At 34.5% G+C, this 143063-nt stretch overlaps 13 protein-coding genes, 1 long non-coding RNA gene and 2 pseudogenes across 26 annotated transcripts in view; 8 read left to right on the top strand and 8 right to left on the bottom strand.

Annotated features, from left to right (window-relative positions):
* Nucleotides 1–11690, bottom strand: part of LOC112417177 (putative F-box/LRR-repeat protein At3g18150) — a 19240-nt gene extending 7550 nt beyond the window's left edge. The window contains exons 1-5 of one of the 8 annotated variants that reach the window (XM_039828909.1): nt 11517–11679; nt 11262–11316; nt 9972–10952; nt 9681–9876; nt 6306–6662 (exon numbers count right to left, since the gene is read on the bottom strand). In XM_039828909.1, coding sequence (XP_039684843.1) covers nt 6517–6662; nt 9681–9876; nt 9972–10946 — 1317 coding nt within the window. In that variant the 5' untranslated portion in view covers nt 10947–10952; nt 11262–11316; nt 11517–11679 and the 3' untranslated portion in view covers nt 6306–6516. Of the gene's footprint in view, nt 1–6305; nt 6690–9680; nt 9877–9971; nt 10953–11261; nt 11317–11516 lie in introns of those variants that run through there. The other 7 variants (XM_039828908.1, XM_039828906.1, XM_039828907.1 and 4 more) reach the window with 7 other exon arrangements.
* Nucleotides 11691–22598: 10908 nt separating this feature from the next.
* Nucleotides 22599–26786, bottom strand: LOC11410702 (uncharacterized). Its single transcript, XM_024772140.2, has 3 exons — nt 26270–26786; nt 26021–26175; nt 22599–22955 (listed from the first exon to the last, which is right to left on the bottom strand). Exons 1-3 carry the CDS (start codon nt 26648–26650, stop codon nt 22928–22930), a joined length of 564 nt encoding a protein of 187 aa, XP_024627908.1. The 5' UTR covers nt 26651–26786; the 3' UTR covers nt 22599–22927.
* Nucleotides 26787–30531: 3745 nt separating this feature from the next.
* On the top strand, nt 30532–31539 carry LOC112417224 (glutamine synthetase leaf isozyme, chloroplastic-like; annotated as a pseudogene).
* Nucleotides 31540–32922: 1383 nt separating this feature from the next.
* On the bottom strand, nt 32923–35990 carry LOC11410700 (formin-like protein 4). The gene is made up of 2 exons (XM_003628583.4): nt 34809–35990; nt 32923–34702 (listed from the first exon to the last, which is right to left on the bottom strand). Exons 1-2 carry the CDS (start codon nt 35819–35821, stop codon nt 33493–33495), a joined length of 2223 nt encoding a protein of 740 aa, XP_003628631.2. The 5' UTR covers nt 35822–35990; the 3' UTR covers nt 32923–33492.
* A 14061-nt stretch (nt 35991–50051) lies between these two features.
* LOC11408698 (gibberellin-regulated protein 14) lies at nt 50052–51165 on the bottom strand. Of its 2 annotated transcripts, XM_003628582.3 has the most exons (4): nt 50976–51165; nt 50836–50889; nt 50679–50718; nt 50052–50445 (listed from the first exon to the last, which is right to left on the bottom strand). In XM_003628582.3, the coding sequence occupies exons 1-4, from the start codon at nt 51033–51035 to the stop codon at nt 50261–50263; spliced, it is 339 nt and encodes a 112-aa protein (XP_003628630.1). In that variant the 5' UTR covers nt 51036–51165; the 3' UTR covers nt 50052–50260. The 2 variants fall into 2 exon arrangements, with proteins under 2 accessions (XP_003628630.1, XP_039685241.1); XM_039829307.1 differs by lacking the exon at nt 50836–50889 and having other exon boundaries at nt 50976–51139.
* Nucleotides 51166–51836: 671 nt separating this feature from the next.
* On the bottom strand, nt 51837–55613 carry LOC11407141 (IAA-amino acid hydrolase ILR1-like 4). The gene is made up of 5 exons (XM_003628581.4): nt 55189–55613; nt 53637–53762; nt 53252–53560; nt 53005–53133; nt 51837–52352 (listed from the first exon to the last, which is right to left on the bottom strand). The coding sequence occupies exons 1-5, from the start codon at nt 55546–55548 to the stop codon at nt 51975–51977; spliced, it is 1302 nt and encodes a 433-aa protein (XP_003628629.1). The 5' UTR covers nt 55549–55613; the 3' UTR covers nt 51837–51974.
* Nucleotides 55614–59486: 3873 nt separating this feature from the next.
* Nucleotides 59487–60761, top strand: LOC11411022 (peroxidase 31). Its single transcript, XM_003628580.1, has 2 exons — nt 59487–59993; nt 60279–60761. The coding sequence occupies exons 1-2, from the start codon at nt 59487–59489 to the stop codon at nt 60759–60761; spliced, it is 990 nt and encodes a 329-aa protein (XP_003628628.1).
* Nucleotides 60762–61974: 1213 nt separating this feature from the next.
* LOC11409998 (metalloendoproteinase 2-MMP) lies at nt 61975–63238 on the bottom strand. Its single transcript, XM_003628579.4, has one exon. The coding sequence runs from the start codon at nt 63176–63178 to the stop codon at nt 62057–62059; it is 1122 nt and encodes a 373-aa protein (XP_003628627.3). The 5' UTR covers nt 63179–63238; the 3' UTR covers nt 61975–62056.
* Nucleotides 63239–68997: 5759 nt separating this feature from the next.
* LOC11405897 (allene oxide cyclase 3, chloroplastic) lies at nt 68998–69500 on the top strand. The gene is made up of 2 exons (XM_024773021.2): nt 68998–69210; nt 69307–69500. The coding sequence occupies exons 1-2, from the start codon at nt 69000–69002 to the stop codon at nt 69498–69500; spliced, it is 405 nt and encodes a 134-aa protein (XP_024628789.2). The 5' UTR covers nt 68998–68999.
* Nucleotides 69501–69994: 494 nt separating this feature from the next.
* LOC11407458 (uncharacterized protein At4g14342) lies at nt 69995–72845 on the bottom strand. The gene is made up of 3 exons (XM_003628577.4): nt 72690–72845; nt 72400–72609; nt 69995–70278 (listed from the first exon to the last, which is right to left on the bottom strand). Exons 1-3 carry the CDS (start codon nt 72693–72695, stop codon nt 70231–70233), a joined length of 264 nt encoding a protein of 87 aa, XP_003628625.1. The 5' UTR covers nt 72696–72845; the 3' UTR covers nt 69995–70230.
* A 7876-nt stretch (nt 72846–80721) lies between these two features.
* Nucleotides 80722–88312, top strand: LOC11406386 (DEAD-box ATP-dependent RNA helicase 22). The gene is made up of 8 exons (XM_003628575.4): nt 80722–81189; nt 81805–82095; nt 82286–82399; nt 82516–82955; nt 85193–85520; nt 87036–87188; nt 87421–87472; nt 87923–88312. Exons 1-8 carry the CDS (start codon nt 80839–80841, stop codon nt 87976–87978), a joined length of 1785 nt encoding a protein of 594 aa, XP_003628623.1. The 5' UTR covers nt 80722–80838; the 3' UTR covers nt 87979–88312.
* A 387-nt stretch (nt 88313–88699) lies between these two features.
* LOC11409505 (cinnamoyl-CoA reductase 2-like) lies at nt 88700–96805 on the top strand (annotated as a pseudogene).
* LOC112417267 (uncharacterized) lies at nt 90254–91175 on the bottom strand. Its single transcript, XR_003007847.2, has 2 exons — nt 91059–91175; nt 90254–90527 (listed from the first exon to the last, which is right to left on the bottom strand). It is a non-coding gene; the product is annotated as an uncharacterized lncRNA (long non-coding RNA).
* A 4856-nt stretch (nt 96806–101661) lies between the features above and the next one.
* On the top strand, nt 101662–120492 carry LOC11411021 (paired amphipathic helix protein Sin3-like 3). Of its 5 annotated transcripts, none has more exons than XM_024773484.2 (25): nt 101665–101818; nt 102104–102149; nt 102262–102337; nt 103093–103242; nt 103345–103531; nt 103792–103890; nt 104010–104174; nt 104261–104588; nt 104984–105120; nt 105923–105998; nt 106099–106128; nt 106269–106528; nt 106641–106795; nt 106989–107116; nt 107235–107489; nt 112893–113555; nt 114080–114150; nt 115583–116206; nt 116324–116424; nt 116522–116660; nt 117896–118054; nt 118965–119122; nt 119233–119338; nt 119534–119714; nt 120051–120492. In XM_024773484.2, the coding sequence occupies exons 3-24, from the start codon at nt 102264–102266 to the stop codon at nt 119687–119689; spliced, it is 4221 nt and encodes a 1406-aa protein (XP_024629252.1). In that variant the 5' UTR covers nt 101665–101818; nt 102104–102149; nt 102262–102263; the 3' UTR covers nt 119690–119714; nt 120051–120492. The 5 variants fall into 5 exon arrangements, with proteins under 5 accessions (XP_003628621.2, XP_024629252.1, XP_024629253.1 ...); XM_024773485.2 differs by lacking the exon at nt 102104–102149 and adding an exon at nt 102067–102103 and having other exon boundaries at nt 101667–101818; XM_013590450.3 differs by having other exon boundaries at nt 101667–101818; nt 102067–102149; nt 106102–106128.
* Nucleotides 120493–126974: 6482 nt separating this feature from the next.
* LOC11416624 (pyruvate dehydrogenase E1 component subunit alpha, mitochondrial) lies at nt 126975–135001 on the top strand. Its single transcript, XM_003628570.4, has 8 exons — nt 126975–127968; nt 128045–128124; nt 129245–129322; nt 133007–133102; nt 133192–133263; nt 133988–134041; nt 134158–134223; nt 134562–135001. Exons 1-8 carry the CDS (start codon nt 127272–127274, stop codon nt 134604–134606), a joined length of 1188 nt encoding a protein of 395 aa, XP_003628618.1. The 5' UTR covers nt 126975–127271; the 3' UTR covers nt 134607–135001.
* A 763-nt stretch (nt 135002–135764) lies between these two features.
* LOC11410699 (F-box/kelch-repeat protein At3g23880) lies at nt 135765–139596 on the top strand. Its single transcript, XM_024772532.2, has 3 exons — nt 135765–137753; nt 138540–139000; nt 139347–139596. Exon 1 carries the CDS (start codon nt 136010–136012, stop codon nt 137195–137197), a length of 1188 nt encoding a protein of 395 aa, XP_024628300.1. The 5' UTR covers nt 135765–136009; the 3' UTR covers nt 137198–137753; nt 138540–139000; nt 139347–139596.
* Nucleotides 139597–143063: the final 3467 nt, after the last annotated feature.

Here is a 143063-nt window from a genome sequence, read left to right as displayed (position 1 = left end):
CTTCTGTATCTTCTAATTGAATATTGTTGAGATTTGACTTCAAATTTGTGGTCTGGAAGAACAGAGAAATCGTGACACGAATTTGGCATCGTGACATGATTTTGTGATGCCGTGAGCTGGTTTGCAGGGTGCCAAATCGTGACACAATCTTGGGAAATCGTGACACAATTTTCAAACTTGCTCGTTAAGTTTCCATGATAAGGACTGGTCGTACCTTGTGACGTACGTTCCAATAGTGTCACGACCTGGAAATCGTGACACGATTTTATCAGTGGAAGGCTAGTATTTAAGTGTTCTTGTGCAGATTTTGGAGAAGAGCTTAGAGAGAGAAACTTGGATTACAAAGGGGGGAACTCTAGGGTTGAATGTCTTTGTAGAGAGAATCTCTTGAGTTGGGAAAAACATTGTAAACACCTTGGGTAGTGAGATTTCACCATTGGAAGGATCTAAAGCTTCCTCTTGTGTCTTCTCTTTTAGGGTTCATATTGTGAGAGTGGGGAACACAAATGGGTAGAAACTAGGACTTGTTCTTGTGTAAGCTTGCAAGCTATTTTTCTTGTAACACTTTCATCATAGTGGATGGAGAGCTGCTCTCTCCCCCAGATTAGGCCATATTGGCTGAACTGGGTCAACAATCTTTTTGGTGTGTTTGTTCTTCCTTTCTTGCTTATCTTGGTTGCTTTGTATTTGCTTGTGGTTGTTGACACTTTACACATAGATTAGGCCATAGGGCTGTTTTTGTTGTTGTTGCTTGTTGACACTTTACACATAGATTACCACTTCCTTTTGCTCCACGCATCTTTGTTTACATTGGTGTGAGTTTTATCCGAATTCACAACAATTGGCGCCTACCGTGGGGCATAGGCGTGAGATGATAGACAAGGTAAAGAGTGCTATTGTTTTATGTCTCGGAGATAAGATCTTAAGGGATGTCGCGAGAGAAGCTACCGCAGCATTGATGTGGGCTAAGTTGGAGTCATTGTACATGACAAAATCTTTGGCTCATAGACAACTCTTGAAACAACAACTCTATTCATTCAAGGTGGTGGAATCTAAATCAATCTTGGAGCAATTGGCGGAATTTAACAAGATTCTTGATGATTTGGCCAACATTGAAGTTAACATGGAAGATGAGGATAAGGCTTTGTTGTTACTTTGTTCATTACCAAAGTCTTTTGAGCATTTCAAGGATACCATCCTTTATGGTAAGGAGGGCACTACTACTTTGGAGGAGGTCCAAGCGGCTTTGAGAACCAATGAATTGACCAAGTTCAAGGACTTGAAGATTGATGAAGGTAGTGAAGGCTTGAATGTTGCAAGAGGGAGGAATGAGCATAGAGGAAAAGGCAAGGGGAAGTCGAGGTCCAAGGGCTTTGACAAATCAAAGTATAAATGCTTTCTTTGTCACAAGCAAGGTCATTTCAAGAAGGATTGTTCGGATAAAGGGGGCGATGGTAGTCCTTCGGTCCAAGTTGCGGAGGCTTCAAGTGAAGAAGGTTATGAGAGTGCGGGTGCACTAGTGGTTACAAGTTGGGAACCGGAGAAGAGTTGGGTTTTGGACTTGGGATGCTCTTATCACATGTGTCATAGAAAGGAATATTTTGAGACTTTGACTCTAAAAGAAGGAGGAGTTGTTCGACTCGGAAATAACAAAGCTTGCAAAGTCCAAGGCATGGGCAACGTTCGTGTAAAGATGTTTGATGGCCGTGAATTCCTTTTAAGGGATGTGAGGTTTGTTCCCGAACTTAAGCGTAATTTAATTTCCATAACCATGTTTGATAGTCTAGGTTATTGCACTAGAATTGAACATGGGGTTTGTAAAATTTCGTATGGTGCATTGATTACGGTTAAGGGGTCTAAAATGAATGGTTTATACATTTTAGATGGTTCCATAGTAATTGGTAATGCATCGATAGCTAGCGTTGTACCTCATAATAATTCTGAATTGTGGCATTTGAGGTTTAGTTGAATTAGCAAAACAAGGTTTGATAGGAAAAGATAAATTGGACAAGCTAGAATTTTGTGAGCATTGCATACTAGGCAAGCAACATAAAGTAAAGTTTGGTAGTGGTATGCATCATTCTAGTAGGCCTTTTGAGTATGTGCATTCGGATCTTTGGGGTCCTTCCAAGACTCCTACTCATGGGGGAGGTTCCTATTTTCTTTCCATCATGGATGATTATTCTAGGAGAGTGTGCGTCTTTTTTTTGAAAAACAAAAGTGACACATTTGAAAAGTTTAAGGAATGGCACACTCTCATAGAAAATCAAATGGGAACTAAACTAAAAGGTTTAAGAACTGACAATGGCCTGGAGTTTGTTTCAAAGCAATTTAATGAGTTTTGCAGGTTGAAAGGAATCAAGAGGCATAGGACCGTACCGAGAACACCGCAACAAAATGGTCTTGCTGAACGCATGAATAGGACCCTTTTGGAGCGTGTGAGGTGTATGATTCTAGGAGCTGGGTTACCTAAGAGTTTCTGGGGTGAAGTAGTGACAACAGCTGCTTATTTGATCAATAGATGGCCATCAACGGGGATAGACTTCAAGACACCTATGGAGGTATGGAGTGGGAAACCGGCAGATTACTCTTCTTTGAAGGTTTTCGGAGCTTTGGCATATGCGCATATCAAGCAAGACAAGCTTGAGCCTAGAGCTTTGAAATGTGTCTTCATTGGTTATCCGGAAGGTGTGAAGGGGTACAAGTTGTGGAAATTGGAATCTAGTGGAGGATCAAAAGTCTTGATTAGTAGGGATGTTACCTTTGATGAGACCCGTATGGGGATGAAGTGTAAAGACCTAGAGACTTTAGTACCGGAAACAATGGTGGATAAAACTCAGTTTGAGGTGGAGCTTCCAAATGAAGAAGAAGAAGATGAAGCTTCAACATCGAATACAAGTGGAACACAACCGGTAGTGGATCCGGATTATCTCTTGGCTAGAGATAGAGAAAGGAGGACCATTACGGCTCCTAGAAGATATGGTTATGCGAACTTGGTTTGTTTTGCTCTAAATGCGGCTGAAGATGTTCAAGACTCGGAGCCTAGAAACTTCAAGGAGGCATTTGAGAGCAAATAGAGCAAGTATTGGTTAAAGGTGGTGAATGAAGAGATGGATTCATTGGAAAGGGACCAAACTTGGAAACTTGTGAAGCTACCTAAACACCAAAGGGTAGTTTGATGCAAGTGGATCTTCAAGAAAAAGGAAGGTATTCCGGGTGTTGAAGGTCCAAGGTACAAAGCAAGACTTGTGGCCAAGGGTTTCACTCAAGTGGAGGGGATCGTTTACAATGAGATCTTTTCACCGGTGGTGAAACATTGTTCCATAAGGATACTTATGGCTATCGTGAATCAATTCAATCTTGAGTTGGAACAAATGGATGTGAAGACCGCTTTCTTACATGGTGACCTTAAAGAGACAATCTACATGGAGCAACCGAAAGGTTTTGTGGAGGACAAGTCTAAGGTATGTCTTTTGAAGAAATCTTTGTATGGGTTGAAGCAAAGCCCTAGGCAATGGTATCGTCGGTTTGATGAATTTCTTTTGAAGACCAGTTTTGTGAGAAGCGGATATGATTCTTGTGTGTACATGTTGAAGAAGAGTGAGAAAGTCATTCTCTACCTTCTTTTATATGTGGATGATATCTTGATGGCGAGCTCTAGCAAGGATGAGATTATGAAGCTCAAAGAAAAGTTAAATGGTGAATTTGAGATGAAAGATCTTGGTCCGGCAAAGAGAGTACTTGGAATTGATATCTTGAGGAATCGTGACAAAGACGAACTTTTCTTATCTCAACTTAGTTATTTGAAGAAGGTGGTGGAGCATTTTAGAATGTCAAACTCTAAAACCGTGAGCACTCCCTTGGGGCACCACACAAAGTTGTCCATACAACAATGTCCTCAATTCGAGGATGAGAAGCAATTGATGGAAGGTACTCCCTACGCAAGTGGGGTTGGAAGCATCATGTATGGAATGGTTTGTAGTAGACCGGACTTAGCCTATGCGGTTAGCATTGTGAGTCGGTTTATGGCAAATCCGAGTATTGTGCATTGGCAAGCTTTGAAGTGGGTATTGAGGTATTTGAATGAGTCTTTGAAGGGCGGTTTGAAGTACACAAGATCAGCTCAAGAGGAAGACGCTTTGGAGGGGTATGTTGATGCGAACTATGCGGGCAATGTGGACACTAGAAAATCCTTATCGGGTTTTGTGTTTACTCTTTATGGCACGACTATTGGTTGGAAGCAAATCAACAATCCGTGGTGGCGTTATCTACCACTCAAGCGGAGTACATCGCACTTGTTGAAGGTGTGAAAGAGGCCATATGGTTGAAAGGGATGATTGGTGAGTTAGGAATTACTCAAGAATGTGTGAAGATACATTGTGATAGTCAAAGTGTCATTCACTTGGCAAATCATCAAGTGTATCATGAGAGGACAAAGCACATTGACATTCGCTTGCACTTTGTTAGAGACATGATTGAATCAAAAGAGATTGTGGTTGAAAAAGTGGCATCGGAAGAGAATCCGGCGGATGTGTTCACCAAGTCATTGCCTAGATCAAGATTCAAACATTGCTTGGACTTGATCAAGTTTGTCGAAGAGTAATTCCCTTTTGGAGAGAGCAGCATGGTGGTTGATGGTTAAATTGACATCACCACCAAAATAAGTCATTAATCCAAAATCTGTCATCTCAAATTCTGTTCTTCTGATCCTTTGACTTTAGGATTCTAGGTTTTGGTTTAATCAGACTCTGAGGAACAGGTTCTGATCGTTTCAGAATTTTGATCTTTGCAGTCTTAGGATCAGGTTTTGTCATAACCTTAGATTTGAGGTTTTCTGGCTTTGATGTAATCTTAGCCTTAGAACCAGAAGCTTCAGGTTCTGACTGAACAGCAGTTACAGCAACAGTACCCTCAGGCACAAAGGTGGATTTCAATTCATCCTTAATACAATCGCAATAGCTCTTGAGAGTGTACTCTTTGGATTTCTCCTCAGAATATCCAATACCTTTGCCATTGTTTTTGTATATGTTGTAGATCATAGAAGCTACTTTGCTTCTGTCTATGCCAGCCATTATAAAATCATCCAAGGCAATTTCATGTTTATTGCCAGAACCTTAATCACATTTTTCTTGTAGCTTTTGACAAAGAATCTTGAGTCTGTCTTCATATGTGGTTGATATGAAGTTAAACCCTCTGAGTTCTTCTTCAGAAGCTTTCAGTTCCAATAGAGTTGTTTCTTATTGTTTCATTAAATCAACATATTTTTCTTTTAAATCAGACAACTCATTGGTTCTGTGTTCAAATAGTGATAAGAGTTCTTTAAGAGAATCAACAAGTTATTGTCTGGGAATTTTGGAATATATCTCATTTTCATCTTCTAAATCTGATTCAGCTTCTGATACTGCTTCTGATGATACTATTGCCACTAACCCCATGACTGCTTTTGAAACTGTAAAGAGAACAAATCATAAAAAGTTATAATCCTTTTATTTATTATGACAAAATTGTTGTAGCTCCTTAGAAAAAAGAATATAAAGATAAGAAATGTTAGAGATGAAAAAGAAGAGGGGAGAGCAGATAGGTTCTGAGCAGCAGGACGATGAAGAAGAAAACAAAACTCACATGTTTCTCTCTCTTAACATGTTTTGCCTTTATTTTTACCGTTTTATTTCTTTCATTGGATTAATCAAAGGGACAAGAATAGTGCAGGAGGGGATCCATTTCCTTGAATAAAGGGATTTTTAGAAGCAAAGATGCTAAGTAGAAGAAACAAACCTTTTGCCAATTTAATTAATCCAGGAAATCATAGTCAATAAAATCTCACAAGATGGAGACTGCAGACCGAATTTTAGTAGAGGTTAAAAAAACATAGGCAAAACAAATTAATTAATTAATGTATGCAACATATGAATGAATAGAGAAACAGATTGAAGAATGATCATACTTGTAGTCATGGCATCTACATTTGAAAGAGTAGTTGGATCGATTCTTTTAGTTGAACTCTATTATTGGCATACATTCATATGTTAAACATTATGTTTTTGTTTTGGATCTAATACAGTCATATGTTTTATTTGTTTTGTTTATACTAAAAAAAAAAATTAAATAGATTTGTTTCTATTTTATTTAGGTAAAAATATTTGAAACAAAAATAATTATTAAAAAGATACCCTTCAAAAAAAAATAATAAACTTTCAAAAAAGAGATTTCATGAGATTTTATTTTGTTTTTATTTCTCAATCATTTCTTTTTTGTTAACTAATGATAACTGTTATTCCCGGATTGCATTTGCATGACAATCATTCTTAGCCAATAATTCTCTTTCATCTAAATAATTTACTTTGATCATTCATCCACCGTTCTCCCTCATCTAAAATACACTAATGTCGTCGATGATGCCTAAAACTATAATTAAAGGAAAAATTCTCGAGACAACTAAAAATAATAATATAGTAAAATGCAAGAAAATAAAAAAGTCTAGCAAGTCAACTAAAAACAACCAAACCACATATCCCTCTAAGTCGGGTCGGTTACGTGGATCATAAGACACCCATAAATAAGTCTAGCAAGTAGAGAAATAAGCAAAAGTGTTCTTGTAATAATGCATCCATACTTTGAAAAACTTCGGTATCCTTCACCATCTTGTCCAAAGAGACGACGAGCTGGTTTCAATTGAAAGAAATTACACACTGTTAAGTTAAGGAACTTGTATTAACTTTCCAACAAATTCATATTACAGGCCTTGCATGAACTCAAACAAGCTGTTCAATTTTAGTTTGCCAAACAAATAAATAAATCATCAAGAAAAAGAACGTTAATCCTTTTGACAATATCTTCAATAATTTAAGGACTACATCTCACACACCAAACAGAAAGTCAAAGCAATAAAATCTAGAGACTATTCTAGAAAAATGCAAAGGAATTATACACAAGATTAAAATTTAAGCACATGTGATTTATTTTGTGCACAAGTCTTCTGTCTTTGTGATTCAAGACACACACATACACACATTAATGAGCAAGAGCATATCTCAAAGTTGCGGAGCATCTATGAGAAGCTACTCTTTCATGCGATTCAAGTTGCATGCATGCAAACAAACACACACATTCATGTAAATACATTCAAGGAAAATCAATTCCATTACCATTACACACATTCTAGTATTATTAATTAGTTCTCTATTTCTATCTTCTTCAACATATAACAATTATTTCTATTTTCCTTTCTTTCACCAACCTTCAACGTATATGAATTATTTATCTTCCTAGAATTTCACCGTTTCATTGCCACTTAAAGAAAAAAATATATAAAAAATAAAATTACACAAACACCTTACAAAGCTCACGTGACCATTTTTCACTATTAATATTGTTGATATTTTGGTTATCTTTTTTTTATACTAAAGTGTTTATTAAAATAGGAACACACCCTTTGAACATTTTCTTGTCATTGATATTTATGTTTAAAGTCATCAATACTATTATGGTCTCTATTAGGAATTATCTATGGCTTATTGAGCAAATGATTTGTAATTGAGATTTGATGGCATATACGATGGCATGAGTTTTGAGATGTTGAGAAATATGATTTTGATATATATGTTTTTAAAAGATTTTGATATTATTATGTAATTCATTTGGATTAGATTTGCATTTCATGCATCTCGACACTAGTTTTTCATACGTTGTAAAGCATGGTTTGAAATATGCGTTTTTGGAAAGATTTGATATAAATAAACGCGCGATTTGGATTTGAATTTGGATTTACTTATGATTATAAGTAGTGGATTTTCAATTGAGTTTTGATGATACCTATTTTGACATAAGTTTCCTTATGTTGCGAAATATGGTTTTAGACATGTGTTTTAAGAATGGTGTTTTGTAAATGACGGTTATAAGGACGACGACCTAGGTGCACCTAGTATGTGATTTTGGTTAGGTAGAGTTACTCCGTTAGACGGAGCCGCCCCTATGGAAAGGCCGCCATTAGGAGGAGAGGGCTATCAATGAGATGTAAACTCCCTAACCGAATAATGTTTTACACTTTGTTTTGAGTCGAGAGAAAAGAGCTATCCGTTAGATGGAGCCGCCCCTATGGAAAGGCCACCATTTGGAGGAGAGGGCTATCAACGAGATGGAGCTAGTTCTCGATTCAACCATTTGATTATTTTCACTGAAGTTGGAGTTCTATACTTTATTTAAAGTTTGATTATTTTGGCATTATGAAATTGAATATGATTTTATGTTTTCTTTGAAGTGATTACTTTGATTCCATTTCATTAAATCCGGTTTTCATATTCTATTTGGATTTGATTATTTCGATTCATTTTCATCATACCCAGTTTCTATATTTTCTTTAAAGTTGTTGATTTGGATTCACCTCTTACCACATTGGAATTTTGATATATTCTTATTTGATTTGATAAATTTACAAAGTTTTCTGAATTTTCATGGTATATTCTTGATTGTGAGTTTATTATATTTTTAAAATTGTTACTAACTTTGTAAATTAAAATCATATTTGAGAAAAGAAAATAATCGTACCCTTGTGTGTTTCCCTTCTAGTTGGTGGTGGTTGTTGTCTCTCCCTATGTCCTTGTGACTTACTCTTCTATTTTCTATTTTTTTCAGATTCCCAAGCAGCTAAGTGGGAAGCTGCTAGTAGATTCATGAACAGGATTTACATCTTGGTAATCTTGAAAATATAGGGGTTACTCTGTCGAAATTTAAGTAAACAAGATTTTGAATCGAAAGTTAGCTTGAAAATTGTTTATTAATTCGTTGGTCATCAGGCTTGCCGAACTATGAGGTATTAGTTCGTGCGCCGGTCACAATTAGTGTCCTTGGGTCGTGACACCAACCTTCTCTCTGACAAAGTTAGTTAGTAATTGGTGATTCAAGTTCTCCTATTCTCTAGCTCACCATACAAGGCTTTTCTAGACACCAAATTCAATTCAAGCAAACAAACAGAAAAATTCTCATCATGTATAAGGACGAATGTAGTCAGGAGGAACGAGTTTCTACGTAGGTTCGTTTGGCTGGTGAAGGAATGTAAAGTCGAGGAACGTAACACGGTTCGTGAGAACCCACTCAAAGGCAAAGTTGTAACTTCACATATACACACACAATTGAGTGGCCGTGGCACGTAAGATCGGACGATCCTACGACCCAGCACTCGTTTTTGGCTACCTTGATAAGGACTGCATCGTATCGTATGAATTACACCAGAAATAAGTAATATGAAAAAAGTGACTTATAACATGATGTATGTGGGTTTGTTTACTTTACCTCTCTATCTTGTTGGAATGGTAAGAATGAATAATTAGAATTGTATACAGAAAATGGCCATGTACATAGAGAATAAAAATTAGTAAAGCTTTTTTTATAAGTTAGTAAATAGAGTTTATTTTATATCAGCTGTAAATGAATATTTTGTGAGATAGAAGTTAGTTAATTCTCAAACTAGTTGTACATGTGATTCAAGATGCACATGTCAACATGCATACACTGTAAACACACATTTGTTTCTCTAAATAAGGAGGGTTTTTATAATTTTATACACTGAAAATTTATACGCGTCAACATGCATACACTGTAGACACACAGTCTGAAAGTAAGTTATTTATAACGGGAGACATCATGGGAAATAAAAAACAGAAACAGAGAAAAAAATAACTTACGAAACCAAAACAATCTATCTTTAAAAAGTTGTTGGAAGCACCTGAAGTCAACCTTTGCAGAAGGTGAGTTTTGAAGCAAAAAGTCAATGACAGTCACCAATGGAGGACGTATGATCTGATTAAATTTCAGTGACTTCAAGTTACACAAGGAAGGGAAGTCAACCTTCAATAAATCGTCATGAGCGTAGGAAAGAACCTAAGCAATCATGAAGTATTAGGATCAGTTGCAAGTCGAGTTTTTAATAAAATAATTATATAAAAAGCAGCCTATAATGTTACAATATAAAGTACCTGAAGAGCAGGTTTAGTGATGGTCAATGATTCGATATTAACAAGATTAACCAACCATTTGAATAGAATTGATGGGTTCTCCCACAAGCTATCCTCCATAGTTTGCTTTAAATTTATATTCACATGTTTGATAGAAGAGAGAGCGGTCTTGCTCCCAAAAAGTTTTGGAATATAATGACCACCGGTAAAATCAAAGGAATGAAGTGTTGGAGCATATAACTCGATTCCAAAATAGATTTCGAAATCGGCAGTTCTAGGATTGCAACCAGACAAGAAATCATACACACATATAGTTAAATTGACAAGCTTGGTACTTGAAATGCGAAGGTTTTGTGCATTGTCAACAAGTACACATTTGTCAATGATCAAAGTAGTCAACATGTTGAATGTGGAAAAAGGATCAACACAACCATCATCATTGCAACCAAAGACGAGGTGCTTTAGAGACAGAGTGGTTAATGTTGGGAAACTGAGAGAATGTGGAAATATTTGGTCAAAGCGAGGACCGGGAAGCAATAGATCTTCACCAGTAAGAGTAAGAGATGTTAAGGTGTGCGATGATAAGAAGAACGGCGAAAAGAGTTCAGCAGTAGTGTAATTGATTTTAAAGTGTTGGACATTGTGTGTGAAAGCATATTCTATAACCATTTGGTATAGGCTAATGTTTTCAAAATGATTGTTGTGCAAAAGGAGAGCAGAGAGAGCGGTTGAGTGATCGCGAAGAGACAAAAACATAAACAGGAAATTTTCGTAGATTTCGCAATCACTAAATTGGTAACAATCTAATGTAAGAGTGGGAAGAGTCTTCCAGAGATTGATCCATCTTTTGGATAAAATGCATGTTTGAACGGCCTCTCTGGTGTTCAAAAAGGACAGTATGTGAATGAGAAGACAGTCGGCCAATACACTGATCCTGTCTTGAATTTGGCTGTCGTCCTTAGGTTGCCTTTTACGTTGCCTTCGTGTCCCCATCATTGTTGTCTGAGAACAAGAAAAATAATGAAATTAGTGTCTCCATCATTGTTTTTCCGATCCAAGAATCGAGTAAAACGAGGGGACCAATCTCACCGGCCCGTCTAAAGCCAGTTTTACCGAAATTGGCACCAGAGGAAATCGAAGATCCCAAGCCAACTACTAGGCCAACCCCAAACGGATTTAAAAATGGAAAAACAAAAAAATAATGAAATTAAAATGAAATTCATTGATTAGAGAGAGAAAAAAAAAACAAGGGCAGGCTCCAAAATTGTGTTATAAGCTTTTTACAATCCAGACTTGAGTTGTGTAACATACCGACCCCTCCTATATTGATGTTCTTTTGCCATGTTGTTTGTCCCTGTAATAGATTCTGAAATGAATCTCGTGATATTAAGCTATATGAAACCTTCTAATCCACATGAAACTATACTCTCCAAATTAAAGAAAACGGAGGATCAAATAAGTACAACAACCAGGGTTGGTTTCATGGATCATTGTTTCGAAGAATCGAGAAATGTAACAAAACAATAAAAATAAGAAAAAAGATGGGCGACGAAGTTGGGTGGGTACCTTGCACGCTGTAAGCCTAGCGAATAGCGGATGGATCGGAACGAACCGTCTCGACTCGGAAAGAAATACAACCTTTCGCCGCTGCGGGGATAGAGAGAGAGAGAGAGAGAGAGAGAGAGACGGAGAGGATAGACACATGAGTTTGCAATGACAACATTTTGATGTAACTGAAACTTTTCGCCGGCTTGGGCCTTTGTTCAACTTTGGTTGGTTGAAAGGATTTTAGAGAAATAAAATTGCTCTACAGCCCCCCTCGTCGGATTGCTAACGTGCCCGCACGCACATTTCATTCCACCGTGAAGACTCATGCCGTGCCGGAAGCTGTTACCGTCACACCGGAGCATTCTCTTCTGTCATTGCCACTCAACCGTTCTCACCAGACAGATCATTTTCCGCTAGAAGGAGCGGATCGTTCCCTAACCGCCACAATCCAACGATCCTCCCTGCAACTGTTTTTTTGTAACACCCTTTGGACCGTCATAATATTCCTAAAGGTTTAGAGGCCCTCCAGAAAACCTCTAAATCCTCTAGAATGGCTCAAGAGCCCTCTGGAAGGGCTCAGAGGCCCTCCAGAAAGGTTATTGGGGTTAGGCGCGTCCTCCTAAAGGATGTCGCCTCCTTTAGCCTCCCGAAGCTTCTGGAAACCGCTTAAAGTACCTAAATATCCCTATTGCTTGGAAGCCAAGCAACCGAAACCCAAGCCCATAACAGGCTATAAATACTACACTTGAGATCATTCTCAAGGCATCCAATAGACAGTCTAAAACCCTAATATACGATTCTTAACCTTAGAATCCTTTATTGTACTATATGTGGGAAGAGGTAAAACTAACCTAGACCACTCTTTTGAATCGTAATCCGCGATTTAGAAACCCTAAACTCGTAGAAAACTTAATCGTAGTCACTAAACTGCGATCGTGATAACCTTTCCACATAAAAAAAAAAAAAAAAAACTAAATCACACTTCTCGGATTTAAGAACCTGACTTCATCATTCCCAACTGCCACGATGACCGAATCCTCCAATCACGACGCCCTTGGATGAAAATCAATTCGGAAGCATGGCAGCAACCTCGCCACCGATAAGAAGTTGTTTCGTCGCCGCCATGCCTGCACCTAATCTCATTCTCACAAAAAGAGGCCACTTCTGAAGCTATACAAGGAAAAGTCAAAATCACTACAATAATGAAAGCAGGCTTGTGAAAATTCCTTCAATCGAAGGAGAATCGACACTTAACATGTTTCACCGGTTTGTATTTTATTTACGTTAATATCTACTGTCCGGGCATATGTGTTTTTTAGAATCTCAATCACGCCCACGTTCACGCTCTATTTTAAAAAGTCAAAATTGCTTAGGGTGCGTTTGGCCCTACTTTTTTTATGTCTAAAAGTCACTTTTAGAATAAAGTTGAAAATTAAAACTTTGAAGTTGAAGTTAAAGTTGTTTGGTATTTGTTGTTTTTTTCAACTTAATTAGTACTTTTAAGTTAAAATCTGTTTGGCAAAATATTTTTAAAAGAGCTTTGAAATTTTATTACAAATTATCATAAATAAAATAAAAGGCATTTATTTTTAAAAAATTTAAATTTTATAAAGACCTGATTTTTTTTAGACCATATTAAAATTTATAAATTATTATATAACACATTATCATAAATTAAATTGAAAGAGTTTGGAAATAATCCAATACTAGAAACATAACACATCATAAACTTGAACGATTTTTGTTTTCCAACAACTTAGTGACTATTTGATTTCTAGCTCTATCCAACCATGAGAGACAAATATAAGAGAATAGTGAAAAAGGAAATACTATCAAGAATTGATTTTAAAAGTAAAAAATATTAGACAAAATGATAAAAAAGGAATATTATAAAAAGAGTAATATTGAAATCAAAGTCAAAGTCAAAAGTCAAAAGTCAAAGTCTGGAATTAAAAAAAAAAGAATTTAGAAAAACAAATTTGATATTAAAAAAAAGTTCAGATTTTTTTCGAAATAAGAAAGTTTTTTAAAAAAATTTCTACTAAAAATAAAAAATCTGGATTTTTTTTTTAAAGAGGTTCTAGTTTGCTTCTCTTTTTAACAAGCATCACACAATTTGTCTTTTACAAATATTGGTTTAGGTAAACTAACTACTATGTCTTTGGACATGATATTTAGTAACTCGCAGTGAAAATGACCAAGCTGACTATGCCATAGCCAAGAATCTTCACTCTTGTCCATGAGACACTTAGCACCACTTAAAGATATATCATCTAGATCAATCATATCATGTAGACATTTTTAATTATCAAACCCTTAAACAAAATTTCCTTATTGATGAGGGAGTATCATATGATGTTGTAGGCTATGTTTTTTGTTATTTTCTTTGCATTTGAATGCAAATAAGGGGTTATTAAGAGGATCTGAGAAACAATTTGTATTGTTTTCATTCGACTTGTTGTAATTTACTTTTAGAGTTTTTCTACTTGCACCCTAGTTAATCATGGTTGCACCCCAAAATGACAAGATTACCCTTTCATAAAATTTGATTTTCAAAAAGCCCATTCCTTCTTTTTTGGTTACACCCCAAAATCCTTCTTCCAAAACCATAATTCTCCAATCGATCGATTGTGTTCTGCGGAGATTTTCAAAACCATACTTTCTCACGTCCATTCATGATTTCAAAGAAAATTCGAAGCAAATCAGGTTAGAAAGTGTTGTTCTTCAATCGATTGTTTTTTTCTTGTTATGGATTCTCAGTTCTGATTTTGTGTTTTCCTTGTTCTGGGATTTTGTAAACTCAGTTTAAGTAGGTTCATGTAAACTCAGTTTAAGTATGTTCATGTAAACTCAGTTTAAGTAGGTTCATGTTAACTCAATTTAAGTAGGTTCATGTAAACTCGGTTTAAGTAGGTTCATGCAAACTTAGTTTACATGAACCTACTTAAACTGAATTTAAGTTAACCTTGCCAATGTAAATTAAAACCATAATCGTACAGTGCATCAGTGCAGTTGAAGGAAAAAAATTGAAACTAGCAAATAGAAGAAGAAATTCACTTACTTATATCCAATTGAGTATGAATGAAAAATATTTTGATTTACTCTTTAATTTTCATGGAGATTGATATTGAACATCAGATTGTTTGATCGATCTCTTTGTGGGGTGAAAGAGGGTGAAACTCACTGACAATGAATAAAATTAGGGTTTTAAGAAAATTTATATAAAAGGGCAATTTTGGTATTATAAAAAAAAATTAAGAAAATTTGGGTGTAACCAGAAAAACATGGGGTGTAAATAGAAAAACTCTTACTTTTATCTTAAATCATGCAACTCAATAAATGTTTTGAATTTTTTATTATGAGTATTAGAATGATGCCTTTGGATTTATAATTTGTACTTTAAAAAAAAATATATATCCAAATCGCTTAAATTTTTTAAATTTGTTGTTGGAGGATATAAAGCATGTACTAGGATAGAAAAAATGAATATCAAATCAAATGTACAATAATTTCAAATGACAGTGGGACCTTTGTAATTGGCAATAACGTGATAATGGAGGTAGAATTTTCATTTCATCGTTTCTTGTCGGAAAGTTGTTGGACTATAAATAAATAAAAAGTTTCAAAGGCATTCTAATATTGAAATATAGTCCTTACATGTGTTGGTGGATAAGTGTAAATGTGACAATTGTGTTGCTTAAGATAGAACAAAAGAAAAAACAAAATTAAAGCTACAATGTACTACAATTTTTGAACTTAACTTGTTTTATACTCTAACCAAAGTAGAATTTGCATCTAAGAACTGAATATAAGATGAAAACTAAAATCTTATATATAGCCGTTTGTCCAAATGAAAGACAGAGACTTGATATAAAAAATATATTTCTTCTCTCTTTCAAATTTCATTTCCACCTCGTCAAGCTTCTTTCTTTAGCAGAAAAGTTTGTGGTGTAGAGATGGGTATTAACAGTTCAGGGTACTTTATCCACCTTCCAGTTAACAACATTTGCAGGGTACTTTATCGTTACGAGGATGATCAAGTGCTGCTATCGTTTATTTAGTCGCAAACAAAGTTGGGTGTTTATGATTCTAGAGATGGTACTTTTATGACTGTAGAAATTCAAAAGAACTATAGTTTCCCGAGTCTAGAAGTCTACCAAGAGACTTTGATATCACCTATTCTTAATAGTAATCCAGCCTAACTGTAGCTATTTTGTTATGTATTGTTGTTAAAAATATTTATTGTTCAAGGAAATTCACAGCATGAGAAAGTGGTGTGTTAGTTTGATTTATTTGATGGTTATAATTTTTTGGTTTTCTGGATTGGAATTAGATGTTATGCCCAATCACTTATATGTTTGTTAAAATGTACGTCGATTTCTCCAAAATTTCATTATTGTGCTACAAAACCGTACTGTTGTTGGGATGCCTGAAACAATGTGAATTAAGCTGTATGTTAGTTCTGATCTGATATATTTTTGCAAAAAGAAAAGAGCTGCAATTCTAGACAATTTTTCATACTAATATGGATTCACTTTTATATTATGTAATCATAGAAAATTGGAATTGTGTCGACTACTTCAATTAGTGTGAGTGTAGGTATTGAAGCTAATGGTCCCTTGGGCTTTTAGGTACATCCTTGAGGTAATTTAACATAAACCTACTTTTGATTTATATATACACATTGAACTATTTGATACAGAGATGTTAAGCTTCTGAAACAATCAGTTCTCAGAAAATGTCACGGTATCTTAACTATGTTGAGCCTTTTTGTTCAATAATGTCTTATTTATGACTTCTGTATCTTCTAATTGAATATTGTTGAGACTTGACTTCAAATTTGTGGTCTGGAAGAACAGAGAAATCGTGACACGAATTTGGCATCGTGACATGATTTTGTGATGCCGTGAGCTGGTTTGCAGGGTGCCAAATCGTGACACAATCTTGGGAAATCGTGACACAATTTTCAAACTTGCTCGTTAAGTTTCCATGATAAGGACTGGTCGTACCTTGTGACGTACGTTCCAATAGTGTCACGACCTGGAAATCGTGACACGATTTTATCAGTGGAAGGCTAGTATTTAAGTGTTCTTGTGCAGATTTTGGAGAAGAGCTTAGAGAGAGAAACTTGGATTACAAAGGGGGGAACTCTAGGGTTGAATGTCTTTGTAGAGAGAATCTCTTGAGTTGGGAAAAACATTGTAAACACCTTGGGTAGTGAGATTTCACCATTGGAAGGATCTAAAGCTTCCTCTTGTGTCTTCTCTTTTAGGGTTCATATTGTGAGAGTGGGGAACACAAATGGGTAGAAACTAGGACTTGTTCTTGTGTAAGCTTGCAAGCTATTTTTCTTGTAACACTTTCATCATAGTGGATTGGAGAGCTGCTCTCTCCCCCAGATTAGGCCATATTGGCTGAACTGGGTCAACAATCTTTTTGGTGTGTTTGTTCTTCCTTTCTTGCTTATCTTGGTTGCTTTGTATTTGCTTGTGGTTGTTGACACTTTACACATAGATTAGGCCATAGGGCTGTTTTTGTTGTTGTTGCTTGTTGACACTTTACACATAGATTACCACTTCCTTTTGCTCCACGCATCTTTGTTTACATTGGTGTGAGTTTTATCCGAATTCACAACAATTGGCGCCTACCGTGGGGCATAGGCGTGAGATGATAGACAAGGTAAAGAGTGCTATTGTTTTATGTCTCGGAGATAAGATCTTAAGGGATGTCGCGAGAGAAGCTACCGCAGCATTGATGTGGGCTAAGTTGGAGTCATTGTACATGACAAAATCTTTGGCTCATAGACAACTCTTGAAACAACAACTCTATTCATTCAAGGTGGTGGAATCTAAATCAATCTTGGAGCAATTGGCGGAATTTAACAAGATTCTTGATGATTTGGCCAACATTGAAGTTAACATGGAAGATGAGGATAAGGCTTTGTTGTTACTTTGTTCATTACCAAAGTCTTTTGAGCATTTCAAGGATACCATCCTTTATGGTAAGGAGGGCACTACTACTTTGGAGGAGGTCCAAGCGGCTTTGAGAACCAATGAATTGACCAAGTTCAAGGACTTGAAGATTGATGAAGGTAGTGAAGGCTTGAATGTTGCAAGAGGGAGGAATGAGCATAGAGGAAAAGGCAAGGGGAAGTCGAGGTCCAAGGGCTTTGACAAATCAAAGTATAAATGCTTTCTTTGTCACAAGCAAGGTCATTTCAAGAAGGATTGTTCGGATAAAGGGGGCGATGGTAGTCCTTCGGTCCAAGTTGCGGAGGCTTCAAGTGAAGAAGGTTATGAGAGTGCGGGTGCACTAGTGGTTACAAGTTGGGAACCGGAGAAGAGTTGGGTTTTGGACTTGGGATGCTCTTATCACATGTGTCATAGAAAGGAATATTTTGAGACTTTGACTCTAAAAGAAGGAGGAGTTGTTCGACTCGGAAATAACAAAGCTTGCAAAGTCCAAGGCATGGGCAACGTTCGTGTAAAGATGTTTGATGGCCGTGAATTCCTTTTAAGGGATGTGAGGTTTGTTCCCGAACTTAAGCGTAATTTAATTTCCATAACCATGTTTGATAGTCTAGGTTATTGCACTAGAATTGAACATGGGGTTTGTAAAATTTCGTATGGTGCATTGATTACGGTTAAGGGGTCTAAAATGAATGGTTTATACATTTTAGATGGTTCCATAGTAATTGGTAATGCATCGATAGCTAGCGTTGTACCTCATAATAATTCTGAATTGTGGCATTTGAGGTTTAGTTGAATTAGCAAAACAAGGTTTGATAGGAAAAGATAAATTGGACAAGCTAGAATTTTGTGAGCATTGCATACTAGGCAAGCAACATAAAGTAAAGTTTGGTAGTGGTATGCATCATTCTAGTAGGCCTTTTGAGTATGTGCATTCGGATCTTTGGGGTCCTTCCAAGACTCCTACTCATGGGGGAGGTTCCTATTTTCTTTCCATCATGGATGATTATTCTAGGAGAGTGTGCGTCTTTTTTTTGAAAAACAAAAGTGACACATTTGAAAAGTTTAAGGAATGGCACACTCTCATAGAAAATCAAATGGGAACTAAACTAAAAGGTTTAAGAACTGACAATGGCCTGGAGTTTGTTTCAAAGCAATTTAATGAGTTTTGCAGGTTGAAAGGAATCAAGAGGCATAGGACCGTACCGAGAACACCGCAACAAAATGGTCTTGCTGAACGCATGAATAGGACCCTTTTGGAGCGTGTGAGGTGTATGATTCTAGGAGCTGGGTTACCTAAGAGTTTCTGGGGTGAAGTAGTGACAACAGCTGCTTATTTGATCAATAGATGGCCATCAACGGGGATAGACTTCAAGACACCTATGGAGGTATGGAGTGGGAAACCGGCAGATTACTCTTCTTTGAAGGTTTTCGGAGCTTTGGCATATGCGCATATCAAGCAAGACAAGCTTGAGCCTAGAGCTTTGAAATGTGTCTTCATTGGTTATCCGGAAGGTGTGAAGGGGTACAAGTTGTGGAAATTGGAATCTAGTGGAGGATCAAAAGTCTTGATTAGTAGGGATGTTACCTTTGATGAGACCCGTATGGGGATGAAGTGTAAAGACCTAGAGACTTTAGTACCGGAAACAATGGTGGATAAAACTCAGTTTGAGGTGGAGCTTCCAAATGAAGAAGAAGAAGATGAAGCTTCAACATCGAATACAAGTGGAACACAACCGGTAGTGGATCCGGATTATCTCTTGGCTAGAGATAGAGAAAGGAGGACCATTACGGCTCCTAGAAGATATGGTTATGCGAACTTGGTTTGTTTTGCTCTAAATGCGGCTGAAGATGTTCAAGACTCGGAGCCTAGAAACTTCAAGGAGGCATTTGAGAGCAAATATAGCAAGTATTGGTTAAAGGTGGTGAATGAAGAGATGGATTCATTGGAAAGGGACCAAACTTGGAAACTTGTGAAGCTACCTAAACACCAAAGGGTAGTTTGATGCAAGTGGATCTTCAAGAAAAAGGAAGGTATTCCGGGTGTTGAAGGTCCAAGGTACAAAGCAAGACTTGTGGCCAAGGGTTTCACTCAAGTGGAGGGGATCGACTACAATGAGATCTTTTCACCGGTGGTGAAACATTGTTCCATAAGGATACTTATGGCTATCGTGAATCAATTCAATCTTGAGTTGGAACAAATGGATGTGAAGACCGCTTTCTTACATGGTGACCTTAAAGAGACAATCTACATGGAGCAACCGAAAGGTTTTGTGGAGGACAAGTCTAAGGTATGTCTTTTGAAGAAATCTTTGTATGGGTTGAAGCAAAGCCCTAGGCAATGGTATCGTCGGTTTGATGAATTTCTTTTGAAGACCAGTTTTGTGAGAAGCGGATATGATTCTTGTGTGTACATGTTGAAGAAGAGTGAGAAAGTCATTCTCTACCTTCTTTTATATGTGGATGATATCTTGATGGCGAGCTCTAGCAAGGATGAGATTATGAAGCTCAAAGAAAAGTTAAATGGTGAATTTGAGATGAAAGATCTTGGTCCGGCAAAGAGAGTACTTGGAATTGATATCTTGAGGAATCGTGACAAAGACGAACTTTTCTTATCTCAACTTAGTTATTTGAAAAAGGTGGTGGAGCATTTTAGAATGTCAAACTCTAAAACCGTGAGCACTCCCTTGGGGCACCACACAAAGTTGTCCATACAACAATGTCCTCAATTCGAGGATGAGAAGCAATTGATGGAAGGTACTCCCTACGCAAGTGGGGTTGGAAGCATCATGTATGGAATGGTTTGTAGTAGACCGGACTTAGCCTATGCGGTTAGCATTGTGAGTCGGTTTATGGCAAATCCGAGTATTGTGCATTGGCAAGCTTTGAAGTGGGTATTGAGGTATTTGAATGAGTCTTTGAAGGGCGGTTTGAAGTACACAAGATCAGCTCAAGAGGAAGACGCTTTGGAGGGGTATGTTGATGCGAACTATGCGGGCAATGTGGACACTAGAAAATCCTTATCGGGTTTTGTGTTTACTCTTTATGGCACGACTATTGGTTGGAAGCAAATCAACAATCCGTGGTGGCGTTATCTACCACTCAAGCGGAGTACATCGCACTTGTTGAAGGTGTGAAAGAGGCCATATGGTTGAAAGGGATGATTGGTGAGTTAGGAATTACTCAAGAATGTGTGAAGATACATTGTGATAGTCAAAGTGTCATTCACTTGGCAAATCATCAAGTGTATCATGAGAGGACAAAGCACATTGACATTCGCTTGCACTTTGTTAGAGACATGATTGAATCAAAAGAGATTGTGGTTGAAAAAGTGGCATCGGAAGAGAATCCGGCGGATGTGTTCACCAAGTCATTGCCTAGATCAAGATTCAAACATTGCTTGGACTTGATCAAGTTTGTCGAAGAGTAATTCCCTTTTGGAGAGAGCAGCATGGTGGTTGATGGTTAAATTGACATCACCACCAAAATAAGTCATTAATCCAAAATCTGTCATCTCAAATTCTGTTCTTCTGATCCTTTGACTTTAGGATTCTAGGTTTTGGTTTAATCAGACTCTGAGGAACAGGTTCTGATCGTTTCAGAATTTTGATCTTTGCAGTCTTAGGATCAGGTTTTGTCATAACCTTAGATTTGAGGTTTTCTGGCTTTGATGTAATCTTAGCCTTAGAACCAGAAGCTTCAGGTTCTGACTGAACAGCAGTTACAGCAACAGTACCCTCAGGCACAAAGGTGGATTTCAATTCATCCTTAATACAATCGCAATAGCTCTTGAGAGTGTACTCTTTGGATTTCTCCTCAGAATATCCAATACCTTTGCCATTGTTTTTGTATATGTTGTAGATCATAGAAGCTACTTTGCTTCTGTCTATGCCAGCCATTATAAAATCATCCAAGGCAATTTCATGTTTATTGCCAGAACCTTAATCACATTTTTCTTGTAGCTTTTGACAAAGAATCTTGAGTCTGTCTTCATATGTGGTTGATATGAAGTTAAACCCTCTGAGTTCTTCTTCAGAAGCTTTCAGTTCCAATAGAGTTGTTTCTTATTGTTTCATTAAATCAACATATTTTTCTTTTAAATCAGACAACTCATTGGTTCTGTGTTCAAATAGTGATAAGAGTTCTTTAAGAGAATCAACAAGTTATTGTCTGGGAATTTTGGAATATATCTCATTTTCATCTTCTAAATCTGATTCAGCTTCTGATACTGCTTCTGATGATACTATTGCCACTAACCCCATGACTGCTTTTGAAACTGTAAAGAGAACAAATCATAAAAAGTTATAATCCTTTTATTTATTATGACAAAATTGTTGTAGCTCCTTAGAAAAAAGAATATAAAGATAAGAAATGTTAGAGATGAAAAAGAAGAGGGGAGAGCAGATAGGTTCTGAGCAGCAGGACGATGAAGAAGAAAACAAAACTCACATGTTTCTCTCTCTTAACATGTTTTGCCTTTATTTTTACCGTTTTATTTCTTTCATTGGATTAATCAAAGGGACAAGAATAGTGCAGGAGGGGATCCATTTCCTTGAATAAAGGGATTTTTAGAAGCAAAGATGCTAAGTAGAAGAAACAAACCTTTTGCCAATTTAATTAATCCAGGAAATCATAGTCAATAAAATCTCACAAGATGGAGACTGCAGACCGAATTTTAGTAGAGGTTAAAAAAACATAGGCAAAACAAATTAATTAATTAATGTATGCAACATATGAATGAATAGAGAAACAGATTGAAGAATGATCATACTTGTAGTCATGGCATCTACATTTGAAAGAGTAGTTGGATCGATTCTTTTAGTTGAACTCTATTATTGGCATACATTCATATGTTAAACATTATGTTTTTGTTTTGGATCTAATACAGTCATATGTTTTATTTGTTTTGTTTATACTAAAAAAAAAAATTAAATAGATTTGTTTCTATTTTATTTAGGTAAAAATATTTGAAACAAAAATAATTATTAAAAAGATACCCTTCAAAAAAAATAATAAACTTTCAAAAAAGAGATTTCATGAGATTTTATTTTGTTTTTATTTCTCAATCATTTCTTTTTTGTTAACTAATGATAACTGTTATTCCCGGATTGCATTTGCATGACAATCATTCTTAGCCAATAATTCTCTTTCATCTAAATAATTTACTTTGATCATTCATCCACCGTTCTCCCTCATCTAAAATACACTAATGTCGTCGATGATGCCTAAAACTATAATTAAAGGAAAAATTCTCGAGACAACTAAAAATAATAATATAGTAAAATGCAAGAAAATAAAAAAGTCTAGCAAGTCAACTAAAAACAACCAAACCACATATCCCTCTAAGTCGGGTCGGTTACGTGGATCATAAGACACCCATAAATAAGTCTAGCAAGTAGAGAAATAAGCAAAAGTGTTCTTGTAATAATGCATCCATACTTTGAAAAACTTCGGTATCCTTCACCATCTTGTCCAAAGAGACGACGAGCTGGTTTCAATTGAAAGAAATTACACACTGTTAAGTTAAGGAACTTGTATTAACTTTCCAACAAATTCATATTACAGGCCTTGCATGAACTCAAACAAGCTGTTCAATTTTAGTTTGCCAAACAAATAAATAAATCATCAAGAAAAAAGAACGTTAATCCTTTTGACAATATCTTCAATAATTTAAGGACTACATCTCACACACCAAACAGAAAGTCAAAGCAATAAAATCTAGAGACTATTCTAGAAAAATGCAAAGGAATTATACACAAGATTAAAATTTAAGCACATGTGATTTATTTTGTGCACAAGTCTTCTGTCTTTGTGATTCAAGACACACACATACACACATTAATGAGCAAGAGCATATCTCAAAGTTGCGGAGCATCTATGAGAAGCTACTCTTTCATGCGATTCAAGTTGCATGCATGCAAACAAACACACACATTCATGTAAATACATTCAAGGAAAATCAATTCCATTACCATTACACACATTCTAGTATTATTAATTAGTTCTCTATTTCTATCTTCTTCAACATATAACAATTATTTCTATTTTCCTTTCTTTCACCAACCTTCAAACAAAGATGGTGAAACTCAGTGACAATGAATAAAATTAGGGTTTTAAGAAAATTTATATAAAAGGGCAATTTTGGTATTATAAAAAAAATTTAAGAAAATTTGGGTGTAACCAGAAAAACATGGGGTGTAAATAGAAAAACTCCTAATGGTTGATGATTGATAGCTAATAAGCTATTTGAAGTGTTTGGTAAAAGAGTAGTGATATTTGAACATATATTTGAAACAACTTTTGTGACAACCTCTTTTTTTTTTTTTTTTTTTCATTGGTCAAAAACAATGAAGAGAGAATAAGAGTATAATGTGAGTATGTGAGAGAAAATTGTCAAAAAGTTGTCACAAAATGGTTGTACCAATATCATTTCTCTTGGTAAAATTAGCGGTTCAACCAGGTGATAAAGGTAAAATGACATAAAAGGTCATCTTTAATTCATAATAAAATATATATCCATTAATATTTAAGTATTTAGTATTTTTTAAAGTAATTTAAATTTATTAAATTAATTTTTATTGGTTAACATTTTATTTTACATTTATTTTAATTAGGTGTTTATACTTTATAAAACAATTATATGTAATAATAGACCGTTATCTGAAGATATTATTATATGCATGGGTTTTGATTAAAATAATAATAGTATGAATGGAAGAAATCTCAAACGCTACTTGGAATAGTGTCTGAAAAATAGCTTATAAATTTGTGAAATAAGCTATAAGCTTGTTGTAAAAAACTGCCTTATCTAAAAAAAAAATATTTGTGGTTATTGTGTACGATCCAAGGTATAACTGCCTTATCTAAAAATCGCATCATGCATGTTTAAAATCGTGTCGCGATTTCGGGCTTTCAAATAATCACAATTTGAAATCAAATTCTACAATACATGAAAAAGTTCCCCATATGTGCAAGTCATTAAATAATTACTCGGCTTATTTTGATCGTGGATGAATTTTAATTTTTCATCACTACCCATTATTATTTGTTCAACAACTTGGAAAATTATAATTAGATCAAATCCTCGTTATAATTGATATATAGTCTGCGTCAAAAGTTAAACAACGGATATATCTTGCCTGTTAAATCTGAATTTAGCAAAAATCTTTTTTGATTTTTGATTTTTGATTTTTTGACATAAATATATTCAACTGTCAAATGACAAATAAAATTTTAATTCTAGCCAATTCTAAATTATGAATCTTACACTCAAGAATCCGGTGGAGGTACATGATCTCTACAGAGATTAATTACTATGATCTCCCACCATCTAGTTATATACACTCATGTCTAGTTAACGACGCAGTTACCGGTTCGATGGAGGCAAAAGCATCTTTGTTTGAATATAAATTACAACATTAAACTAAGTTAATTAATAGTATTATATCATTTTTTGATACCATTATCTACTAGTAGTATTACATTTTTTTCTAAATAGAAGGTAACGTATTTTTTTGAATAAAAGGCAAGGTATTATTATTTATAATTTATAAAATATTGTCATGTGCATTATTATTATTTTATCTTGTTTAGAGAATAAGAGTACCAGTACTATTTTTCTTTTTAAAAGATAGGTGTGTGTTAGTAAAAGAGTAAAGTGTTTTATAAAAGGAAAACATTTAGTATTGGGCCTTAGCCCCTACGGCCCAGATAAGTTTCTACAACTTTAACCTAGTTTGACAGTCTTCTTCTTCCAGCCGCAAAGCTTGACAGTCTTCTTCTTTTAGATCTGACATTAACAGCAACCAAAGTCATTTATTTCATCTTCATTCCTCATCTTTTCTCTCTTTCTCTTTCTATTCTCTGTTTATATCTCGTTTTATATGCATTTTTGGCAACAAAAAATTCGATCTGCCCACAAAATCAACCAAAAACGATCCGGAGCAAGATCGGAGCACGATTGAGTGGCCGTGGCACGTAAGATCGGACGATCCTACGACCCAGCACTCGTTTTTGGCTACCTTGATAAGGACTGCATCGTATCGTATGAATTACACCAGAAATAAGTAATATGAAAAAGTTGACTTATAACATGATGTATGTGGGTTTGTTTACTTTACCTCTCTATCTTGTTGGAATGGTAAGAATGAATAATTAGAATTGTATACAGAAAATGGCCATGTACATAGAGAATAAAAATTAGTAAAGCTTTTTTTATAAGTTAGTAAATAGAATTTATTTTATATCAGCTGTAAATGAATATTTTGTGAGATAGAAGTTAGTTAATTCTCAAACTAGTTGTACATGTGATTCAAGATGCACATGTCAACATGCATACACTGTAAACAGACATTTGTTTCTCTAAATAAGGAGGGTTTTTATAATTTTATACACTGAAAATTTATACGCGTCAACATGCATACAATGTAGACACACAGTCTGAAAGTAAGTTATTTATAACAAGAGACATCATGGGAAATAAAAAACAGAAACAGAGAAAAAAATAACTTACGAAACCAAAACAATCTATCTTTAAAAAGTTGTTGGAAGCACCTGAAGTCAACCTTTGCAGAAGGTGAGTTTTGAAGCAAAAAGTCAATGACAGTCACCAATGGAGGACGTATGATCTGATTAAATTTCAGTGACTTCAAGTTACACAAGGAAGGGAAGTCAACCTTCAATAAATCCTCATGAGCGTAGGAAAGAACCTAAGCAATCATGAAGTATTAGGATCAGTTGCAAGTCGAGTTTTTAATAAAATAATTAGATAAAAAGCAGCCTATAATGTTACATATAAAGTACCTGAAGAGCAGGTTTAGTGATGGTCAATGATTCGATATTAACAAGATTAACCAACCAGTTGAATAGAATTGATGGGTTCTCCCAAAAGCTATCCTCCATAGTTTGCTTTAAATTTATATTCACATGTTTGATAGAAGAGAGAGCGGTCTTGCTCCCAAAAAGTTTTGGAATATAATGACCACCGGTAAAATCAAAGGTATGAAGTGTTGGAGCATATAACTCGATTCCAAAATAGATTTCGAAATCGGCAGTTCTAGGATTGCAACCAGACAAGAAATCATACACACATATAGTTAAATTGACAAGCTTGGTACTTGAAATGCGAAGGTTTTGTGCATTGTCAACAAGTACACATTTGTCAATGATCAAAGTAGTCAACATGTTGAATGTGGAAAAAGGATCAACACAACCATCATCATTGCAACCAAAGACGAGGTGCTTTAGAGACAGAGTGGTTAATGTTGGGAAACTGAGAGAATGTGGAAATATTTGGTCAAAGCGAGGACCGGGAAGCAATAGATCTCTACTAAAAATAAAAAATCTGGATTTTTTTTTTAAAGAGGTTCTAGTTTGCTTCTCTTTTTAACAAGCATCACACAATTTGTCTTTTACAAATATTGGTTTAGGTAAACTAACTACTATGTCTTTGGACATGATATTTAGTAACTCGCAGTGAAAATGACCAAGCTGACTATGCCATAGCCAAGAATCTTCACTCTTGTCCATGAGACACTTAGCACCACTTAAAGATATATCATCTAGATCAATCATATCATGTAGACATTTTTAATTATCAAACCCTTAAACAAAATTTCCTTATTGATGAGGGAGTATCATATGATGTTGTAGGCTATGTTTTTTGTTATTTTCTTTGCATTTGAATGCAAATAAGGGGTTATTAAGAGGATCTGAGAAACAATTTGTATTGTTTTCATTCGACTTGTTGTAATTTACTTTTAGAGTTTTTCTACTTGCACCCTAGTTAATCATGGTTGCACCCCAAAATGACAAGATTACCCTTTCATAAAATTTGATTTTCAAAAAGCCCATTCCTTCTTTTTTGGTTACACCCCAAAATCCTTCTTCCAAAACCATAATTCTCCAATCGATCGATTGTGTTCTGCGGAGATTTTCAAAACCATACTTTCTCACGTCCATTCATGATTTCAAAGAAAATTCGAAGCAAATCAGGTTAGAAAGTGTTGTTCTTCAATCGATTGTTTTTTTCTTGTTATGGGTTCTCAGTTCTGATTTTGTGTTTTCCTTGTTCTGCGATTTTGTAAACTCAGTTTAAGTAGGTTCATGTAAACTCAGTTTAAGTATGTTCATGTAAACTCAGTTTAAGTAGGTTCATGTTAACTCAATTTAAGTAGGTTCATGTAAACTCGGTTTAAGTAGGTTCATGCAAACTTAGTTTACATGAACCTACTTAAACTGAATTTAAGTTAACCTTGCCAATGTAAATTAAAACCATAATCGTACAGTGCATCAGTGCAGTTGAAGGAAAAAAATTGAAACTAGCAAATAGAAGAAGAAATTCACTTACTTATATCCAATTGAGTATGAATGAAAAATATTTTGATTTACTCTTTAATTTTCATGGAGATTGATATTGAACATCAGATTGTTTGATCGATCTCTTTGTGGGGTGAAAGAGGGTGAAACTCACTGACAATGAATAAAATTAGGGTTTTAAGAAAATTTATATAAAAGGGCAATTTTGGTATTATAAAAAAAAATTAAGAAAATTTGGGTGTAACCAGAAAAACATGGGGTGTAAATAGAAAAACTCTTACTTTTATCTTAAATCATGCAACTCAATAAATGTTTTGAATTTTTTATTATGAGTATTAGAATGATGCCTTTGGATTTATAATTTGTACTTTAAAAAAAAATATATATCCAAACCGCTTAAATTTTTTAAATTTGTTGTTGGAGGATATAAAGCATGTACTAGGATAGAAAAAATGAATATCAAATCAAATGTACAATAATTTCAAATGACAGTGGGACCTTTGTAATTGGCAATAACGTGATAATGGAGGTAGAATTTTCATTTCATCGTTTCTTGTCGGAAAGTTGTTGGACTATAAATAAATAAAAAGTTTCAAAGGCATTCTAATATTGAAATATAGTCCTTACATGTGTTGGTGGATAAGTGTAAATGTGACAATTGTGTTGCTTAAGATAGAACAAAAGAAAAAACAAAATTAAAGCTACAATGTACTACAATTTTTGAACTTAACTTGTTTTATACTCTAACCAAAGTAGAATTTGCATCTAAGAACTGAATATAAGATGAAAACTAAAATCTTATATATAGCCGTTTGTCCAAATGAAAGACAGAGACTTGATATAAAAAATATATTTCTTCTCTCTTTCAAATTTCATTTCCACCTCGTCAAGCTTCTTTCTTTAGCAGAAAAGTTTGTGGTGTAGAGATGGGTATTAACAGTTCAGGGTACTTTATCCACCTTCCAGTTAACAACATTTGCAGGGTACTTTATCGTTACGAGGATGATCAAGTGCTGCTATCGTTTATTTAGTCGCAAACAAAGTTGGGTGTTTATGATTCTAGAGATGGTACTTTTATGACTGTAGAAATTCAAAAGAACTATAGTTTCCCGAGTCTAGAAGTCTACCAAGAGACTTTGATATCACCTATTCTTAATAGTAATCCAGCCTAACTGTAGCTATTTTGTTATGTATTGTTGTTAAAAATATTTATTGTTCAAGGAAATTCACAGCATGAGAAAGTGGTGTGTTAGTTTGATTTATTTGATGGTTATAATTTTTTGGTTTTCTGGATTGGAATTAGATGTTATGCCCAATCACTTATATGTTTGTTAAAATGTACGTCGATTTCTCCAAAATTTCATTATTGTGCTACAAAACCGTACTGTTGTTGGGATGCCTGAAACAATGTGAATTAAGCTGTATGTTAGTTCTGATCTGATATATTTTTGCAAAAAGAAAAGAGCTGCAATTCTAGACAATTTTTCATACTAATATGGATTCACTTTTATATTATGTAATCATAGAAAATTGGAATTGTGTCGACTACTTCAATTAGTGTGAGTGTAGGTATTGAAGCTAATGGTCCCTTGGGCTTTTAGGTACATCCTTGAGGTAATTTAACATAAACCTACTTTTGATTTATATATACACATTGAACTATTTGATACAGAGATGTTAAGCTTCTGAAACAATCAGTTCTCAGAAAATGTCACGGTATCTTAACTATGTTGAGCCTTTTTGTTCAATAATGTCTTATTTATGACTTCTGTATCTTCTAATTGAATATTGTTGAGACTTGACTTCAAATTTGTGGTCTGGAAGAACAGAGAAATCGTGACACGAATTTGGCATCGTGACATGATTTTGTGATGCCGTGAGCTGGTTTGCAGGGTGCCAAATCGTGACACAATCTTGGGAAATCGTGACACAATTTTCAAACTTGCTCGTTAAGTTTCCATGATAAGGACTGGTCGTACCTTGTGACGTACGTTCCAATAGTGTCACGACCTGGAAATCGTGACACGATTTTATCAGTGGAAGGCTAGTATTTAAGTGTTCTTGTGCAGATTTTGGAGAAGAGCTTAGAGAGAGAAACTTGGATTACAAAGGGGGGAACTCTAGGGTTGAATGTCTTTGTAGAGAGAATCTCTTGAGTTGGGAAAAACATTGTAAACACCTTGGGTAGTGAGATTTCACCATTGGAAGGATCTAAAGCTTCCTCTTGTGTCTTCTCTTTTAGGGTTCATATTGTGAGAGTGGGGAACACAAATGGGTAGAAACTAGGACTTGTTCTTGTGTAAGCTTGCAAGCTATTTTTCTTGTAACACTTTCATCATAGTGGATTGGAGAGCTGCTCTCTCCCCCAGATTAGGCCATATTGGCTGAACTGGGTCAACAATCTTTTTGGTGTGTTTGTTCTTCCTTTCTTGCTTATCTTGGTTGCTTTGTATTTGCTTGTGGTGTTGCTCTACACTAGACTAGGGCTGTTTTTGTTGTTGTTGCTTGGAGACACTTTACACATAGATTACCACTTCCTTTTGCTCCACACATCTTTGTTTACATTGGTGTGAGTTTTATCCGAATTCACAACAAATATATTGCACTTTTTTGACACATGATGTCACACCAATTACAGGCTTTTTGACAAGCCTTTGTTATGAATCATAATTGCATGTCTATTATATTTAACTCGCTAATTCACCAAGTTGATGAATAATATTTTTTTTTTCTTTTTTAGTACTAAGAGCATGAGGGAAGATGGAGAATTTGAAGTAATAAAGAAGCCAATTTTGAAGCCATCCCTTCGTCACCAGGTCCATATTGAAGCATATGGAGAAGGAAATGAGACAAGGTTGACAGGAAGGCATGAGAGTGCGAGCATCAACACATTTTCTTGGGTATATTTTCAAAATTTTGAATAATTATTCTTGTTAAACACAGTACTCAAACATGAACACGAAGTATATCTTTATGTGTGAAACATTATTGTAAAATTGAATGTGCAAGGAGTGGCTAACTGTGGATGCTCAATCTGTGTGGTAAGAGACACTGAGAAGAACGGCAAAGGTGAATTATGCCAGTGCTAACATTTAGCTTTATTTTCCACTTTTTTCTATTAATACCAAGGCCGATTTAGTGCTAAAATCTATAAGTATACCATATATACGCAGATGTTAGTTGGTGGTTATTTTTATTTTCAGGGATATTCTCAACCTGCTGACAAAAAATCTGTTAAGTATTATCATGGACATGTTGTTTACCTTTCCGACTGTCTTGATTGTAGGTTAATTTGAAGGTGGGCGTGCTGCTTCGGACATGGATCCATATGTGGTAACAGCATTACTGGCAGAGAGAACAGTATTGTGGAAACCAACTCTAGAGGTTGAAGCACCAGGAATCTCAGAAACTCGCATTGAAGGTCTAAACCTATTAATTAATTGCATTTTAGATGGAGTCAGCACTGTTGCAGTCTGTGAGGAGTTGGAAAGGTCTTTAAATTTCCTTTTAGATTATTAATGTTGTGAAGATCTTGTTGTCTGGACAAATGAGGCTGCCTTGCCTAGTTATTGTTTATGAGACGAATGCGCATTCTATATCAGAAGATATTTCGTTGGTTGTGTTTCCATATGGTATGGACAGAATTGCATTCATGTTTTGCTTGGTTATATACTTATGATTTACTTTTATTTTTCTATAGGTGGCTTTCAAATTTTCACCTTGGAATGTTTGTTCGGGCTGTGAGTAAAGCTTAATTGGAAAAAACTTGACTACCTTCAAACCATGTTAAGTTTTTTTAAAAAAAAAAAAAATCATAGAAAAACATGGAATCATACATTAAACAAGGTGGGGAGAGATTCCTGCTAAAAAAGGTTGGCGAAGATTCACTACCCCTTCATGGGTTTGCCTTATTTAGTTTATTTGATTATAAGGAGTGATGCTAAAGTCACACTTTTGAACACACACCTTTGAACACATCCAAACATTAGAAAACAATTAGAACCTTGGTTCCACATTCTTAGAAGTATGTCACCTTATTATGAACATGTTTGAAATGATGGTGGTTTTGTCGGTGCTTCTAAGAATATGATATCCACTAATATTAAGCAATCAAATTTTTTCAGTTTGTTCGTGAACCATAAAGCTTTGGTGAGCTGCTGCTGTATTAGTTTTTGATGGATCTTGATGAACTGTGATCCAACAACTAACTACTAATTGAAACATAAGATAGAATCATCAGGTGGGCAGGTTATTAACTTTTTATAATGGAGCAGACTTGTGTACATTGCCGTTGGCACAATTCAAATGACTCTTCATTCTCAATTACTGTCATTTTAAGGTATATGAGGATGTATCGATTGTACGTGTTTTAGGCAGTTTTATTAGAAATCAGTCCAGAGCAGAATAAACCATGTCTTGAAACTGTGTATGAGTATATTTCGAAAATCGCTACTTATTTCATGTTTTCCTATGGAATAAGAGAATTTCAAATGACTGTTTGAGTGATGGCTATGTTGTTATGGATACATGTTAGATTGCTTTTGGTTTAGGGCTCAAGGCTATCAATGTCAGAGTTCTTATAACAGATCATTAAGGAAACGTTAGCAACAGTAGATACTAGATAGTGATACAATTTTGTAGCTGGTATATTTGAATAGTTTGTTTTGACTTCTTGGCAAAAAATGTGCTTTGAAAAAATTCTGAAACAACATAATCCCTTAACAACTAGCATCTTCATTGAGATGGTTCATGCTTCCTCTGAGATACATAGGCGTATCTGCATCAGAAATCGTGCTTACCCTTTCACTGTCATTGAGATTTATCACAGTCTAGTTTTTGATGAGGTAAGAACTAAGAATAATTTCACATTACTATGTCATATGTGGTTAGGTAAGAGAATTGGTAGCAATTATGATTTATTCTTTAGGAGAATAAGATAAAATAACATAATGTAATGTACAGCTGCATGATTTCAAGTGGCTCATTAAGTCAAACCTATCTTGATTAGACTTGTTCCATTGTTACCTGCTGTGAAATATGCTAAGTCAACTGCTCTAACATCTTATTCAAATTTTAATATTTTGAATAAAAAATTCCATTTATAAAACTTACAAGTGTGTATGTACAATAACAGAAAATCAGAAGAATACAACTAAGTTCTGGTTAATGGTGTAATATTTCAACAATGATAAACATATAAATAAAACAAACAAATAATGAATTTAAAATCATAGTTGTCTTCCACATTACTACTTCTATACTATCAACGGGGAAGCACAGTCTTTAGTCGTAGTCGTAGGTCATCCAAAAACTCTCAGTCTGTTTGGATTAACAACTTAATTAGCCGCTTATAGCATAAGTGTTTATCATATAAGTGATGGCATATAAACTATAAGCGGATAACCAAAAAGCAAATAAAGTCAAACTGTTTTCATATAAAGTACAAGTTGTTTTCGTAAGTTATCCTGTATAGCTTATGAAAATAAGCTGAAAACAACTTATAGACATGTTATAGGCCGTTTCTGTAGGTTCCTTCAAATAGTTCATAGGTGTTTGTGGCAGTAAATAACCTCAAATAAGCCAATCCGAAGAGGTCCCAAGGCTTTGATCCAAACAACAAAACTCTAGCAATAGTTGAATCACTTTGGCCATTTCTAGAGTTATATGACATTGTATGTTCCAACAACATTTTTTGAAAATCTCAGGACTTATTTGTTCTGATACCTCTTAGGATTCTTCTTCTGCATGTCAAGTGCAATTTCAATGCAAACCTGATCAACCATTCCCAAGAAATCCTTAACTATACCAAATAGTTGAAGATTATTTTCTTCTTTCTCTTTTGAACCCCCACATTCATAATACTGTTTTGTTTTACTAAGAATCTGCAACACACTTGTTTCTTTTTCCCTCACTAGTTTCAATTCTTCCGCAGCATTTCCAATAAAATGGTTCATTTCTTTCACAAAATTTCCTCTCTCACCATTCTCACACTGTGAAACAAGTTCTTGAATCTCAATTAGCTTAACAGATAGTGCTGAAATTGAACCAATTAAACTATTATAATCCATATTTGCTGCTTTTTTAACATTGGAAAATTCAGAACTTATTCCTCCTACAATTGATAGTCCTAACATTTTGTATTCCCTTTCTTTTCTTTCATCTGAAACAACATTTGTTTCTAAGTTGCCATACATGTTGCTGCTTCTGTTTTGACTGATATTTCGGGTTAGGCTGCTATTCCGGTTAAGAACGGCACGTTTTCCTTCAGATTGGACTACTTCTTCAACTACAAAGTGAAGTAATGTGGTTTTTCCATTGTTGCTTTTGACATCATTGAGTTTCCTTAGTGAATTCAAGTTAAACGCTTGAGCATTACCTCTAGAAGTTCCATCATTCATTCGATTCCCGGCCTTCAGAACTGCTTCTAGAAGCTTCAAAAAAAGCCCTTGACTTCTAAGTTCTTTACATCCCAATTCAATGATTTGCAAAGAATCGTTGATTTCCATAACCTCTGAGTCATAGTTCACCCTGAATAGCATCGCATTCAAGCGCTTAAAAGCCGAAGGAACGGCTTTAAGGATGTAATATAAAAATGATTCTGCTGCAGCAAGTTTTGCTGGATCTTCTTTATAATCAAGGACAAGAGATTTCTCTTCTTCTGTTGGTGAAAGTCTAGAAAGCTTTTCAAGTGTATCTGCATTTAGGCCTTTTCCATCAATGAGTGCATCAAGAATTTCGCCTCGTGGGACGGCTAGTGATTTCAACACAATAGCAATGTTCTGTGATTTTCTAGGATCAAGAAGGAAAATATTTGTTGAGGCATCATTGCTTGGAGTTGTTGAATGAGTCTTTTGCTGAGGTGATTTTCGGTTTGTTGCAACATAACCAAAGAGAGCTTCCATAAGATCTTGATCAACCCTAAAGAAATGAATTTAGAAACACAAGTTCAATTCCCGATGAAGAAGAAAATTACTAAAATAATAACTAAATTTATTTAACAACATTCAACATATTAGGGTTTTACCTGAACGAACCGCGATCGACTTTGTCCCAAACCATGGAATGATCAGCAGCATTAGTGTTCACTTTATCCCAATGCAAAGGCTTCAATTTCACTTGATCATTGTTGGATTCTTGCATCATGCCTTTCCCTGAAGAGTTTCTTTGATTGCTTTGAGGAATAGCTTTTGATGATGAAGTCAAAATACTTGTCTTCATTGGAGGAGGTGGTGGTGGTGCCTGACTCTTCCTAGCTGGTATTGGAGGAGGTGCAGGTGGTGCTGCAGCTGCTGAAATTGATGGTAGAATGGATGGTTGAGATTGAAAGCCTTGTTTCTGAACACCATCATTTGTGGATGGTTGAGATTGAATTCTTGGAATTCTATATAGATCATCCTCTTCTTGAAATATGTGTGAAGCTGAAGATTTTCCTCTAAGAAGAGGTATTTCTTGAATGGACTTAGATTTTTTCACTTGATTTTCTTCATGACTATCTTCTCCAACTTCTTTGTTTTTAGGACTATTCAACACATTTTTATAAAGATCCTTGTTGGAATTCTTCTCTTCAAGTTTTCTCCAATAAATCACATCTAAACCATCTTCATCAACAATTAATCCTCTCACATTTCCGTCAATTCTTTCAAAAACATTCCCTTTAGGCACAACAACTTGTTGCCTATCTCCATCAGAAGCAATGTTATTTATCTCTCCTGATCTCTTTCTTTTTCTTAAACACCTTTTAGCTAAAATAAAGATCAAACCACAAATAACTATAGTGATGGCTGCAGTTGCAGCCACAAACTTTGCTATCTTACCACCATTTGATGAACTACTTTTCGATACCGCAATTGGTCCTTGAGGTGGTAGTGAGGGTGGTTGTGCCTTTGGTGGTTGATTTGTTGGTGGTGATGAGGGTGAAGTTTGATTTGGATAAAAAGTTTCTATGTTTTGTGGAGAATTGTTTTGGCAATAACATGTTTGTAATGAAAAAATATGAAAAACAAGACAGAAAAGAATGATCATACTATTGAAAGCCATAGAAGAAATGAGGAAAAATATAATGTTTTATGTTTTTTTGTGTTCATTGATTGATTTGATCATAACTGCAAGTTTTGTGTTTGTCTTTATTATGTTATTGTTTTTGTTTTGGTGACAGTTTCAAAAGAGTTGAAGCAGTTAATTGTTGTTGGCCTTCCATGAAATTGAATAAATTATTTGGTACTTTTAATTAATATGAAAAGTTGGTGTTTGTTAGAGTCATAAAATGGACATGTTCTGCAACTGGGTTTGAAAGTGATAGATATGTTTACTTAGTCAAACATAAAGTGAATCCACACATGTGAAATGGTGCTTTCATGATTCTATTGTCTTTTTCTTAAACTTGTATGTTATTGTCTATGTCAATATTCATTTTTCTTTTTTGGTCCTAAATTTTTTCCTGTGAATTATTTTAGTTTAGCTTAATTGCAATTTCGATTCTCATATTTTTTTATCGCTCGCGGAATTAATCTTCCCTTTTTTGAAATCCATTTTTTTGGTCCTCTCACAATTGAATTTATAATTGACAGTGTCACTCACAATTTTGAATTTAAAAACTTGAGTGAGAGACCAATTCCGTGAGAGTAAAAATAGGATACCAAGTCATATGAGCTTACAAACCTTTTGTTGGCCTTACCAATCAAACTCTCGTGGTTTCTATCAAACAAATTCAACTAGTTTATTATATCTTATCAATTTTTTTTCTCAATTTTACATTTTCAATCTTTATTGAAAAAATAAATATTAACTTTTTTACACAAAATAAATAAATAATTAAATATACATTTTTATGTCATTTCATATTTGTAAGCTACTTCAGCTAGCTTATAAATCATCAACTATAAGTTTATTCGTTTTTTTTTTAACCAAAGAGAAAAAGGGCTTAAGCCCTATGGTATATGTTTGCAGTTCTCGTACTAGTCAATCATACAATAATTAATTTAACATAAATAGAAAATTATATATACTAAAGTTTTTATAAAAAAAAAAAAAAAGTTTATTATAGAGATTAAAACAAAACAAAGATTACATCAAAATAATATTATTTTTTTGAAATTATAAAAAAATGGATATATTATATACACTAAAAAAAAATATTAAAGGTGTTTATTTTTTTATTGCCAAAAACGTGTGCAGCTCAGTCTTCTAATTTCTGACTTTAGTTGTTGTCTGCAACAACTCCTCTTAAACTATAAGATTCTAAAGAATTAAAATAAGAAGAAAGGTAACCGATTCCATTATAAAGAATTAGTTGTGACTTAGTAGTCTTGATGGGGTCCATCCCGAATATTCAATGTTGAGAAATTGTAAAGTGGCTCACCAAATTGGCTTTTAGTTGAAACATTATAATAGCCTAACTAAAAGCCATTACCACATTTCATTTTAGTTTACAATAAAGGAACCCTTAGTAATCCCCGTGAGCTTAACTCAGTTGGTAGGGATATTGCATTTTATATGCCGGAGCCGGGGTTCGAACCCCGAACACTCCACTTCTCCACAAAAAAAAAAAAAAAAGGAACCCTTGGTATACCAAGCAGCAGTGCCCTTGGCAAACATGATCTAATTAAATGAAGCAATCTAATGAAATGGAATGACATTTGTGAGCGAAATTTCAATATGTCCTATGATTAGATATGATGCTAAGATATCTGGTGCAAAATATCTTTCTAGTATAATGCTTTTGGAACATTAATGCAAAAGCTATGTTTTCATGATTTGATATTGTCAATGAGTGTGTACTTCAATTTTCTGAATGCACATTTTCTAAGCAGATTTGGAAGCATGTCCTACATTAGTGCTTCCTTAACAATACTGTTTTATACTGCAATGAGTTCAATTAAATTAACGTATATGAAGTACAACAATGAGATTATAAGCTCACGAAAATAATCCAGATACATCACCATTAACACTTGCAAAATCGCTATGTGTCATTCATTTTTATCACTTGTATTAGAAAAATAATAGAGAGAAACAGAGAGAGGAAGGCCTGAGTGGCCATAGGAGGGCTAGGGAGCTTGATTCCAAATTTTTTGATGCTTTGTCAACATTCATCAACCTTCTCTTGTTAGTTATGCTCTCCATGGGTAACTGAACTTACTTTTATATTGGGATTAGATGTAAATATCTAGGATTCTATGTATTACTCTTAATCTGACTAATTGCATATGATTTATGCATTCAATATAATCTTAGGTTTAAATCTGTTCTTAATGCTTTTGCCGATGATGTATTGTTCCACAGATGATATTTTAATTTAGTTTGAGTAGTGACATGCCTGATTATCTAAGGGACGTGGTTTAAATCATGTATAGGTGCTATCACTTTAGGAATGGCTACAATTGTAACAAATTTTCTTACTTCGCACGTGCGTATGATTTCTCAAATTGATTGCAAGAGGTTTAACACTGTTATGTCCAATGTTTAGTTTGATCAAAGCTCCAACCAAATAAGACTAATTTCTTGATGATTAACATTGACAACATTTGTCAAGAAGTTTAAAAATTAACCCATTATTAAGTAATTTCCATGTCATCATATCGAATAAAACAATAAATATTAATAGGAACTCTGAACTCACTGTCTCTAAGCAGGCAGATAGGTATGTGATGCCAGGCAATGCATCAATTCCACACTGCAAAGGGTTAACATGTGTTTTCAAGATATAATACAACTGATACTTAGCAACCATATTATTATAGTCTGCAACATCGAATAAACAGAGTGACTCATTCATTCAACTAAATATAAAGAGTTTTTAGAAAGGAAAAAAAAAATATATCATTGACATAACTTCATAAGCTTCATACTTGATTTGTCTTCCGATTAATTTATTGCATAGAAAAAACGAGGAACGAGTTTACAGTTTTCAGATTAAGATAGTAGCACTCACCGCACATTTTTGTAAGCACAAACTGAATTAGCCCGTATCCTTCAACTGGGATTGTGATGTTAACTTCATATGGGGGGTGTCACGGGCTACCTTACCTGGAAAAGCTTGAAAAATGAAAGTTCTACAAAGACAACTCTGCAATGCATGACATTAACGCTTCTTAAATAAGTGGTACCCTACATCTCCAATCAACAATCAACGTTGTGGGTAACAAAGTTGTCGGAGGCATCCCACTAGCAGCGGATCCAGACATTTTAACTCCCAAGCCTTTATTTGGATGAACCTAATTAGCAGCAATCAACGATGATCATGTTCCAACTACATAGAATTTGAGAAATGCCAATAACAGTTACCCCAAGGGGTTTGTTTGGGAGGGGTCTTAGGGAGGAAGGGAAAGAGTTATGATCAACTCTTCCATTGTTTGGGACTCTGTTCTCAATAGCGGTCGCGCCGCCCGCTATAGCGGAGCATATCGGAAAAAATCAGCCCACCGTTCCTAGCCGCGGTGGAGTATGTCGTATGTGAATAGCGGTCAAAGCGGCCTGCTATTTAGCAGTGCGGCGCAGAGTCAATGCTGCCAAAGTGGTCGCTACACACACACCTCACGGAAAAACGGTTTTGCCCATTACTTTAAACCGTTTTAAGGGCTGTTTTGTAATTTTTGAAACGTTAACTTCATGAATTTTAAGTAATGTTTAAGGTAGTTTAGTATTTCTTTTTGAACAATATGGTGTTTTAGTATTAAATATATTAGTTTTCGTGTCACAAAATAGCGCCCGCTATGCGCCCCGCTCCCGCGCCACACCAATTCTTGGGGTGGCCGTGCCGCATTTCCGCTTTGACAAGAGAGGTTTGGGATGATTTTCAAACAATGGGAAGGGTTTGGTGAATTTTTCTAAGCCCTTCCTTCCCAATCAAAGCTTGAGACTACACCAATTATAAAAGTACCTTCAAAATAGGTTTTTGAACCAAGGATGAGAGTGAAGCAACTGCACTAGTAAACAGGACTACTTGAGTCTGTGTTGTCTGAAAGCTGTAAAAGCAAACACAAGCACACATTATTTGTAACAGCTATATTTGAAGCACAAATACATACTACAACAAATAAAATAAAAATGTCAGTAATTAATTATAACATGCAGCTGTGACAGCAGCAACCCTGACCTAAAATCACGATGAGGTCTACAAAACAAAATTGAGTCACGCCATTGTAAACCTACAATTTCATAAAAATAAAAATTTGGTATGATAAAATTATTGGAAAAGAACTCAATTTCGATCCTTGAAAGAAATCAAAAATTAACTTGGTCCTCAAAAGAATATATACATCAAATTGGATCATGAACATCAAAATAATCAAGAAGTTCTTGCAAAAAAAAAAAAAAAAGTCTAGAAGTTTATTTCCTGGGGCTAATTTTTTTTTGATCAAATAATAAAAACTAAAAGCCAGGAAGGGCCTGAATCCATATACAGATTACATGGAGGAATATCTCTGATAAGGTAAACCTATACCATCCCTATGTAACAAAGGCAAAATAAATGTGGGGGATCCGTCCACCATTGTGAGTGTAAACTATGACCATGCTTAACTTACTCATTGGCCAGAGTTACACTCCCTATGGATGTGTGTGGAACGACAAGAAAAAGTCTCGGTAAGGCTATACAATTGCGCCATCTAACTCTCAAAGTCCAAGGAACTGCAATGTGTTGAGAGAAAGCTTTCACCACCATAAGTGAGTCCGTTTCAATCCATATGTCCGACCAATTCAGCTCCACAGCTTTCTCAATTGCAAACATAGCGGTGCACAGCTCAGCTACAAACGCAGAGGAATGCCCAATATTCAGGACAAAACCTGCCAAAAAAGTTCCCTCCCAGTCACGAACAGCCACACCAATAGCACCACAAGAAGGAGAACCCAAAGTGGAGCCATCCACATTAATTTTCCGACAGCCCCTGTGAGGAAGGATCCAGAAAACCGAAGAGGAAGAAATCTGCCTACTGGGACGAGGGGCCAGCTGGAAAAGCGCACCTATACGTAAGTCAAAACTGGAAGTGTTTCTTGCTCCAAACATCATAGCAGTGCTACACTTTACCTCAGTCGTAACTGTACCAATAAGCTGATACATTTAGGACTCTTTATCACTGAAGTACCTGCGGTTTCGCTCAATCCAAATCTGCCATATAACATGGGAGACTGCAGAGATCAGAACCTGATGAGTAAATCTGCTACCCTTATCAAAGCAACTGGACAGCAGATTCACGCCACTAGAATTGTCCAAATGTTGGGCCACATCTTTCAACCAACTCCACAACATCCCTGTTTCCGGGCAGTTCAGGAAGATATGATCAGAGGACTCCAATTGGCCTTTACAGAAGCAGCACCTAGAAACAATCACGCACCCTCTCTTCAAAGGCAGATCAAAAGCTCATCATTTCCGACCTATTGTGGACATAATCAAAGTCAAATTGGCTGTTTGGAAAGGCTTGCTGTTATCTATAATGGGGAGAGTACAACTTGTCAATTCTGTGATAAATAGTATGCTGCTGTACTCATTTCATGTTTATCCTTGGCCTGCTAATCTTTTGAAGCAGTTAACCAAGATGATAAAGACCTTTATTTGGAGCGGTGATATCACTCAGGCAAAAATTTGTACGGTGGCTTGGAGGGATTTATGTAAACCAAATGAGGAAGGAGGTCTATCTGTGAAGGACCCAAGGCTGGTCAATTCATCCTCCCTGCTGCAGCTTTGTTGGTCTTTAGTCACTTCTGACGAGCAATGGACACAAATGTGTAGAACCCGGTACTTAAAGAATGGAAAGCCTATCACCTACAATAGAGCGTCTTCATTTTGGTCGGGAATGATAGTCCATCTCAGAATGAATGCTGAGCAATCCTCATGGTCAATAGGTAATGGGAACACTGTCAACTTCTGGACAGACAAATGGTTAGAACAATCTATTGTGGAATCTCTTAATATCCCTCTGCACATGCACCCTGCCCTTAACATGAAGGTAGCAGATTACATTCTGGATGGTAATTGGAATATCCCCATGTATCTGATACAAAAGTCTAAAGAGTTAGCAAAGCAAATTCTCACGGTTACCCTCTCTATTGATGATTCCCATGATAGGCTGAATTGGAGGGCCTCTGTTGATGGAAAACTTACTAGCAAAATTGCGCCTATAACACCTTGCGCATCTTTGGTCCTAAGGTGAGGTGGTGTAAGTTAGTTTGGAACAATTTCGTCCCTCCTCTAGGTCTTTCATTTTCTGGAGATTAGCTAACAACAAGATGCCGACTGATGAGAATCTTACGAAAAGGGGCTGTAAGATTGTGTCAATTTTCTGTTTCTGTCATCAACATGAAGAAAAATCCACTCATATATTCTTCAGCTGCCCAGAAACGCAGAAGCTTTGGCAGAGGTTGTGTACTGGGATTGACCAAGGCCCGGACTGCTCCGGTGGCTGAATGTGATTGACAGTTGTGTTGGTAATTGAAGCAAACAGGTTCAGCAGGTGTTGATAGCAGCAGTTCTGCACATTATCTGGAGGACTTGGATAGAACGTAATGATAGATATTTCAATAATAATGCGCATTCGATGGAACATCTGTTTCGGAGTGTTATTGTGGAAGTAGGCTGTAGCTTCAACATAATTCAAGCTTCTAAATCTGCTATGCTGGATGCCAAATTATCACATCTGTTTGACCTATATCTGAGCTGGCATTTATAAAGGAAAAATTGGATACTAACATAAACTTGCAAATGACAATGAAGAATTGGGTTGGCTAGAAACTTGTATTCACGTGCTCTTGGATCACATCTCAATGTTGCAAATATAAATTGCGGCGACTGCAATCGTAGCGCTTCGATACAGGTACGATGCATTGCATGTAACTGTTGAGACATTGAAGTTTTAGATCTACATCAGTGCCAAAATACATGTCATAAACCCGCAACATAATAGCAGGCCAAATGAAACTTCACATACAAGCAATATGGTCGACATTTTCTACCTGGTGTAATATTTCATGTTAGGTAGTTTTTACCAACTGCAATGCCACTGTTCTCACCTTTCCCATCTTCAGTTTGATCTTCATATTCACATCCTCGACAATTTGTCAGTCACAAGTAACCTTAAACAACCTTTTGTTTATTACTCAGCTGCCACTTGGCTGAGTTCTTTATATTTATTTTCCACTTGTTTCTTCTCTCTCAGACAGCTGTTGTGTCATGCTAGATTTATATATATGTATGTCTTTATTTCTTTAGGTACTTGTACAACAACTAAGCAAACTCATTCTAAAAATAGATGAGATGTCAAAAGAAATAATTGTTCCTTATTGCTTAATGTGGAATTTATGATATGTAATTTTACTGATAATGTACCAGTACAGAAGTAGTTGGAAATAAGAGCTACGCGGAGAAGACAACAAAGCACTCCAAGCAGTCGACCCAGAGGTGTGGTTCTTGTCTATGGTGTCAATCAGGGCACCGATCGTTTGGAGAATAGCAATCGGATAATAACAATCCTAAAATCCCAAATGGATGAAACGAAATCATTTGATAAAATAAAGTAGTTATTTTGTTCTGTCGTGGATACTTATAGGGTGCATGTCGAGTTTGATGGTACTGTTTAGAGTAAATAATGTGCTTCCCATTCTTCCACACGGGATATCGTGGCCAGCTCTAAATAACTTTCACTGTGCCGTTGATTTGTTACCTTATTTCGTTGGTTTGGTCACTCCTTCCAATGCTTCAATTCAGTGGAAAGGAGCTTGTTTCTATGAAAATAGAGGGATGTGTAATGAACTCTCTTTGGGTGGTGACATTCTCTATCTCAGGGTATTTTCCCCTTCTTTCAGTCCTTAATTTATAGAACCGGGATTGGTTTTTTGTAATTTTGTTGAATTGAGAGCATTCCAACCTCAGTGAGATTAGGATAGTGGATGTTTATAAACTAACTTCTGTCTTAATTCCCAAACAATGTGGGACTTTTGTGTTGTGTCAGAATAGAGAGTGAAATGAGTTGAATGGATGTACACTTTCAATCTAAAACAATTTTACACGTTATCCAATGAGAAGCCACCATTTTTTTCATGTCACACTGTCAATTTCAAAATAACTATAAAAGTGGGGTGATGCAGTAAAGTAGTGGATTCTCATTGGATGTCAATGAAAAATTGTCTTGCGCCGACAATGCGTACTATTTAATTCCGAGTAAAAACTATAAATTTATCTCTTCTAAAGTGCGCATATAATATTAACCATTGGTTTGGGAATTAAGACAGAAGTTAGTTTATAAACATCCATGATTTGTTATGCATGCGCATATAATATTAACCATTGGTTTGTTTATCAACGGTTGGTATTACTCGTTTTACTCTTTAAATTTAGTCCATAGAACCAGTCCATTATAGTTATACCATTGTGAAGTGTGTGTATTTTGTCTACTTGAGAGAAAACATTACCTAATTGCTCATTAGAAATAAAATGAAAAGTACGTGCTATTTTAGGATACTTTTTTGGGATTTTAGTTTCATTGGAGACTATCATATAAGAGTGTTGTCTGTTTTTGCAACGCCCTACATGACTACATGGGAATACTACTTCTCTTCATGAGAACACTCCTTAAATTTTGACTCTTGGGGAGCCTTCAGAGTTGAAATATGCATTTACTTTTTAGTTATTTATTTTTTCTCTATTATATTTTGTTTATATCTTATTGCTGCAAGCCGATTTTGAAGTTATGTTTCTAATTTTTGTTATTCTTATTGAGTTGAACAGATTAAGGAGCATAAAATTTATGTGTTTCTCATGCCGTCAGGGATGCTGGGAACCCTTCTTTCTCAGATCGATGCCGTGCCTTTATTTTCTGACACTGCATGGGGTCACAAAGTCAACCTCGATTTCCTAAATAAGCACATGGGGGCTACACGCAGCCAGCCATGGCGGGCAACTACTGACCCTGCAGATGTTCATTCAGGAGACTTCTTAGCTGTGTCAAAGATCTGTGGTAGGTGGGGAGGTTTTGAGACACTAGAAAAGTTGGTGACTGCTGATCATGCTGCAGTTTGCTTGAAGGATGAAATGGGAAGTTTATGGGTTGGCGAATCAGGACATGAGAATGAAAAGGTATAAAACATGATCGATGTAATGCATGTTGAATAGGAATGTTATCTTTGCATAGTAGGTGCTTAGGGCGGTGGCTCTTTTAGTTTTAGTTTAGGACTTGCTTGTTGCAAGAGGTTATAATGGCGCTATAGCGTAGAGGAATTTGAATAAATCACTATTGTTCTGTGATACGCTGTTTAGTACAAAGTGTTGTCCAATAGCAGCAATCTGTGGTTGAAAACATTGAACTTACATACTCTGTAACAAAACATAAGCAAAAGGGATCTAAATTTTTTGGTCTAACTTTTGGACCAAATACATTTGACTTTTTGGATCACGTTTGCTTATATTTTGCCACAGATAGAGTGATTCTCAATTTTGTATAGAAATTTTAGGTCTTGTGAAAAATACTCAAGTTTGTCACCCTTTTAGATCTGGCTTTTGTGAATTCTATGTTCTTGAGTGTATATGACATGTTGGTTTGAATAAGTTTCTTGAAAGTTTATTTGTTGCTCTTTTTTATAGTTGCTCTTCCGAACCGGGATAGGTTACACGCGCGTCATGTTCAGTGTCCGATTCATTGTTCTCTGTGTGACGCATTCGAGGAGTCTGAATGGCATATCTTTTTTGACTGTCCTACTAGTGTTGTGTGCTGGTATGAAGCAGGTCTGTCCCATATAGTGCAGAATCGTTGTATGCGCTTCACTCTAACAGGAGGGGTTTTGATGGATACTTGTGCGCGCGGGACAGGAGAGGTTGTAGGTAGGGCACTGATGGTAATCTGGGGAATTTGGCAGAATCGGAATAATTGTGTCTGGAACCAAGCTATGTCCAGCGTATCTCAGATTGTTGCGGGTGCACTGGTGCTGTTAGCGGAATGGAAGTCAGTGAAACAGATAAAACAGAACGTTGCTGTCAGTGTGAGCAATGTTGATATTTAGCCGATTGTGACAGGTACGAAGGTAACTTGTAATGTTGATGCCAGTTTTTTCCGGGACTGCAATCACATTGGTTTTGGGGCTCGTATAAGAGGTGTAGGTGGTGTTTTTGTGAAGGAATTGTCTGGTTTGGTGTGCAATGAGATGGCTGCAGGTTCATGAAGGGGAAGTGCTTGCTATGTTGAAGACAATAGAATGGCTGCAGAAACTCGAAATTTCAAGTGTGACCCTATTTTTTTGACTCCGAGATATGCTCGAGTTGAAGACCTATCTGAATTTAACCGTATTAGGCGTTGTTTAGAATTGCAATGTAACTTTGAGGTGAAGTTTATACGGAGGCAAGCGAATTTGTTAGCTCATAGTTTAGCTAGGGTTGCCAATTCTTATGCTAGCCATCAAGTTCATAATGTTCCTCCTTGTATTTCATCGTTATTTAATAATGAAATGTGTTAAGTTTGTTTCCTTAAAAAATGTTAGTATTATTTTTTTTGGTTGTCTAGTATATGAAGCTCATAATTATAACCAATACGGTTAGCTGGCCTAGTGACATGCTGTTGAATTATTTATATTTTTGTGTAGAGTAAAGTCGTTGAAAACCTTATATTTATCACCTTTAAATATGATGGCCTTTATAGTCACTTGCTTAGGTTTTCTGCAGAAAGTCACCACGCAATATCAGCTCCGTTAATTAAGACAAAATATATCGAATTGAACAATGCAGACAAAGTAACTCAACACTTTAGTTAGAGTGTTTCAACTTAAATGATGATCTCTACCAAGTATAAGATAATATTATAATAATGTTATATTGTGACTGCATTGTTTGTGTCTCTTATTATTTGATTCACTCTAGCAGAAATTTATGGGTGAATGAGGAAAATTGAGAATAAAGAGTGATGATAAACAAAACCTTCCATTTAAAACTAGTTATCCAGGCTGCATTAGCAAACAAAATTTTGATTTGGGTGCTTTGAAATTCGAACAAATACTTTTCAAGTGGACAAGAGAAGGGGCTTCCAATGTCCCATCTTAGTTTTGATCATTCTTATTGTAATTCCTATACTCGGTTTGTCGTTGTCTCTATTGTAAGCGATTTTCTTGTCATGTATTATTAATAAAAGAAGTATATTCAGTATATTAATTTAATTCCTAACCAGTTCTATCAACTTGCTGGCAGTTTGGGAGGGATTCATGCGTATAAAAAAGCACAACGTACTGAGGGAGAGACAAATTGCAAGTTGGAATTTAGTTAGAATTTTGGGAAAGACTAGGTCGCATTTCTTTGTGGTTGCCCCTAGTCAGATAACTGCGTCGTTTGGGTTGCCTTCATTGTAGTCTCCAACTTCTTCATTGTGTTGGCTTTCTGGGGTGGATTTTAATCCCACATCCCTTAGAGATATGGTCTGTGTAATGTTTATAAAGAATTTGGAATGTCATCACTGAAGCCTCCAAAGCTACCAATGGTAAATTTATGCAGAACAGTAGCATTGCCAAACTATATCTTCTCCCGTATCAAAGTTCCATTGGATTTTAAATTGAGCACATCATTTTTTTTTTAATCGGCCTTCTCCCGTATCAAAGTTCCATTGGATTTTAAATTGAGCACATCATTTTTTTTTTAATCGGCAAATTTTATTATGCTAAGCCAGTGACAGAAATACTAAGCCTGCAAAGGGAACAAAACAAATACAAATGCCAAAGAGGCACACCCCTGGAACTGGAAGAGCAACAAAAACCAACGCCCGCCCCCCTAACAGTCAAAACAGAACCACTATAACAGGCCTGCTGCACGAAAATACAGCAGAACACACCTAAAAGCACCCGAAAACAGTATCATTAACAACTCGATTACGATCAAATTCAAAAATAACATTTTGTAACTATAAGCTATAATCCATTAGTGATTGAAGCAGGCCACAAGCTTCACATTCAGCTGCTTGGAGTTTATTCCGCCACCAATCAAGCATCGCCATTATGAAGCGGCCTTGAGAGTCTCACGCGCACATGCCTATTCTGGAGCAAAGTTGTTGTGGGAATTTTCGGTCCAGTTTCTAGCTTCCTTCAAGTAACTGAGTTCATGGTAAACCATGATGCTCCGTGATTGATTGAAACTCTAGTCTTTGTATCTAAAAAAATTTCCTAATGTTTACGCATTATTTGCAGTTTACTGATATGCATACATGCTCAGAATTTTCGAGGACAACCAACATGCCTAACAACAATATAAATTGCAGCGGCTGCATTGGCAGAACTTTGATACATACACGTTACATTGCTTGTAATAATAAAATTGTCAAAAATGAGTTTCACTAGATGACTATCTTGAGTTATCTACTTGACTATGACTATATGACTCTTGTTAAGCTACAACTGATCACAAGCCTCCGCAATATCAAAGATTGTGATACAAATGATCCAGTTCCATAATTTAAAACATTGGTTAAAACATTTAATGAGAATTGAATTAATTGAAAAATAAAGAAATAAACAAACCTTGCCATTGGCATTTGCTAGTTAATGAGTAAAAGCTTTGATTCGAGGTTCATAATCCGTAAGACGAACATCGGTCTGAGGTTCTTCAGAATCATCAAATTGTGTGATTTGAATATCAAATCTCTGATGCCCAGCTAGTGGTTTAACAGCATATTCACGCAAGTAAACCAAATGAGTAGTAATATTAAGAGGAACAGAACTTGAAACCCTAGATATTTGTTTCTTCTTTTCAAAGACAGATCGTTCAAGAAGCTTTGAGAACCAAAGAGTTGATCAAGTTCAAAGAGTTGAAGGTTGATGATAGTGGAGAAGGCTTGAATGTCTCAAGGGGGAGAAGTCAAAACAGAGGAAATGGGAAAGACAAGAATTCCAGGTCAAAGTCTAGGTCCAAGGGTGGTGGTAATAAAACTTGGTACAAATGTTTTATTTGTCACAATCTAGGTCACTTCAAGAAGGATTGTCCAGAGAGAATGGGCAATGGAAGTGGTAATCCATCCGTTCAGATTGCAAGTGAAGAGAAAGGTTATGCGAGTGCTGGAACACTAACTGTGACAAGTTGGGAACCTGAAAAGGGCTGGGTCTTGGACTCTAGATGCTCTTATCACATCTGTCCGAGAAAGGACTACTTTGAAACTTTAGAGCTGAAAGAAGGTGGGGTAGTTCGCCTTGGTAATAATAAGGCTTGCAAAATTCAAGGTATGATGGGAAAAATGGGGATTAGTCAAGGGTGTGTGAAGATACATTGCGATAGCCAAAGTGCCATTCATTTGGCAAATCATCATGTACATCATGAAAGAACAAAACACATTGACATTCGCTTGCACTTTGTTAGAGACATGATTGAAACTAAGGAGATCATGGTGGAGAAAGTGGCATCGGAAGAAAATTCAGCAGACATGTTCACCGAATCATTACCGAGATCAAGGTTCAAGCATTGCTTGGACTTGATTAACTTCATTGAAGCATAGATGAAGGTTGGAGAGAGCAGAAAGGTGATTGATAGTTAAATTGGCATCATCACTAATTTAGAGTCAAGGTGGAGAAATGTTGAAAGTTACTCAAAATTGAAGATTGGGAAGATGTCAAATTGGAGCCCGATTTGAAAAATCGGAGCACGATTTTTGGGACCAGAATTGACACTTTCCTCTCGTAAAAATCAGAGCCGGATCTGGAAAAATCGGAGCACGATTTTTCGCTGATATAGAAAAAACATATCGTATTTTTGGGCCTGATTTTGTTCCTTTTTATGAGGGATGTTTTCCACTGTAAATATAAACCTTGTATCAATGAATATGGTGTAGAAACAAAATAATGTGTAAAAAACAAGGTTTAGAAGCCTACATACAAACTAGGGTTTATAGAGAATTTCTCTTGGCAACAACACTAGAGTTGAGATTGTTTTGATTCACCTTGAACAAAACACTATTAAGATTGACTCTTGGTCACGGAAAGAGGATGGGACTTGGGTAGAATTAGATTTGAAGACTGATTCTTGTAACTCAATATCTCTTTGTAAAGAAACTCATATCATTACAATGAAACGGAGAGCTGCTCTCTCTCCCTAGACTAGGTAATCATTAGACCGAACTGAGTAAACAAATTCTTGTGTTCTACTTCTTCCTTTTATCTCTTGCTGTTTACTTTTGTTTGAATTATTTTCTACCAGCTTGATTTAATTACATGGTATTAATTTGCTCCACGCATCAAGTTTATTATTGGTGTGGTTTTCAGAACGAATTCACAACAGATACATTACACAATGAATCTAAAAAATCAATTGTTTCTCGTAATAAATAATCACAAAATACAACTAATAGTGATTATATATTTTCATCTGATACACAAACTCATTAAGCAAAAAATGTAGTTGTTTATTCCACGTCTTACTCATTAAGGATAACTAACTCACAAATTAATAGACAAACTCATACATAATGCTAGAAACAAAATAAAGACAAAAAAACATAAGGGGAATTCTAATTTAAGCTTGGACAAGTTGAATTAGGGGCACTTGGGCTTGTTGCCACGTGTAATCATATCAGTGTAACACCTCCCACACATTTCTCTGTTGCCGTAAGTGCCTGGAGGAACACACTTGCACCTTAAACAACATGTTCCACAAGCTCTCATACAAACATTTGGTCTTGAATGCACACTGCACCTCACATTGCACCTTGTTCCACAATCTTTATCCCAATATTATATATATAAAAAATAAATAAATAAATCATTTATTAGAAAAATTGACTTAAACAACAAGAACGTTTTTTTAAACAAAATTTAAAGGCATGAAACTCTTAAATGACAATATACAAAGTTTTATACTCATATTGTCCTTTAAAGTTTAAACTCTTAAATGTGTTTTGAAGCTAAAACCAAATTAGTTATGGAAGATATAGTAAGCAAATTGAAATCATACCCACAAATGCCAAAAGCCTTCTATTAGGTCCTTTTACCACCTACAAAGCAGTAACAAATACTCACAAGGTCATTTATTAAAAATATAAAATAAAATAAAATTAATACACATAACAAGGTGGCTAGCTAGCTAAAATTGAGAAGACATGCAATGCAACCTCAAAATGAGTAAATTGGTCTTGAATGTGGACACTAGAATCAGCACATAATACCTGCAAATTAAGCTCAAAGAAATGAAAATATTGGTAATTTTTAATTAAAATGAAGATAAAGCAAGTGAATAATTTTCGAAGCACACCTTAGTCATGCAGAAGAGCAATGCAACCATCAAAATCAGCAATGTTATTTTCCTCTCCATTTTGAAAATAGTACTATCTACCAGTTGTATACTTTAATATGTAAGGAGTGCTATGTTAAGGAATAGGGACATGGTTTTATACTATTGATTCTCCTACTGTAATTACAATAACACCCTTTTTCTATTGGAGAATTTTTTGGGATTGTAAATTGAAAATGGAAGTAGGTACAACTTAATTTTTATTTTGTGATATGTTTTTTCATGTACTAAAGTATTGTCAATGCTGCTCTATGTTGGACCAATTGATTAGGATGGTGGGCCAGGGGGTGTAATTCAGTTCTTTCATCTCATACATTACGGGGCAGCTTCTCATTCCTAATTTGGTCTCAACTTTCATGGCATTAACTAATGCTAGCTGTATTTATGCTCTGGTGAATGACAGATAGATTTTAGTATTTAATTTTTGGTCGACATATGTCTTTTTTGAAACTTTCAATTATGCATGCAACGATTCCTCTTAGAGACATATGTATGTATGTATTGAAATCAATGTAATGAATGACCAAGATCATGATTCATAAGCAAATTCTAGGGTGGAGAAGAAAAACATATGGTCCATGGTGGATCATTATTTTAGCCTCTCATTTTACATTGAATTATAAAGTCAACATCCAATATGATTGATGTAGCATATGTTGAGCATCATTTTTTACTTTTACTGTGTTAGTACAATAATACACCAGGCATGTTAATCTTAAACGTTTATCACATGTATGCCTGAACTCCTGAAGCATAATTAGCTTCCATTTAATCTGTTTGCTGGGTTAATTTCTCAATAGCTATAATATATGGAAACAATGGTATTTAATATTTATTTAATACTAGTTTGTAATAGCAAGGTTCATCAAATTTAACATGCCTCTATTATAATTTCTCCTCTAACATCTGATATTATTAATTGTTCACATATAAGTGGTAGATAATTAAATTTAAGAGTTACTAAAGATAAGAAATTGTTGAATGTGAATGATATGAAAGAGCAAATGCTGCATGTATCGCAGCACCAATTGGAAGAACATCTTCATCAATAAAATAGTGAGGACTATGAGCTGAATATATGGATCCAACCTTCTCATTTTGTATACCTAAGAGGAAAAATGAGCCGGGAACTTTTTCCAAGTAAAATGCAAAATCTTCACTTGCTGTGTAGGTTGGTGCTAATTTTATGTTCTCTTCTCCAACAATCATACTTGATGCTTGTCTTCCAAGTTGGTGTATTCTCTCATCATTTGTAGTTGGAGGGATTGTTGGATGTTCTTTACCAAAGAACTCAACCTCTGCAGTGCACCTATGTACTTTTGCTTGCCCTTTGATAACCTGTACAAAAAAACTCAAACAAATTAAAACACACTTTTTGTATGCTCTTTCATTCGTTCCTTCTCAGTTTGTTCATAATGAACATGTTAATTGACAATCTACAAAGCACCGACACAGACACGGCATCGACACCGATATCAATTTGAAAAATTGTATGTAACACATGTACTGGTGTTGAACACCATACACACCCATAATTTGAAGTGTCACTGCTACATATGAAGGCTCTAAATTACGGTTGCTTATGTTGTGATTCTTGATATTGGGATAAAGTTCGGTCTAACACGATCGATGTGTCTGCAATTGCAGTTGTGGAAGCCTGCAAAACCTATAAATTATAGACTGCACTTTAAAACCATGACAACAATTGTGGTCATGAACCTTGATAAAGTACTGTCATATGTGACCACAACACAATTGCAGTCGCGATGCAGTGGTAGGGGTCTCCAAAACCTTTTACTGTAAACTGCACTCTAAAACTATGACAATAGTTGTAGTTGTCGTGATCCTTGATATTGTTGAAAATTACAGAAAAACACGGCCGATACAACCTCTATTATAGTCATGATGTAGTTGTGGAGATCTCCAAAATCTTGATCTTCAGACTATGACAACAATATATGGAGTACATATAACGAGACAAGATACTTACCTCCTCTATCCTTTGCCTTAGTGCATTGAAGCTCTTTTTGCTTATTGCTCTATAAGTGCCTCCAAATGTTACTGAATCAGGAATGAGTTCGTGAGCAGACTCTGAATGTACCATTGCCACAGAAACTACCTGCAGAACTTAGCTTCATATGTAAATATTTTTACAGCACTCAAATCACAAACATAATGACTCATAAGAAATAATGTGTGAAAACTTGGTCTTGCAATATTTTAGTGTTTGACTCAACCTGGGAATCTAAAGGATCCACCTCCCTTGAAACAATGTTTTGCAAGCTAATCACCGACATTGAAGCGGCCAAAACAGGATCAAGACAATGCTGCGGAATTTCCGCTAAACCCCCTTTGATCTTTGCTTTGAAGCTTCCACATCCTGCTAAAAAATCCCCCGGTCGTGATGCAACAACACCTAAGGGATACTGTGTCGCTAAATGCAATCCGAAAATAGCCTCTACATCTTCAAGCACATTTTCTTGGATCATGTCTCTCGCACCTATGCCTTTTTCCTCCGCTGGTTGGAATATAAGAACAACAGTAGCCTGCATGCGAAGTATTTAGTTTTCAATGGAAGATTGCCCATAAAGCTCATTTAAATTTTTTGCAATTCCACTTTACCTTTAATTTATTTTTCATTTCTTGCAGTATCTTTGCAGCACCGAGAAGCATCGCAACATGGGCATCGTGTGCACAAGCATGCATTTTCCCATCTACTTTGCTCTTATGATCCCAATCAACAAGTTCCTGTGGGCAGGAAGTATAGACCAGATTAAGGATTTGACGGGAACAAACTTACTGTCCTATATTTCTTGGAAGCAATTACAGCCAAATTAGTCCTAGAATATTAAACTACAAGCGTTGAAAGTATTGCAATATTAAACTATCAGACCCCCTTCACTCACCTAATGAGCTTATATTGATTAATCTTAATGTAAGTGACACAAACTTGCAATATAAAAACAGGATGATACTATCATGTTTTTAAATTCCAGTCACAGTTACGCTGAAACCGTGATATCGCAGGCAAAATGCACAGTTGCGATGTCATTGCAGAGACCTCAAAATCTTTTATATTGAGGCCGCAAATACGGTTGCGGACCGAAATTTGAAACCATGAATACTATATTATTTAAAACATTGTACTAAACTATCAGACTTCCTTCTCTTTGTTTACCTAATGAATTTATATTGATTAATCTTATTGTATCCATCTTGCAATCTAAAAACAAATCATAGGTTATAAGACATACTAGCAAGAGGATGATACTTTCATGGTTTTAAATTGGTCGCGGTTACACTGCAAACCATTGTATTGTAGACAAAATGTGCAGTTGCGTAGTCGTTGCAGATACCTCAAAATCCTTCATATTGAGGGTGCAAATGCAGTTGTGGACCGAAATTTTAAACCATGAATACTATACTATTTAAAACACTGAACAAGTAGTGAAAAGAAACTAGCTGATTTAATCCTCAGGTACAACAATATTAATAGAAAAAGGTTAAATATTTTGTACAGTATTTTAATTACCACTTTCCTTGATAAAAATTAATTGACATTAATTAGTACTTTGCCACTCTTTCTTTCTCCATTCTCAATTACATGACAAGAACTTCAGAATTAATGCAGGTGCCTTAATTTTCCTGTTTTTATCATCAAACAACAAAATTAACCCCACAACTTGAAACTCTTCAATTAAAACCAACACCACTACCCTACTTATGAACAATGATGACATAATTGAACAACAAAACAACTTTTCATCTTTTCTCATACAATGTTTGCTTACCTATATGAGTAGTAAATAAATATTAACTACTTTGTTAAATTCCTTTTCATTTTTTTACCCAAATTTTTTACAAAGAACAACAATTGCATGCACAATCCATAACATTATATCAAACATGCAAATGTCCATAATGTTTCTGCATGTTTTGATTGACAGTGAGTTTGTTAGAATCACTGTCTTCCACCACAATTTTTGCAAAAACTATACTTTGAAACTTCAACAAAATCACCGTGGTACCTTGATTTCCACAAACTCACGGTGATTCTAATTCTAAACATGCATGAATGATCTTTATTCATAAATTCATAAATTGAAAACAGAACAAAATCTTAATTAAAAACACAAGAAAGTGAAGTTTTGGCAACATGTTTTATTTTTGTTACCTGAATTGGCAAAGCATCCATGTCAGCTCTAAGAGCAACAAATGGAGGAAATCCAGAACCAATTTTAGCAACAACTCCAGTTTTAGCAACAGGCCATTGATAAGATATACCTAACTTGTCAAGCTCACGCCTTATCACAGAACTTGTTCTGAATTCCTCATATCCAAGTTCTGGATATTCATGGATTTCTCTTCTTATTTGCTTCATCCATTTCACTGTGTTGGGGTTGTTAGCAACCTCAAGAATCTGATTTTTCAGTGATGAAGTTTGGTTTGAACATTCATTTGCTTCAAAATTGATAGATAAGCACATGAAGATGAGCAAGAGAGCAAGTCTTATATGATTGTTTAGGTCCATCATTCATGTGGTAAAGTGGTAGATAGATAGATATTGAAAAACTGATTTGATGAGACTATATATCATTTATATGCCATAGTCTTTGTTTTAAACATACTTTAATATATGATGCTACAAATATCATATTGGTCAGAAAACTTTTTTGCTAAATTCAAACTATTTGTTTTGTTTTTTAACTACCAAAACAAAACTATTTGATTTTTATTTTATTTTATTCTATTTTGAGGAATTAAAACAATTTGTTTTACTCTGGTAAAAGGTTCTTTGATTTTGTGTGATTAAGTAATGTCACCAAACTATATGTACCATTTTTAGCTTGGGGGAACTTTAAAGGGGACCCACTGTAATATGTGGTTGAGACGTGGAGTAGTATACTAGTACTTTTTAAGTCTTTGAGGCATGTTTATAGTATGGCAAATATTTGAGTAATGTTTTTTATATGCATGTTTAATAAATGGGGTATAACTCGTACTCCTCAAAATCCATCACAATTACAAAGGGAAAATATCGAACATTTGAAAGGTATCCACCAATTTGAAAAGGAAAAACAAAATTTTGAAAAATCGGTATTCGATTCAAGAACCGACTAATTCGAATGGACCAATCCCACCACCTACTTATGTGGGCTCTGTTTAAAGCTAAAGTAAGTTTCGTATGGACTTAATCCACTGAAATTGACACCAGAGGGAATCAAACCTAACTCACAACAAACACTTAAAGAGAGTTTTAACACAAATAGAGAACTTAAGAATATCGATTGACTAAGGTACTTTCACAAATGAGCTAATTATTAACTATAAAATGTAAACAACATTTATATATAATAGAACATCATAAAAACTTAAACTAAGGAACAACTACACATGTGTTTTTAAAATAATTATCTGTGCGGCTCGGAGCCTTAAACTAGGAGAAAAGAAAATCATCAAATCCTTTTAAAACTTTGATGGAAGAAATGAAGAAAAAAAAATTAGGTGCAATTCTATAGGTGCTTTTCGTATGCTTAACTAAAAGCATCTAAGGAATTGTACCTAAGTTTTCTTCAAAAAAAATACACCAGAAAAATTCAACGGAAGTTTGCCACTTGTCCATTTTGATCATTGTTTTATTTTAGATGGGTGGATCATCGTCTCTCTATATTTTCACGTCAAAAAAATTAAAGAAAAATAGATAAAAGTGAATGAGATTGTGCACGTGAGTTTATCTTAGTTGGTAAAGATAATGTATAATATATATAGATGTTGGGGTTCGAACCTCAGATATCCCACTTCTTCACGTTTAAAATGTGTGAGAAAAAAAAGTGTATGAAATTTTTGGTATTTACCCTCTTTTATTAAAAAAAAACAAAAAAAGTGAATATTCCTAAGATTTCCTATATAGGGCCTTAAGCAAGAATTTCACCAATTTAGATTTGTGATTTTCTCCTCACACCCCCTCCCTCCTGCCATGGTTGTCTTAAGCCCCCTCAATTCTCTTTAATTTTCTTCTTCCAAATTTATCTTCGTCTGGATTTTGAAATCCATACACTATTTATCTGAATTATACACTCCAGACAATTATGAGAAGGTCTACATTTAGAAAGGAAAAACATTAACAAATGTTTATTTTCAAGATTTTTTACCCATCCAAATTTAAAAGACACTTATGAATGTGTTAAAAGTCCATTCCACATCTAAATTTTAAAATCCAGATGTGTAAAAACGCACTTTTGTTCTTACATCTTTGTGTCATGCACAGGTTAATTACATTGTTATCAATAACAAATGATTATGTGTTAGTTTAACTCTCCCCATTGAGCAGTAGTGTTGTTTTAATTTATGTATTTATCCATTATTATCTTTTCACTATGTACTTTTTGTTTGTTATAGTCCTATTTGACTATGCTTGTATAGTCAAATAGATTGTCTAGTGAAGCATGATAACTTATTAAAGGCAGTGATAATAGCTTTTATTCTTTGATCATATGTACATATGCTTTTGGTTGCTGCAACTATAGACATAACAATGTTTTGTTACAACTTTAGTCATTTTATTAAAATATGAGTAACATACATGTGTAAATTTATCCTCATATTCGACAAGGTGTGCTCTGATTTCAACCACAAAACGAGCACTAAAATACAAAACAATAGCATATATGTAAGCCACATATGATATCAGTATTTGCAAGTTTGGGTCAAACGATAATAATGGAGAAATACATAAATTAAAACAACACACTACTGCCCAATGGGGAAATTTAAACAAACAAATAATCATTTGCTACATGTAACAAACTAAAGAATCGAACACGATGATAATGGAAGAACAAAAGTGGATGTGTAAAATGAACTTTTTTACGATCCAGATTTTAAAATCTCAATTTTACATATCCAAATTTTAAAATACAATAGGTAAGAAAATCCTAAAAATACATTTTGCCACAATTCAATGGTGGTTAATATTTTTCTATTTCTAAATGTGGGCTTCTCACAATCGCCCGAGGTGTATAATCTTGACAAAATGAAGTCCGGATTTCAAAATCAGGTTAATAATAATAATAATTAGAGTTTTTCTCGGGTGGTTGGAAATCACGTTCATCTTTCCTACAACTTATATGGCTCCTTAGTGTTTGGATTCTGAAATGAACACAACAATAGGCTTTTTTAACAACAAAGAAAACTCTATTATTTAGCTGCTAGCCAAAATAAAGTATTATTCTTTGTGGTGGCTGAAAGCAAAAAATGTTACTTTTGTATTCGATGATCATTTGTGGTGGATGAGCTCTTTGTCGTGTTTAGGCATTGGCTAGTCCACTTTTGATCTTTATTTTCTGAGTGCTTGTAAATTTTTATTGGTCTTCTTGGTACGCTGCTGCTGAGGAGACTACTGCACATAGAAATGTTGACAAATAAAAGAATGTTGGAAGTGTGTTGCTAAAATTATTTTTTTTTTAAAAGAAATTGTAAGTTGGGTGGATTTTGTTTAAAAACCATCCCCAAAAGGACATTGCATTCATAGGATTTTTTTTTTTAAGTCGTGCCTGAAAATCATGAGCATGTGAAAGTTAATGTCCTAATTTTAGGAGTTATACTGACTTCCGAGTACCATGGTTTTACAATTTCTATGTTATGGAGTGTAGTTTATTTGGTTGCCCAAAAATCAGATTGTATGCAATTAAAAAATGATAGACTTTTTTTAATGAAAAAATGATAGACTTGGAAGTTATATTTTAGATCAAATTAAAAAGAAAATAGAGAAATTATAAAACATTAGATGTGACTATTGACATTTTGTTTTGAAACATTGATTTCCATGTTTGAGCACTTCTAGTTCTAGTACTATTTTTGCAATAAAGCATTAATGTTGCTGATAAAGAATAGAGAAATGATAACTAGTTTTTTTTTTTAACAAAAATGATAACTACTAGTTATTAATAGCAGCAAGTTAATGAAATTAATGAACTAATACACTTCCTTTTTTTTTAAATTGAATGCCCTCTTGGTACAACATCATACATTAATCTCTCGAGTCGGGATGAGAATTACAATTATTATAGTTTTATAGTTTTTTTTTTTTAAATCCTAGATTATAACCACTTAAGCATGATTATGAAATTGAATAACCAACAAGCGTTCTATTATCTATGTTCAATTTGAACCTCAAGATTGAGTAGTTTGTCTACAACCAAAGAAGGATAAAAGCATAATCATACAATATAAAAGCCTCTCTAAAAATAACAACCATCTCCCTTTGAATCCTCTCTTCCACATAATATAATCCACTACCATTTACTCCAATGTTGCATCCTTTGCCCTTTCATTCCTTCACACAACACCAAATTCCTCTCATCTCATTTCTTCAAGGGATTCAATTTTGACACAAATTTGAAATACCTTTCCATTTTCAATATTCTCTCTAACCCAATTGTGTACTACTAATAATAATAAAATAACAACAATATGATTTATAAATCTTACATTTTCTCCTTATTATGCCTAGCCTTATTTCCAATTACACAATCGAAACTCATTCCAAACTACTACCAAAAATCATGTCCTAAATTTGAAGACATCGTCAAGCAAACCGTAACTGATAAGCAGAAAACAACACCTTCAACCGCTGGCGCTGCACTCCGCCTCTTCTTCAGCGATTGCATGATTGGAGGTTGTGATGCATCTGTCCTAGTATCCTCCAATTCCTTCAACAAGGCAGAACGTGATGCCGACATCAACCTCTCCCTCTCAGGAGACGGTTTTGAGGTCGTCACACGAGCAAAGAACATGTTGGAGCTGGAATGCCCCGGTGTGGTCTCTTGTGCTGACATACTTGCTGCAGCGGCACGTGACCTTGTTGTCAGTGTTGGCGGTCCATTTTACGAGTTAGACCTTGGTCGAAGAGACAGTTTAGAGTCCAAATCAATCGACGCAGAAAACAAATATCCATTGCCAACCATGACCAATTCTCAGGTAAAAAAAAACAAATCTATTACATTGTTCAATAATTTTTTTTACTAAACACTGAAATTACAAAATTCATCGTTGAATTGAAAATCATTCAATATGTGAGTACAATACATTAAAATTAGCGTCATATAATAATAATATGATCATGAAACATATGATACAAATTTTTAATCAAATTGTGATTTTTGTAATACAATAAAAAAGTTATCGAACCTTTGTAACATTAACCAAATACTTCATCCTTCTACATTGAATTGTTGACATAAATATTTTATGTAACCATGCTAGGTGATAGACATTTTCACTTCAAAAGGGTTTACAGTTCAAGAGATGGTGGCTCTAGCAGGTGCACACACGATAGGATTCTCTCACTGCAAACAGTTTAGTAACAGGCTCTTCAACTTCAGCAAGACCACTGAAACTGATCCTAAATATAATCCAGAGTATGCTGCAGGGCTTAAAAAACTCTGCCAAAATTACCAAAAAGATACTTCCATGTCAGCGTTCAACGACGTGATGACACCTAGCAAGTTTGATAACATGTATTTCAAGAATTTGAAGAGAGGAATGGGACTTTTGGCTACGGATAGTTTGATGGGTGAGGACAAGAGGACTAAACCATTTGTGGATATGTATGCTGAAAATCAAACCAAGTTCTTTGAGGATTTTGGTAATGCTATGCGTAAGCTTAGTGTTTTGCATGTTAAAGAGGGGAAGGATGGAGAGATACGAAATAGGTGTGATACTTTCAACAATCTTAATGCTAATTGAGTTCAGATTCAAACATTATTTTTATTTTTTCTTACTTATTATGTTTCAAAGAGTTCCATCACTCAAATAAAAACTTACTACATGTTTTTGTTTTTGGTTGTAATTATTGTCGAGATACAAAAATGTTATTACTCATTGTGGGAACTGTAAGACTTTATCATTATAAGAATTTTATAGGGATGGATGTTAGAGTTTGTCATGTATAGTATGAAACAAAGCACCTAACTTATTTTTTAGCAAATGTGTTATCTGACTTAAGGTGTAGTCCCTCATTTTTTTTAGTAAAAAAATTATTTTATTTTTTTTAGTAATTCATTGGTTGATGATTTATTTAGTATGCATTATTATTAACATAAAAGCGTGGAAAATGTCAATAATGTTAAGTTAGACGCCTTCATTTACACTACCAAAGAAAAACACTTTCATTTAATTTTGAACTCAAAATATTACAGTTAAGCGTGTGAGTTGAATCGGTGTTTGACACTTTGTCACAAGCTTAATTTAAGTTCTTTTAAGTACATATATATTTTTATGCAAATTCCTTCAAATGCATAATTTTTACCTTTCTTTTAAATTTAGGTTAAAATTACTTTTAGTATCCCCGTAAAATTTTCATCATCCAAGTTCATCTCAACAAAAAAGTGTCATCCATTTGATACCTCACTTATTTAACGTTTCTAGAAACAGTTCTTTATTTTATACAAATTAGTAGTACCTTAAAAAATTAATCTAAACTCCAATAGAGACAGTTTATAAAATTGTATCCAAACACACCCCTTGATATTTATTTGGTTTTAAGTTTTTTTTTTTCCTTTCTTATTTCGTTGATAAAAAAAAAAAAAAAAAGTCATTTTTACTTATTTTATATTGATTTATGATTTTTTTTTTTTTTGTTGGATTAGTTTGAATGTCAACGTTATTGGAGTCATAGTCAAATGAATAAATTTTAGAGAACTCAAAATTTTGGTCACATTATTTAAACACACTCAAATAATATAGAAAATGAAAACAAACAATTAAATAATAAGTATTTTGTAAACAATTATATGATATATATATATATATATATATATATGACCAAATAATATGCCTACATCCTTGTGTATAAAAAGAAAATATGTCTAAATCAGTGTTCACGTAATAATTTTTACTCTAGTCAAATAGCTTGCAGACATTTTCATAAATTTTTTACTTGCAAACATGAGGCCCACAATAAATATTATATGCAAAATTTATATACATAAATGTAAATAAACAAATCCTATAATATGAATCTTTCAAACAAAAAACAATTCCTATAGCAAGAAATGTGATAATACAAAAGTCAACAGAGAGAAAAGTCTCCACGGGGACCACAAAGAAGTGAGGCTGCAACCACCGTTGCCGATATTCCTCTCCGGTGACGATATGACGGTGGAGCCATTGAAACTAGGGTTAGTACCATATAAATATTGAATTCCCCTTACATCATCGTCAGCCAGCACTACTTTCTTCATCCGTGACGATATCGTCGGAAACATTATCGCTTCCTCCTCCGATGAGTGACCTAATCCTAACAAGTGCCCAATCTCATGCACCGCCACTGATTCTAAATCAACCGCAGTTGGTAACGACGACTTCGACACATCGCCGGAAACTACCCAGTCCTCTGCAGCGTCAAGGTGAAACCTCCCGTTCCTTGGAGAGAAAGCATGCGCTAGCGTTCCCAAGCTTCCGTCAAACGGCTCGCCGTCTCCATGGTCGCCGTTGAAGAATCCGATCTTAATATCAGCGCCGGAATATAACGTTGTTTCGGTGAATTTCAGCGTGGTGACCTCCGACCATCGTGCAAACGCTGTTGCGAAGACGCTTTTCACGGTTTCTGTAAGTTCGTTACCGGGGAAGAACGCGTAGGTTAGTTCCTGCTTTCCCTCCGGCCACCTTGGTTGACCGGGAAACACGGTGAAGTGTGATACTGTATGGAACCTTAGCTTGCTGTCACTGTTTGACGTTGTTTCTGTGTCCTTGCCGGCGTTCATGGTAGTTGTACCGTTAATAATATCCGCTACGCCGCAACGTGGTAGCATGACCTGCCGGAGAGTCATGTCGTCGAGCTCACCGGTTACATTGAGATTAAAATTCTTCTGGTAGGTTTTAATTGCTTCTTGGAGATCATCGTCGAAGTCATCGGAGAAATTTGATTTTGGCGAGCGGGGAATGTAACCGAAGTGTTGGAAATAGTTCTTTAAATTAGAGAGGCCGTTGTAGTTTTCGCCTTGACGGCAGCCGGTGAAATTGCGAAAGGCATCCCACGGGCCTACCGGGAGAGTGCCGGGAGGTATCCAAGAGGGGACGTCGGGAAATAGACGAGCTGAAACAATGAGGAGAGTGAGAGAGAATGAAATTGTGAGAGGGAAGATAAGTTGTTGTTTTTTCATGTTTGTTTGGTTTGGTGAGAGAATTGAGAAATGTAACTCAAATTCAAAGCGGAAGAGTGAAGGAGTATTAAAAGGGGTATCCCAAAGACCCAAACACAAAGTCTTCGGCATTGAATTGATTGGTGTTGTTGATGATGTGATCCAAGTTTGAATAACTTGTTTTCTTCTCTAAAACACTAACCTAATTTTCGAGATATGTTACATACATGAAACCTGTCGTGAAAATTATAATTTTTTTTTGTTTGTGTGCTGAACAAAGTAAATTCATTGTACCCACATGATTTATTCATTGTTTATTGGGTTAATAGTGTTTTTCACCCCTGTAATATAGGTCATTTTGATTTTCGCCCTTATAAAATTTTCAGTTTGATTTACATCCTTGTAAAACTTTTTTTTCCGAAAAACACCCCTCCCCCATATGACTGTACATATTTGCTGACGTGGTACACCGTGTGGCATGCTGACTGTGCATATATGCTTATGTGGTGTGCTGACTGTATAATTAATTTTATTTTTTATTTTTCTAAGGCTACATGTGACATTTGTGACTATTTTTAAAAAAAAAATTATAATATAAATTCATTTATATTAATTTAGAAATAAAATTAATTTTAAAAATTTGAAAATTAATTTTTGAAAATAAAAAAATTCAGGATTTTTTTATTACGAAAAATATTTTCCAAATTTCTTTTTTTTTGTTTAAATTAGAAAAAAAAATTCTCAAATTTTAATTTCAAAAATGATTTAATAAAAATCTGGAATAAAATTTTTGAAAAAAAAATCTGAATTTCTTCTAAATTTTTAAAAAAATTTGTATACATATTTTTAAAAATAAAACATTTTCCAGAATTTTTTTTGCAGAAAAAATTTTAAAACTGTTTTTTATTTTGGGAAAAAAATATGACTTTTTTTTTTAAATTTTAAATTTGTTTTTTCTAAATTAACTTTTTTTTTATTTTAAAAATTAAACTCCAGGAATCTTTAAAAAAATTTCGAAAAAAAAAATCAGAATTTCTTCTAAATTTTTAAAAATAAAACATTTTCCAGAATTTTTTTTTGTAGAAAGAATTTTAAAACTGTTTTTTATTTCGGGAAAAAAATATGACTTTTTTTTTTAAATTTCAAATTTGTTTTTTCTAATTTAACTTTTTTTTTTCATTTTGAAAATTAAACTCCAGGAATCTTTAAAAAAATTTCGAAAAATCTTAATTTCTTCTAAATTTTTTAAAAAATTTATGTCCATATTTTTAAAAATAAAATATTTTCCAGAATTTTTTTTTTGGAAAAAATTTTAAAACTGTTTTTTATTTCGGGAAAAAAATATGAATTTTTTTTTAAATTTCGAATTTATTTTTTTTATTTTGAAAATTAAACTCTAGAATCTTTAAAAAAAAAAAAATCTGAATTGCTTCTAAATTTGTTTAAAAAATTGTATCCAGATTTTTAAAAATAAAACATTTTCCATAATTTTTTTGTAGAAAAAATTTTAAAACTTTTTTTTTTTCTGGAAAAAAATATGACTTTTTTTTAAAACCTCGAATTTTTTTTTCTAATTTTTTAATATTTGAATTTTTAAAAAAAAAAACAGATATTTCAAAAAAATCTTATCGTTTTTTCTGATTTTTTTTAATATTTGAAAAAAAAAATCAATTTTTAAATTTTATGGAAAAAAATCTGAATATTTTTCTGATTTTTTTTTATAAATCTAATGTAGACAATTAATAATAAATAAAATTAAAAAGAAAGCCAAGTCAGCGCCACATATGCGCATTTGATGAGTTGGATAGAGGAGGGGTGTTTTTCGGAAAAAAAAGTTTTACAAGAATGCAAATCAAACCGAAAATTTTATAGGGGCGAAAACTGAAAATGACCTATATTACAGGGGTGAAAAACACTATTAACCCTTGTTTATTTCATTGTTGAGTATAGGTGGTTGGACTAAATCTGTCATTTCTGAGCGTTTCTGGAGTTGGAAATAGGGAGATAGGACTAAAACTGCACAAAACATATAGTTTAGGGACGATTTTGTTCGATTTAAAAGAGATGTTACCAATTTCGTGAATTAGTCAATGCAAAGATCAAAAGTGTAATTAAGCCTAAAAAATTTCATTGAAAGTTTCATGTCATTTTAGAAGAATAAATAAATTTTGATATATTGTTGCTGTAAATTTTACACGTAAAGTGTAAAATATCACAAATGCATTGGTTAATGTGATAAATGTCTGACTTAACATCCTAAATAATTGATCACATGTTCGATTCTTACCTGTGAAAAACTCTCTTTGAAAAGAGAGAACCACTTTGTGTATTCAACCGCATATCACATCTAAGTTTGTATCAATATTGGTAACTAAAAAAAAGTGTAAAATATTTGTACCAAAAAATAATAAGGTGGGCTTGTAACGGCAATAATTATGAAACTATTTTTAAAAAATTATTATTAATCTTTGAAGAATTTTTTTTTTTTTTTGTGGTACTCGGGGTTTGAATCCCAGACCATGCATATTTTATACATTATCCAAACCAACTAAGCTAAGCTCACGAGGACTAATCTTTGAAGTATATGTAATGTCATTTTTTGAGAGAATTCAAATTCTTTTATATAACTCCATTGTTTAGGTGATTAATTTCGAGAATTTAAAAATTGATGAAAATTTATGAAGTATTTTATCCAAGTTAAATTTTAAACGGCACTTAAATGTTAAAATTTTGTAATTGCTTCCTTACTCTATAGTCTATACAATATGAATATCAAATTAGTTCTTAATTATTTAAAATTCAATGCAAGTTGGTCCCAATTTTTTTAAACTTCCAAACTGACCTCTAAATTTTCAAAAAACATTATAAATTGACCCCTAATTTTTTTAAAAAAATTGCAAACTAATCCCTATTTTTTAAATTTCAAGCATCACTAATAACTTTAATAATTTATAAACGTATCCCAAAATGTTAACAAGGAGTTTTTTTTTATTGCTATCCAAACAAAAACATTTAGAAATGAAATAAATTCAATCGAATCATTTGAATTGCCTCGAATTCTAAAATTTCTAATTATATCATCCAAACACACTCTTAGTGCCCTTGTAAGCATACTCCTATTAACTAACCATAATATGTGTTAAAATGTACATTTGAAATTCATGTTAATCACGTTTAAAATTATGGTTAATTGTGTTCATTATGGTTAATGAACTGCAACACTTTGTTATATTTGTTAACGTCCATTTGACTATATGTTTATTATGTAATTTTTTTGTCAAATTTTGTGTCAAAATATCATGTTTCTAACCTAATTTAAAACTCTTCCTGAGACGGGGTGGCACAAATGTGAAATTTTACCACATGCCATGTAGGAAAGATTTTCGAGGAGTAAATGATCAATGACACCATCCACAATATAAATAATACGAATGACCATTTTATAAATGTCTCCAACAATATTTAAACTATGTTCTTTGAAGTTACAAAGTTAAAATTATATGTTAATCTTTTTTCAGATCATACTTATTTTCCGTGTTGAATTGAATAACATTTCTATTGTATTTTTTTTGTCAAGAAAAACATTACCAGTATTTTAGTTTTATTTTGATCCTCAAATAAAGTTTACAACTGTTTCTCTCAACAATAAAAACACTTGGTTCTCCTTTCAAACAAAAAAACTCAGTTCTATTTTTTTTACAAAATAATTTCAAAGAAAGGAGACATTTTTTCAAATAAAAAATAAGAAGGTAAACCGCATGAGCTTCTGACAAGTACATGTAACGAACAAAGTGGAACTTTTGTCAATTACCTCACCAACAAATTGTCTAACTCACTTTTATTGTTTCACAAGCAATCTGCTCATATAAGTTACATTGTAGCTATTATTTCAAACAGTTTTATACTGGTGGTAAAAATTACAATATCATAAATTCCACCTTAAGCTCTAAGGAACTCAGTTATTTCTTTTGACATCTCATGTATTTTTAGAATGAGTTTTATTGATTAAGGTTATTTGTGACTCACAAATTGTTGAGGATGTGAACTGAAGATGGGAAAGGTGAGAAAGTTGGTATTGCAGGTGGTAGAAACTACCTAACATGAAATCTTACCCCTGGTGCAAAGAATATCATAGGTCATCTATATTGCTTCTTTGTGCAGGTGGTAGAAACTACCTAAACTGAAGGTGAGAAATTGAGATTAATAAGGCGTGAAATTTGTTAGGATTAGAGTTCCTTAATCAAGCGTCACACGTAATCTAATAACCATACATGGTTTATAGCTTTTCTTTGATATTATCACGTATCCCTCGACAATATCATTCGTGTCCAAACAATATTGTGAAATCAATTGTATCATTCAATCGTTGATGTCTCAAACTATTGAATGATTCAAGAGTCGGTCTTATCATTTAATCGATGATTTTTCAATCTATTGAATGATAAGAAAGCTTTTAGTTTGGATACAAAAGGTGATTATTAAAACATCAATTCCATGTCTAGAACTTATGTTTTGATAGATGATTATTCTAAACCTAGATTCAAAAGTATTTCTCAATCACAATTAAATCAAACATAAGCATTAAAGTGCAAGAATAACATCAATATCAAATCAATGTTAGAACCATATATTTATAGATCAAAAGATTACATGTTTAGCTAAGATCAAGTACCTCTAATCCCAACAAAGGAGATTTAGCTACTCATTGTCATGGAAGCCTTGCAAGAATGAATTGAAAGAGAAGAATTCAGCTACTCATGTTCTATATTTTTTGTACAAATCACATTCATATTCATGCAAACACACAAAATCACGATATAGAACATACTCTAAAACAACACAAAATATTAGGAAGAATATTAGGACCATCAATCAATTCCTGTAAGAGGTAGAGCCCCTATGGATAAAAAAAGAACACCTTCATTACCTTAGTAGTTAGAAACTATAGGCTGATGAGAGGTACAACTTCATTTGTTTATTGTCAATCGCATTCATATTTTCCTCTGTCAAATAAACGCATACATATGAAAAAAAGAATAACCTACACACAGTTTTTTCTTTTTTGGTACAGAAACATAAACAATTTAATTCATGAAAATACAATTAAACTTATACCAACAAATCTATTTTAAAATATAAATTAAACACCTACCTTTCAACTATTTCAATCAAATGTTTTCCCATTTCTAAAAGACATGAGAATCACCTGATGTTCATCTATTATCTTCATCCATTCTAAACTTTCTATGTAATTCATTGATTGTTTTAAACTTTAGAACTTGGAGTTGAAATTCAAAAATAAGTTTAATTTTTTTGTATGTGTTGTGTGAACAGGTGTGACAATTTGTCTCTTGTTGTAGATTAAAACAAAAAATTGATTGATGGTCCAAATTTTTCATTGATTGATTGAAGCTATTTGGAAATAAACTAAGAAAATTCAGAACAAATTTTAAAATGTTGAACCTAGACCGAAAAATGAATCAAATATAAAATTAAATTAAAAATAATGATGCAGTATAGTGGTGCCAATATCTATCAATTTCCATTAAACTCTCTTGAAAAGATGATGTTCCAATTTCCCAACGGAAGAAAATGTAGAAGCCACACTTCAATTTTCTAATCCACGGTCCATATTTCTTTGACCATTGAACTAGCATGTATATATCTTTTTCATGAGTAAAAAACTACATGGATATATCTATTATTATATATATGTGTACAAATTTCCAAATAATTTCCTCCATTTTGAAAATTTATACATTATATATTATATCTTCACTATATATATAAATCACCATTGCTTATATTATTCATCACACAAGCTAGTAAGAATCAACAAACAATGGCCTCTTCAAGCTATGCTTTGAGAACTATTCCATCTTCCTTTGTTAAACCAACTGCTTTTGCCACCACCCCGAAATCGTTCCTCACACCCTCATCTGCTTTCACAAAGAACCTAAGGATGAACACTGCATTCTCACAATCTTGCTTTTCTTCGTTGCCTATGAAATCTTTTACTTGCAAAAGCCAAGCAAATGAGCATGCTGACACTGGTAATAATCATATTCATACCAAATATACGTGTTTTTCAAAAGTTTCTTGGTTTTTTTATTGATACATTTTTTTTGTTTCTTTGATTGATTTTGCAGAAAAAGTTCAAGAAATGCATGTGTATGAGTTTAATGAGAGTGACCGTGGTAGCCCTGCTTACTCGAGGTTAAGCAATAAAAGTGTCAATTCTCTTGGTGACTTAGTCTCCTTCAGCAACAAAGTAAATTTCTTTCTATTAATTCTCTTTTATATTTTTGTGATCAAAATTATTGGTAGTTTTTTATCGGTTTAATTTCTTTGTTAGTAATTGTAATTTGGCCTATAAAGTAAAAAATGTTTTTAATTGGATCTCTAAACTTTTAAATTATTTTCAATGATGTGGTGGTGGACGGTACATTTAGTACTGCTTCAACATTTTCTTTTTGCATCCTTGACCTTTAGAGACATAATTACAAATTATTTAAAATGTCACTTATGATTAAAAATTGAAGGTTCTAAGACTCCGTTAAAAAGTTGTTTAGGGATCTAATTGAATATTTTTGACAAATTCTTAGACTTAATTGCAAATTATATCGTAGTAGACTCATTTTGTGTCATTTAGATTGAGTTTTTCATTTTTTTTGTGAAAAAATGTTGCTAATTAAAGGAATGTTATTCTTGATTCATGCAGTTCAACACAATTTCTGTTGGCTTTTGTTCAACTAATTTATATGTTAGCTTTTGGGAGGGGTATGGATACATAAAATTTTCTTCAAAACTCCCTAGTATTACTAGTCTACAACCAAATTAATGAAAAGTAAAATATTTTTTTCTGCAACTCATTGTCTCGTGGTCTAGTTTCCAAAGTTACATACCATAAAAACTGACAAAGTTTAGCAACTACCAACTGAAAGAAGAAAAAGATGGAACAATCTTAAACACAACATTTGTTTCCCCAATCAGATTGTACGGTACAAGTACAACATACGGTCAAGTCCTTTAAACTCTTCTATGATCATCCTTTTGTAATGCCAATAGTAATCCTACTCTTCTTCTCTTTCGGGAGGCAGACCACAAGGCAGGAGCATTTTCTGCATTAAAAAAAAAAGGTAGATTTTATCAATTAAGATGTATAAAGTGCTAGAATGTTAATCATAGTTCAATCAATCAAATAATGTAAAATAAAAATTGAATAAACCAAGTAGTGACAGTGGTTGGAGTGATAAGGGGGTCATAAGGTTTAACCCCACCCCCCCCCCCCCCCCCCCCCCCAACTAACAAAAATTAACATCTAATACTTGTCATTTCATTCTAAAAAAAAAAAGAATTGAATTAACCCTTTTGGTTCTCCAAAGATTAGGGTGTCGCTATATTCGTCCTCCAAATATTTTTGTAACCAAATGAATTCCAAGTCAAGTGGAATCAGTTTCATTTGGCTCTAGACTACGATTCAATATAGAACGATTTGGCACATCTTTGATTTCCTGGTATGAAAGCTTGGTTTCCTCAGATATTGAGATGTCGCCACTTTAATCTATATAGATTTTTATAATGTTGAGGAACTTATTAGATGAAAAGTACGTGAGAAGGTAGTTAAAATCAAGGTTTTACACAAAATTGGAAAGGGGGAGTAAAATTGAAAATCGTGCAATCGTGATACTAATCTAATGATACAAAATCATATATGCATATAAATTCATATGCACATAAATAGCATAATACAAAGAAACCTTAAATCACATTTAAAATACTTATGTAAATTAAAATTTGTAAGCATAAGGAAGTCAGTAAATAAAGTCTTACAAACTCATAACTCACAACTTCATAAGTCACAAACAAAACAACTAAAATTAGTAAAACAACCAAGACTCTCGAATTTCTTGGGATTATATTGTAATCTTACTATTAGTTTATATTTTGATATCAGTTCCTATCACATTCTTAGGGTTTTTTTCTATAGCTAAGGACAGGAGAGTGAGTAGCAGGAAATCCCGGACTAGTAGCAACATGAGAAGTAGAAGCAATTTGGTTAACAAAGAAAACAGAGAAGAACAGGAAGAATTGGTCGTGAGGGAGAATAAGGATGAAACGGGAAAACTGGACAGAGATGGACAAGAAAGGATGGAAAGGAAAAGTAGCACTAGACAAAAATGGTCTCTGCAGGGGATAAAGAGGGTCACGAAGACAGTTTCTAAACAAAATTAATTAATAATTAAAGGTTGCCCTGTTTTTAAAATAATTAAATCATAATAATTAATAAGCACGATTTTTTAACCAAATAATCCTATTTTCAAAATGGGTTTTCTTTATGACCCGCATGGAGAAACATGTCTTCTTCTAACCTGCGAGCAGAAAACGAGTATTCTTCTGACCTGCGAGCAGAAAATGGGTATTCTTTTGACCGGCGTGCAGAAATCAGAAGATGGGAATCTCTTTCTGAGGTTATTATTCCATGACCCACTGTTCCCTTCTTAAACTCAAATATACCTCTCTTTCTGAGGTACAAATCTGTTTTTTATTTTTTGAAGATAGGAATCTGGTATTTTATTAGAAATAAATAGGGATATGACTCAATTACAAAGGAAAGAACGATGAAGAACTTTGAAGGTCAGCAAACTTCCTAACCCGAAGGACTCAATTCTCTCTTAAATCGCTTGAAGATCTCCCTCTCATCGTTTCCTATGATTTTTAAATCACGGTTTGCCTCTCTAGCTAAGCGTACCATTTCCAAATAACAAACCAGAGTTTGGGTACTAACACTCTCCTAGTCGCCTATTTGCAGCAACAAATTGCACTACAAGAAAATGCACTGCAACAGGCTTTAGCATCACAGCAGACCCCTAGTCCTCTCCGCTATTTCGCTATTGCCTGTCATAGCAGTACTACTGACAAAACAGGTATTGAGCATGTAATCAAAAGAAACAAATCAGCCTACTACAAGTTGACATGTGTGGGAATCTATTTTAAATCTTTATTGCTAAATATGATGTCGAACTTTGCAATCTTAAGCTAACCAAGTTACTTATTATCTCACTAAGGAAAATTCTTTATTTACAAAATTATCCTGCGTATTCATAGATATGTTTCAACATCAATGTCTTCCATGGTAACCTAATCATACTCCATTCATTCATGGGACTTGAATAATTAATTATCTTGTAATTCATTCATCACTTAACTAAGCTCAAATCAATAAACATGAGAAAAATTACCTGCATAAAAGTGTAACGCTGTCTACCAATAGATTCGTTTTGAGCGATAGAAAAGTAAGAAAGTAAAGGATAATGGCCAATGTATGAAGCATAGCTATCACGTTGAATATTCACAGCCCATTCAAATCTGTTGATATCAGCATGTCCAGTTCCAACGTATTTAGCTTGAAGATGTTCAAGTTGCGAATTTATGTTAAACCTATCACTCGCCTGCAACAGAATAATAAAAGAAATTGATAAGCGAAGAAAAAAGAAAATGAAGGAAATGAGGAAATTGGGAAAACTGTTACCTGCATATTGCCTCTCGTTTATTTTCTTCGTCCGTCAAACCCTACTCAATGTTAATGTCTCAACTCTCACGACTACTCGACCGCTCCCTCTTTTATAAACTAAGACCATTTACAATGGCTTGTTGAATGCCATATTCAACATGTTGAGACCATTGGAGGAGGCTATTGAATATGAGGGAAGAGGAGAGAGGTGTTGAAAAGGTTCAACATGTTGAAAGCCTGGCCCGCAGTGACACGTGGCTTGTTACGATTGGCTGCTTGGATTTTTATTTTCTTAATAATTTGGACTCAATTATTTCATAGCAAATAAAAAAAAATTATTATTTTTTTTACCAAAATTCGTGATTTTTTTTTCTCTACAAATAGAAACTTGGATCATTTGATTTGGACACAGAATAAAAATCAAATTTTTCACTCTCTTAATCTTATTATTTGCATTTCTTTTGAAGTTTTAGTTTTTGTTTAGTAAAATGGATCCCAATAATAATCAATTCAACACCCAAAATTCTTCTGATTACTCATTTACTTGTGTGTTGTATGCTTAGTTTGTTGTCTTCCATTTTAAGTTATTTGTGTGTCGCGTGTTTAGTTTGTTGTCTTGCATTTTAAGTTATTTGTGTGTCGCATTTTAAGTTAAGAAAATAAAAATAAATTATTTTACAAAATTTTGTTTTTCCAAAAAAAAACTAAAAAATAAATAGTTGATTGTATTATTTTAATTTAATTATAATCGATAATTTTAGTTAATTATAAAAACAAAAATATAAAATTAAATAAGAATAAGAAATAAAAGGTGGTGGGATAGGGTGTTGAATGAAAAAACTATTGGAGAGGTAAAAATTGAATGTGTGTTGAATTATGAGAGAGAAAATGATGTGGAGTGTTGGGAATTGAAAAAGTGAATGTTGAAGGGTATTGAAATTTTTTTCCATTGCACATGGTCTAATAAGTAAGTATCATCATATCCGTGGAAAATTAATTTATTCATCAAATTTTAATAAAAATATATTTTAAATTAGATTGAAAATTTATTTACACCAAAAAATTCATCTCATACAAAATTAGTGTTTGTTTAAGTTTGGTGTATATAATAGCATATCCACAGGAAGACATCTATTTTTTAGTATTTAAAGTACACGTTATTTATTTATTTATTTAATAATTTTTTTTAAACGAGACTCGTTAATCATCTATCAATAAGGAGATCCACTTAAAATTGAAATGCTTAAGTGAGACTTTTGTCCCATTAAGTGTTCAAAATACTTTTTTCCCCAATAGGAGTATCTCATAGGCACCAACTTTTAAATGGTGAGATCGGCAATGAGGATGGTCTAAGTCATGATATATTTACCATAAATTATAAAATTAATTGTATAGTTTTTGTAAGGTTTAAATGTAATTGGTTCTTGCATTTTTACCACTTTTTTATATTAGTCCGTGTAGTTTTTTGTTTTTGACATTAGTCTCTGCACTTTATAAAAAAATTGCAACTAGTTCTGATGTTAAGTCCATATCAAAAAAATAAAAACTAACGATGTGCTATGTAGATCAATTATAATTAAATTTTTACAACGTTTTGGTATTCATCCCTGCACTTTTAACACTTTATCATATTGGTCCTTGCATTTTCAACACTTTATCATATTGGTCCTTGCACTTTGATTTGAGCCCCTGAACCCTTTATTTTTTAATTTTAAAATCTTCCAATGATATTATTATATTTTATTATTATTTTGTTTATTATTTATATTGAGAATAATTATAAAAAATTAAAATAAAAAAATCCTTTTTAAAGAAGGATTAAGCTTTAATCCTATCACATTGTCTTCTTTTTCTAACTGTGATGTCCTTGTCAACTGAGTTATGTTCGGGTAGCACTTGGGTGACATTGGGGGTGCCAATATCATGTGATGTTCTTATAAATATGTTTTTAGTCCTTATATTTTGCGCTCCTTTGAAGAATAGTCTCTATATTTCATTAAATGTTTTTAAAATCCTCACATTTTATCTCCATTATCAAAATTTGTCCACGGTGTTAATTCTCTAATTGAATGTTGATGTGACAGTTAGTGGGTCCCAAAATACCCTAGTGTATTACAATCATTTGCAAATTTGCTTAGTGTGTGCGTGTGTTTGGTATAGCGGCAGTGAGAATTGATTTTGATAGAATTGAGTTTAAGAGAATTGATTTTTGTTAAAAGTGAGTTTGATATGAATTGATTTATGTTTGGATATAATTGTTTAAAAGTGATTCTTATGAGTTGGTGATGTTTTCCTTCCTTCAAAAAAAAAAATGAGTGTTGTTTGGATAGTTTGAATCAAAATTGATTTTGAATGCGTAAAAACCAAACTATTCTTTTAATTGTATTTAAAAGTAAATATCTCATTCTCATTAGATAATTATTTCAACTTATCATGAATGGATTTTATTCCTTAAAAAAATCATTTTAAAATAAAATTAATTTATGATAGTCATTTTTAATAATTTCTTTTATCAATTGGATGATTTTTTAATACAATATAAGCTTCAAAAGATGTAAAAAATAATAATATAATCCATTATCTTGTCAAAAATATAATATAATCCATTATAAACTAACAGTGCACCGTAATCAATAAATCAGGGCTTAAAAAAATACTACCTTAGTTATTTCCTTCTTAAAAAAGAAAAAGAAAAAAGACCTTAGTTATTTTTTTAGTAGATTGGGCATTATCCTTATCCATATCCACGTAAAAAAACACCACTCTCACCCACAGTAATGAAAATCTTAACCCATTGAAGCACCGATTAAGAACAGATATGCACAGTGTTTTGAGTCTTAGTCTTTCAATTATTATTTTTAAGTTATATTATTATGTTTATCCTCTTTTCTCTCTGTTTCATCTGCAAAAGAGGCTCAACATTTCTAATGTATGCAATAATAAATTTATAGGTAGAAAATTGATTAATACCTCAATTTCGTTCTTGAATTTTCAAAAATCAGCCAAATTCGTCCCTAAATTTTGCGAAATATCTATTTAGTCTCTGAATTTTACAGACGTCCATCAAAATGGTCCCTCCGTCCAAAAGCTCCGTTAGTGGCGATGATGTGTCCTCTTGCATGTTGTGTTGTCTTGTACACGTGTCAACAAGGCAACCATGTGTACAATAACTAATTTGATGGAAATGGTAAAAATTATAGTGTTAACTTTTCATGAAGGAAAATCGATTTTAATACAGAATAAGCAGCAGAAAATTATTCGATTTTCTTTCCTTGGATCATTACGAATTACACATGAATCAGTGACTCGACTGTTACCTCGAAGTGTGAAACTGAAAACTGAAAGCTGGAATCTGGAGACCGGAATCACGATCACAGCAAAGCAAGCAGCAAGCACCAAAGCCTCTAGCAAGTCCACACGAACAGTGCTCCTCCAAAACTCGATGCTAGCCAAGGAATCAGAAGTTTCAGAGAGCTAGGGTTTCTTCAAAACGCGTAACCTCAAACTTCAGCACTAGGGTTCTATTTATAGAACTCCTTGTGTGCTATGCAAGTCAGAAGCCACTATTGGACTTCACTAAGCCCAATAACGAGTTTAGTAATTTTGCTAACTAATTAGTAGGGTTGGGAATAGGCCAGGCCGGCCTATAGGGGCCTATGGCCTGGCCTGTTTAAGCCTGGCCTGGCTTGGCCTGTTTATTAAAAAGGCTAGGCTTAGGCTTTTTAAAAAGCCTGTTTAAGTAAATAGGTCAGGCTTAGGCTATCAAAAAAGCCTATGAAGCCTAATAGGCCGGCCTGTTTATGCATGTTAGGCTTTATAGTGGACTTTTTAAATAGGTTTTAAAGCATTATAGTGAAATAGGCTTTTAAGGCCTTATAGTGATAGACAAGTCTTACACTCAAATAGGCTTTGAGGCCTATTAAACCTATTTAAAAGTAGATAAAATGGAATGTTTAGTGAGGCCTATTAAACCTATTTAAAAGTAGGCCTGTAAATAGGCTTTCAGGCCAGGCCAGGCTTTTAAATAGGCCAGGCCAGGCCAAAAAAATAGGCCTATGAAAGGCCATAGGCCAGGCTCAGGCCTGCAAAAAATTTCGTAGGCCAGGCTCAGGCCTATCAAAGCCTGGCCTGGCCTGGCCTATTCCCAACCCTACTAATTAGCGTTATTTACTAAACGCACCCCTTATATAAGTCGTACTTATATATTTCTCTTATGACTGTTCTTTGTGTGTGACCCTATAGGTTCTAGTCACATTGGCAATAATATTAAATCTGATATTTAATATTATAAACAATGAGCGGTATCTAGCAACACATCATTGCTACCCAAGTGACAAGAATGTCAAGTGATCTGACGAAACCTTTCCATGATAATACTCATGTGTACAATTACTCCTTTGTCTCCATACCTTTTATTGATCCCAAGGCATAGGTATTGTCACCCTTGTGTAGATCAATAATTATATTTTTTGATCCCGAAATATACTGAACAGCGAATAAGTCCAATATCTCATATTGACTTAGTTCGGCATAGCCATGCAGTTTTACAGTCATATTTCATCAAGAGGCCTAAAGATATATCTCCTGCTTATGAGGAGTGACAAATCTCATCTAGGACACTCATGCCCCTTAGCATGATTCATCAAGTACCCATCAACCAACGTTATGATTATCCTTTTACAAACAACGTTAGAATGACAACAAAGCACTTGAGTCCACATCTAGGGATCATAGTGGTTTTAGGTCTAAGAGCGATATACATTATAATCATTGTGAGAATATCTTATGACAATTTCATAACTTACTATGTAGTATTCTCACGGTGGGTCAATCCAATATAAATATTACTCCTAATATTTATACCTATGTATATACTTAATATCTCATATCTATGACCCATGAGATGCGGTCATCAGTCTTCATACATAATAGTCTCGACGCTTTATTATTATCTTTTATTCATATTAAAGCTTTGACTACGGATACATTTAAGAATAGCGTTCTTTAAGATAATGTAATCTCATGATTAAGTCACACTTAATATATTATTACACGAACTATCTATTCTAAGGACTTTATTAACATTATCTAAATATAATAAAGAGTGCCATATATTATTCAATAATAAAAGTCATGATACATAAGATAAGTTTAACATAAACTATTGGCCTCTAGGGCTTACACCAACATTTCAGTGTCATTTTTTTTTTTTGTGTTTTCAATTATACCCCTCTATGATAAGGATGGATTTGATTTTATTTGCAGCGAATGGGTACAAGGAGATATGTCATGAGAGAACTAGTGATTTCAAATGACAGGCATAAACAAACACCACTAAGGGTTCCTGCTTCACAAAATCCAACTGCTCCTGGAGTTATTAGAGTTCCAAATCCAAATTGTGGGCCATCCGCTTCTACTCAACCCCAATACATGGAGTTTATCCAAATTCCAGGATTTCCAAAGCAGTGATGCTTGCTTAAATTATGTTTTTGGACTAGTTTAATGCCTTTTGGACTTGTTTAATTTATGCTTTTTTGGATATGTAATGACTTAAGAACATCAAATGACTTAATGGCTACGCAATGTTATTTTTTGGCTATGTAATGACTTATGATGGTATGCAAATGTCTTTCTTTTTACAATCAAAGTGTATGTCTTTTACTTTTTACTTTGTTGAGCAAATGTATGCACCAAGGATCACAGTGATATATGTTGTGAAAATTCAATGACTTATTTGATGGTATTTTCACTAATTTGGGGATCGATATGATGGATAGACATACAATAGAAGGACCAATTGGATTGAAATTTTTTGACAGAAGGGTTAAATTCATTCATTGACAACCTCTTTTCATTACAACATTACACAGACTTGATACAATACAATAACATTTTAAACAACTCAATCACACAAAAATTTACAATTTTCACCATCATCCTATACAATCAAAAGACAAAATCAGTATTACTTTAACAAACCATTCACACATCACATAACCATTGTTAAACAAACATTTGGTAGAGGGCAGACATAGAAATGCCTTTCTGTGTTATTGACAGTGTTGGCTTTTCTTACTACACAAATTCTAGGACACCAACATTGAAGCTCTCTCACATCATCATTGTACATAGAGCTTGAAGATGAAGACCGACTGTTGTAGCTGTTTTTGCCCATACGCCCACCACCCATCATTTCTGAACACCAAATCTTCAACAATGACCACTAATTTTTTAATTTTGAATTGAATAAAAAAAAAATTAGGGTTTTAAGTTTTTTGAATTGGGGAAGAACTTTGGCGTCAATTCATGGAAGAAATTTTGGGGATTTTGAACTCTATGTGACAAATTATAACATTAGGGTTCCAAATTAATATATTTAGGGAAGAAAGAGTCGTTCATGAGAAAGAGGAGAAAGAGTCGTTGGAAATTTTGCAATTTTCTGAAAATCAATCAATTTGGTCCTTGGCAATTTTCTGTAAATCAATCAATTTGGTCCATGCTTGCGTGACATCTGACGTGGTAAGCCTTGTAAGAGGTTAACAGTACACATCACCTCCGTTAACAGACTAACTTAACGGAGGGACTGATTTGATGGACATTTTGTAAATTCGAGGACTAAATAGATATTTCGCAAAATTCAGGGACGAATTTGGCTGATTTTTGAAAATTCAAGGACGAATTTGAGGTATTAGTCGTAGAAAATTGGAGAAGAAGTTATGAGTAAATTGGTAAATATCTGTCAGTAAAAAAGTTGAAGCTGGAATTCACGTTTTGATTGCCACTTGCGTTTGGGCACTAAAAGTGGAGAGGATTGCTGTTGACACATGTGTTTAAGCTTAAACACACCAGTAAATGACGAAAATACCCCCTCGACAGTTAACTGCTGCATAAGTTAACCAGCGGTAGTTAACTGCCGAAATCCAGTTATATTCGTCGGCAATTAAGTGCCGAGATCTCTTAAGTGCCGATCACATTTTTATGTCTTACATGCAAATTTTTGGTTGCTCAAAGAGGAAAGTCAACACTCATCACCAGACAAGGAAGATGATCAACGCATTAATGGTGATAAAATATTTTTAAAGGAGCTATATCTTCCTCATTAAGGAGTAATATTTTTGTCATTGATGGTGCAATATTTTTGCAAATAAAATGATCAGAATCGGTTGACCATATCTCTCAATTAATCTAAAATATTTTATCATTATGTGTATCATTATATGTATCACTATAATACCCATATACTTCTACACAGTGTTCACCACGCCGTAACTAAAAATTATCACCCACCTTTGTATAATATAAAACAATAAACTAATATACTAATAGTAATATATAATATTAAAATAATAACTAATATATACTATTTTTTTTAGGGATGATATTATTTTTTTTAGCAACTAAAGTATAGTATTTTTTGGAAGTACTATTTAGTTCATTTGAATTTCATGACAGTAGTTGATTTTTTTTTTGATGGTTAACAGTAATTGATTTGATAATGTTCTCAATTGTCTAGATTTTTTTAGGGGAATTGTCCAGTTTTATTTGCGATAAATCCTTGTTGGAAAGTCGGGAATAATTCTTTGTAAAGATAAAACAAATCACTTGCTCCTCTAAAAAAAATTCACTCGTATTCAAAAAAAATAATTGACTTGCTCAATTAAATATAGCATTTAACTTCAATAAAACTTTCTAATTGACCTTCTCACTGTGTATAGTGCTAACTAAAAATCTTAAATCTTAATTACAATCAAATCAATGGGGTGAAATTAAAACAAAATGCATTAATGGCTACATGATGGAAGAAAATGCTCTACATGGGTGAGATTGAATTTCGGCAGTTAAGGTTTTCATCGGTAGTTATCAGCAGCAGGTTTTGGACTTCCTCAGCAGTTAACTGTCGAAGGACATTTTAGTATTTTACATGTGTTTTTCAGCCAAACAACATGCGTCAACAACAATACTCAAAAGTGGATCTGCTGAATCACGTTTGAAACTATCCAAACAGGCACTTAATCTAACGGTTATGAAAGCATGTTAAGTTGGTTGGTACTGGTACGACCCACACCCAAACCCCAACCCCCATGATAACATCCTCTTCCTCTTGCTAAAACCCAAAACCCTATATTTCATTTCACCATTTCTGTCTTGTTTGCAAAGACATCAAAAAATGAATGTTACTCGTTCTGCTTTGAAGCTCCATCTTCAAAATTCACCCATTCGCTACCATCAATTTTTCTTCTTCTCTCGATTCAACAATGCTCTTATTCGCAATCCCACTTTCTCTTCTTCGTCTTCTTCTCTTTTCAATTTCAATGCAACGCGTTTCTTTTCTGTAACCCTTCCACGTCAAACACACCAGACACAACCCTTTGTTGGAAGCGCCGTTTCATCAGAAGATTTCAATGGAAGAGACACTTTCTTTGCTGAGGATAACGTTTCGTGGAGTTCAATTGGTCTTTCTCATACCCTTTCTCGAGCTCTCTCTAATATTGCTCTCAATACACCCTCTCTCGTTCAGGTCATTTTTTCTCTCGACTTTTTTTTACCATTCCTGTTATATTTCTGTTTTTATTTATTTATTTATTTTGTTTTAATTTTAATCAACCCTGTATGTTCTAAATTTGATTTTTTGAAGTGATTAATTAGCTTTAGTTAAGGTTGAATTGATCAGGAGAACCCATCTTGAACTTTGTTGGAACAAACTTTTTTTTATTGGTCAGTATGCTAGCGACAAACACCACTTGAAACTGACAACTACAATGTCTTGGTTCAAACCCGGATAAAGGTGTCCAGCCTAGCAATATCAACATTCCCAGTTGAGCTAGGCATTACGGACTTCTTAGTCGGACTTTACTTAGCAACAAAGTTATAGTTTTATTTTCCTTATTGTATTAATTTGTTTATGATGTCAATAAAATAAAAATAAAATAAATCCAACCATAGTTTAGAGTTGTGACTTGTGTCAAGAACGAAATTGGGTAAGTTTAGATTATAATTTGGAATAGAACCCGAAAAGTGATAAATGATTTTCTAATTTTTGTTTTCATTCTTCTATTCGGGGTGCTGACTGCCGAGGCTTATTATGATTTGCGTATTATTGATGATTACCGTTTCTTGTTCTGTGTGTGTACAGGCTTCTTCTATACCATCTGTGTTGTCAGGGAAGGATGTAGTTATTGCTGCAGAGACCGGCAGTGGTAAGACATACAGTTATCTACTTCCTCTCATTGATAAGCTGAGGGGTACAGAGGAATATTCTCTGGATGTTGTATCTGATAAAGAAATCTCTCCGCCGGCCAGGAAAGTTCTGCTCGTGCTTTGTCCGAATGTGCAATTGTGTGAGCAGGTAGTTAGGATGGCTAATAGTCTCTGTGGAGACAATGATGAAACCATTGTTAGTGCTGCAGCCATTTGTGGGAAACAGGTAGTGAGATTCTTTGCGTTTTTAGCTTTTATTTCCGGATGCTATTTTTGGTTATCTTTGTGCATTTATAGTTATATGAAATTTGTGGTTTACTACACTATATGTCTGGATGTTTGTACATGAAGTTTTAGCTATCTTCTCAAGTTTTCGCTCTGATTCTCAGCGCACTACAAATCTTTTTTTGAACCAGGGATGGCCAATTCGGGAACCCGATATCATTGTGACAACACCTGCTGCTCTTCTCAATCATGTTGACGTTGATAGAAGACGCCGCATGGAATTTATGCATGGTGTTAAATATGTGGTATCTTTCTTGTTTTATGATCTTATGTAGCTTTGTTGAACTAAAACTGAAGACATATGAACTTAACATTGGCTCCTATTTATGTATGTTTATATTTTCTAATTTCTAATTGGCAGGTGTTTGATGAAGCTGATATGCTTCTCTGTGGGAGCTTCCAGAATAAAGTAATCCGCCTGATTAACTTGCTCCGCTATGATGAAAAACTCTTGTCTCGATCGAAAACATCAGTATCAGAGTTGCCAGTGACATTGGAATCTTCTTTGTCGTCGCATGATGCTTCAGAAGGTGAAGAGGAATTTCCAACTGAAGCCATGTCAGACGAGGAGGATGATGATAACGAGGATATTGCCAATATTAATAACGAAGCTGAATCTGTCAAGAAAACAAGAAGAGACTGGAGAAGAGTGAGGAAACATTTTGAGCGTAGTAAACAATATGTTTTTGTTGCAGCTACACTTCCGGTGAATGGAAAGAAAACAGCGGGAGCATTATTGAAACACATGTTTCCTGATGCTGAGTGGGTTAGTGGAAACTATCTTCATTGTCACAATCCAAGGTGCTATATTTTCCCCCTTTTTGTACTTATTATCAATAAAACGTTCAATTTTCTTTTCTACTTAGTATTCAGCTTCTGTCGTGGTCAACAAGGACATATATCCACCGGGACATCAAATTAGGAAAGTGGTCAGTGCATCAGTGGTCGTATATCTTTTTGGTGGCCATTGATTGTGCACTGTCAATAATGTGACAGGAATGTGTATGGAGAAAATTAAGTCAAACATTACTAATTTACCAAGGTAAAAGATGGTAAGACCATTTTCAAAAACCAAGTTTAGAATTTATTGCCCATGAGAGACTTAGATGAATACCTAGGAAGCATGATCATAAGTGGAGACCTTAAGTTAGTCAAACAGATCCAGATTTACTTAAATTGAAGAAAAGATCTTTGATGAAATTCGCAAAAACAGATACATGAAATATGATTGTTTTTCAGTTTGAATGGGAAGCTGAGAAGTTTTACAGAGTAAGCATAACGATTCCAGAGTCTGAGACTCCAAACCAGGAGATATTATCTACTAACCAACTCAATAACAGTCATGAGTGAGACTCACTACCCTTCCCTCTCTTATAGCTGAATCACATGGAATCAGTGCGCACATCACTAACATATTCTCCCCTACAGTCCCACCCTCTTTCTCCCAGTATAGACTTTCCAGATGCTGGGCCTATATGTACTGGTCTCAATGATTTGCTCATCATGCTTGTTAGGCCCAGGGGTCCTATCATTCTTGATGGAGAACTATTTCAGATGTCTAAATGTCTAATCATATGACGCATTTATAGCGAATGATTATATTCAATTGTCTCTGTGACTTTTAGCTCACGACAGGTGGTGGCATGTCGTTGAAGAGTAATTACTGGCTTTAAAAAATAAAACATGTGGGGATTTGCCTCCCTTCCATCGAGTAAACATGCCATTCACAGTCTCATGGCTCAACTAGTTTCCAAAGGTTATGCTCAGACTTATGACGTTGACTACTTTGAAACCTGTCCTATAGCTAAGTTGGCTTCTATCTGTTTTGCTCATCTCACTCGCTGCTTTGGAGAATTTGGGATCCCTTCAAACCAAATTTGAAACCAAGGAATCTTGGTTATTCAATGTATTTCCTCTGGGATTGAAGCAAGTAAAAGTAAAAGTACAAAGGGGATTTTTCTCATTTATTGGAAATATGTTCTCAATGTCCTATCTAAGGTTGGCATGCTATGCTAGGAACTGCAACTTCTGATACTTTGGTGGCTTCAATGTGAAACACCTAATGATTGAGTTACTATCTAATCTAGAAACGTATTGGAGATTAGCTGTAAACATGATCTCCAAATGTTAAACACGCTCCTAATGATTGAGTTACTATGTAATCTAGACACGTACTGGAGATTAGTTGTAAACACAATGATCTCACCCATGGCATGTCCAAACATTTCCTTTCGTGTAAGATGTGTAAGGAAGTGTATGTCATTCGGTTGAAGTTCTCGTTGGGATGTGGTTTTGAATAGTTTGAAGTATCTAAAAGGAGCCAACATTTTGAAGGAGACTATTCTGCCGATAAATTGATGAAAGAAATTTTACTAGCCTTTGTTATTTATATTATAGAAGTATGTGAAATTTTATTCATACTTGACGGTGTTACAATTAATTTATGTAGTTTTGTTCTGTTGTAGAAGTTTATAATTTTTTTTTGTGGACTTTTAATCTGCTCGGCTCGTTTATACTCCCCAGAAAAGATTCATGAAGGACTTTTATCTGTAAAACGTGTGACATCTATAGTATGTCACTTTGTACCAAGGTCGGCATAAACAACATCTGTAGTCCAACTTGAGTGTCGAGAGCTAACCATTATTAGCATGCAATTAGTTTGCAACAGTTACTTGTGTATTCTTATACAAATACCACATAGGTAGTTCGAGGAACTTCTACTCTCCCACTCAATTTCACTGTTTAACGGCCACACTCTTTCTATTTTATTCTCCTATTACTAATAGTCTCCCTTCTAACTAACAACCACTAACAGACTATTACAGTTACAACATCCTTTACTAATTTCCTCTCACTCCTTACTCGTTTTTGGTTTCCTCTTGACATGTCTAATGGGAAGCATTATTCTACCATATATGCACAACATCTTTGACTTATGCTATTTTGTGATATCCAACCCATCCCGGCTCTACTGGAAAACAGTGCCTTCATTTATGCATTTGTGATTTCATTTGTTACTGTTTCTTTTCAATTTCCAGATTGAAGCAAAGATGGATAGAAGTGACCGTTGATACACAAGTGAAAGAGCTCATAAGGGCTGTGAATCACAGTTTAAAATTGGAAGATTTGGATATTGGTAGTGGCATTCATAGAACAATGGTGTTTGCCAACACAGTTGAGGCTGTTGAAGCTGTGGTGAAGATATTGGGCTATGCTGGGCTTGAATGTTTACGTTATCATAAGAATTGCACGTTGGATGAGCGGGCACAAACTTTAGTTGATTTCTACGACAAAGGTGGTGTTCTTGTATGTACTGATGCAGCTGCTCGTGGCGTGGATATTCCAAATGTTTCTCATGTTATTCAGGTATGCTTTTCCTTTTACATGTTATAAGTTATAGTAATACTTTTTGCAATCGCTTAAATTTTGAAAGTTCTAGGGTTGAGAACAAACAGAAAAGGGAGGATTAAACATCAATTAGAATAAGTAAATATGTTGATGAGTTTAAAATATCAAAGTTTGTTCAGAAAATTAGAATGTTTGCACATAAATATGACAGAAATGAAGTTCTATCCAATTAACACTACACCTTTTCCACTTGCGGACATTGATTGTGAAGATAAATAGTTTGTTGTTTCAATCAATTTCTCTTATTTATAAGCTTGCTCTCTCTTCACATCCCATATTTTTATAATTAAACTTAAAGGAATTAGGAAAGCATCTCCTACATAATCAATAGGTGAGTTATCCCGTGCACCATTTGCTCAGTGAGGCATGGATACATTGGGTGTAAAATAGTAAATCTACCTCTCCGCTAACTCCTTCCCCAGCTCTCCTCCTCCTCTCCATTCCCTTCACCACCCTTTGTCGTTTGTCAATCATTTAAGGACCCAGAAATAAAACTGAAAAATGCTTTTTAATTAAAATCCTCCGAGTTTGTGCACTTTTTATAGACAATTTTCTTATGTAATTGGATTCAGCTAAAATAAGAACGGAGCCGTGAGCGAAAGAAGCAGAAGGTTTCTACAGTTTTCATGATCAGAGCTAGTTGGTGCAGCACCTTGTTATTATTAATTAAAACAAAAGTAAAATTGTTTGTTGGGAGAATGAACTGTGGGCGATTTATTTATGTCAAAATGTTTATCGGTGTTTCTCTGGATTTGTCTTTGTTCCCTAATCATTTCCCTGGATTTGTATTTGAAGACACGAGTCTCACCCCCTTTCACCTAAGATCTTCAATGCGATCTTTTACTTTCTCCTTTGCTTCTAATAATTCTTCAGACGGTGAGAGTCCAGTGTAGAAGGGAAAGGAAATTGGGGAGTGGTGAATCTGTACGCATCATGCTTGTACAGAGGTGAGGCAGGGCAGCACAGAGGGATGATTGAGGGGAGATGGAGTTTTGGTTGTGGGAGAGATGGGATAGGAAGAAAACGAGTTGGCCATTGTACCCTTAATTATAAACTCAATCTGGACCATTGATTAATTAAAAAAATATAGAAAGCACTTGCAAGGTCTTATATATCATCCTTAAGCATCGTTTGATAATTTTCACATGATGGTCTCTCTTTTGGAATGTTTTTTCGTTTGTGTTTAAAGTTCAAACCTCAAATCATGTTATGTAATATACGTTATTTCATGGTTTCTTAAGCCTCTTATTTGAGTCACTTCATTCCCTATATGACATTGTGACTCTTAGTTCATTATATTACCATGCATGTATCCAACTCTCTTACATTCATAGTCTGCTTCAGTGATGCTACTATTATGACCATGCTTTCAACTGTACTGTTTCTTATTGTGTTTGTTTTATTTTTATATAACCTTAGGTGTTATATTTTATTATATATGTTTTCATTCCCAATGTTGTGCATGTGTTTCAGGCAGATTTTGCTACTTCTGCTGTAGACTTTTTGCATAGGATTGGTCGTACAGCTAGAGCTGGCCAAATCGGACTAGTTACCAGCATGTATACTGAATCCAACAGAGAGCTTGTAGATGCTGTTCGTCGTGCAGGGGAACTTGGTCTACCTGTGGTAAATTATAAAACTGTATTTATTGGCCGTAGTAATCTTGGACAGATCCATACACATTTTGAATAAAATGTATAAAAAAAATATATATACATTAGGAAAATTAGATGCTGTTCGCGTATGATGAGAGCATTAACTATAGGCTGAATAACTTCTCACATAATTTCAACTATACAAGTCATTGATATTTGATAGATTCCAACATTTTGGAGTGATTGTTACACTATTAATGCAGGAGACCGCATTTAGCAGGAAAAGAAGCTTCCGTAACAAGATCAAAAAGAAAGGTAAAGTTTAATGTTTGATTCCATAGAGCTTTAAAAATCAAAAAAAGAAAACTAAAGTTTAATGTTTGATTCCATAGAGCTTTAAAAATCAATATTGTGCATAGATATCTATATTATGCATTGAGTTTAAAAGTTAAGTGATGATGTTTATGTTTGTGTTCGAAATAGAAAATGCGGATCAGCATTTAAACTTCATACATTATCTTGATTTGTCACATGATTAGTTTTTTTTTTTACCTTGGAGGATCTCTAAGATTAGTTTTCATATTACTTAGGAGTCTTGTATCCTTATAAATAGGGGTTTCTATTTAGTCTTTTTGTGTCATTCAATAAATAATTATATTCATATTTTAAAGTCTTTGTTCTTTATCTCAGCTCTTTTTCTAAAACCTTGTAACTTCGACAACGATAAGCTTGACCTAACCAGTAACCATCATTTTGTATTTGTAGCAAGTGCTAACAAAGTCAGAGATTCAGCAACCATTGAAGAGAGTCTTACAGCGTGAGAACACAAGGTGGTTACACATAAGCCAGGCGTAGGTTATAGATATCATCCGTCTCTCGGGTTTTGGACAGCAGTGTCTTATCTGAAGTTACATTTTCCCCTTCATCTTTTGCAAAATGATAATGTGCTTATTTATGCCTTTATCTGTTCACCAATCAAAGTTTATAGGAAAGTTAGTTGCTGATAACTTTATTCTTTCCACATGTAAATTATGAGAAGATTACTGTGTTCTGTATCTTATCTCTTCATAACTTTAATTACAACTCAGTTTAGAAGGCAAGAGCCTCTAAATGCCCATTTACACCCCCATATTATGAAGAACAAATATTATGTCACTATTATAAGAAGAAAAAAAAAAACTTAAGTTTATTGATTTGTCAAAAAAAAGTTTATTGGATAATTGATGTATCTGACCTATATTATAGACCAAATACATAAATTATTCATAGCAGCTAAAAAGTGGTTTTTTCTTATAAAAAAAGTGACTGAAGGGAGTATTTATGTTAAGGTTGTAGCATACATGAGACGCTGTAAAGAAGAATTGCAACCACCTTTTAAAGTGGCAATGCCATTTTATAATTACTGCTATAGACACATTTTACTTTCATTGATTTAGTTAGGGGTGTTTCGGACTCCACTTGTGTATCATAAAGGCTGAAGTGTACTTTCATTCATTAAGTTAGGGGTGTCTCGGACTCCACTTGTGTATTATAGAAGCGGGAATGTCACCAACATTGGCTAATCCAATTGTGACAAACAAGTCAATTTAACTATTCTCTTTCATGAACACATTTTTATGTTTGATAAAATTGTATTGTCATATTTCACATTTAAATTGGCCAATGTTATGTGACATTATGTTACACAAGTGCAATCCGTGTGTTTCCTCATAGATGGACACGCGTCATAAACTCCAATAAAAACATACTTTTTTTTTTCTTCATGCGATCCTTGTGATGCATATGAAATTAACATGTAGGAATCACATTTTTTAGAGGAATTCTGCTCTTTACCCAAACTGTTTTGTTCATTCCCAAAGTAAAAGTGTGTGTAATTGGAGCAGGTGGGTTTGTAGCATCATGGCTTGTTAAGCTTCTTCTATCAAAACCAATTTTATTTTGAGGTATTAAAACCATTTGTTATGGTAAAAGGTTCTTTGTACCATATATGTAACATTTTTAGGGGAATAATTTTAAACAGAATCCACTATTATATGTGGTTGAGACGTGGAGTAGTTTACCGGTGAAGTTTCCATTACATATAGTTTTCTTATATATGATATGATACATATGTGTGCGCGCCTGCGTGCGTGTGTTGAAAATAATATAGACATTATTTATCAATTGTTGGAAATCTTAAAATAACAAAATAATATTAAAATGATACAAATATAAATTAATTTTTTACTTTTACAAACTTTGATTACACACTACCTGTCTTAACATATTTAGAACAACCAACATCGAATTAGATTGATAAGAATTTGAAGGCAAAACGAATTTAATGTCCAAATAACAAATAGAATAGCTAGCAGGTAGTCCGAAATATATGACCTTTGAAAAATCTGCTCAACAGTTAAAATTTCAAATTACTTAGTATACTATTTTGAATAGAATTGTTGAAGAGGATGTTGGTATGCATCTTTTCTCTCATTCTTTCGAGGTACGAGTGTTGCGATTCATTTGAAGTGTATGTCTGAAAACTGTAGGTAGCCCGAAATATGAACACTTGTTAAAACTGGATAAAGCTTATGAGAACCTTACACTCTTCAAAGCGGATATCTTGGATTATGAATCAGTTTACTCTGCAATTGTTGGATGCAGTGCAGTTTTCCATGCTGCTAGCCCTGTACCTTCAACAGTTGTACCTAATCCTGAGGTAACATTTCTAATGCTCTCTTATATGCAGACTAATTTGATATGTCACCGCGTGGTTCTAGTTTTGCCTTCAAGTTAGTAAACATGACATATCTAGTTTTGCCCTGTACCTTCTAATGTTCTCTTATATGCGCTATCTAAAGTTGGGTATATGTAGCGCTTTATGTCAAAAAGCGTTAGAAAAGATTCTCCTTAGATAGCGCTTTCAAAAATAAATGCCACCTAATAAGGGTTTAAAATATGTTTAGATAGTGCTTTATACAGAAAAAAAAGCGCTAGAAAAAACATTTAAATTGTTTTTGGTCAGATTTTTTTTTAATTACAGATAGCGTTTTTTATTAATTTAACGTAATATATATATATATATATATATAATTTTTTTAAGGGAAATATATTTAATTTTGGCACATTATAATTGTGACTATTATTTTTCAAATAAAACTCAAATATATCATAAAAGTATGTATATATGGCATAAAAGTCAGAAATGTATAGCCACTAATATGGTAACATGGATATCTCTAAGTTACAACTAATTAGTTAATATAAAGATCAAAATCTTCTATATGGTAGCATGCAGTCTTCATCTATCTTCATGGCCGTCTCAACATTTTTATTCAAAACTAGCAGGCAAATCATTATTCATTTTCAAATTTCGTTAACTCCCCTCCACCTGAATATATAGCAGAAAACATCATTAAGCAATAAGCAATATATAACACTATATTATTATATTAAAGGAAAATTCAAAGTACTCATGAGTACAAGTTAAAGCAAATAAATAAAACCGCTATCCAAATCCTTAATCTTTCTCTATCAAATACTTAAGCATTGAGGATTAAAACAATACTATAATGTGGTATAGAACCATTATCAACATTGCAAAGTTATGAAGATGATGATGAACTTCTAAAAAATTTCCAGCAACAATGGAATTCAAAAATCGCATAAAAGTTGGTTAAAACTCAATCTAATGGAATCTTTTTGCATAGAATTGAATGGGAAACATCACCATGACAACATATCATCACAACAATCAACAATTTTAACAAGAATATGCATCAAATCAATACACAATAATTATAACATCACTCTCACTAATTCATAACTAAGTTAAACAAGAACAATAACAGTTAATTGAAATTGAAAAAATTGAATAGATCTACAAGAAATAATTGAAATTGAAAGGGGAACAAAGACATACCTAAAGAAAAAATGGAAGAAGAACGAAAAGTAAGAGAGGGTTGATTGAGAAGTGAGGGTCACGAAGGGGGAATCTCACGTACAGAGAAGAAATTGAGTGGGATGAGTGATACCGCGTATTCAACTTTTATTTTAACTAAATATATAAGCTAAATATATAATAAATAAATAATACAATACAATACGTTTTTCTATCCAGAAGTCCAAGCTCAGCTGGAAAATGCTGAAATTGTTAGGCCGGATGCCATGACCGAGGTTCGAACCCCGGTACCTCCACTTGTGTGTGAATTTCTAATAACTTTGTCATTTCGTTTATCTACCAAAAAAAAAATATACAATACGTTTTCTCCTTAAAAAAAATACAATGTTTTCTTAAAAAAAAGATTTAATTATATACAAAAAGAAAAGGAAAAAACTACTTGGAGGGAATCAAACAGCGGTTCTACGACATGGAGGAATTGATAATCTACCACTCAAGCGGGTACAACTTTACCAAGAGAAGGCGTTTTTTAATATAAAAAAGCGCTATCTATTACATAAAAAATAAATAAGAATAAATACAATTTGAGGGGATCGAACAGGTAACCTGTGACTTGATAAAACATAATGCGTGTTCAAGATGTTAATATATAGCGTTTTTTTAATGAAAATAAGCACTTTTTTTTCTTCAAATATACAATATCGCTTTTAAAGCGCTATTAAAGAGCTATTGAAGGTGAGCCATTAATATCACTTTATACAACAAGGTTATATATGTTTAATCAGGAATTTTATTTTTATATTTGCAGTATTTATAGGAACTTACGGTAGCACTTTTCGAGTAAAAGGCCATAACAAGTTACAACCACAGACAGCGCTTTTTGTAGAAAGCGCTATATATACCCTCCGCGTTACCAGTTATAGCGCTTTAGTGTTAAAAGCGCCACTGAATGGGAGCTATTTTTTCCATTTAACAACATAAATAACTTCATCTATTAGTAATAATAATTCTTCATGTAATAATTTTTAATAGTTTAACCAACTTCTAATCATCATTTCATAATAACATATCAACACAACTTAATCCTCACTTAATAATAATAATCATATACAACATGACATAATCATCACTTAATGATAATAATCATATAAACAAACAACATATTCATCTTAATCATAATCATATAAACAAGCAACATATTCATCATCTTATATTGATATAACAACAACATAAACAACAATGATTAATATATATTAATACTTCACTTAGTTCTTTATTAACAACTAATTGACAAATGACAACTCAACGACAACGACAATGCAACTTCTACAACTTACCAACTCGACAACTTGACAATCTTGACAACTCGACAACTTGACAATGCAACTTAATCTTCTAATCATGCATGTGGTACCAATTCAGGGCATCAAGCCCCCAACGTATTTGAGCGTAAATAGGCTCCCAGGGCATCAAGCCCTCAACTTTATTTGAGGGTAAAAAGGCTACCAGGGCATCAAGCCCTTAACTTAATTAAGCAAAGGCTCCAGGGCATCAAGCCCCCAACAATGAAATGCTAATGCATGGACTCGACCTCTTAAACATCTTAAATCGACAACCTCTTATATAATCCAATACTTTGGAACTTCATCATCTTAATCAACTTAGACCGACTCATGCAGCTTAGTTAAATAACAACAGCGACACAACAATATACAAAACAGTATGACATAATAATATCAAATACAAGTCAACAACATCTCAAATATACATTCATAATTCAAGTAATAAGTATGACATTGTAACGCCCCAAATTTCGTAATATTATATTATAGTAGAATAGAGATTGAATGTTATAGTAGTTATATTTGACGGTGATTGATAGTTTTCTAAAGTGTCTGCTATAGATATTTTTTGGATTGTTGATATTAGGAATATTTATTTTATTTAGAAATAATAATAATGTCAAGAGAAAAGGAATACACCTAATGTATATATATTGGACACGGAAGTTGAAATAATAAAAATAGCATGATAATTAGTAATTATAATTATTCAAACCACTAACCCATTAGGTCAAAACTCAAAAGCCCAATTGCATAGGCATCAGGAGATGTATATATATATATATATATATATATATATGTATCCTATTCATGACCTGGTAGCAAGAAAACCTACGAACTAGGGTGAACAAAGAGAGCACCGCTGTATTGCACTATAGAAAAGCCATAGTGCGACAAGAGCAGGAAGAAGTCAGCTACTTCTTTAGCAAGGATTACTAAATACTACGATCGATGAAGGCGAGATATATGAAATAAGCTGCTTAAGTTTTTGGAGAAAAAGGGAGAAAAAACCAAGAGAAGGAAGAAAGGCATAGGAAGCTGCGATTTTGATTGTTAAGGTAAGGGTGAGACTAACTTTGCAATTTTATTAAGTATGCGATTCAATGGTTAGGTTTAACATGATGTAGGATGAGTTTTGGAGGAATTGAAAAGCAGGTGAAAACTGAAGAATTATTGATTAAACGGTGGAAACTTGTTAGTTTTGATGTTATAGAGATTAGGATTGTATGAACATATGGGTAGAGAATGGTTTTTGTTTTCTATTTTTTTTGTTTAAATATATGCGATTGATCAATCATCCATGTTTCGGTTAAATACTTTTGGTGTGGCGTGATACATGCTTGAGATTGATATATCCTGATGCCTATCTGCCTATCCATGCCTACATGAATTGTTTTTGTTATCGATGCCTAATTGTGAATCGGTCTTAAAATAAGCAAATAATGTTTCTTTCCTTGATTTATTATCGGTGCCAATTTTCTTGTTCTGTTGATATTATTGATTCACTTATATCCGTTCATATATGAAAATTAGAAAGAATGGTTGAACTCTAGTTTTACTTTCCTTTGTAAGACATTTAGGATCCTTTGCTATCTCTTAGTTTCATTCACTAATTTGATGTTGTTATATTGTGATATAATTGTATATGCATTAATTAAATTATATGTGAATAATTGAGATGTTGTTGACTTGCATTTGATATTATTATGTCATGCTATTTTTGTATATTGCTTTATTGCTGTTGTTATTTAATTAAGCTGCATGGGTCGATCTAAGTTGATTAAGATGTTGATGATGTTCCAAATTATTGGACTATTTAAGAGGTCGTTGAATTAAGTTGTTTAAGAGGTCGAGTCCATGCATTAACATTCAGCGATTGGGGCTTGATGCTCCGGAAGTATAATAATACTCAAATAGCGATTGGGGCTTGATGCTCCGGAGTATATTAATACTTAAATAGCGATAGGGGCTTGATGCTCTGGAGTATATTAATACTCAAATAGCGATAGGGGCTTGATGCTCCGTATTGGTACCACATGCATATAAGAGGTCTAAGTTGCATAGTCGAGTTGGAGTCGCATTTGTCGAGTCAAGGATGTTTATGTTGATAAGTTGTGAAGTTGTAATTGTTTATACAAACTATGATTGAAGTGCTAAATGATATATTACTATTTATAATGAATATTAAGATGATTTCATGTTGATTAAATATAATTGTTGAATTATATGCTTAATATTATTGTTTTGTGAAATATCACCCCTTCTGCTTGGAAATGTTGCTCTTCGTATGAGTAACTTGCAGGTGATCGTTAGTAGGTTGCTGGTGCTGCTGTCGTGAGTGACTTATTCCTCACTAAGTCTTAGGATGCTCTGATACGTAACGGGATGGGATCTTTTGTTGCATGCTTTTCTATTCCTTACGTATGCTTATGAATTTATATGATTTGGATTTTTATGAGATGCTTTGATGAGGCCTTCGTGCCAAAATTATTTTTAGATGTTTGAATAAATTCCGCTGCGAAGTATTAAATATTATGTTATTGAATTTTGAAGGATATTTAGTTAATTATTCTGTTTATGATTTTAAGAAAAGAAGTGTGACATTCCGTTTATGTGAATTACTCTGATTAATTAAATGAAATTTTTACGTTGGGAAAATGGGGTGTTACAGACATCATAATCAACATCAACACATCCTAAAACAGCTTCACAGATTATCATTAATATTGTAAACAACTACCATTCCTACCCGAAAGACCAACTCATGAACTCATTAGACCCTTTATACAAGGTTATCTCCTTCCTAAAAACATCTCTAGATGGTTAGGATAAAGTTCCTACACTTAAGAAGATGTCTGGAAACATTTGGAGTGAAGAAAATTGCATTTTTAAGGTTTCTGGTAAGACAACATAAGACATACTAAAATTACAGATTTTCTGTCGAAATCGCTTCATGATCACTAAAATTGCCTCATGATTTCAACAACATCAGATTTTCACCCTTCATGTTTTCGCGCCTAAAAATCAAACCGTTAACCCGTTTTCGATGCCGTTTTCGCCTACGCGCTCCTGACACTTAGCTCTATCACAATCTACAGAAAAATTTCAGTTTCAACCACCCAAAAATTGGTTTCCAAAACCTCACATAATCACTCATTTGCAAAAACATTTAGCCTATGATTATTCTACAACATGAACACCACCTATTACTTTAATTCATCAGATTATCTACTCTTTCTACATCAATCTAACAATTTTTCATCAATTCCTCACTTTAACCCTAATTCTCAAATCCTCCAAAACTAATCCCACCCTTGTTAAATTTAATCATCAGAATTACAGACTTAATAAGATTGAATGTTAGTCTCACCCTTACCTTATAAGATGAAATCGCAGCCCCTCTAGGTCTTCTCCATTCTCTTGGCTTTTTCTCCCTTTTCTCCAAAATTGATCGTACGTTATGTTTTTCTAAACTAGGTCTTTCCTATTTATATCCCTTTATTTTATTTTATCTTATTTCTCTTTCTCCCAAAAACTCTCTCAAATCTCATAACAACCCTTAAACTCAATATTATTTTATTTTCAAATCTTATTCTATTAAATAATATAATAAGGTACCTAATAAATCACATAATCATATAAATATATTCTAAACTCTTCTTAATAAATTCTAGACTCAATTAAATAATTAAATAAAATAATTAATTCAAAGAGGGCGTTACAAAAAGCAGAAGAACATGCCCTGAACTTTGCGAAAAGAACTGGACTTAACGTGGTAACCATTTGTCCTACTCTTGTTTTGGGACCAATTTTATAGTCAACCACAAATACAAGTTGCTTGGCTCTCATCAAACTTTTAAAAGGTACCTACTGATATGCCTTATCAAATTCGTATTAAAAAATGCATATTTTTGGACTGTACAATGCAAGTTAAAATTCCTTTTGTTACATGATATTGATAACCACAAAACTTCTATAACATTCCTTGTCCATTCTTCTATTTTTTAGCCTTTATAAGTGTATGGCCATACCACTACCCGCTTCACCGCAATCGTGTTTTGGGAGTCGGCTGTTATGCTACGCTATCTGCTGCTAACTAGATAGATCATGAATTATGAATATGCCCTTCATTGGGATTTTTCTCTGCATAACTTGTTTTCCTGCCATTATAGTTTAACTAATTTCATACATTATAGATTTCATATAAATATTAAAATCATGTCTTTCTTGGAAGGCCGTGACTCATTGGAGAATAAGTGTGGTTGGATTGTTGACGTACGAGACGTAGTTGATGCAATACTTTTGGCTTATGAGTATCACAAGGCAGACGGGAGATACATCTTCACTTCACACACTATCATCACACAAGATTTGGTGGAGAGATTGAAGAGTATATATCCAAACTACAAGTACCCTACGAAGTAAGCTTCATTTTCTAAAGTAGTAGCCATAAACCAACCTCTAAATTTAAATATTATCAGTAATATTAATAATATTAAGATGTATAAGAAATATGTAATCCGGAAGCATCATTCCCACCTCATTCGTTGACTTTCAACGAGGTGATTTACACATTTTAGATTACATAATCCGGAATTTTACAAAATTTCCATATTATATACACTGAATCCATCTATTTAAAACTGACATCATCATCCATCAGGGTGGTTGAAGTGCCAAAATTGAATTCCTTTTCTTGCGTGCTTTGAATTTCGATGACGAAATTCTTTTAAGGGGGCTAAAGTTGTAACGCCCTCTTTGAATTATTTGTTTTATTTAATTATTTAATTGAGTCTATAATTTATTAAGAAGAGTTTAGAATATATTTATATGATTATGTGATTTATTAGGTAGCTTATTATATTATTTAATAGAATAAGATTTAAAAATAAAATAATATTGAGTTTAAGGGTTGTTATGAGATTTGAGAGAGTTTTGGGGAGAAAGAGAAATAAGATAAAATAGAATAAAGGGATATAAATAGGAAAGACCTAGTTTAGAAAAACATAACGTACGATCAATTTTGGAGAAAAGGGAGAAAAAGCCAAGAGAAGGGAGAAGACCTAAAGGGGCTGCGATTTCATCTTATAAGGTAAGGGTGAGACTAACATTCAATCTTATTAAGTCTGTAATTCTGATGATTAAATTTAACAAGGGTGGGATTAGTTTTGGAGGATTTGAGAATTAGGGTTAAAGTGAGAAATTGATGAAAAATTGTTAGATTGATGTAGAAAGAGTAGATAATCTGATGAATTAAAGTAATAGGTGGTGTTCATGTTGTAGAATAATCATAGGTTAAATTCCTAATCAGTTTTTGAGTTTGGATTGATGAAAATTGGGATTTTCGCTTGAAGAGTCGGTGTCTAAATGTTTTTGCAAATGAGTGATTATGTGAGGTTTTGGAAACCAATTTTTGGGTGGTTGAAACTGAAATTTTTCTGTAGATTATGATAGAGCTAAGTGTCAGGAGCGCGTAGGCAAAAACGGCATCGAAAACGGGTTAACGGTTTGATTTTTAGGCGCGAAAACGTGAAGGGTGAAAATCTGATGCTGTCGAAATCATGAGGCGATTTCGACAGAAAATCTGTAATTTTAGTATGTCTGATGCTGTCTTACCAGAAACCTTAAAAATGCAATTTTCTTCACTCCAAATGTTTCCAGACTTCTTCTTAAGTGTAGGAACTTTATCCTAACCATCCAGAGATGTTTTTAGGAAGGAGATAACCTTGTATAAAGGGTCTAATGAGTTCATGAGTTGGTCTTTCGGGTAGGAATGATAGTTGTTTACAATATTAATGATAATCTATGAAGCTGTTTTAGGATGTGTTGATGTTGATTATGATGTCATACTTATTACTTGAATTATGAATGTATATTTGAGATGTTGTTGACTTGCATTTGATATTATTATGTCATACTATTTTGTATACTGCTGTGTCGCTGTTGTTATTTAACTAAGCTGCATGAGTCGGTCTAAGTTGATTATGATGATGAAGTTCCAAAGTATTGGATTATATAAGAGGTTGTCGATTTAAGATGTTTAAGAGGTCGAGTCCATGCATTAGCATTTCATTGTTGGGGGCTTGATGCCCTGGAGCCTTTGCTCAATTAAGTTGAGGGCTTGATGCCCTGGGAGCCCATTTACACTCAAATACGTTGAGGGCTTGATGCCCTGAATTGGTACCACATGCATGATTAGAAGATTAAGTTGCATTGTCAAGTTGTCGAGTTGTCAAGATTGTCAAGTTGTCGAGTGGATAAGTTGTAGAAGTTGCATTGTCGTTGTCCTTGAGTTGTCATTTGTCAATGAGTTGTTAATAAAGAACTAAGTGAAGTATTAATATTTATTAATCATTGTTGTTTATGTTGTTGTTATATCAATATAAGATGATGAATATGTTGCTTGTTTATATGATTTTGATTAAGATGAATATGTTGTTTGTTTATATGATTATTATCATTAAGTGATGATTATGTCATGTTGTATATGATTATTATTATTAAGTGAGGATTAAGTTGTGTTGATATATTATTATGAAATGATGATTAGAAGTTGGTTAAACTATTAAGAATTATTACATGAAGAATTATTATTACTAATAGATGAAGTTATTTATGTTGTTAAATATAATTATTGAATTATATGTTTGATATTATTGTTTTGTGAAATCTCACCCCTTTTGCTTGGAAATGTTGCTCTTCGTATGAGTAACTTGCAGGTGATCGAGTTTAAGTTGCTGTTAGATTGTTGTCGTGAGTGGATTAGCTCTCTCGTGTGTCTTAGGTGCTCTGATACGTAACGGGATGAGAACTTTGTTATTGCTTTCTATTTCTTACGTATTGTTTTTGAAGATTTATGACTATATTTTTAGATTGGATTTTTATGAGACATTTATGAAGAGGCCTTCGTGCCAAAGATTGTTTTAGTTATTGAATAAATTCCGTTGCGAAGTATTAAAGATTTTGTTATTGAATTTTAAAGGATAAATAGTTATTTATTCAGTTTATGATTTTAAAAAAAAAATGTGACATTCTGTTTATGTTGAAATACTCTGATTTATATGTGAAATGTTTTTAAGTTGGGAAAACGGGGTGTTACACTTTTGTCTTGGCATAATAATACCAGTTCTGGATCATATATGACGCATAAGTTTATTTACATAACACAAAATTCTTTGATGATTGAAACATAAGGCTAATGATACGTTCATGCCATGCACAAATATAATAAAATCTTAGCGACCTTAGTATTTTTGCAATAGTCTTTATCAGACCAACAAGACTCATCAATCGCCATCTATGAATGTATCAGGATTATGTATTCCGGAAGATGTTCGGATTATATATTCCGAACTAGGGGTATTTTTGGAAAAAATAGGGCGCGTGAAGAAAGATATAGGGTGGGAAAAGTAACAGTCTAAGATATATCCTTGTTTTGTCTAGGTTCAAGAAGACAAACAGTTGGGCTTTGCCTCTAGCCCATCTTATTTTTTACAAGAATTCTGCTTTTCTCCCAACAAAAGTTGCTCGCTCCCAACCAAATTTTTGAAAATAACCCTGCATGAGTTAACTCATGTTGCCCGAGTTAACTCATGCTGGGTATAACACACGCTTGAGTTAAATCACGCATGAGTTAAACATGAAAATACCCATGCGTGAGTTAACTCACGCAGAGATTAACACTAGCATGAGTTAACTCACGGTATTTTCGAAAGTTTGGTTGGGAATGAGCAAAACGTGTTAGGAGAATAACATAATTCTTTTTACAATGGCCTATTTATTTATTTTTATTTTTTGTCAAGTAGTTTAGTGGTTGGAGATCACACATTTTAAATGTGGAGAAGTGAGGTGTCCGGAGTACAAACCAAATAAAAAAAACTTTTTTGATGAGATCACATCTTTGAACAAACCCTAATTCCCAAAAGCCAGCCCCTAATTTGTAACAAGCAAACGTGCCATGTAATCTATCTTGTGGGCCACGCGACTATTTACCCTTCTATATTTTGTAATCCCCAAATTACCACTCTTAGAATTATTGATTAACCCTAGTTATTATTAATTATTTGATTAAAAAATTAACCATAAATGATAAGATAAATACTAAGAATAAAATTTACGCAAAATATGCTTTTCTACTACACCACACCCCCAATTTCTTAATATTTTTGTTGTTGATAATACCACACAACCATGATTTCAGTATACGTTTTTATTTTATTAAATGACTAAATTGCATTTTTTGTCCCTTAACTATTTAGGTAGGTAGTATCGTTTGGTCTCTTAATTAAAATTTGATTTATTTTGGTCTCTTAATTAAAATTTGATTTATTTTGTACCCTTAACTTCTCTTCGTTACACATTTTCGTCATTTCCATTAGTTTTAATTCAAAAACGTTCGGTTTTCTTCATCTTCTTTTCCTCATTTTCATTTTCATATCATCTCCATCAACCTTCAACAACAAGAATTCCAAAAAAATTCAAGAAGAAAATGAAGAAAATCCAACGTTTTTAAATTAAAACTAACGGAAAGGACGAAATGTGTAACAAAGAGGAGTTAAGGGACCAAAATAAATTAAATTTTAATTAAAGGGCCAAAATGATACTACTTAAATAGTTAAGGGACCAAAAAAATAATTTAGTCTATAATAAAACTAGAGCATAGGTGATTGAGTCAAAACAGAGAGTTTGTTAAGATTAATTAAAATAATAATAAAAGATAGAATCAAATTAAATGAAATAAAATAACATATATAGTAACAAAAATAACTTCCATTTATCAAAATAAAATAAAATAAGACCCATAATTTTATGATAAAAAAGATAACATTATTTTTTTATTGAAAAATGTCTATGTTAGTTGAGCTCGGAGCAAACTGGAGTCAAGATAATCTTTAAATTTTAACGAATCCTAACAATTGTACTTCACCATCAAACAATAGCTTATTAGGACTTACGTAAAGGAGGTATCCAGGTTGAGATGAAGAGTTGAACTCTCGTTTTTATAAAATATGAGTTAACTTCTTGTATTCACCTTTATATAAAAGTGAATAAATAAAGTGTCTCATGTTCGAACTCAATCCCTACATATTTTACGAAATGTATGTGTCGATTGAGCTAAATTCACGTGGATATTATTTCATTTCATTTTATCTCATTATACATCATCTATCAAAACATATTTTACAAAAAAAAATAATTTATATTGTTCACCAAAAAAATAATTATATTTTTACAATAAATAAAAAAGCGTATTTATTTTGAACACACGACACAAATATATAAACACCATCGTTCACTCTCTTCACCCTTTGCATTCTTTCTTTTCTTCTTCTTCTACCTCCGCTCGAAGATATTGTTTCTTCTCAGTAACAAACTTTGCCACAAAACTTCATTGTTCTGTTTTGTTACTCCAATCTTCAATTTCATTCTTCTGGGAAGGTTTAATTTCTTTTTCTTTTTCTTTTTTTCATTTTTTTTTCATACTTTCTTATTTATATATCTATCTGTTCAACCAAAAAAAAAAACTTGTTCTTAAGGGTTCTAAAGTGTTTAAACTTCACAATCAATCTATAAAGTTTTTTCATTTGAATCGTTTCTTATTGGGTTGTAAATTTTTATCAAGTTTGCTTTACATTGAAGAAAAAAAAAACCATTTTTTTTAATTATTTTTTATTATGTTTGTTTAGGATTTGGTTGTGTTTGGTTGATCTGTGTTGTAATCAGGTTTGGAATTCTAGCTCCTGTTTGATGTCTTTGTGAATTCCATTAGGTTAGATCTGTTTTCTGGTTGTTACTTTTTTGTTCTTAATGTGTAACATGAGTTTTTTAAGATTTTGAGTTTCAAGACATTGATTTAGTGTTTGTTTGGTTTTTTTTGACAGAGATGAAGAGGTCAAGAGATGATGGTTACATGAGTTCACAGCTCAAACGCCCTGTGCTGTCTTCTAGAGGAGAACCGTAAGTTTCATTAAAAAACATGTTTTTTTTTTTTGTCTTTAGTTTCTTGCATCATGGATTGTTCTCGTTTGTGTGTGTCTGTGTTTTTTTTTTCTCTTTGATTGCATTTTTAGTTTTCTCATTTGTTATTTAGGTTTAGGGTCTGTTTGGATTGACTTATTTGAACTTATTTACAAACGCAAGTTTTGTGAGATTGTTTGGGAGAACTTATGGAAATATTTTGTTTTCATATGTTTTCCAAGATAGCTTATGAAAACATATTATACGAAAATAGTTTAACTTTATTTTATCTTTTGTTATAGAAATAGCTTATACATAAGCGCTTATCATTATAAGCGCTCGTGCTATAAGCTGAAAATAAGTTGTTTATACAAACAGGGACCTAGTTTCTACTACTGGTGAAGGTTCAATTTTTGTTTTTGTTTTATGTTTGACTTGGTGAGATAAGATAAGATGTTTATTTGTTTGATGATTTATCTGTAGTTTCTATATGGAGTCATCCGTATTTCTAAGTTCTTTGGTGTAGCTGAAACTGACAAGTTAATTTCTTGAGTTTTTTTTATATATTTACTAGCACTAGCAGGTTCTGTAGACCTTTACTATATTTAGAGGAGGAAAAAAACTAACACCAAAAAAGCATTCAACATTCTTTAGCTAAACAGTGTTTGAATGTCGCGAAATCGATAATTTGTTAAGTACTTTGTCATTAATTTGTTTAACGGACTAAGCATTTTTTGAAAATTTGTTGAATGTAGTTCGGGGCAAGCCCAAGTGATGACTGGTGGCCAGAAGTTAACCACAAATGATGCCTTATCATATCTCAAGGCAGTAAGAGAAATGTTTCAAAATGACAAGGAGAAATACGATGAATTTTTGGAAGTCATGAAGGATTTCAAGGCCCAAAGGTTTATTCATCTTTCATTCTCATTCTTTTTTCCCTCATGGTAGTGTGGATTTTCATTTTCTTAGCAGAAATTGATTGGTGTCACATTTTTTCTTTTGTTTAGAATTGATACAGCTGGTGTCATAGAAAGAGTGAAGGAGCTGTTTAAAGGGCATAAAGATTTGATTTTGGGATTTAACACCTTTTTGCCAAAGGGATATGCAATCACACTCCCATCGGATGATGAACAGCCTCTACAAAAGAAGCCTGTTGAATTTGAAGAGGCTATAAATTTTGTGGGCAAGATTAAGGTAAAAACAATGTTGAATTTGATGCACTTTATTTATTTCTTCCAACACATATGTGCACACACAAAGGTTGGCCCCAGGAACTTGGATGACTGAAATGCTGGCGTATTTAAATGTGGGCCTATGAAGATGTTGGCAGCGACATTGCCTCGGCAATCTAGTGTTCCATCTTGCTCATAGGCCATAGCTCTCACACATTATTCAAAGATCAACTCAGCATCGGCTATTTAACTTTTCATTCTGATTGGCTTCTTTTTATGCAGAATCGTTTTCAAGGCAACGATCGCGTGTATAAGACTTTTTTAGACATACTAAATATGTATAGAAAGGAACTCAAGCCTATCACCGCAGTTTACCAAGAGGTCCGTTCCATCGTTGCCTATGTTATCATGTTCCAATTTTGGTTTAGCTATTTTTTCCCCATTGGTAAGTGTTATGATTCTTGATACATACATTTTAATCATATATTGCAATTCTCCAGGTTTCTGCTCTCTTCCAAGACCATGGAGATCTTCTCGAGGAGTTTACTCATTTTCTTCCTGATACTTCAGGAGCAGCCGCTGCACATTTTGCTTCTGCTCGTAATCCTCTCCTTCGAGATAGGAGCTCTGCAATGACAACAGGGAGGCAAATGCATGTTGACAAGGTATATGCCTCTCTTTTAGCTCTTATAACCCTTTTATTTTGTAGTTGACCATTAAGCTAATAATCGGTTGCTTTTCTCATTGCCAGAGAGAAAAGACAACAACTTTGCATGCTGATCGCGATCTCAGCGTTGATCATCCTGATCCAGAACTTGACAGAGGTGTGATGAGGACTGATAAGGAGCAGAGAAGACGTGAGAGAGAAAAGGACCGTAGAGAAGAAAGAGATAGGAGAGAACGTGAAAGGGATGATAGAGATTATGATAATGATGGTAATCTGGAGCGTTTACCCCACAAGAAAAAGTCTGTTCATAGAGCTACGGACCCTGGTACTGCTGAACCATTGCATGATGCAGATGAAAAGCTCGACCTTCTCCCTAACTCGTCCACTTGTGAGGATAAAAGTTCTTTGAAAAGTATGTCAATAACTAAAATTATTTAAGTTAAGATGCATGATATTTTAACCGCACTAACACTTCAGTCTCATCATGTTCACATGCGAAGGAATTAGTGGAAAATATAAAATGTAGAAAACCATTAATAACACCTGGAAAGTTATTATCTAATGCACATATTCATCTTCACTTTTTGTCAGTTATAATGGTAAAAGGTAGAAAAACTATCATATCTGTTGTTGATTGGATTATCTATAATTGAAAAATGCTAGTTTTTTTCTTTCTTTTTTCCATGTTTTACTTGTAAGAAATATCTATTTTCCGACTTGTTTTGGTGTTATATTTTTTGTTGAATAGTAATTTTAACTCTATTTCTTTTATAATTCATATTGAACCTTAAAAATTTGTCATCTCAGGTTTGTGCAGTCCGGTGCTTGCTTTCCTTGAAAAAGTCAAGGAGAAGTTAAAAAATCCTGATGATTACCAGGAATTTTTGAAGTGCCTGCATATCTACAGCAGGGAAATAATCACCCGACAAGAACTACTGGCATTGGTATGGTTTCAAATTTTTAGAAGCTAAATTTCTGGATTTTTTTTCCACATTCTATCAGTACCCTGCAATTTAGTTTGGTTTGCTTTCCTTTGATAAATATTTTTATGGTAAAATACGGAAATGAAGAACTTATCACGGGCATCAGAGAAAATCCCTGCACATAGTTGCCATTTATTTTGGAATGAAAAGTGCAGTGGGAGGAGCCAATTACAACAGTTATACCTGGGCAAATAGCCAAAACAATAAACAATGGGTTTTTTTATATCGTAAAAGACCATTGGCCTTATGCATTATTTTAGCTTTGACTTTTGACCTTTAACTTGACACAGCAGACACATTTTGCGTTAACTCAATCTGGACACGTGTTCCTAGAATATAACCATACACCTTTGTGCAAGTCCATAGTCCATACATCATCAATGAAAGTCAATTTTCTATTAAACAATAGGAGTGAGTACAATGGGAAGGAAAAACAGTTGATTTTAGTCTGGTTTCCATAAAACAATAAATTAAAATTGCAATAGAACAATTGATTGAACAGTTTGATGCAGAGCTTTCCAAATACATTCAACTTCAAGCCGTCCCCCATGGCAAAAACCTGAAACTGAAAAAACTGAATTTGGTGTAGGAAATGTTGAATGGTATTGTGATATAAGTTATTTTTGTTGAACATAACTAAGGTTCACACTATTCAGTTTAGGATCAGATTATCATTGACTTTCATTCATTTCACATTTTGAAATTTGCCCTGTCGAAATATACTCTATGTAATTGCTAATATCTGTTTGGCTTATTCTTTTAGGTGGGTGATTTACTGGGAAAATATGCCGATATTATGGAGGGATTTGATGATTTTGTGACACAATGTGAGAAGAATGGTAATGTTCAAGCTATTTATTCACTTTCTACAAAATCTAGTTTTCTTTTCCTTTTTTATTATTTCTTTTATATTTTTTCTAATCAAGTGCTTTCATGTAGAAGGATTCCTTGCTGGTGTCATGAATAAAAGTAAGTTATATGGTTTTCTCTTTTCTGTTATCTTCTATAGATGCACCCCCTTCCCTTTATTTTTTTGTAGCATGGGCTCATATGAACATTTGCCAGCATTCTCTTCTGGTCCAAAAAATCTGACGTTGTTTATTCATCAGAATCTTTGTGGAATGAAGGACATGGGCAGAAACCACTGAAGGTAGAGGAGAAGGACAGAGATCGGGGCAGGGATGATGGGGTGAAAGAAAGGGACCGGGAACTCCGAGAAAGAGACAAATCCACTGGAATTTCCAACAAGGATGTCTCTATTCCTAAGGTGTCTCTAAGCAAGGACAAGTATGTAGGAAAGCCTATAAATGAACTGGACCTTTCTAACTGTGAACAATGTACTCCCAGCTACCGTCTCCTACCCAAAAATGTATTGGTTCTTTGCTTGTCTCTTCATTTTTAGCTTGTCCCTGTGAAATCTGAGATTTCATACATTTCATTGCTGATTGTGTTTTATATGTATAATATTTTGGCTTACACAGTACCCAATACCATTAGCTAGCCAGAAAACTGAACTTGGCGCCAAAGTATTGAATGATCACTGGGTTTCTGTAACGTCAGGAAGTGAGGATTATTCCTTTAAACACATGCGCAAAAATCAGTATGAAGAGAGCTTGTTTAGATGCGAAGACGACAGGTTATTGCTTACAATTAATTCTCATTTACCCTTAAAAATACCTATTAATTTAATTTATTTTGTATCAGTCATAGTTGCCAAGTGTTCTACTTTTTGGTAGTTTTGACATCACATGGTTGATTTGAGAGGTGTTATTTCCATAAGATTTCTATCACCAATACTTTTGTGATATTATTTTATTTTATACTTTCAGGTTTGAACTTGATATGTTGTTAGAGTCTATAAATGCAACAAGTAAGAAAGTTGAAGAGATCATAGAAAAAGTTAATGATGATATAATTCCAGGAGATATTCCAATTCGTATTGAGGAGCATTTATCAGGTTATATGTTTTTTCAATTGATCAATGAAATGTATCATATTATATAAATGGAATATGATGTAATTTCCTGATATTTTGTGTTCTGTTCTGATACTATCTTCTTGGTGTGTTGTTTTAGCTCTAAATCTTAGGTGCATTGAACGATTATATGGTGACCATGGGCTTGATGTGATGGAAGTGTTGAAAAAGAATGCATCTCTAGCCTTGCCAGTGATATTAACCCGCCTGAAGCAAAAACAGGAGGAGTGGGCAAGATGCCGTGAAGATTTTAATAAAGTTTGGGCTGAAATATATGCAAAGAATTATCACAAATCACTTGATCATCGAAGTTTTTACTTTAAGCAGCAGGATACAAAAAGCTTGAGCACTAAAGGTAAAATATTAATTTTCCATCCAATAATACAATTCTTGATTCTTTTTAACGGTTTAAGTAAATCGGAGTTTTTCCTATGACCGCAAAAAGTTTAACTAAACCGCGATGAACTTGGTGGAGCAAGAGGAGAGAACAAACTTCAACATATTGTTGAGGAATGAGAATCTGGTGGGGTGGAGCGGGGGTGGTGGAACATCAAGAACCTCCAGCACTCGAGTGAGCAATGATCCAATTTGAAGGAAAATTGTAGACTGAGTGCGTACCTCGTATCTGAGCTTGTAACTCCTGTATGTATTAATTAAATCTTGTTTGGCGGGAGATTCAGTTAAGCAGGTAACTGAATGCGTATATGGCTTCATTGGTTGCGGCATGAAGTGTGGGAGGGGGTAGCAAGATCCCAAAGCATAAGATCGTAGGATCCTACCAAAAGTTACCTAGGACCGAGAGGGCGTTGCAAGATAAGTGTAGGATCGCAAGATCCTAACAAAATGAAAAAGTTACACACACATTACATAAACTAAATATAATGAAATAAGGAAATTATTTGCAGCCAAGAAATATTTTATTTAACATCAATCGAAAGAAAATATTTGATTTAATCAATTTAATATAGTTAAGAAATGTTTAAAATTAGTTAGGGAATAAAGTATTCTTAATTTATTTAATGTGGTTAATTAAGAACACAGCCCAAACCAATATCGCCATATTAAACCAAAGCACTAAAAAGTAATTGGAAAAGAAAAGTAATAAAAAGTAAAAGATCCATTACGTTCCATAAGTCAAAGGTCACGCTTATGTCATAATAACAAGATCAAGTCGCACTACTATTATAATGAGTGGACCCAAATAGACCAATACTCTTTATAGAGGAAATATGTCATAATAAAAAGAGGAGATTGCTCTTTGGACTACTCTATTTGCTCTTAGGCACCGTAAAACTTACGAAAACACCCCCATCGGCAGTTAACTACCATTGGTCTACGGTAGTTAACTGTCGTTCCATATCCAGACCTGCATATACAAGAACAAAAAGAAGAAAAAAACACTCCTACGACAGTTAAGTCCCGTATAATTCCATCTTGCATTGCATTGTCATTGTTCAAGGTCATTATTGGAATTCAGTTTGGATACGATCATTTTTTTTTGGTGAATGGGTTATTCTTATTCTTATTGGGCCGTGTGATGTTTTCGCTGCTCCTTTGCTAATACTGGTGAAGTGTCAGTTATTATGAGGAGTCGTGTAGACAGTTGGTAAACTTTTAGGGGAAGTGTTACCTGTTTGATCCCTCTAGAATTTCTGTCAGTTTGTTTCCCTTTGTTAGTGTTTGCTTTTTCTTGGGTGTCATTGTGCGAGTCTTTTGAAGCTTGTGCTTCTTTTGATTAATAGCTTCTTCGCATTCAACTATATTGTTTTCTTTTCTCTTTTTTGTATTCCCTATTTTTACATAGTCATGAGGGAGAAATTGTTGATCCCTAGAGAAAACTTGGGGTTGGCTTCTTTTCTTGAGGGTCCTAGCTCTACTTGGTTGGTTTGCTCTCGGTCAATTTTAAATGAAGTCATGTTGTCAGAAGGGTATTCTCCTACACTTCCGCTTTATCGTATACGCTTCCGCGTTATTGTATTCAGAATGAGACTTCTGTTATGGGTGAGTTTTTCAGTGCAGTTGAGCGTATGATTCATATTCTTGAGCGAAAGCTAGAGTTGTTGATAGGTTGTTCTGTACTCGTTGTGAATTTGAGACGAAACGTTTCCTTTTAGAGTTGTTGAAACTTGTTGACTCTTGTGGTATGTTCAAATCTATATGAGATGGGGGAAAATAAAGAATTTGTATTAGGCAAGGGCTTATACAAGCCTTGTGATGCTGTTTTTGTTTTTTGGAAACTCGATATCTGGCCCAAAGACCGACTAATCTGGGAGACCAATCCCGTCGTTCACAAACATGGGGTCCACTTGAAGCTTATGGACTGACCCAAGACAAGAATTGTTGCCACCAAGGGGATTTAAACTTAAAACCTAGAAAGGAGCAGACTTCTAGGTCTCAAGCCTTTACCAGCAGGCCAACCCTAAGCGGTTAAGCCTTGTAATGCTTATTTGTATAGCTAACTTGATGAAGGAGGTTTTCCTCACCTCTTTTGTGTATGACTTCAGAAGTTCTTCACGGAGTTTTTATTTTTTAGTTCATGGTACAAATAAGGGTAAGTCTTGCTTACTTTGAGGCTTTGGAGAATGTATCTTTTATAGAGTCCTACGTTGGTTGGGAGATGGCCCGAGTAAATGTTTATAAGTGGGGGCAATCTCCACATCATAAGCCAGTTTTATGGGGTTGTGTTAGGTCCATCCACAATTTCTAAGATGGTATCAGAGCCTTCTCTAAGATCCGTTGGGCCACCTGCTATCAGGTTTTCCCTAACGGGCCACCCACCATTTATATTCATGTGCCAAGTCTAATAGTGTTGTGCGTGAGGGTGTGTGTTAAAGATTCCCACATTGGATGATAGTTAGTATGAGCAAGTGCTTATAGGCGGAGGCATTCATCACCTCATAAGCCGGTTTTGTGGGGTTATGTTAGGCCCAACCACAATTTCTAAATTTATATTTTAGGATTGAAGTTAAGGTTGGGGCGATAAACAACGGATCCAGAGTGGGGAGAGTACTTCGGCTTCTAGAGGTCCTTTTGGTCATTGTTCATCACCTATTTGTCAAGAGCATTTATTATTGGCCAGGATCAAAAATATTTGTAGTATAAAACATGGGAGATGACTCATAGTTTGGAATATTTTTGAATCTTATGACTTTTAATATGAGGAAAATTCATAACTGGTTTAAGTATTTTGAACCAGGTCATAATAGTAAGCCTTTCCACATTCGTAAGTGTCTGACAAGTGAACACCGTAAACGCTCGATACATAGATATCTTTAAGTTGTTACCGCTTTCAATTTTTGTGGTTGACATATTTCCCATTTGAATATTTCAGATTCAATGGAGTGTCTATCCAAGCTCTTTGAGCTTTTCAAGGTTGATGGGCAACCAACCCCTAGTCTTGAGGTTGTGGTTGATGTTACCGATGCCACTCCTCTTCCTAACCAGTCTCCTAAAATGTTAGTATCTCTTGATACAAATGTTGAGATTTCTCAGGAGGTGGAAGTTGATGGCGTTGTTGTACCTCCCATCATTACTTCCTTTAAGATGGGGCCTTATGAAAATAGTGCGCAAACATTACCAAAAGGGATAATAGTTCTTGCAAGTCGAGAAGAGGTTTTTAGTGCTGAGATAGGAGAGTAGACGATAGTTCTCATAAACGAAAAACACTAACCCGCTCGACTAAAGAAGCAAGTGGCAAAGTTGGGTGTTACTATTGATGAGATAAAATCTCTGTTGCAGAAGAACGAGGAGGTGAAAATCACCAAGGAAGAGAAGCATAATACTTCGACCAAAACAGGGGAAGTTGAAGGTAAGTTCAATACAATCAAAAGGTTTGAAGAGGTCGTTAGGACATAGATGCCTCATATGTTAAAGAGATGAAGAATGTGAATGATCTTTGTAGTGCTCAATCTTAATATTGTTGGGATCATCAAGGAGAGAGATGGTGTTTTGAAGGGATGTGATGAGATGTGTAGCCTTGCTTATTAGATTGGCGAGGTGCAATTTGGAATTGTGCTTTCTCAAATCAAACTTTTTAATATGAACAATGTGTTCAAGACCTCAAATATGACTTCAATCCCACATTAAGAATGTCTGGGATGCCAGTTACTTTGTAATATGTTTGATTATTTTATAATGATTGAACATCTTGTATCATTTTATCGTTTAGTTGCGGAGTTTTGTTGGATCTTTCTTGTTATGCATGTACTGCGATTATTGTGGTTTCTCGAGTAGCAATCAACCTCAAAACAACTATTTAGTCTTTTCAAAACATGTCATATCTTTCTTCAATGATATCTTATGCACTATTCAGAATCTCATCACTGAGGTCCTACGGTTAATCTTTCCGAATTCTTCTTTTAGTTCCTCCAAACCTGAAACTTCGTCAGCAAACCCTGACTCGAAATTATCATTAATTCCTTCATCTTTGTCATGATAATCAGCTAATTTTGCATTGCTGTATGTGGTTACGATTCCAATTGATTTTCTCATAGAACTTGGATCAGTAAATTTATTAGCGACATGTTGTTTAATTGTAACATTTACGGGTTTGTTACTACGTTCTTAATTTCAAAAGATTTCTTTTGAGCACGTTCTGCTCAACTTCTCCTCCCCCGGCTAAAAGGATGTGTTCCTCATCCTGATCTGGGTGTTGGCTAGGTCAGGGCGCGTACTTGGTTTATTTGCAATGATTCGTTATCGGTTATGGTTTTTGAATAAATGTCTAAAAGAGTAGGTGCGGTAAATTTTTAGCTGAAAACTTACAAAACTTTTCTTTATGTATAGATCTTACATGATACATGAATGGGTCGTAAAGTGCGAGGGTTGAAAGATCCTAACTAGAGGATTGTAGCACAAATCATAAGATCCTACTAATCCAACCTAAAATAGAAAATTATATGAAATTATACTTGTAGTCTTTGTATAGGAAATTATACTTGTAGTCATATACACAGAAGCATTAAGTATCTATACTGTTAATAAAGGGGATACATGATTTTATTAGGCTTAAATGTGATTTTGGCCCCCTAACAAAAAATGATAACAATATAGCCCCCTTAACTTTACAAAACATTGCAAAATGCAAAAAAAAAAAAATAGCAATTTTGGCCCTGTATCTTAAAAAATATACACTTTTGAACCCTTATCTTTTGGCCCCTGTTTTGAGACACGTGATGTCTTTTGAGCAATTTTGGCCCCTTATCTTTTTTTTTTCTTGTGCAGCGTAATAATATATCTAAATTACAATTAAATCTATTAAGTCTTTGTTAACTCTCCTTTGTCGGTCCCTAATTTTAAATAGTAGCGGTTGTTGAATGAATCGAATGAAAGCGGAAAGGCGGGTACTATCGTGCCCGTCTTGACACCGGTGATAGATAAAGGAAAATAGTCTTTATTTGTGAAATGTCTTGGGCTTGCTTTGCTGAAGGATGCCTTGAGCCAGAACATTCCATTGTTTATTTGGTTTTTTTCCTTCCAATTTAGTTCCTTTTTTGTTATAATGGAATGCATAAGTTCCTTCCCCCGCGTTTCTTCCTTTGAAAGGAATCTATGTGCACATAATTTGTACAATGGAATGCATCTTTGATTATATCGATTCAAAACTCTTGATCTCTAGAGCTATTGTGCATACACATTGCAAAATAAGTGTTATTGTTTGAGCACATGGAACTTGGAATTTCAAATATGTGGTGATCACAGTGTATTAGTTTTTTTATTCTTCTGATTCCTAACTCCTTTCCTTTACTGTGGATTACAGCCTTATTGGGAGAGATCAAAGAAATTAGCGAGCAGAAACGAAAAGTAGATGATGTTCTTCTTGCAATTGCTGCTGGAAATAGACGGCCTATTCTTCCTAACTTGGAATTTGAGTATCCTGATCCAGAGATTCAGGAAGATCTGTATCAACTCATAAAATATTCATGTGGAGAAGTTTGTTCAACCGAACAATTGGATAAAGTCATGAAGATTTGGACAACATTTTTAGAACCCATGCTCGGTGTTCCTTCTCGACTGCGTGTTCCCGAAGACACAGAAGATGCTGTCAAGGCCAAGAAAGATTCTGCAAAAACTGGTACTGCAAGTATTGCCAAGGGTGATAGTAGTCCTGGTGTTGGTGCTACCGTAATGAGTCCTAAGAATACATTTGAACAATCAAATTCTTGCAAAGAATGGCAAACAAATGGGGTTGGCGGGGTTAAAGAGGATGATTGTCTCAAATCAGACCGTTCTGTGCCTAAAACTGAAACTTTGGGAAGTAGTACCCTGCAGGGTAATGTTCATATAAATGCATCCATTCCTGACGAAGTATCAAGAGTCAATAAGCAAGATCATTCCATTGAACAGTTGGTGAATGCTAATGTCTCAATGTCCTCTAGAGTGGAGCAAAGTAACGGAAGAACAAACATAAATAATGCATCAGGTTGGGAACTTGATAAAAGAATGATGACAATACTTGATGCTTACTGTACATTTTGTACATGGACATCTTTTTAGAATTATTATTAAAGTTTTGTTAGTTAACATGTTAAGTATAGTAAGAAATCAGAATATTTAATCTATTAAATGAATATTCAAGCATATATTATCGTTTTTTTTTGAGTGAAAGCATATATTATCTTGAAAATTTAAAAAGTAGTAAATAGCATTGTTACTGTTATCTTTATCATTAGGAGCTATATCTTAATAGGAAGCGTACAATACTAGTTGAACTAAACTTGTCTTCCTTGAATATTTAATATAAGTAGGTGTTTTAGATTAGTTTTTATCACATATCGTGTTATCATAACATAATTCATGGCCATATTTTTGTCCATCTTTTCCTCACAATGCAACATGTACTTCATTGTTTATCTTAAATACTTGGTCATTAGTGTTTCCTTTGATTTTCAAATGTTTCTCTAATGAATGGACACTCTGAGATACATCTTTTTCTTTTCCTGTAAGGACTTGCTGCAACTCTGTCTAGACCTGGTTATGTTTATAGAGAGGGAGGGCTTGATTTACCTTCATCAGAGGTATGGCGTAACTCTTTTATCACCTTATTTTAGTCTATTTTCAAGTTTAAGCCTTTGAGACTTATTCACCTTAAGAGGTTTAATTTAATTCACTATTAGCATATACCATATGGTTTGAGTCTAGGGTGAATAATGTTGTGAAATGATTCGTGGTGGAAGACTGAAGGTATACCATCAAATATGTTGTTATAAAAGTCAATAGCCATGATTTGAGAAGGATTAATACACAAAAAGTGGGAAAATGTTTTGCAAACATGTTTTTCATCTCCATTGGTGCCATCCTTTGGATCTACAAAAGGTTGAAGCCACCAGACAGGAGAACCTGCCTCCTCCTGATCAAAAGAACCTAACCACAGCACCACCTTCACCTGGTTACAATTCTTCACATTGCCATACCTGTGCTGCTCAACTTATGACCGAACACCTCTGAACCAGCAACCAGTGTCGAAATCACCGTGAATAACCACTACATCTCTGCTCTTCATCAACCCAAAGTATGCACTGCCAAAACTGCATATTTGAAACGGGGGCGCTGAGGTCTTGGGCTTCTGGCAGGAGGTCCTTTGGTGAAATCGAAGATTCAAGAACAATGCTGGCTCCAAATGGCAGTGGCACTCAAGGAGGGTTGCTGACCTGTACAGCCCTTGAGGGATTAACCTGCAATGTAGAGCCTTTTGGTTGTTCGCAAAGAACAATACACAGAGATCTAGGTCAGTGGGTAGGATTTGGAAACTTTCAAAGCTAGTATTAGAATGGAGAGCTGGAGGGAAATTGTTACTTTTGAGTTCTTCTGTGGCATGCTCCATGAAGAGAATCATTGGTTTCATTTTGGAGTAAGGTGCAATTTGTAAATTTAAAGACTCTAAATCCATGTTTGAAGGTTAACAAACTAATAACTGAAAAATGAGATGACCTACTGAAACTGGTCAAAATTGCTGCTTCCTTGTCAGAAACATGCTAAGAGTCTTTTACCCTAGATACCCACCCTATTATATCACTTGAATATTAAGCCATATGTTGCTTCTGTTTTCAAAAGAATATCAGGAGCACCATTTCCTTTCTACTGAAGTTAGTCTGACTACAATGATCACCTTGCGGCTGAAGTTGTCAATAACACTCAAACTGTAATATATTCAGCCCTTTAGTCTAGCTTGCATATAATTTTTTACTTTAAGAGAGATATGTTACTGGTTTTTCTATGAATGATTGATCCATGTAATTGAATCTTACGTACTAGGAAAGTACTTGGTTGTTGTTGTTATTGTTGCAGGGCTTATGTAATTTAAGAGTTAAGACCAGCAATAACTTCAAACTTAATGAAAATGAGTTTGGGGCTCCGTTTTTTTCCTCTTTTTCCATCATTGTGTGTCTTGTCAGGCTTGCATTGTTTCCCATATGGTATAATGTCGTGATTTCTTTTATAATTACCTAGGGTGCTGATTCTACAAGACCAGATACGTCCACAAATGGGGCCATCATCGAAGACACCAAAGCTCACAGATGTCACAAAGAATCAGTTGGACACTTCAAAAGTGAAAGAGAAGAGGGTGAATTGTCTCCTAATGGAGACTTTGAAGAGGATAACTTTGCAGTTTATGCAAATGCTGGTCTGGAGGCAGTGCATAAAGGAAAAGATTGTAATACCAGTCAACACTACCAAAATAGACGCGAGGAACAAATTTGTGGGGTAGCTGGAGGTGAAAATGATGATGAAAGTGACGGAAGTCCTCATAGATCATCAGACGACAGTGAAAATGCATCTGAGAATGGTGATGTTTCTGGTACTGAGTCTGCTGATGGTGAGGAATGTTCTCGAGAAGAACATGAAGAGGATGGCGATCATGATAACAAGGTCGAGAGTGAAGGTGAAGCTGAAGGAATGGCTGACGCCAATGATGTTGAAGGAGATGGAGCCTCGCTGCCATACTCAGAGCGCTTTCTTCTTACTGCAAAGCCTCTTGTAAAATATGTCAGCCCGGTGTTTCATGGGAAAGAAGAGAATGTTCAAATTTTTTACGGAAATGATTCCTTTTATGTGCTGTTTAGACTTCATCAGGTACAATTGTGTCAGTTTATGTATTATATACATTTATGGTTGTGGTTGTAGACTGACCAGAAGTTTCTGAGCTCATAATATATTCTTTAACTTGCATTTTCTTTGCTAATTTGACAGACATTGTATGAGAGAATACGATCGGCAAAGATTAACTCATCTTCTGCTGAAAAGAAATGGAGAGCTTCAAATGATACAAGTTCCACTGATCGATATGCCAGGTAATATGCTTTGGAATGTTACTGTTATTACATATTAAACTATACATTTGAATATCTATACAAGACTGATGACGCCTTTTATGGTTTTATGCTGCAGGTTCATGAATTCTCTTTACAGTTTACTGGATGGTTCTTCTGATAATTCAAAATTTGAAGATGACTGTCGGGCTATTATTGGAACTCAGTCGTATGTCTTGTTCACGTTAGACAAGCTGATATATAAACTTGTTAAGCAGGTAATCTGCATGAATTATTTTTGTAAGTATGTAAATTGACCCTTGTTTTGGATAATATTCGGTGTATATTTTAGTATCGATAATTTTAAGGCAGATTTTTTCCTGTTTTTCTTGATTAAGTTGGCTTAGCCTATATAATCACATTAGTGCTTTCACTTTTTCATTCAATTAACGGAATTCCGTTTTGCTCTTGTTTTCTACTTGGTATTAGAGCTCTCGATCTGGGAGGCTCCGCTTCCGCACCAAAACAAGCAAAAACCTAGCTGCCTTCGTTGCAGCCATCTTAACTGCCTTCTTTCCAGCCATACTAGGCAGCCTTCATTGCTGCCTTGCACCTTAAGTCCGTTCTCTGCTTTCTTTTTTCTCGCAATCACAGCCATCTGCCGAAGCCATTTGTCATTGCTGTCTCCACTATATGCTGTCGCTGCCGATCTGGCACAACCCAAAACCTTGGGCCTTTCTGATTTGTCACGTGCTCTCACATGCAGTTTTTCAGTTCTGCCCTTGTCAGCTTGTGGGTTCCACGTTCCACCCTTATCTCCCCAATTTTCAGCGCTGCTGAAACCGGTCATCTCGTCTGTCCTTGCTGGTTTGGTTGGGGCCAATTCCATTGTGGGGATCCCATGTTTGATGTGTTCTAGGCATTTCTTTGCAAAGCTCTTTTGTTTGTGGTGTCGCCATTGCTGCGTCCCAGCCCTTGTTTGATTTTATTAGGGTTGTCTTGCCCCATTGTCGACTGTTTTTTGGCTGTTCCAATGGTTTTTTCCTGTCCTCACAAGCAAGAAATTGTCGGTTTCATTCTTAAGCTATGTCGCTTGACAAATGTCCTGCTATTTCATCGTTGACAAATGTTCTGAGACGGAGGATATGTGGATATTTGTCTCCTATGCTAGCGATCTATGAATGTGTGTTCCTCACACTTCTCATCTTACTCCACGATGTCTCATTAGCAACATATTATTGTTTCTAATGGACCTCATGCTCCTGTTATGGGGTACGGGCAACATTCATAATCTAGTTTCTAATAAAATATTGTTTTCATGTGTATATCTTAGCATCTGTTTATTAGGACATGTTTTTTTCCGTCCTGTTTTCCTTGATTGTGATTTATTATGCTTAGCTTATATAATCACAACATGCTTATACTTTTTTCATTCAATTGATGAGATTCAGTTTTTCTCTTGTTTTTTACTTTCCGTTTTTCACGTGCCTTTATACACCATTCTTTGTTTCAGCTTCAAGCTGTTGCCAGTGGCACTGATGAGATGGATAACAAACTTCTTCAACTATATGCATATGAACAATCAAGAAAATCTGGAAGCTTTTTTGATGTAGTTTATCATGAAAATGCCCGTGTTCTTCTTCATGATGAGAACATATATCGTATTGAATGTGTAAGTTTTTATGTGTTCCACTTCTCTACTTGGATCAGCTTTTGATTTTATTTTATTTTTGGTGCTGTGGATTTGAATGAAATCTTAAATGGATAGCTTTATATGTTAGGAAACTAGGCACAATTTCCCCATAGTCAGATTAAGTGGAAGTGAAATAAATGCGGAATAATAAGACACAAAATTGTTAACGAAGTTCGGCCTACTCTCCGGACTGCTGCAGATCTCTTTAATAAAAAGGGAAATATGTGTTTACAAACACTCACAAACTCTCACTACCCACAACCCAATTACACCCAAGAATTTTCTCTAAAATTCTCACACTGAGTTTTTCTCTTACTCTCTATTGATGTAATTCACTCACTTGTGTTGTTGTGTTTTTGCTTCTGATGCTTCTTCCTTCAAATGCACCTCTATTTATAGATGTAGTGAACCGTGAAAGTTGCAAAGCTATGCAATCCTTTCACACCAAAGTCATCTAACAAAAGTGTGAAACCTGTGTATGAATGTCATGCTTTCAAACTTAGCAAGCTATGCTTCTGCACCGAGCTATACCATAGGCTTACTATTTGAAAGAAAAATGCAACCTATAATATATGCATGAGACTTTGTGTGACAATTTGCTTCAGCAAATTGCTTTGGCTGGTTATCCACGTGCATGTGGGTCCTTACACAATGTTCACCAACATTATATACATAATAGTGGATGGTTGCAGTGGATTGATATTCCAGAAAAACATTACCTGCAACGTCAAAGGTTTGAATTCTGGACTCACCACTCACCACTCACTACTTCTGGAAGAGTTTAACCTAACCACCGCCCTTGGCTTAAGAATTACTCACAGATATGCCTGCAATGTCAAAGGTTAATTTTATATGATCTATAACAGTTTTATTTAATAACTCCTTGCAGTCACCTACCCGATTGTCTATTCAGTTGATGGACTATGGACATGATAAGCCAGAAGTGACTGCTGTGTCAATAGATCCTAATTTTTCAACCTATTTGCACAATGATTTCCTATCTGTTGTCCCCGACAGTAAGGAGAAGTCAGGAATTTTCTTAAAAAGGTATTTGCAAGTGGGAGAATTATTGGTGCCATTTCATTTGTAGTCACTTTAATTCGAACAATTCATTTACCTACCTTTGTATTTACATTAGGTTCATTTATTTTATGCAGGAATAAACTAAAATGTGCCAGGAGTGATGAACTTTCAAGCCAGGTTATGGATGGAATACAAGTTATCAATGGTTTGGAGTGTAAAATTGCTTGCGGTTCATCCAAGGTATGTAATCATTTACTTCTGCATATTGTAAAAAATTATATGCCATCTGTTCCGGAATCACCAAATTTTAGTATTTTTCTTTTTGCCCTTTTTCGGTAATGCCATGCATTTTGATTACAGTTTCATGCATCTTCCGACTGTGTTTCTGAACTCTTGTTCTTTGTTTTCTCCTTTGAACACATTGCATGTTGGTAGGTTTCATACGTTTTAGATACCGAAGACTCTTTGATTCGAACAAAAAGGAAAAGGGGAAGTTTGCATCAGAATAATTCATATTGTGGGCCGACAATGTCTTCAAACACTTGTTCAAGCAGAGTACAGCGGTTCTACAAATTATTTTCCATCAAATGATGGTATCCAATTTGAGACGCATATGGTATGTGATTTTCCTTCATTGCTTCTTGAGATCCCACATTAGAGATATAGGAAAAAATAAGTTCTTATTAGGCTTGAACAATTAATACCCCTTAGCTTTTGGAGTTTATTTATGCACAAATTTGAAGTTAGTCGTAGAGCCAAAATGTTAATCTAACAATATTAGAGCCTTAGCTTTTGTGTGTCAACTGTAGACAGTCTGACTTCGTAATCGCATGAAACTTGAACATGTGACTCCCCTTCAGTTGCCGAATTGAATTTATTTCCTTATCAAAGCTTAATGTTTTTCCTATCATCAGTGCCAAATTGCTATTAATTGCAGTTTTCTTGTTCTCAGTAATTTTGGTCATGCATCAGTGGTAGCGGCACCAGATGGCGATGACATCGCATCCTAGAAATGGAGAATGTGATGTTTTTCTGAGATAACTTACTTTCATGTGCTCTTCACATCTTCAATCCTAGACACCAAGTAAGGGATACAGAAAGGGAGATGATGAGGCTCAGAAGATTGTATAATATTGTGACATGGTGACTGATGAGTTATATCATGATGTAAATAGAGGTAATATGTACACTAGGGAACATTTTCTTTCCATTCATCAACATTTTTGCTGTCTTAATAAGTTTTATTTCTCTTTTTAGCTCGTTACCAACTTATTGAGATTATTATTCAAATTGTGAAATATTCGGCGGCTGCAATTGGCCTCCACATTCACTTATACTGTGCATCTTGGTCCCAAATAATAACTGTTTTATGGGAAGAAATCTAAATTTATCTATGTTTATTTTTTTGACATCCTAAATAATGCACGTTCTTCTATATATTGCATGTCATTTGGGAAAGGTAGAAGGGTATCTGACATGGTGCAATTAGATTTCATTTTCAGGGTTGCAAAGTGGTCTTCCATTGGCTTTGCAGCCTTTTTTTATTTCCTTTGTCAAATTATGAAACTGGGTGTGGAATCTAAATTTATGGTTTGGTTATGGATCAGATTCATTTTCAGTTGAAGAAAAATCTTGAGTACTGACCATCCAAATTTAAGTGGTTTTTTGTATACAATTGCAAAAGCTAGAAAAATAAAATAAAAACAAGAAGTGACTAGTATTGCGGATACAGTATTCTTAAGGCATCATACTCAAGCACCCTCAGAGTGATTCCAAATCGTCATCTTGATATCGTTTATTGAACCAAAGTTTGCTAGAAAACCTGCACATTTAAGTGGTTTGATTGGGAAAATCTAAGTAAAACAAATAAATTGTTATAATTTTTTTTTTTTGAACAATAAATTGTTATAAATATTAATAGTGGATGTCCAAATAGCAAATAGGTTTATAGGCCATACTAATAGGTTATTGGGCTTAGTTCATAAGCTTTTCTATTTATAGGGAAATAGAGTAGCTTATGAACTAAGCCCAATAACCTATTAGTATGGCCCATAAACCTATTTGCTATTTGAACATCCACTATTAATATTTATAACACCCCCCCTTGAATGTCCATTGAGGATATGTCTCATTAAGACCTTACTAAAATAAAAACCAGTGGGGGAAAAAAACTAGTGAAGGAAAAAGAGTACTATATCCTTTTGAGTGTGAACTGCCTCGTTAAAAATCTTATCAGGAAAATCCAATGGGATAAAACCTAGTGAGTTACAAAAATGCCCTTTTATTTAAAATGAATTTCAATAGAGATAAAAGGGTGTTTTGGTAAAAACCAAGTGAGTGTAGTGGTATGAACAATGCATAATATATGCAAGGTTCGTGGTTCAAACTCCGGCCACCAAAGAAAAGGAAAACTATATCTTGTCAATTGTTAGCGTGAATCGATTTACACAAGAGGGTAAATCAATGTATTTTTGGCAAAAGAACATTTCAACGGTTTTATTTAAGGTTTTTTTTAGATTACCTTTGAAAAATGGTGGGTAATTTACCCACCAACCAATCATAATAACAATTTATTGGTGGGGTCAAAATAGTTTATGGATACCACCTAAAAAGGTGAATGTTTATTGGTTGGGGTAAATTACCCACCATTTTTCCATGAATATCCTAGTTGTCACCTTTATTTAAAAGTAAACGATTTACATATAAAACAAGATTTTTAGAGTTTTCTCAGGGGAAATGATATGGATAATTCTTATACATCAATTTTATAGTTCTATTTTGGCATCTATCAAAACCTAGCTAATTTTATTTAACTAGCTTACGGAGATGGTATTTATTTACACACTTATCATTTTTTATGTTGGAATTTTTAGAATACTTAATCAAGAGAAAAAAAATTCAACGGTATCAAGTAAAAAATATGAATAGTATACCAATTTTTGCATAATATACAAAGCATAAGGGACAACAACAAAATAATCATCCAGCATGCACGTACACAAATATCAGTGCAAAAAGTCATTCAACCTGAAAATATATATAAAAGTCATGGTGCAAGCACCTTAAAGTGCAAAAAAGACAAATAAAAAAGCAAGATAGCATACCTAGTTTTCAAACATACAAGAGAAATTTTTTAGTAGAACATGAAGGACTAAACAAAAATCCTTAAACTAGATAGAGATAATGGAATCACGTACCATTGAACTTGTCCAAGAACTCATGCCAATGACGTAAACACTTCCTTACACACAAATATTATAGAGTTCAAGAAACAAAAATAAGTAGATAGAAATCATTCGACACATGAGACATCAACGATTCCAAGTTCCCGACATATGCGTAAGAAAGTGATGTCGGATTTCTATATATGTTTAGTACTAGAATGTAGCCACGGTTTTTAGTCAAGGATTTGTATAACATGCATGTGCCACATGTTAAAGTAATTAAAAATTGATTTTTTTTTTTATTGAAAAACATCAATTATTTATTAAAAAGTTAAGGTAAAAGTAGCATGTTTGTATTGGTTTCAACAACATTTTAACTTTTAAAAAGTTAAATTTATCACTTTTCACAATTTTCCAATGTTATATTTCTATTTTTATCCCCTTATTTAATGTCCCAAAAGCAATAGTTAGCATTATCCATATATTTAATATAAAATGCACAAGTTTCAAGACAAACTCATCACTTTAAATTTATTAACATGTGTGTAAATTTACACATGATAGAAAAACACTTTAATCAATGGATGGCACTATTAATGTTGTCACATTGTGACCGAAGTGTGTTGAAGTTTTAAATCAAAGTCCAAGAGTTTGTCGTTTCAACCAAATAATTTGGGCACAACAACTCCTAAAAGCAACATATTATGTCTCAATTGTAGACAACACATGGCTAACACATACACACACGCACGATGTATCAAATGAGAGTAGTATTATAATAAGAGATGAGAGGAATAAACCTCAACTATTATATATAAATAAGCGGCTCGATTTAAAAGTTCTATTTTAACTAGTCACATACTATTCTAATTTGTTGACATTCATCTTCTCTTCCTTTATTATAAAAAAAAAAAAATTAAAAATTCTTTCATCTTCTCTATATGCATTGTTTGCTTTGATTTTCTTCAGAAATTTAGATCTCATTCCTAACCAACAAGAATTGAATGATGAAGAGAAAGAAGAAAAAAAAAACCATAAACAAGACAAGATGGAGATGGGGAGAGTTCAATCAAAAAAGCATTGGTCTCAGATATAAGTGTTTTCAAAAACCCAATAATGCTGCTTTTAATCGTCGGTGTTCATGTTTGCATAAACAAGACAAGATGGAGATGGGGGAGAGTTCAATCAAAAAAGCATTGGTCTCAGATATAGGTGCTTTCAAAAACCCAATAATGCTGCTTTTAGTCGTTAGTGTTCATGTTCGCCGAAGTTCGTCACCGGTGTTCCTATTCATTTTTGGATCTAAGTTTGGTAGGTTGGACCGGTCCGATCGGGAACTGGTGGGGGCGGCCGGTTTGAGTCGCCTAACAGACTGGCCATGCTATCAAACTGGTGCAACTTGGTCAAAACCAGTGAACGAGCGGTTATGACAAACTAGATCGGTTTGATGTTGAACCCGTGACAGATGACCTGCAAAGGAATCACTTCAGCACTGCACCAATGAACATCTCTTGTGAATTAATTGCTTCTAATAAATTATATATAATAAACACATTTTGGAAAAGGGATCCTATATCTACTTTTTTTTTTTTTTACAGAGGATACAATATCAATGTTGTCATCACATGCATAAATCATTAAAATTGTGACTTCAAATATAATTTGTCATTGAAAAGAACTATACTTGTATTGAAAAATCATGATACAACGGACAATCGGAAACGAAGTGTGGGGACTAGAAGTAGTTGGGTTTGATGAACCAGGATAACTCTCATGTGTTCCTCTCCCTCTCTCCCTCCCCCCCCCCCCCCCCCCCTCTCTCTCTCTCTCTCTCTCTCTCTCTCTCTCTCTCTCACACACACACACACAATCACACACATTAATATTTATTTATCTCCAAAATATTATGGTCCTAATTAATTACAACCAGATTAATCCAGAGTTCTCTGGTCCTAATTTAACCTTTACTTTATTAACTGACTCTAGAACATTTTGGTTCAAGATAAAACAACTGTCTAAATATTTAACTAAAGTTTAAATTCAGTTTATAATATTGTTTTATCATTCTGCCTTTATATTCCTCCAGAACATTCTACATTTCAGCTTAATATCATTTTTCTCATTCTGCTTATATAATCATTCTCCAGAACATTATGATCCTACATATATATTAATTGTTATTTATTTGTTGGACTAATATTAACCAAGAATTTTGTTGAGTATATAAACTTAATTTAAGTTTCAGGAATAATTTTAAAAGGGTCACAATTCAACCCTCCATTTCTTGCGACGTTTATTGCTACTTCAAACACAACCACCGACAAGACAACCACAAACCATCATGATCCCTACAATGCCGAATGATCCAGAAGTTACAAAGGAGGATTAATCATGAAGGACCTGCAGCCGCCGACAACTGGGCGGTCATGACCAAGCACCACCAACAAATCCAGTTGCGCACCGTCTTCGATCTGGATAATAAACACAACACCAACAACAAAAACAAACCAAATTGGATCTGAAACACAACCGGAACTGAACATTTCGGCTGCAACGAACAAAATGAACGTTGTTTGGACCATCGACGACAACAGTGACCATAGATCGACCCGAAACCAACTGTCGCCTTGGAACCACCCAAAAGAGAACCAATGTTGACGATAATGGTGAAAAGAAACCAAACCTGAACGAAGCTTCTATACAACACAAGAAGCAACATGATAGCGGTTGCAAAACAGTGACCACCAAAGACCTCCAACGTGGCCAACCAGAATAACTGGTAAGGATGGTGCGGGTGGCTATTCCGACCGTCGCACCACCACGAACCTATATCTACATGGTGTCATTCCGATTCAGATTAGAAGGGAAGAGAAAATGTTGGAAGCTTGAAGGCAATGGGTTGCTAGAGAGAATTTGGAGGATGTTTTAGAGAGAAGGAGTTTTGTAGGGTAATCAATTGATAGAACTACAATCTTGATTGCATAACTTAAAATACTCAATTAGCATTAATTTGTGTTAGTAGAGATTATATGTGAAATCATCGTCGTGAGCTTAGTTCAGTTGGTAGGGATATTGCATATTATATGCAGAGGTCGGGGTTCGAACCCCGGACACCCCACTTCTCCATATTAAAATGTGTGAACTCTAGCCACTAGACTACTAGACAAAAAAAAAAAAAAAGATTATATGTGAAATCTTAAGTTTGATTTGGAATTGTTAAAGATTTGAAACTTGGTAAGATTAAGCTCGGATGTTCGTAATTAAATATTTGTTCAATTGAGAATATCTTAATTTACAATTGAAGAATAACTTTAATTTTCATAACTTGAAATAAATGAGTTTGTCTTAAGTTTTCAATTTATAGTGTTCATTCATTATATATCGATTAGTCATAATCTATCACAAACCTTTTCTTAACCACTTTTATGTAATTTTTTTTCAAAGGGGGTTTATTCAAGCCCTTACTAGATTCGGTGTATTAGTCATACTAACCAATAATAAAACCATTCAAAAAAGCACTTTTTATGTCTATTTGATTTAATTTAATTTAAAATTTAACCAACATGCAAAGACAAAAATTAAGTGTATAGCCTCGAGTAAGGTTACATGAGTATACTTCTCCTCATAGTTTATTCCACCCTTTTGGTTATAGCTTTTTTTCCATTAAATGTGACATATTTTTAGTCATTACTCTGGTTTTATCTAACTTTTTTTTCAAATACCCACTTGGCGTCGATAACTTGATGATTTTTAGGCAATGAGGCAAGTTCCCGCGCCTCATTTATTAGCTAAAAACCAATGCTAATAAGAATTGCCTCATTATTGGGTTTGAGCTCAACTTGTGAAACAAATGCGAAATAATTACATAGATTACTTAGTTGGGAACGCATACTAGCTTCACTATTTATATCACCTGCTCCCTCCATATTTAAATATAAACAAAATTAATTTTTTAGGTTCGTTTATTTAATGATGTATGTGGTTCATAATATGAACTACATATATCATTAAATTAATAAACTTAAAAAATTAATTTTACTTATATTTAAAAATGGAAGGAGTAGTAAGATATTGTTTCAAGTATAGTCTTTATCCATTCTTCAACTAGGACTAGGATGTACTAACTCAATACTAGGACTAGGATATTCAACATTGGATTTATCCTTGAAACTTGAAACAACTAAAATAAGGATGATTTAGGTTACACTAATCATAAAAACTACCCAATAATACAATTTTCTCTTTTTTATAGAAAATAAGAAAATTAATTTGCGAAACATTGTACGTACTAGCACCTCTTTTTTTTTTTTTTTTTAAGGACATGTTAGCACTTCGTGTTGAGCTTGGTCCAGATTAATTTATTAAATCCACTGAAGTTCCACAAAAAGGCAACTGGATTATTCAAGAAACAGACATGTTTTTCTTAGGAAAATACATGGTTTAACAAAAAAGAAAAAGAGAAGAAAAAATGGTTGCACATAACAAAATTGACCATGACATTATTTTAGGGAAATTAAGAAACATGTTTGGATAAAAAAAGTGTGCCTAACTTACAATACTAAAAAAGAAAAGAAAGGAACACATTCCCAAACATGAATTGGCCTTTCATGTCATGAAAAGATGGCTAAGTGCATCCATAAAATCTTCAATAACTATTAAAAAAAATTAAAAGAAAAATTTGATATATTCCCCTAGACAGAAATTTGTAGAGAGAGAGATTCACATGCGATGCTCGACAATAATCTTATCTCACAATAAAAAAATAAAAAAACAGAATTCCCCAAATTGTGCCACCAACTATTGAATAGCGTCATCACTCTTTCCATTCATTCATAGAAGAAGAATCATAGCATAGATAGCTCCCCTAATTTGACCCCTCTTTCTTCACCTAACCTCTACAAATTGAAATCTAATCATTTCATTCACAACTTTACTTCTCATTCATCACAAGTTCAGTTCATTAAACTCATTTTCCAGTAACAGATCCAATCCAATCCAATCCAATCCAAATGGCTCTATCGCGATTCTCATCCTCTCAATTCGGATCCACTCTACTCAAACCCTACTTCCTCTCCTCCGCCATACGACACCGTTCCATTTCTTCCTCTTCCACCGAAACCCTAACCGTCGAAACCTCCATCCCTTTCACTTCCCACAACTGCGAACCACCTTCCACCACCGTCCAAACCACCGCCTCCGAACTCATGTCCTTCTTCAACGACATGGTTCTCATGCGTCGTATGGAGATCGCTGCTGACTCTCTCTACAAAGCCAAACTCATCCGTGGTTTCTGCCATCTCTACGATGGTCAGGAAGCCGTTGCTGTTGGAATGGAAGCCGCCATTAATCGAAAAGACTGTGTAATCACCGCGTATCGTGATCACTGTACTTTTCTCTGCAGAGGTGGAACCCTAGTTGAAGTTTTCTCTGAATTGATGGGAAGAAAAGATGGGTGTTCTAAGGGGAAAGGTGGTTCCATGCATTTTTATAGGAAGGAAGGTGGGTTTTACGGTGGACATGGGATTGTTGGAGCTCAGATTCCTCTTGGAGTTGGATTGGCTTTTGGTCAGAAGTATAATAAGGATCCCAATGTTACTTTTACTTTGTATGGTGATGGTGCTGCTAATCAGGGTCAGTTGTTTGAAGCTCTTAATATCGCCGCTCTTTGGGATCTTCCTGCTATTTTGGTTTGTGAGAATAATCATTGTGAGTCATTCTACTTTCATCAGTTTTGAATCATTACTTTATTTTTTTTGGATTTTTATTTTTATTTGTGTAACAGATGGAATGGGGACTGCTGAATGGAGATCTGCCAAAAGTCCTGCGTATTACAAGCGTGGGGATTATGCTCCTGGATTGAAGGTTAGTAAGATTAATCATCAACTATTTTTGGTACTTGCATAACTTTTGGAATAACATTTTTGTTTGTTATGTTATTGCATAGTTATTGTTATCTTCTAGGAAGGAATTGCTAGTAACTTTTTGAAATGGTTGATTTTTATATTGGATTTGGAATGCAATGCAATTGCTCTTTCCCAATTCAAAGTATAGATACTGACATGTGGTTTGATTACAGTCGATGACCTATGTTAAGAGTCCTACATTGAGTAAATAAAACTGCTAAATGTGGTACTTAAGCCATGAGGCTCTCCCACTCAACAGACTAGGCTTTCTCTCAACGAAAACACCAATTGTTAGGGACTGAAGTCCATGAGGAGAGGCCAACCCAAAAACTAGTCCGTTGAGAACTTTTATCTATATACTCCTAACAACCTAGGTGCTTTAGATAGGCACCTAATACAGTAATGTTAACTTGGCGTTGTATGGAAAGTATTGGGTGTTCTAATTACAATTGATTTTGGGGTTATATGGGAAGCATTTGGTGTACTAATTACAATTGATTTTGGGGTTGAATGGGAAGTATTGGGTGTACTAATTACAATTAATTTTTGGGTTGTATGGGAAGTATTGGGTGTTCTAATTAGAATTAATTTTTGTATTACAATATTTTTTACCCACTATTCATGCATTGTTTTCTTCAAACTAAATAAATATAATGATTTAATATTATGTATTATGTGCATGTTACAAATTTGTGCATTGTATGTTTATATTGCTCAGTTTAGCTAGTCTTGAATGTAAATTCATATTGATATTTTGACGAATGAACTTGGTATGCGTGTGCGTGGTGATTTTCTTGTTCTTGTGTTGGTTCCTTTTGGATTGTAGTGGTTTGACTCCTTTCTTGTGAAGTGTCCATTTTTCTTACCTAAATACGTGGAATTGTGCATGCTATATACATATGTGATTTAGTTGGATGTATAGGTCTTCACTATAGAGCTGAAATGTTTTATGGGTATGATTGTGGCCTGTTGTGTGCATGTCTGGCTCTCTACATATACACGTGCTGAGCATATACATATTGTATTTTATTGAACAACCCTTTTGAAATTTTATGAATAAATATATTTACTTTGTACAGGTAGATGGTATGGATGTTCTTGCTGTAAAGCAAGCTTGCAAATTTGCAAAGGAACATGCTTTGAAGAATGGTCCCCTGGTGAGTAAAGTTACAAGCATTTATTTGTATGAATACTTATTTCTAAAGCTACTGTTAAACAATGTTCCAGATTGATTGTTCATCTACTAATGCTTGACAGAGCGATTTAGATTAGGAGTTATCATCCATGATTATTTCATTTGTCATTATATTAGTTTTAGGGCTAAAAGAATGCTCTAGATATTCATCATCAGATATTTGATCTAAATCATTTGATATGGCGGAATCAATGAAGAAAATTTTATTAGTCATCAAACTAGATATAAGTCCATTTAGTTTTGTAGATATTAACATGATACACTTTATAAATGTTGGGGATTCTACACAGGTTATGTAGTTTTCTCCTGTGGGCCATGTAGATTATTTAATCTTCTGTAGTATCTGTCTCGTTTTCACCATAAACTGGGCTGATTTTGTTGCAGACTGATTTTGATTTGTGTCTTTTTTGTGTTGTACTTGAAGAATTAATTGTTGTTTGTGTTAATTCTTGCGGTGTTGGGGAAGGGTGCTGAGTGTTTGATTCAACATGGGAAGGTCACTCAATGGTGAGTGTAGTTCTTTGAACTAAGGATTATTCAATTGCATATAAGATGGGAATACTCTGGGTTTTCTGGATACAAGCATCTATGACTCTTCCAATTGACCGAGTGCTGATGTGCGAACTACTCATTCAATCTGGTCTTGCCCTAGGTAGCTGATTGTATATAACTTGCGTGATCCATAGGACCTGTCCTAAGCTAAGAAGCAGGAGATGAATACAAGAAACTCAATGACAGATAGAAAAGCGTTGGTTACTTAAAATAAATCATGTGCATCTTCACCGGACATGTCCATCTTAAGCGTATAACAAGGCAGTCCTTTAACTTTTGTCAAAAAAAAAAAAAAAAAGGCAGTCCTTGAACTGGTATTAGAGTCTCCTTGACCAAATTGTTAGGAGTTTGATCCTTGCAACCCCAGTTCTTCTAGATATGAAGTGTAATTTGGGAACAAGGCATGCACATTGTGAATATTGAAGCCTTAATTTCTCTTCTGTGAGGGAGTGTCTTTATAATATAAAACCAACCGTAAGTCCTTATGTTGCTGTGTTTACTAAAATCACCCTTTAGATTGTGGGATTGAGATAGAAACTGGTACCAACATCCAAACTAACAGTATAATTACAATGGGCTCCCAAGAAATTTGAGAGCCTTGGGTCTCTCCCTTCCAAGAATTTGAGAGCTTGGTCTCCTTCCGAAATAACCACTTTATAATTTCCAGGATAACCCACAATAGATTGGAGTTTCCCTTTATTCACAAACAATACATAACTAACTTAATAACTACTTGGCAAAATTACAATTTTAGTCCGTTAACTTAATTTCAGGTAACAGTTTGGTCCTTTATCTTTTTTTCATTTCAATTTTGTCCTTTTGGTCCATTTTCATATGGATTTTCAAGCTTCATTTTTAATATTCTTATGCAAACATAGAAGAAGACCATAGATTTGAAGATTGGAAGGCCATAAAAAAATAAAACCATGAATTTGAAGCTTGAAAATTCATATGTAAATGGACCAAAAGGACAAAATTAAGGATCATACTGTTACCTAAAATTAAGTTATGGGACTAAAGGTGTAATTTTGCCTAACTACTTATTACATAATAACTTATCAATAACTACCATAACTGCTATTATAAAATATAACATTTATTTAATAATAAATAGTTTAACAAATTGCAAGATCCTACGTGTTTTGGTGTCAGTGTCACCACCACAATCTCGATGGGACTACCGATCTTATTCATGAAATCAGTGTGGTGGTCTCGCTGTACCTTATGAAAGAACAACATTTTTTTTATAAGCCTGAGGATCTAATTGGTTTTGGATCCTTTATTTCACTCTTGAGCATACTTTTATGTCTTTTGGTCCGATCTTCTTCCAAATATACTTTTGTACCGGTGTTTTCTCACTACCGTTCATCTCTTGTCCTTACCCTGGCTGAACAACCATTCTTGCTACTGCTCTGTTCTTCTTGCTCTTGTTTCTCCATTACCCCAGTGTGATATGCTTGTTCTTATGGCCCAATGACTTAATTGTTCAAGGCTGTGTGGCTCTGTTGTGGGTGCTTGTTTGGGTGGTCTTTGATGGCGAAGAAGGTGCTTCAATCTTCTCTGGGTGCTCTGGTTTGGCTTTTAACCTACACCTGTCTGCTTCTCTGTTTGCTGTTTCGATTGGGGTTTTCGTTCTAGTGCTGGTAGCATCTCTGGAGTTGCTGATGCCGTTTGTTCTTATTTATGTTTGTTATATGTATATACATCCTTAATACATTTTTGTTTCTGAAGTAGGATCTTACAATCAGCGTTACCAGCACACAGTTTGTGTGTCTTACACCCCCCTTTCCAATCCTAGGTAGATTCTCAATTTTTACTATTTTGCATGCTACAATTTAAGCCCGTTAAGAGAGTTGGTCCTCGACATGGCCCATTGGGATTTTAAATGTGTTGTGATATATTGCATTGTCTCCAATCATATGATTTAGTATTAGTAGTTTGACTCTTCAAGAAGGTGCTTTATTTGAGCATACATTGCTTGTTGTCATTCTGTCTGATGCAGATAGACGATGCCTACCATGTCAATGATATTTTATTTAGTCAGAGTCAGATAGGAACTGACTTTTATTCCTGTTTAACCTGTAGTATAGCTACACAGATATATTCTTTCACCTCTCCCTCCCTCCCTCTCTCTCTCTCTCTCTCTATATATATATATATATATATATATATATATATATATATATATATATATATATATATATATATATATATAGGGAGCATATCATGTGAGAGCAATAATTATTGTGAGAGATGAGAGTAGTAAACAGTAGCCCCTGGATTTAATTCAACGATTCTAATTGAGTTTAACTTTCAAAACTGCACCTTACTTCATCGTATTTTTTAATACTTTTTTTAACAATACTAATGCAAACAATTGCGAAGAATGCATAGAACCCTAAATTAATAAACTGGGATCTTAGGATTGTGGTTGGTTCCAACATGGACAATCATCGATCAACTAAAAGATCTTCTTGCTGATCTTCAATTCAATCAATTTATGGTTTGTCTCAAGCTTTGATTGCATTTCATTTCCTATAGATTTTTTTTTGCATATTAACAGTTAGAGTGAAGAAGATGCAGGGGAAAAGGATAAAGGCACACACATGTGTTGACAAAAAAAGTTAGGGTACAGTTTTGAAGTTATATTCAATAATAGTTGATTTAAATCCAAGGGCTATTATTTACCCCTCCCTTCTCTCACAATAATTAGTGCTCTCACTTGACGTGCTCCCTATATATATAAATGATAAGGGTTAGGTCATTGGCTCATTCATGTGACCAATTCCACGTAGTGGGGTATGGCTAGGTTGTTGGTATTTGTGGCTTATAATTAGTTATTCTCTCCTTTATCATTTGATTTATAGTTTGCATAGATAGTTTAGTTGATTCTTAGTTTCCTTACTTTGGGAGATTGTCTCTTGTATATAAATATGTGCATCCTCATTCTATAATAGCACAATATTTTTCATAACATTTAACTATGTTATAGAAATGGCTAAATTTTGATTGATTTTGATTCAATTATCAAAGGTTAATCTTTGCTAGATTATGATCGGTCTCTCATTCTCTCTCTCATGACTATAATGTCCAGATTCTTGAAATGGACACTTACAGATACCATGGCCACTCCATGTCTGATCCGGGCAGCACTTACCGCACACGTGATGAGATTAGCGGTGTTAGACAGGTATATCACTATCACCAGTATACAATGTCCTTGTTTAATTAAATTGAGGAATTAACTGTTCTCTTTTTTATTGACTATTTTGATTACAGGAGCGTGATCCAATTGAGAGAGTAAGAAAGCTGGTATTGGCTCACGACATTTCTACTGAAAAGGAATTAAAGGTGATTGCGTGAAGTTTGAAATCATGCTTAACTATTGTATTGTAAAATGTGATATATCTGTCTTTATTTTGTATAAAATACTTCTATGATCATCTTTATACTGATCATCGAGTTTTTCTGGCTTTTTACTTTGAAGTTCACAAATAGAAACAGTTTCACTATTATTTAGTTTAAGTGGGTCTACACTAAGAAAAATAAGAAGGTGCAGGTAGTGAATACCAGGGACCTTATTGAGGTGGTGGCAGAGAGAGAAAGAGAGGGGCTGGACATGTGAGTTTTCAGTTATTAGGGGGGAGTAGTGAAGAGGAAGTTCATCATTAAATACTTTAGTTAGTTATCAGCAGAGAAATCCTGTTATGAATTTTAGAACAAAGGAGAGCAATAATAAGAGTTTTAGACATTGATAATAACTCGATAACAAGCTTAATACAAAAGACCAAGTACTAATCCCTATTTGTTGAAAGGACTCATTACATTCATAGGCACGACATAACAGACTGCCCATGGGGAAATAAGGTGTGATGAAGGTGTCAAGTGTGAAATATTTTTAAGTAAATACTGTGAAGTAGTGTGAAAAAGGGGAAGGCTTTTAGCGTTTGAGTAAGTATTTGGGTGCTTTGGATTGGACTGGGTAGGAGGAAAGCCCTCAGATATCATTTTTCATTTTCTTCTACTAACCATTAGAGTTTAATTGCTAAAAGTATTGTGTAATTTGTTCTTTTAGGATATTGAAAAGGAAGCCAGAAAACAAGTTGATGAAGCCATTGCCAAAGCAAAGGTATAACCATATATTAGTTGTTTATTCTTTTTATTCTTCTCATACTAACTTTGGTATCCCACATATTTTTTTATATGCTTTACAATCTATATTCTGTTTTATTTTCTTATTTCCAGGAAAGTCAAATGCCAGACCCATCTGATCTATTTACCAATGTATATGTTAAAGGCTTAGGGGTCGAGGTACACAAATTATTTCATCCCTACTTATTATTCTTGTGTATCTCTCATTGAAAATACCCGATGCTTAATAAATTTGAATATAAGCAAGCAAATGCATGTCAGATGATATGTGACAGATTCAATAATCCTTTGCTTAAATTTGTGGAGAATATTACTCCAGATATTTGAAATACAGTAAAAGACTTTTTAATTTGTAGAAGAATGAATGATATTTTGTTGGATTTAGTTTTTATGCAGTGAAAGCTTTACTAAACAAAAGGACATGAACAATAATAATGTAGTTTGGTAGATGGTGTGTTTTATTAAACTCTAATGGTTTGTGATATTTTGAATTGCAGGCATGTGGTGCTGATAGGAAAGAAGTGAAAGCTACTTTGCCATAAATGATAGTTATATCCTTTGAGCGTCTTCTTCCCTTGTTACAAACTAATCAGAATAATGAAGAATAAAAGGTTCTTCAGCAGCAGATCATCTCTCTGCCTATTGGTGAAGCTTTGCCTAATTGTATATTAAATTGTTTCTTGAATAGCAATATGGCGGCCTATACATTCAGATTGTAATTTTGGAGGGATCTCTATTTTAGTTTATTATTGATTATACATACAACTATGTGATGCAAATTGGAAGCGTCATTGTGCTCAATTTCTTTTGAATGTGTTCCACAATTGGTGGAGAAATGTTGCCATTATTTTTTATGTACTCATCAGATTGTGTTTCAGTTATACTACCCATTCATTTTGGGTATTAAGAAATCATTTTTTTGGACAATTTCTTAAAATTTTGTGCGTGTTTGCAGATTTAATTATTGTGGCAGATGCCTCGAGTAACTTCAGCCGTGTTAATTTCTTGTATCTAGTTTATGCTTCCTATTTCAATTGTTTGGACATAAAGTGTAAGCAATAATATTATATGTATACCTCTCTTTAAAAAAAAAAGTATTGTTTCAATCTTAGACTGCCTTTGAAACTTTTCTTATTCATTTTAAGAATTGACAAGACATTTGTTGCACTTGAATTAGTGTTCTCCCTTGCATAGATTAAGCATCTTTTCCTTTTATTAAAGAAGAAAATCAGAATACGAAAGGAGCCAATCTAGTAACCTCACAATGACCTCCACCACAACACAATCAGACAATAAATTTAAACCATTAGTAAAATTATTAAACGATCGAACATATATATAAAGACTCTATTAGAAGAATTATATGTATGTATAATAATAATTGGACTAAAGAGTGTGTATTGGAAATAGCTGGATCCAATTCGTATCATTGGTGGAAATAAAGGACACTTGATCCTTTGTTTTGGAATGAGATAATTGGACTAAATAGAGTATTTTTTTTAGAAAGCCTAGCTCTACTAGGAGTATTTCCAAAATCAAATTAATGGTACTTATTTCCAAATTATGTGAGTTTTTACCTTTTCCTCAAATACGCCCTCACTCCCTCTTACTTTGGCTGCTTTAAGAGTTAAGACACTGACACACCTAATATAGTTGGAAAAAGAAAAAAGTGAAAGTGAACATAGAAGTGGAATAATTGTGTGTATGTATGTATGGGTCTTGTCTTGTATCATTATCAGTGTAGTAAACAGACACTACATGCATCTACTCTTGTTCAAAAACAAAAAAGAAAAAGAGTCATTCTTGTTCAAACAAAAACACTACTCAGTTCCTGTTCTTCAGAATCAATCGATCATTCTCTTCTCTTGAGAAAAAAAGAAAGAAACAAATACCTTGCTTTGTCCTCTTCTCAGCATAGCAGCACCAGTTTCCCTTTATATATAAAATGAACCACCATGCATACGAAGAAGAAGCCGTTCAAATCGCTGATGATGAAACAAAGCCGTTGCTTCCCATTGAACTGGTTGAAGAAATATTTTGTAGACTTCCGGTGAAGCTCCTACTTCAGCTTCAATGCATGTGCAAGCGGTGGAATTCTCTCATCTCTGATCCGGATTTCGTCAAGAAGCATCTTCGGATGGCAAAGGCTTCTCAGAACCACCACCATCTCTTCATGCTTCAAAACAACGGTTTCACTTGTACCCATATAACTTCAGTTTTCAACACACTATCACAATCACAGACCCCACTCCCTTTGCCTCATAATTTGAATACAGATGATTTCAGTAGATGTTCCGGCGATTGCAATGGAATCATCTGTTTCACTATTCGGGATAGTTACCCTGTTCTGTGGAACCCTTCCACTAGACAATATAGTGTCATTCCCCCTGTGGAAAATTCGTTTCCTCCCCCTATAAGATATAGTTTTGATAAGTTTACACCACACACAAGAAGAAGAATGAGCGTTCAAGCTAACTTTTATAGCTTTGGGTATGATAATACCACTCATAAGTATAAGATTGTTGCTATTTCTTTTATCCGCAAACCCCCCACTCCTAAAACTAGTATTTATACCTTGGGGTCCGATCCTACGGATTGTTCCTGGAGGGCGATCCATGACTTTCCAAAACGTTGCAGTAACACACTTCCTAAAACGGGACTATTTCTGAGTGGGACAGTTAATTGGTTAGCTGGTGAGCTTTTTTCTCTTGATCTAGCCACTGAGACATACCAGAAGCTTTTGCTTCCTACTTCTAGAGGAAAGGGTAGTTTGACCTTGGGTGTCTTAAAGGATTTCTTGTGCATATTTGATTGCAATGATAGGGGTACAGATATATGGATGATGATGGAATTCGGAAATAAAGAGTCATGGCATATATTGTACACCATTCCTTCCATTGCAGTTCAGCATTCCATTGCCAATGTTTTATATATTTCAGAGGATGAACAGTTTCTAATGCAGCATGATGATACGGGGCAATGTCAGTTGGGAGTCTATCATTCCAGAAATTATACCTCTAACATTCTCGAGCTTCAACATAGAGCTTATACGGATCCAGTAGTCTACATGGAAAGCTTGATATCACCTTGTTCGTTGGCCATAGTGAATTATTTGTTGAAAATGAATAGTTGACAGTGCATCTCTTATGCTTAAATAAACACATACATTGCTTGTATTTTGATGTTAAAATAACAGCTCATATTTATAGGCGTCCTTGTCAATTGAAGTTTCAAGTCAATGTCTGTGGTGCCCTGATCTTAGCTGCAATGGTGCACCTGTAATTTCTTAAAACTTTATACCAAGAAGATTGTGGAGGACTGTTCTAGTTTGTGAAGCAGTTATGTTTTTTTTATTGTGTGCATAGAAACAGAAGTATTGGGCTTGGCCTTTATTTCTTATTTCATAGTTTTTGACAAGTTTGGAGTGTAAGGGCTTAATCGTCAAACGATCTGTCCTTGAATAGAAGAAAAAAATATCTAGGGTTTCAGGTTCTGTTCCTCTTAATATTACTACTCATTTGGTATACTTGTGTCAATATGCTGTTAAACCACTTGCTTGGCATCAGAGATTTGATATTCAAATCACACAATTCGATGATTCTGAAGAACCTCAGACCGATGTTCGTCTTACGGATTATGAACCTCGAATCAAAGCTATTACTCATAAACTAGCAAATGCCAATGGCAAGGTTTGTTTATTTCTTTATTTTTCAATTAATTCAATTCTCATTAAATGTTTTAACCAAGGTTTTAAATTGTGGATCATTTGTATCACAATCTTTGATATTGCGGAGGGTTGTGATCAGTTGTAGCCTTAACAAGAGTCATATAGTCATAGTCAAGTTGATAACTCAAGATAGTCATCTAGTGAAATTCATCCTTGACAATTTTATTATTATAAAGATCAAAGCAATTTTTTGTTGTTGTTTACCTATCATTATTGCTATCAAACAAATATCTTTTTGTTCAGTTAAGTTATAAGTATTATTCGACAGTATAACATGATCCTCGAGTTCGATACTTGATCTTATTTTTTTGCACAATTTTGTACACTTTCGAAAATCGCCATCATAGAGTATGATACACATATATTTGAATTTTTAGACTGATGCTGTTATACGGATTTGTGCTCCTATTTTCATCCATTGGTTAACTTGTATCTAGAATTCTCCTAGTAGAAGCTCTTATACTGTAATCCTTATTCTTAAGTAATTCTTTTTGATTATTTTTTCCCCGTGTTTCCTCCGTGTTCTTGAATTTCTGGTAAGAGTGCAAATATATACTGCTTTTACTAGTTTGGAGCTATGTGTGACAGAGATGGAACTGTCTTATTTAGAATTTGATGTAGTTTGCGACAGCAGTAATAGTTTGAGCCATTTAGCTCAGAAGAAGTTGAAATTTTTGCTGAAAATTATAATAATATATTCTTAAGTTGGTTCAGCTTCAAAACTAGTTTAATTTGTTTCTTTTTCTAGGTCAATGCTTATGATTCTGTTCGTATCGTTGATGCTCAATACCATCACAAGTACTTTTGGCAGTTGTGTCTGGTTTACATCCTGTTGTTCAACCTTTGTCAAACAAGATCATTAAGAAAAGTGATAATACATGCAGCGTTTCTGCTTCTGCTGATGTTCTTAGGAAAAGAAACTCTGGCTTTGATAATGTGCACAAAGCCAAAGTAACAATTCCTAATTTTCCACATGAGGATGTGGATCCTGAAAATAAAGCTTGTGATAGGAATGAAGGCTGTATGCAAGACAGACTTGGCTCGCCAAGATGTGATCTTGAGAAAGAAATGATCAAATTTCCTTCTGGTGAATTATGTATGCCAACATTGTCATGGATCAATGGAGATGGGACCATCAATAGTATTGTTTTCAAGGGACTCAGATGTCGTGTTCTTGGAATAGTGATGCAGAACCCGAGGATGATGGAGGTATATGAATACATTGTTCTTTGATCAGATTTATTTAAATGTTTACAGTTTCACTTTGTATGTGCTAGGATGATATTCTACGTCATATGCATGTGTTGAATCCACATGAATCTTTTCTATGATTTATATTTTGAAATTTCTGGTCATCTGGTTCACAATATATTTTTTTTGAGAAATAATTGTATTCCTGTTCTGTTCTAGTGTAGGAGGCTTTACTATATTAGCTTTTTCATCATGCTGTAAACATTGACTTAGATGTGATGTAATTTTTCTTTAGTTGCCTATTTTTTTCCCTTGTTTTTGTGCACTCCTCTTGCGGGTAAATGATGATTCAATTTTCTGACAGAGCTGTAAAACTCTTCTGGAGTTGATGGTTCTGGATAAACACCTAACTGTGAGGAAAATGTGTCAAAGTAGATTTGGTGGAGGCCCCTCCATGCTACAGAATCTTATTGGAAGTAAATCTTGTCAACAGAAGTGAATTTGTGCAGAGAATTTCTTTGCCAATCCTATGAGTACTTCCTTGTTGTAGGGAATATGTGGTATTGGATATGTAAAATAGATAATTCTCATATCAAGATTCTTATGAAGTCTAAGGAACTCTCTTTTGCACAGAAACTTGTCAGTATACAGTTCATGGTCATTCATATGGCCAATGACTACCATCACTCTCTCAAATTAACCACCTCGAATGAAGTTTAGCAGCAGTAACTCATATAGATCTCTATTTACAACTAAATAGTTGTTCTTCGTGAATCTCTTAATGCCTCCCCACAATAACATAGTCTAGCGATACATACCGAGAGAAGAATATCCACACATGAGATGAGCGAAAATTTAACTTGTCAGTTGAACTTTCATTTCAAACATTCTTCTACATGCCCTCAGTACATCCTCCTCCATCATTCTCGCCTTGCAGAAAAAGAAGATTGAATAATTGAAGTTTTACACCAAGGTAATAACTGTCTGATTTTCATCTTTCAATACTTGAGCCAAGGTGATAGCCAAATTTGATTTACCAACTGAATTTAACGTTTCTTCGTAAGGGGTGTGTTTGTCAATAGCATTATCAGACAATTCTTTTTGCAAATTAATCTTTTTCATTTGTTTTAGCCGTGCCTTAGCTTCTCTTTGCATTCCCTCCTTCTGATATGCCGACGAATGTAAAATATACATATTGAAACCCATTGGAGACCCGGCAGCCTCTGCGTCGTCCAAAATGTCATGAGCGGACTCAAGTCATCCCATCTGAATGCAAGCACATGTTGCATTTTTTTTATTCTATTGTATTTTACTCTCTCTTATACTTGCATTAATTGAAAATAAGGTGGATATCGAGCTCTTGGAGCTGGAGGAAGGTGGAACGAGAACTTTGGTCACAAAGTCTGCAGGAGTAAAGTAAAAGCAAACCTTCCAAGTTTCCAACCTGGGGCAGCCAGAGAGAAAGGAAATTAATTCATTTGTATCCACAAAGTCCGGGCCAAGATACAACATCTTAACCGATGGAAAATGAACTGAAGAATGTTGAATCTCCACGTCAATTGAACCGGAAAGACTGCAGTGTTTTCAAAAGACAGACATGTTATATATAACATTCTATATTTGTTTACTTGTTAAAAAAAAGAGAGAGAACAAGAGACGAAATCATGTAAGTGAGTTTCGACATTAAAACAAATTTTTGGATATATTCCAGGTTTTCATTTCCACCATTAAAACATGACTATATTGCCACTTTTATAGGATACAAAATTAACTTGAAAGAGAAGTCAGCTAAATTATAAGTTTTTTAATTTCATCTCATTCTAAATTATAAGTCTACAACTTTCACAACACTGCTCAACAACATCCAGACTCAGCCGTTAGCTCATCAGGACTACATCATTTCTCAAGGCTTGATTTTTTTCAAAGGTAAAATTTGGATTGACCCCGCAGGCGACTTTAAGAGCAAGCTGTTGCACGAATTCCATAATTCTCCATTGGCTGGACACATTGGTACACTGAAAACTTTCCATCGCCTACAAGATAATTTTTACTGGCCAGGAATGCGTAAAGATGTTCGTGACTTTGTAGCTCAATGTCCCGTATGCCAAATCATCAAATACGAGACCAGGCGTCCCTCCGGCCTGCTCCAACCGCTACCTATCCCAACTGTAATATGGGAAGACCTTTCTCTTGATTTCATAACAGGTTTACCTCCCTCCAACGGATTCACCGCTATTCTGGTCATTGTGGATCGTTTCTCCAAGGGAGCCCATTTCGGCGCCTTACCGACTACCTTCACCGCATACAAAGTGGCTACACTATTCCTTGATCTTGTCTGCAAACACCATGGTATGCCCCGTAGTCTTGTGTCTGACCGCGACCCCATCTTCATCAGTCGTTTTTGGCAAGACCTCTTTACTCTTTGTGGTACCAAACTTCGCATGAGTACAACCTACCATCCCGAAACCAACGGTCAAACCGAAGTTTTGAACCGTGTTTTGGAGCACTACCTTCGCTCCTTTACACATTCCAAACCATCACAATGGAGTTCCTACCTCTCCCTTGCGGAATGGTCATATAACACATCAGTCCACTCATCCACCGGAATATCCCCATTTCAAATTACCTATGGCAAACCCCCACCATCCATCCCACAATACTTAGCAAATGGATCTAACATTGAGGCAGTTGACACTATACTACTGTCCCGCCAAGAAATACTAGCCAAAATCCACAACAAACTCCTCAAAACTCAGGCACAAATGAAACACTACGCGGATTTAAAGCGCCGTCCCTGCACTTTCAAAGTAGGTGACTTTGTGTATGTTAAACTCCGTCCTTACCGCCAACTATCTTTAACCGGCCACTCCCATAATAAACTATCACCCCGTTTTTACGGTCCATTCACTATCATTGACCAATGCGGTCCAGTTGCCTTCAAACTCGATTTGCCTGACTCCTCAAAAATCCACCCTGTATTCCACTCTTCACTCCTTAAACCTCACCATGGAACATTCACCGCCATCACTGAACCTCTCCCCGCAGACGCATTTAACAACCACCCCCTCATCATCCCTCTCGCTATCTTTGATTCTAAAATGGATATGTCCACCACTCCGCCTCGCCGTCAAGTTCTGGTCCAATGGTTGGGTCTTGCTCCGGAGGATACCAGCTGGGAAGATTGGGAAACTCTCACTTTACAGTATCACCTTGAGGACAAGGTGGTTTTCCCAATTATCTAAGAGACTATCAGCCCAATTATCTAAGAGACTATCAGCCCAAATGAAGGATCCCTTTTATGGCACTAGAGGACAAGGTACTTGGTAACTTGGAGGATTAACTTGCCCAAAATAGCTCTCTGTCAGTGTCATTGATAGCTGGTAGATGAGTCCAAATAATGTTTTGCTGTCTTATTTTTTTACCTTAGTTTTACCCTTGTACTAGGAGTGCCGTTGCTGGCCTATATGTGCTCCTTGTATCCCTTATAAAAGGGACTTGAACCATCAATAAATGATAAGAAAAATTTCAGTATTTTTTCCATTTTCTTAGATAGCTTAGTGATAGTCGTAGTTCCCTAACAGAATGAGAGAAAACTCAAATAATGTTTGTATTGATGATAAAAGTGAATATTACAAATGATGAAGTTATCCCACTAAAGGGGTTATTACAATTATATATACTACTACAAACTAGTATCTAACATATATCTCTAATAGTCCCCCTCAAGTTGGAAGGTGTTCAAAACATTTCCAACTTGAAATGAGAAAATACAAGGAAAGATGCCGGGAACACATCGGCTAAAAAAAAAATAGTCATCAAACAAGTGCTTATCCAACAAGAAGCAACCAAAACTCAAGATTGAACCAATTGAAGGAAGAAGCATCAAAGCAACGCTTAACCACCATCCGGTAGAAGCAATCATCAACAAAGCCAATTAAGGCACCACGCTTAACCATCAAGAGTTTTCAATAACTCAAGACAGAAGCACAAGAAGAAGAAGAGAAACGACACTTAACCATCCTTGGACAGAAGCACAACGCTTAACCATTCATGACGAAAGCTTATCAACATGGCTGATCCA

This window comes from Medicago truncatula, chromosome 8, assembly GCF_003473485.1.
Source record: "Medicago truncatula cultivar Jemalong A17 chromosome 8, MtrunA17r5.0-ANR, whole genome shotgun sequence".
NCBI lineage: Eukaryota > Viridiplantae > Streptophyta > Magnoliopsida > Fabales > Fabaceae > Medicago > Medicago truncatula.
Note: the sequence above shows the minus strand (reverse complement) of the source record. Positions and strands in the feature narration are given on the sequence as shown.

Excerpts from the sequence above, each read along its gene's own strand:
- LOC11411022 (XM_003628580.1), top strand. The coding sequence starts at position 59,487 with ATGATTTATAAATCTTACATTTTCTCCTTATTATGCCTAGCCTTATTT. Across the intron at positions 59,994-60,278 it reads CAACCATGACCAATTCTCAG|GTGATAGACATTTTCACTTC; the intron begins GTAAAAAAAAAC and ends TAACCATGCTAG.
- LOC11416624 (XM_003628570.4), top strand. The coding sequence starts at position 127,272 with ATGGCTCTATCGCGATTCTCATCCTCTCAATTCGGATCCACTCTACTC. Across the intron at positions 127,969-128,044 it reads GGTTTGTGAGAATAATCATT|ATGGAATGGGGACTGCTGAA; the intron begins GTGAGTCATTCT and ends TTTGTGTAACAG. Across the intron at positions 134,224-134,561 it reads TTAAAGGCTTAGGGGTCGAG|GCATGTGGTGCTGATAGGAA; the intron begins GTACACAAATTA and ends TTTGAATTGCAG.
- LOC11410699 (XM_024772532.2), top strand. The coding sequence starts at position 136,010 with ATGAACCACCATGCATACGAAGAAGAAGCCGTTCAAATCGCTGATGAT.
- LOC11407141 (XM_003628581.4), bottom strand. The coding sequence starts at position 55,548 with ATGATGGACCTAAACAATCATATAAGACTTGCTCTCTTGCTCATCTTC. Across the intron at positions 53,763-55,188 it reads TGGATGCTTTGCCAATTCAG|GAACTTGTTGATTGGGATCA; the intron begins GTAACAAAAATA and ends TCCTGCCCACAG. Across the intron at positions 52,353-53,004 it reads TAAGGCAAAGGATAGAGGAG|GTTATCAAAGGGCAAGCAAA; the intron begins GTAAGTATCTTG and ends TTTTTTGTACAG.
- LOC11407458 (XM_003628577.4), bottom strand. Across the intron at positions 70,279-72,399 it reads AGCGTTACACTTTTATGCAG|AAAATGCTCCTGCCTTGTGG; the intron begins GTAATTTTTCTC and ends TTTTTAATGCAG.
- LOC11405897 (XM_024773021.2), top strand. The coding sequence starts at position 69,000 with ATGGCCTCTTCAAGCTATGCTTTGAGAACTATTCCATCTTCCTTTGTT. Across the intron at positions 69,211-69,306 it reads AAATGAGCATGCTGACACTG|AAAAAGTTCAAGAAATGCAT; the intron begins GTAATAATCATA and ends TTGATTTTGCAG.
- LOC11411021 (XM_003628573.4), top strand. The coding sequence starts at position 102,264 with ATGAAGAGGTCAAGAGATGATGGTTACATGAGTTCACAGCTCAAACGC. Across the intron at positions 103,532-103,791 it reads ATTTTGTGGGCAAGATTAAG|AATCGTTTTCAAGGCAACGA; the intron begins GTAAAAACAATG and ends CTTTTTATGCAG. Across the intron at positions 107,117-107,234 it reads TATTGAGGAGCATTTATCAG|CTCTAAATCTTAGGTGCATT; the intron begins GTTATATGTTTT and ends GTGTTGTTTTAG.
- LOC11406386 (XM_003628575.4), top strand. The coding sequence starts at position 80,839 with ATGAATGTTACTCGTTCTGCTTTGAAGCTCCATCTTCAAAATTCACCC. Across the intron at positions 82,096-82,285 it reads CAGCCATTTGTGGGAAACAG|GGATGGCCAATTCGGGAACC; the intron begins GTAGTGAGATTC and ends TTTTTGAACCAG. Across the intron at positions 87,473-87,922 it reads TAACAAGATCAAAAAGAAAG|CAAGTGCTAACAAAGTCAGA; the intron begins GTAAAGTTTAAT and ends TTGTATTTGTAG.
- LOC11410702 (XM_024772140.2), bottom strand. The coding sequence starts at position 26,650 with ATGTTGACTACTTTGATCATTGACAAATGTGTACTTGTTGACAATGCA. Across the intron at positions 26,176-26,269 it reads TCACTAAACCTGCTCTTCAG|GTTCTTTCCTACGCTCATGA; the intron begins GTACTTTATATG and ends ATGATTGCTTAG. Across the intron at positions 22,956-26,020 it reads TCTGCAAAGGTTGACTTCAG|CTCGTCGTCTCTTTGGACAA; the intron begins GTGCTTCCAACA and ends AATTGAAACCAG.
- LOC11410700 (XM_003628583.4), bottom strand. The coding sequence starts at position 35,821 with ATGGCTTTCAATAGTATGATCATTCTTTTCTGTCTTGTTTTTCATATT. Across the intron at positions 34,703-34,808 it reads GTCGATCGCGGTTCGTTCAG|GGTTGATCAAGATCTTATGG; the intron begins GTAAAACCCTAA and ends TCATTTCTTTAG.
- LOC11409998 (XM_003628579.4), bottom strand. The coding sequence starts at position 63,178 with ATGAAAAAACAACAACTTATCTTCCCTCTCACAATTTCATTCTCTCTC.
- LOC11408698 (XM_003628582.3), bottom strand. The coding sequence starts at position 51,035 with ATGGAGAGGAAAATAACATTGCTGATTTTGATGGTTGCATTGCTCTTC. Across the intron at positions 50,719-50,835 it reads ACCAATTTACTCATTTTGAG|GTGGTAAAAGGACCTAATAG; the intron begins GTTGCATTGCAT and ends ACTGCTTTGTAG. Across the intron at positions 50,446-50,678 it reads AAGGCTTTTGGCATTTGTGG|ATTGTGGAACAAGGTGCAAT; the intron begins GTATGATTTCAA and ends ATTGGGATAAAG.